Source organism: Rhinolophus ferrumequinum, chromosome 23 (assembly GCF_004115265.2).
Source record: "Rhinolophus ferrumequinum isolate MPI-CBG mRhiFer1 chromosome 23, mRhiFer1_v1.p, whole genome shotgun sequence".
Classification (NCBI taxonomy): Eukaryota; Metazoa; Chordata; class Mammalia; order Chiroptera; family Rhinolophidae; genus Rhinolophus; species Rhinolophus ferrumequinum.
In genome coordinates this window covers 15,666,927-15,811,105 of record NC_046306.1, presented here as the reverse complement: position 1 = coordinate 15,811,105, position 144,179 = coordinate 15,666,927, and the positions used below count along the sequence as shown (strand labels likewise).

At 43.2% G+C, this 144,179-nt stretch overlaps 1 protein-coding gene and 3 long non-coding RNA genes across 5 annotated transcripts; 1 reads left to right on the top strand and 3 right to left on the bottom strand.

Moving 5' to 3' along the window:
* Window positions 1–23,786: 23,786 nt before the first annotated feature.
* Window positions 23,787–43,575, bottom strand: LOC117015680 (uncharacterized). 2 transcript variants are annotated; one of them, XR_004421774.1, is made up of 4 exons: window positions 43,503–43,575; window positions 39,856–40,173; window positions 24,672–25,532; window positions 23,787–24,563 (listed from the first exon to the last, which is right to left on the bottom strand). It is a non-coding gene; the product is annotated as an uncharacterized LOC117015680 (long non-coding RNA). The 2 variants fall into 2 exon arrangements; XR_004421773.1 differs by having other exon boundaries at window positions 23,787–25,532.
* Window positions 43,576–54,061: 10,486 nt separating this feature from the next.
* Window positions 54,062–134,904, top strand: TOP1 (DNA topoisomerase I). Its single transcript, XM_033094703.1, has 21 exons — window positions 54,062–54,363; window positions 54,661–54,685; window positions 82,709–82,811; window positions 93,823–93,946; window positions 95,082–95,137; window positions 97,538–97,633; window positions 98,627–98,702; window positions 101,958–102,070; window positions 108,452–108,567; window positions 112,035–112,156; window positions 113,077–113,199; window positions 114,878–115,065; window positions 115,318–115,462; window positions 125,057–125,200; window positions 125,980–126,165; window positions 127,196–127,264; window positions 127,792–127,906; window positions 129,061–129,188; window positions 132,194–132,288; window positions 132,513–132,662; window positions 133,614–134,904. The coding sequence occupies exons 1-21, from the start codon at window positions 54,331–54,333 to the stop codon at window positions 133,714–133,716; spliced, it is 2,310 nt and encodes a 769-aa protein (XP_032950594.1). The 5' UTR covers window positions 54,062–54,330; the 3' UTR covers window positions 133,717–134,904.
* On the bottom strand, window positions 72,058–79,810 carry LOC117015872 (uncharacterized). The gene is made up of 3 exons (XR_004421808.1): window positions 79,433–79,810; window positions 72,314–72,394; window positions 72,058–72,206 (listed from the first exon to the last, which is right to left on the bottom strand). It is a non-coding gene; the product is annotated as an uncharacterized LOC117015872 (long non-coding RNA).
* LOC117015873 (uncharacterized) lies at window positions 132,669–143,883 on the bottom strand. Its single transcript, XR_004421809.1, has 3 exons — window positions 143,766–143,883; window positions 141,239–141,362; window positions 132,669–132,935 (listed from the first exon to the last, which is right to left on the bottom strand). It is a non-coding gene; the product is annotated as an uncharacterized LOC117015873 (long non-coding RNA).
* Between the last annotated feature and the right edge of the window lie 296 nt (window positions 143,884–144,179).

Here is a 144,179-nt window from a genome sequence, read left to right as displayed (position 1 = left end):
AATCTCCTTTGGAAAACAGTTTGGCAGTTCCTCAAAAAGTTAAACAGAGAGTTACCATATGACCCAGCAATTGCATTCCTCGGTATGTATATACAAGAAACACACACACACACAATAGTCCTCCCAAAAACTTGTATACAAATGTTTATCACAGCACTGTTCATAATAGCCAAAACATAGAAACAACTCAAATCTCCACCAACTAATAGATAAACAAAATGTGGTATATCCATACAAAGGAATATTAGTCAGCAATAGAAGAATGAAGTACTGATATATGCTACAGCATGGATGAACCTTAAAAACATTCTGCTACGTGAAAGAGGCTAGTAACAAAGGACCACATATTATATGATTCCATTAAAATGACACGTCCAAAAGAGGAAAGTCCATAGAGGCAAAAAGTAGATTAGTGGTTTCCTGGGGCTGGTAAAAAAGGGAATGGGACATGACTGTTAATGTATATGAGATTTCTTTTTGGGGTGATGAACATGTTCTGGAATTAGAAAGTGGTGAGGATTGCACAACTCTAAATTTACTGAAAACCACTAAAATGTTAAACACTTAACATGGGTGAATTGTATGTTGTTTGGATTTTATTTCAATAAAGCTGTTAAAAAAATAGAACTAAATGTAAAACCTTAAAAAAAAAAAAACGATAAAACGTCAGAAGAAAATACAAGAGAAGAACTTTTGTGCTTTTGAGGAAGGCAAATATTTTTTATATCTGGCACCAAAGGTATGACTCTTATAAGAAAAACAATTGATGGATTGGACCTCATTAAAATTAAGAAGAGAGGGATTTCGAGTTTCCCTGGGAGTGAGTCCTTGGTCCAGAGGAGGGTTCGGGGCAAGAGAGAGAGAGAAGCAGAAGGCCTCAGAGACAGCCCCCAGAGAGCAGGGGATGGTGGAAACAGGGTTGGGGTAGGGGAGAAGTGAGGTGAGACCCACAAAGTCCCCAGAGGCCTTATAAAAGCATCTCAGGCCAAGAGTCCAGAGCAGGGAAAGCCCAGGGCTGGCCAACACACCTGAAAATAAAGATGTCCTTGGAAGGAGACAGGATGGAAGGGGATGTCCTGCTCCTTCCAAGGACCTGGCCCAAACATCTCCACGTTGAATGCTCACAATTTCCTCTTGAGATCAGTGTAATTATCCTCATTGGACAGACAAGAAAACCGAGGGTCAGAGAAGTTAGAGGATGTCCCCCAAGGTCACAGGGCTCGTATCTAACCCATGTCTGGGGGCTGGGACACTCCTTTTGGGCACGGGGACCAGGTTTGAACCAAGCACCTACTAATGCCCCCAGGACACGAGCACATCTCAGGCAGTTAGCATGAAGGAGGGAGCGCAGCTAATTGCCTGTACAAATTAACTCTAATGTGGTCGGCATCGACGTACTTATCTTTCTTTAATTACATTAATCAATTAATGAAGAAGATGGCTTCCTCTTATGATGATTTCCAAGGCCCATATGGTCTGGGGAGTCCAGCTGGAGGGGTGGGTTTCCCCTCTGGCCCTGGCTTCAGTACACAACAGGGCAGGTGTCAATAGGAGAAATTGCCCCCAAGCCTTCTCCACCCTGAAGTGGAGCTCCAAGAGGAGAGAGGTGGGCAAACAGAAACAATGATCCCAGAACAAGGAAGCAACAGAAGAAGTCCAAAAACTCCTTACCTGGCATCCAAGGCCCCTCTCCGGTGCTGTTCCTTGCTCTCTGGACACATGCTTATCCACCTGGACTGGTTGATTTTCTATGACCCACCCACGCATGCTTGAGCCTCCACACCCACAGAAATGCCATTTTCTCTACCGGGAAGGCCAGCTCCCATCAGTCAGGAGTCCAAGGCAGGCCAGTGGGTTCCAGCACCTCCTCAGCACCCTATAGACACCTTGCTTACAATAGCCTCCTTCACTTATTCTTTTTCCCCCCCTTTCTTCTGCCTCTCCCCGCCACACACACTCTGGTTCAAGCCGTTGTTTCTCAGTCTAGTTGTGTAGGACCCAGCTCCCTGGCCCATGCTGGGATTATGAGCCTTGCGCTCCCCTGGCTGAGGCACTCGGTTGCCAGTCGTCGGTCGGCCGCTCACAGCAGCTCATGGCAGCTCTCGTCAGCTGTCGGCCACTCACACTGGCTGCCGGCCACTCACGCTGGCCCCCGGCCGCTCATGGCAGCACATAGTAGCCCATGACAGCACACAGCAGCTCTTGACGACCTCCGGCTGCTCACCGGCAGCCCAGCTCCAGGGAGAGCTGTTGTTCACAATCTTAACTGTAGAGGGCACAGCTCAGTGGCCCATGGGGGAATCGAACCAGTGACCTCAGCATTAGGAGTACGGCACTCCAACCACCCGAGCCACCAGGCTGGCCCCACTTATTCATTTTTGATTCAACGAATATTTACAGTCTTTTTGGGACAGAGAGATGCTAACGGGATCTATGATTACATAGAACAATGGCTCTCAGTGCATTAAATCACCAGGGGAGCTTTTAAAAGGACAATGCCCAGACTCCACCCCAGGCACATTAAAGCAAAATCTCTGAGGGTGAGGCCCGGGCACCTGTATTTTTTTTTAATTCCCCAGGTGTTATTAATGTGTGGGCAGGGCTCAGATGGTACCTGCAATGCTGCTACCAAGGGCTGCTTTCCCTGGAAGTTTATGAGAGTATGATCAGGCCATGTGCTTTTTATAATTCTTTGTTTAAATGAGATGAATTTACATTAGCTACTCTGCTTTCCTTGTATAAAGCATTATAAATGTGGTAGAGAGAGAGAGCTCTGGTCCTTTCATCCCCTTATAAGGGCACTAATCCCATTCATGAGGGCTGCACCCTCATGATCTGAGTACCTCCCAGAGGCCCCACCTCCAAATACCATCACATTGAGAATTTAGGCATCAATGTGTAAATCTGGGGGGACATAAGTACTCGGTCCATGACAGGGTACTTGGGGACAGAAAAGAGACTGAGCAGTGACTGTACCTCCTACTGACCACACTCCGCTCCCCCACATAAACTCAAGACAGATTTTGGTGGGACAATTCTAGGGCAAGCGCTCTCCCCCAGGCCAAGGTACCCTCTCTGAGCATTGGTTTTCTCATCCACAACGTGAGAAGAATCACCATCTCCACCGCAAAGAACTGTGGTGAGCAGGAAATGAAACAGGGAGACCGCAATGCTCAAAAAGTGATCATTGCTGTGGTTGCTGTCATCCTCCAGGGCACCCAGGCGGTGGGGAGGGGCTGAAGGAAGGAGGAGAGGGGAAGGGTCCCACATCCTCCCTCAGCCACGAAGCAGGAGACCTGACTTCCAAATCCTATCCGCTCTCCCTCAAAAGCCAGCGCTGACTTCTCCGTTAGGCACAGGGGCACAGCACCCAAGGACAATGTTTTAGGGACACCCCAAAAATGTCGTAATTTCTTTTCATCTTATTTTATTGCTCTTAAAATGAGATCTCCCCTCTTAATAGATAGTTAAGTGTGCAATACAGTGCTGTTGGCTGTAGGTACAGTGTCGTACTGCAGCTCTCCAGGACTTATTCTTTGTACTTAACTGAAACTTTTCTGATTAAAATAGATTTGACATACAACATCATGTGTAAATTTAAGGTGTGCTTAACTGAAATTTTATGCCCGTTGATAAGTAAATTCCTCATTTCCCCTTCCCCCCCAAGCCCCCGGCAACCACCATTCCACTCTTTGATGCCATGAATTTGACTATTTTAGACACCTCCTGTCAGTGGAATCATGCAGATTCGTCTTCCTGTGACCGGCTGATTTCATTTAGCATATCGTCCTCAAGGTTCATCCATGCTGTCGGGTATTGCAGAACTTCCCTCTTTTTGAAGGCTGAATAGGATTTTATTGTGTGTATGTGCCATATTTTTTATTTCTTTTAAAATTAGGGGGAAAAATTATCTTTTAGAGTAGGCAAAATGTTTCGCTTTTTTCTCTCGTCAGAAACAAATGAGATTTTGGGGATCCACCACAATCTCTTCTTGCAGGAGGGCCCACAAAAGGCAGAAGCGTCTGGGGTCCAGGGAAGTCGTAAGGCAGCCCTGCTGAAAACTCACCTGTGCTGGCCTTTTTGCATTCCGCCTGCCCCTGTCCTGATTTGAGCCACGTTCACCTCTCTCCTGGACAGTGGGGAGAGTGTCCCAGCCGGTCTCCCAGCCTGTCCTCTCAAATCTTCATATATATCCTCCACGTACATCTATACATGCAGCCAGCACCATGTGTCAAAAGCACAAATCTGACCATGTCTCTTCTCTGCTGAAAACCTTCAGTGGTTCCCCATGTCCTCAGGACAGAGTCCAAACTCCCCACATGGCACAAAAGGTGGGTAGTCACGTGCAGACCTCCAGCCACTTCCCTCCACGCACCCAACCTTCTTGCTTTCACATCTCCATGCCTTTGCAGTTGCAGTGCCCTGTGCCCTGAAAACTCCTAGCCATCCTTCAAAGCCCAGCTCCGCTAAGAGAAATTCCATACATCCATCATGTCATGATTTTGAGTGACTGTCTCCTCGAGGTCAGGGGCTATGTTTTCTTCAACCTCGCCCCTCCAACCACCACCCCAGAGCTTATCTTAGAGCAACAGCCTTTGTGAAGGCGGAGATGACTCCCTTGAGGCCATGCCAGCATCTGGGCCTTCTCTGCCCCACCCCAGCTCCAAGCCCCAGAAGCCCTGTGGTTTTCAAGTGCCAAGGGATGCTCTGTGGTCCTGCCTACCCCTTCCTCATCCAGCAGGCTGGGAGTACAGCACCTCTGGGTGCACGGATGGCAGAGTCGCCCTAAGTGGGTAGAGCTGTGGCCCTTGCCACCAACACCCCCTCCAGGAGAAGCCATCAGCCAGACAGGATTGGAGGGGAGGCTTCCCACCCAAGAAAATCACGGGTGCCATGTTTAGAGAACTGGCCAGGGACCAAGAGACCTGGTTCAGCCTCGGTCTCTACGTACAACCACCCTTCTGTGCCTCAGTTTCTCCATCTGTGAAGCATGGATTGAGCTAACGCCTCTAAAAAAAGCATTCTTCCAACTCTGGCTGCAAAAGCTGTTCTGGGGCCTCCCATCCGCCCAGGCCAAGCTACCAACACAGAGGGAAGAGTGCCATCTACTGAGTCCCAGCCTCCATCCAGAACACCGAACCACCAAAGGAATCGTCGAAATATGCAACCTGCAACGTGAGCAATTGTCTGCTTTCTTCCTTTGCGTAGCCACAGCCTCCTGCCCTTGCATGGGACTGACGGGCATCACCTTCCAGCCTGGCCGAGGGGCTTTGGCTGTATGGCCCCCACACTGTCCCCAGCCCCCAAACCTCAGGAAAGCCAGGAGCTCTCATGCCATCCTGCCCCGGGTCAGGCTCACACCAGGGCACCCCCCCGCTGCCAGCCCCCCTCACACTGGCCAGCGGCTGGAGGTGGAAAACAATGATCCCTATTGTGACTAAATGTCCCCCTGAAGATCTCATTCAAGATGTTAGAGTGAGCGATCATAAAAGGAATTAATAGTTGATTCGCTGTATAATTTCCTAGTTCAATATACTTTAGTGCAGCGACTAAATGAGCCGTCCCGGCCGTTCGGTGGGGCCAGATAGCGACTTTATCACTGGGATCTCAGGCTGAGGAATAAAAGCAATTCTTCTGAAGTAATTGCGTCTAATTAAAAGAAACATTTAAAAAGTGTAACCAAAAGGAATTCATTTCAAATGGAAAATTAATGCTGAAAAATAGCCCTGAGCTCTCTTGTCGCAGCTAATAGCCAGGCAGCCGCAGAATAATTAAACTGTTTTGAAATGTCGATACCATCCTCCTCGGGAGGAGATGGGCACAGCTGAGCACGTCGCAGTCATCGGTGAAGGGGGCAGCTCCCAAAGTGGTGGCCAACACCGGGACTCAGGGTCAGACACGGGCTTCGAGGCGGGGTAACAACCAGGCCAACTGGGACCTGGCTGGCAGGGGTCGGGGCCGTGGCACTTAATGAGAAAAGCACCACTTATTTGCACATCTTGAGTGCCTGAGTGTCCGGAGGAACCTTCAGAACAATCCTGCAAGTCAAGTCTTATTAATGATTAATAATATTATCGTTGTCAGTTCAGAAAAGGGATTCCCCGTGATAAGATATCTTGTCCAAAATCTTGTCCAGTTACTCATAGGTAGCAGAGCTAAGATTCGAACCTAGGTCCACCTGGCTCTGGTGTCCACATTGATTTCACTGCACTGGAGGTTAGCACTCAGCATTGGGAAAGAGGCTCTGTGCTCACTGATGCTGTCATTCTCAGCTGACTCCCTACATGGGAGCTTTGAAAAACCCGTCCCAGGCTCCATCCCAGACATGCAGTTTTCATTGGTCTGAGGGCAACCTGAGCGTCAGTATTTTTTAAAAGTTGCCCATGTGACTCTACTGAGCAGCCAGGGCTGAGAACCACTGGTCAACCCCCAATCATCTGGCACACTTCCCCTCATGGACATTCCCGGACATGTTCCTGCCCATGTGCCCTGGAAAGTTTTGGCCTAGGAGTGAAGTGGCAATGCAACCACCTCCCTTGGCAAGGTAGCCGCCAGGATGAAATGGGCTAAGAGAGACTAATTTGGAGCTGGGCACAGAGTAGATGCTAAATAAATGTTAGTTTCAGCAAGCAGTAAGAACCAAGATAAAATGTCTCGCAAGCCTTAACAACAGCTTCTGACTCCATTAAAATCTGAGAGGAAAACTAAATCTGGACAATTTATTAACAACAATAAAGATTTGCTAGTCAAAGGGCTACGTTCCAGCTTGAATGGAGAGCTCATGCTGGCTTTAGAACCAAACCTGCGTTACTGAATATACTACACAAACCACCCCCATTTTTTTTTTCTTCTCAAGTGCTTATAGTTACTCAAACTAAGTTAAGGGCTGCCTGTGATCAGTGATTAGGGGACAGGTTTTAATGAAAAAGAAGAATAATTTTTAATCCATGAGTTGTTTATATGCTGACAAGCATTTCTAAAGACCTTGGGAACCCTTGCAAAGTAGGTTTATAGATGCACCTAAACCTTATTTACACCATTAAGATTCTTAGAAAACATCTTCTTTTACATATGCAAAGATTTCCCCAGCCCCCCTTTTCTGAATTGCAAATAGATGCCAATTTTCAAAGATCATCAGCAAAGCACCCATCTGCTTCGGTAATGGCGAAACCCCTTAAAAGGCAACCCGAGATCTCTGAGGGTGATGGAGAACTTGGGAACCAGAAGAAAAGCACCACCTCGCCTTCTGATGAAACGGAGCTTATGGTGACCCCAGGACCTTTAACGTGTGAGGGACTTCTACAACATTCTGCTTTGGCTGCCAACTGCCACTTCGTTGCCGGAGGACCGTCTCTGGCCATTGAGTCCACTTTGGCCACCTGCAGGGCAGAGGTGCCAACTCTCACCCTCAGAGCTGCTCTCAACCAAGGAGTGGTAAGCCTTGTTGGATAAATACCCCTCTCTCGCCCCTTAGGTGGAACAACTCTGTGGCGTTCCATGGTGGAAGGAGCCAGGGAGCTCTCGAGGCTCCCATGCCCCCCAGCAGGATTAAGGCTGCATCCTGTGGTGGGAATTCGAGTGATTATGCACCTTTTGCTGGCTGCCTTCCTCTCCCTGTCTCACTCTCCCACACCACCCAAATAAACTACTTGCATTTGACTCCGAGTCTCTGAAGACACAGGGTAAGAGCAACATCTTTGGGGTCATCGTGTTAGAAGCTATCGTGCCCCGCCTCCACCCCCAGCGTGCTGCCAGGAAGGAGTATCAGCTTTTGGAGCAGAGATACCCGGCCCGACGTTTACCAGCTGTGTATCTTAGGAAGACAGTTAGCTTTACTGAGCTTCTCTTTCCTGTAAAATGGGGATAATAATGGCCCCACTGCAGAGTATTGTTGCAAAGACTCACTGAAATCCTGCAGGTTAAGCCCCTGGCACAAGCAGGTGTGTATCCAACCAGTTTTGGTGGAAGATTTAATCCATGACAGGCTCACAAGTGGGGAAGCCCCTGGGCTGGGGGCAGCTGGGAGGCTGCACCAGGAACCCCAAGGGTCTAGAGCTGTGCTGTCCAGTAGGATAGCCACTAACCACATGCAGCTATTTACATCTAAATGAATTAAAGTTAAGTACAATTAAAACTCAGTTCCTCTGTTGCACTGGCCACATTTCACGTGGTCAGTAGCCCCATGGGGCTGGGGACTACCTGCTATAGACATCATGTTTGTGTGCGCCCCGCCCCCCCAAAAAAAATTCACATATTGAAGCGTAATCCTCAGTGTGATGGTATTTGGAGTGGGGTATTTGGGAGGAGTGAGGTCACAAAGGTGGAGCGTTCATGAATGGGATTAGTGCCTTACGAAAGAGGCCTCAGAGAGCTCCCCAGCGCCTTCCACCATGTGAGGACACAGAAAGAGGGTATCTGTCCATGAACCAGAAAGCAGACTCTCACCACACAAGGCCAGCTCCTTGATCTTGGACTCACCAGCCTCCAGAACCAGGACAAATAATTTCTATTGTCTGTAAGTCACCCAATTCACAGTATTTTATTCTAGCAGCCGAAACAGGCTAAGACACTACCCCACTAAACAGCACGGTTAGAAAATATTTCCACCATCCCAGGAAGTTCTGCCCTCACCTAGAGACAGACAGGCCTGGGTTCAGAACTGGCATTGCCATTATTACTGTGAGGTTTGGGCAGGGCGCCGGACCTCCCCAAGCCTGTTTCTTCTCCTGTAAAATGGGCTGTATTGGTCATCGCTCCCTGGGCAGCAGGGTTATCCCAAGCACCGAAGTAAAAGTTATATGTGAAACCACTCAGAGCAGCACCTTGTCTGGCCGCCCCTAGAAGTGCACACAACGCTGACTGAACCTACTTCAGCGTTGAGTTTGCCTTTCTTCCTCTTAGATCCATGGGCCCTGCCTGCACCCCCTCCCCGGTCCATCCTTCGTGATCTCTGTCCCTCTCGCACCCACCTCTCCGCCCACACCTTCAAACAATCCCTGGGGCCTGCAGGGAGAAGGCTCAGACACATGGGGGTGCGATATTAGGGAGAATGGCTTTGCTGGGCTCTGGGAGGTGAGCCTGAGAAAGGGGGTGGCCTTAAATGCACATTACGGAGCGAAAACAAGCCACCGTGAATTGACAGCAGACTGTACGATTCCAACTATGTGACATTCTAGAAAAGGCAAAACTATGGAGACCGCGAAAAGATGAGCGTTTGCCAGGGGTTTGGGGGTACGGAGGGAGGAAAAGGTGGAGCACAGGATTTTTAGGGCAGTAAAACTATTTATTCTGTGTGATACCACAACGGTGGATTACACGTCATTACACAGTTGTCCAAACCCACAGAATGTACAACAGGAAGAGGGAACGCTAATGTAAACGATGGACTTTGGGTGACAATGGGGCGTCCAGGTCGGTTTATCTCTTGTGACAAATGTGACACTGCAGTGGGGGATGATGACAGCAAGAGGGCCTCTTTGCGGCAGGGGAGGGGGATATGGGAACGCTGTACTTTCTGCTCAGTTTTGCTGTGAACCTAAAACTGCTCTGAAAAATAAAGCCTGTTTAAGGATGGAACAGCCTTTCAGTGCCTTGGTCCAGAACAGATGCTAACAGCAGTAACCAGCTTAGAGGAAAGGCCATCATATGGGGGGGAAAGGGAGGTGGGGGGGTGGCGTGAAGGAAAAAGACACATTCCAAGGTTCAATAGAAAAAAACATAAGGATGTAATAGAAAATGTCCAGCCAGAGCACCAAGGAAGACGCACTTAGCTTAGACCCCCGGGCCTAGCCCGCCCTGGAGTTTTTTCTGTCCTTAGTCACAGCCAGCAAAACCAAGCCTTTCAGGAGGGAACGTTCCTATTCTAGCCCTCCCAGCCTCTACCCAATATCTTCATTTCTCTTTATTTGCCCTTTCTTTCCCTTCCACCGCAATATGCTCAAATCATCCAAAACTTTCCCCTTATCACTGAGCCTCCCTAATTAAGCTAACATTATTAGAAGGTTGGGGGGGGGAACCCTCCCAAATTCTCTTTGCGTTTCAGTAGCTCTTTAATATGCGAGGCAAGGAGAGATGAGCTGCCCCTAATTGCCAGTCCCTGGAGTAGCCAGTCAGAAAATGAATTGATGCGTTTTTTTTCCTTATGAACAATGCATGTAGCACAAATTGCGGTGGCCATCACTAGAGATTTAATTACAAAATATCATTACTTTCACACATCATTTCAGATTTGGCCTGATCAAATCACAGTGAGGGCGAGAGGGAGCGAAAACTGCACTCTTAGCAGGGTTATTCATTCGGGGTGGCTGGAATGCGGGTAGAAACTGGCATTGTTGAGATGTCCTTAGGGCCACTGCAGCTGCCAGAGACACGGATGAAAAGGGAGATTCCTGGGGTTCAGTGATTCTGCCAAGTGGAGGTTGCGGGCTATGGGCGGATCCCCAGGGCATGAAAAGGACCCCCCCTCCAGTGAGTGATCTGGTTTCAGAGAGTGCAGGACCCTGCCATTCAAAGATGCTACAGAAATTCCCATCTTCTGTGGATTTAAGCAAATGATGTCTCCAGACTGTTCATTATACAAATATTTGTTGAGCACCTAGTATGTGCCAGACACTGTGCTCTCCCCAAGGCTGCAAAATAATGAGCAAACAATTGTGGTCCCTGCCTTCATCACGTTCAGACTGTGGTTGGAGAAACAGATTTGAATCAAATAGTCACAGTAAAGTGAGAGAGACGGGAAGGGGAGGAGACCCAGACTTCCTGAGTTTGAATCCCTGCTCCATCGCTGAGTAGCTGTGGGACCTTGGCTAAGTCACTCAACCTCCTCATGTCTCAGCTTTCTCATCTGTAAAATGGGGATAATACTGGCACTTACCTCATAGTCATGTTGAGGATGAGATGTTTTAATATGTATAACACACTTGGAACAGTGCCTGATACCTGGTAATTTTCGTGTGTTTGTTAAATAAATACAAATATAAAATTGCAACTGTAAGAAGCAGAGTATGTAGAATTCTGAGAGCGTATAATAGGAGGATTCAACCCAGTCAGGAAAGTCAGGAAGGGCTTGAATCGAAATGTGAAGGAAGGGGAGACATTAAGGGAAACACCAAAGCAGAATGGTCTTAGCAGAGAAAGCAGCATGTGCAAAGGCCCTGTGCAGGCGGAAACATTTTAAGGGTGAGACACTGAACAAAAGACCATGTGTCTGGAACATGGCGCAACAAGCTAAGGATGAGGAAGTTGGCAGGCCCGGTCTATGTAGGACCTTGTAGGCCATGGACAAGTGCTTGGACTGTAAAAATTACCCATGTGCACTTAACTCTTAAAAATATTCATCTCTCAGCCAGCCTCAGTTGTAATCAATTTACTGCAAATGTGGCCCCAATTTTTCTCCTCCCTTATCCACATCCCTTGCAATGTGACTTTGCAGCTCTTCCCATCAAGAGATAAAGTGTATATTGTCATCCCTTGAATCCAGGCTGGCCTGTGACTTGTTTTGCCCAACAAAATGTGCTGGAAGTGATATTGTGCCAGTTCTGAGCCAAGGCATCAAGCAGCCTTGCATGCTTCTGCTTGTTCTCTTGGAATTCTACTCAGCCACCATTAAAACAAGTTTGCCTAGCCTGCTGGAGGATGAGAAACCACAAAGAGCAGAAATGAGTCATCCCAGCCAAGGACATTCTAGAGCAACCGATAATCAGCTGACATGGGAGAGAGCCCCAGCCTAGAGAAATAGAACTGCTCAGCCAAGCCCGGCCACCATCTGCAGAACCCTGAGCCAGCCAGCAAAATTACAAGTTAGATAAACAGTTGCTGTTTTAAGCCACTAAGTTTTGGAATGGTTTGTTACATAGCAGTAGCTAACTGATACACAGACTGAGCAAGGTGGCAGGGGGTGCATGGTGAGAAAGGAGTAGGGGGAGCACAAGCTATAACACAGGGTGATGCTGACACATCCAAGATGGGCACAGAGTGATGGGAGCACCTAGGAGGGAACGCTTATTCTGCAGGGAAGAAAGAGGAGCCACAGTCAGAAGAGGCTTTCCAGAAGAGAAGAAATAAGCACATCTTTGTCCAGGGAAGGCAGGTGGGAGGAGCTCACCTGACAGAAGAAAGAACATGGGCAAAAGCATGAAGTCATGAAAAGAGAGGGGGCTTGGTCAAGAGCAGGGAGCTTCAGGTTCCCCCAGGACATGTGAGGGGGCAGAGCTAGAGATGGAAAATCATGTAAGGAGCATCCTGCTCGGAGGAGGCAGGGAGGAGAGTATGAACACCTGGTGTGGCTGGAAAAGATGAGCAAGGGGCTTGGATGGGGTGGGTTTGGATAGATAGAGTCAAGGCTGGAGGGCCAAGAAGGAAGCACAGCTCCTCCACGAGAGCCACACAGACCCTGGAAGTGATGTGGGTCACAAAGGTGCCCAACCACAAGACAATAGCATTTTCCCCCGCTGTGTGGCCCTCGGCAGGTCTGTCCTCTCTGAGCCTGGCTCCTCCACGGCCAGGTGGGTGTAATAGTCTCACCCTGCCTTCTCAGAGGTCCTACCATGGAGATCATGAAAGACGTCTGGGACGGTGCTTTGCAAACTACAAAGCCCATGTACTTGGATGGGGTGGGGTTATTTTCATACTTCGTTCTGTCTGTTTCCTCCGGTTTTATCCAGGAAAGGCGGTTTTCCCAGAAAACTGTGTATCAGTTAGAATCCTACAGGAAACCGACGGCCATTGAGGGGAGGTTTTTTTTTTTTAAGTGATATAGGAAAACCAACCGGTAGGTGCCTCATCCCAGGGGTAACTGCAGCGGGGAGCCCTTAGCACACCGAGGCCTGAAGGAGGGAGCAGGTACGGGGACACGAAGGGAGAAGGGGCACTGCCACAACTGTGGCTCCTGTCACCAACCGGGTAGGGAGGGAGCTGGAGACACCAATGCCCCCAACCGCATTCTGCTCCCATCCCCCAGTCTCCAGCCAGAACCTCCCACTGGCTGAGCACATCCAGAAGGCGGATGGCAAAGAAGGTCATGATGCAGTCCTTACAGGTTGGCCACCCAGGGCCAGAGCAGGGTGGAAAAGGTTCAGAGTGGCCCTGGGGGACACAGGGAAGATGTCCAGCACCACCTCCATAGAGGATATGGGGCTTCAGGAGGAGAGGGCTGACTCTCCAGGAGCTGACGTGACACAGGCCAGGTACGGGACCACCATCCCTGCATCCAGCCCCTTCTCTGTGCAGGCTTCACTCCAGTGGTTCTCAAAGTGTGGCCTGGGAACCCCTAGGGGTCCACAGGGTCAAAACTATTTTCATAATAACACCAAAAAGTTATTTGCTCTTTTCCTTTCCTGCTGTCATGAGTATACAGTGGGATTTCCCAGAGGCTACGTCGGGGAGCCACAGTTACCCGAAAAGGCTATTAAAAGTCTCCTCCCTTTTCCAACTGCATGTTTGAACGAGGCCAGACTCCCTGTATATGTGTGAACTGAAACAACTTACCACAACAGATCGATTGCAAAAGCAGAGATGAGAACCCAGCCGTCTCCCATTCAGCCAGAAATGTAAAAGATTTGGAAAAAAACCACTCTTCTCACATTTTTCTTGTTTTGAAAAATATACTTTCTGTCAAAAAAACAAACAAAAAAAAAACGTTGTTTTGCTTTTCGCTTTGACATGCCATAGGTTTATTATTATTATTTTCAGTGAATTAATAAATAATTTTTTTTTTTTACTTTCTATTTTAATTTCTAATGTGGTAAATATTGGTAGATAGAGCCGATATAAACAAAAGCTCTTTGAGGTCCTCAACAATTTTTAAGTGTGCAAAGGGGTACTGAGAAGTTTGGCACCCACTGCTCTCTCATCAAATGCCTATAATAACTGACTAAGATATTGCAATCCACCTCCTGTTAGGGAACAGGGCACGGAGGCTCAGAGACAGCGACAGCTTCCCGGGCTCACACAGCTGGCTAGTGGCACAGCTAGGATTCAAATCTGGGGTGTCTGGCACCAAGGGACACACATTGGCACCACCACCACCACCACCACCACCACCTATGCAGCAAGGAGCCAGGGGAGCAGCAGATGATGGAACAGTACCTGGCTTCTGACACCTCCCCCAAAAGGGGAAAAATGACAGGAATTGATTGATCTCAATGATCAGCTACAAATGGCCCCTACATGTGGCCATGTTAATCAGCTTCTACAAGCCAGGATCTGACCGGTTTGAAAGGTTTATAGCAACAATGTGGTGCTGATTTATTTCTCCTTAATAAAAAAGTGATCAAGTGAAACCCGCATCTATCATTCTATTTATCACTCGGGGTGATTTATTAACTAATTACACTTGCAGTGGCCGCTGTTTCTAAGTATGGACGACAGTGCGAGGTTGGGGAGAGGGACACTGGGGGGGTGGTCAGTGTAGTCATCAGTGCTGCCCTCTGCTCCCAGCCTTAGCCACTCACACATAAGTAAGACCGAGCTCTAAAATGTGGGTGTCCAGGATCTCAGAGAAGGGGGAGAGGGGAGAAAGGGAGGGGCTGCCCAGCCGTCTACTCCTTCCTGCCCTTGTCCCTAGAGCAGAAAGACAGTGCAGTAAGCAGCTCTGCTTCCCCCAGCTACCCCCGCCCCTGAGTACTAAAGGAGACCTTAAAGGAAGAAGATCAGGAGAGTATGGATGGTTTGGAGAAAGGAAAGATGAAAAGCCAACCAGCCCAAAGAAGAGACCCGCCCCCTGCCCCCCAGTGGGAATGTTTCCTCTTCCTTGCCGCCCTAGGCAGGGTTGCAGTAAAACAGGGAACAAACACCAGTTAAGTTTGAATCTCAGAAAGACAATGAATAATTTTTTAGTATAACAATGTTCCAAATATTGTGTGGGTGTCTTGTAAAATCTGGCAACCTCAGCCCCAGGGCAGTGAGGGACCTGGTAGGCCATTCAGCCAGGCTCTGTAACCACAATCAGTCTCCCTCTGACCACCTGGTCTCCACCTGCTGTCCCTCTCTGGGTCCTGGAGGTGTCCGACTGGGGGCTCCCAGAGGACATGACTTCCTAAAGCTGGTGGGCAAGCCACTCAATCTCACTAAGCCTTATCTATAAAATGGGGACCCCATCCACCCCTGTCCTTCCCCCACATGCCACACAGGGCTGGTAGGAGTGGGCAAGGCTGTCCCTCACCAGCTATGCAATGAGAGTCCATAGTGGGGCCATCATGGCTGAGCCTTCACCCACCCATTGAAGGTCAGGTTCCTTTTAATCCTCTTGGGGACATAACAGCTATCATTCCAAACTTTGTTTCTTATCATCTTTCCTGAAACCTTGGGTTTGTGATAGGAAAAGTCAGAAGGTAAGCTGGCACAGCCTTTGTGGAAGACCATGACGCAGTGTCTATTAAAATTGAAAATAAGTGTACGCCATGCTTAAAATAGTGCCTGGCACACAGAAGCGCTAACAAATCAATGGAACAGCAACCACCCCTTGGATGCAGCGCTCCCCCTCCCCTTCCCAGATGTCCAAGGAGGGAGCCGTGGGACTCATGCACCTGCCATAGGAACAAGAGCGTTCGCCACAGCGACATTTCAGTTAATTCAAAAAATTGGAAGCAACCCGAAATCTATCAAGAGAGACTTAGATCAGTGGACTGTGATGCAGACAAACTACACTGGTAAGACATTTCCTAACCAGCCAAGATTTCCAAGATATAGTGGGATTTTGTTTTGTTTTGTTTTGAATTTTTTTTTTATTGGGGAATATTGGGGAACAGTGTGTTTTTCCAGGGCCCTTCAGCTCCATGTCAAGTCGTTGTTTTCAATCTACTTGTGGAGGGCGCAGCTCACTGGCCCATGTGGGAATCGAACCCGTGACCTTGGTGTTATGAGCACAGCGCTCTAACCACTAAGCTAACTGGCTGCCCTTGTTTGTTTGCTTTAAAAAAAAAAAAAGAAAAGCAAGTTCAGGAACATTCTAGACCAGCGTTTCTAAACCCCAGCACTACCAACAATTTGGGCCCCATAATTCTTGCTGTAGGGACCGTCCTGTGCACTGAAGGATGTGTAGCCGCATCCCTCACCTCTACCCACTGGATGCCAGTAACAGCCTCCCCACAAGTCATGATGATCAAATATGTCTCGTCTCAGACTTTGCCAAATGTCCTCTGAGAGGTATAGTCATACACACACACACACACACACACACACACACACACCCCAAGTGAGAACCAGTGATCTATACAGAATCAGGGGTGTTTATCTGAACAAAAGCAAATAAAACGAGTATTTCTATAGGAACTTAGGTAAGTTTATGAGTGCATAGAGAAAAGTCTGGGAGGCGACGGGGGTGGGAGTTTGGGGGGAGAGAGAGGAGAATCAAGGGAGACTGTGGCCTTATGTGTGTTATCTGCAGGTTTGCCAGTGGGGGTGTCTGTGTTTGTCCGTGACTCGTATAATAAGAGAGAAAGGAAAGAGAGGGAAGAGGAACGAAGTGGAAAAAGGAAGCAGATGGGAGGGAAGAGAAGAGGAGAGATGGGAAGTGTGAGAGGGGAAAGAAGGAAAGAGGAAGGAAGGAAGGGAGGGAGGAAGGAAGGGAGGGAGGAAGGAAGGAAGGAAAGAAGGAAGGAAGGAAAGAAGGAAGGAAGGAAAGAAGGAAGGAAGGGAGGAAGAAAGGGAGGAAATCAGGTCTGGACTGAGAAACTGTGGGGTCTCCATGCTGCCTTTTCCTCTCTGGTCCTCGGCGTCCACAAAGCAAAACGGGGCTGCACAAACAGGTCTGCACAACCCCTCCTGGGCTGTCCTATCCTCAGCCCAGGCGAGCCCCAAGGTGACCTGGTCCCCTCCCTCGGCCAGCCCCTCCCACACAGCCTCGCTGTTACACAAAGAGAAGCAGGGCTTGGGAGTTGGCACCCCCTCTGCCAGCTCTAACTGATTACACTTCCTGGGGAAGGAGGGAGAGAGAACAGGGCTGGTCAGCCTCCCAGCTCCACGCTGAGGATGTGGTCGGGCTTGATTAACTAATTACACAGAACCTACTGAGTAATCACGCAGTCTCAAGAAGCAAGGAGCCCCTTCAGAGGGAGGCCCCGTTAGTGATTTGGGGGCGTGTGACTGAGTATGTCTGTCTCCTGCCGATGATAAAATTATCATCATAAGGGCTCGTTAGCAGAACACATCCATCTCCCCCATCTCATGCTCTCATCGCCCAAACCTGGGGGTATAACACAATCCTCATTCAACAGCTGAGGAAACTGAGGCTCAGAGAGCTCTGGGGCTGGTTCAAGGTCCCAGGGGGAGGGGAGGGGCAAGTCCAGCTCTGTGTGCCACCACGAGGGGCTGGTGCCCAAGGTGATCACGTGCCAGGAAGTCCACACAGAGTCAAAATAAGGTTCAGGACTGAAAGATCTTAAGGGTGATTTTGTTTGGTTTTTGTTTGTTGTTGTTTTTTGTTTGGTTGGTTGGTTTTATTTCCCCACTAGGATTATTTCTCTCCTTCCGATTTTGGAAAACAAATCTAAACGCAGCATGGGAGCCTTCCTAAGATCTCTTGCCGCCAAGAAAACAGCACAGTGTGTGGAATGAGAAGTGTCCCCACCGCCCAGACCCCGGGGGGATGCTGGGGGATGGGGAGGGCAGTTCTGGGGGCTCTGCTGTCAGGCTGGGACCTCCTGGTCTTCAGGGAGCTACCCCACCAGCCTTGCCAGCAGAGGGGCAGTAAGACTCCACAGCACTCACCCCTTCCAGCTGAGTGTCTGGTTTAACTCGAAAGAGATATAAATGGCTAACAAGAGGTTGCGTGTAGGGCTCCCTGTGGCCCAAAGGGAGATGCTCCCTGTCTGCTCCTTGCTCTTCCAGCTATCCACTGGCCCCATTGGCTCATTTACACCAGAACAGCCCAAATACATTAATAATGATTAGTCTCTCCTTTGGAAGAGGCATGCAATCAAAGGGCCATTAAAATTAAATGCTAGAGGAGTGGGGGAGGGGAAGAGAGAGGGAAAGGGAAAGGGAGAGAGGCATGGGACAGGCCAGCAGAGCTGGGTGAGAACACCTCTGAGAACTGGGACACTTCCTTGCCTTAGGAACTTGGGTCAGGTACATGAGGTCTTGCTGCTGGGGCTCAGTGGCCCCATTTCTGAAATGGAAAAGCACTTGTGACAATAGTGTCAGAGAAAATGTGTATGGAAGCACCCAGCCAGGAGGCATCAGTGTTGGGTGACCCTCATCCAAGTTTCCCAGCATCGTGACCCTGGGAGGGGAGCATTAGTGGAAGGGGAGAGGGATGATTGATGTCTCCTGCTGTGCCAGGTCCCTGAGCAGCTACTTCTCAGGACCCAGCTGCCCTCCCTTCGGTCCCTGGACACCACCTCCCCCAGTCCCAGCACCCCCAGGACAGGGCCACAGCCATGTCCCCTCTTCTGGTTTCTGGGCAGCCGCAGCAGAATCATCAGAAGCGGTGTAGGAGGGGAGGGAGGAGGGCCAGGACATCCTGGAGGAGGCTGGACTGAACAGGGCTACCCAGCCCCCATCAGTCCCTCAGCCCTGAGCTCCCACCTGCCGTCTGGTTTCCCAGAAGCCTCAGGGGCAGAGAACCCCACCCCCACCAACTGACTGTCCAACTGTCCCAGGTGACAAGAGACCAAGACGTGGCCCTCAGCTGGCACCAGGACATCCAACATGGAGCCCCATGCATGGGCAGCAATGAAATGCAACCCCCCACCCCTTTCGCCAAGAACAAAATTCAAACAGGAACATAGACAGGAAGTAGCAGAAAAAAAATAGAATCCTGCAGCCTGTCAGGTCCATGGCTTCCTTGAAGAAGGGGAGACGCCCAAATTCCAGATGTGCTGACCCCTGGGTTTTTGTGGCCGTCTGATTCCCCTTGAGGACAGGAAACAAAATTTTACAAAGGCCCTTATCATGGGCCAAGCTCTCAACCTTGTCACTTCATCTAGCAACCACAAGGTTGGTATTAGTCACTCCTGTTTTTCCAGAGGAAAACCTTGGAAGACCAAGCAACTTGTCCGAAACCCTGTGTCTGGGACAGTCCTGGTGCCAAAGCCAAGATTCAGGGCCAGAAATGTTGGACTCTGACTTGCTGCTTCTCCCACTCTTCCAATTGGTGATCAGTTGCCTGGCTCCCGGAGGTGGGGGCTGGGTGGGTTGAAAGGCTCTTCTCCGTGGTGACACCAGTGAGGATTCTAGCTCACCCTCTCCAAGCCCCTCCTGTGTGTGTGGCCCCAGCTCCCACAGGGTTTGGTCATTCACCATCCCACGCCTTGATTGGACCGGGACTACCATACGCCTTTCCTAATGAAGACACTGAGGCACAGAGACGTTAAATGACCTGTCCAAGGCCACAGGATAAGGATGTGGCAGAACCAGAACCTCACCCGAGGGACTATGAACTCCGCCAGGACTGGGTGCAGTCCAGCCTTGTTCCCCGCTGGGCCCTGCTGGCAGGGTGCTTGGAACAGAGTAACTGATGCATAAATAAGTGTTGGACAGGGGTGTTGCTAGTGAGAGGGAAGGCTGACCGATGAGCACAACCGTGGAGAATAATGGTCAAAGGTGGTGCCCAAAGCCGAATTGCCTGGGTCCAGATCCCAGCTTTGCCACTTTGGACGTGCAAGCTTCTAAATTTGTCTCCATGTCAATTGTTTTATCTGAAAAATGACTATCGTAATGTTTCTTACCAGCTGGGGTTCTTCAGAGGAGCCCATGAGTTGTTACTACACAGCTTGGCACCATATTGTGGCTGAGTAGGTGGCAGGCGGCACTAAAGCTGTGGACTGGCCCACAGCCTGGTCCCAGGTGTCCTTGTGAGGCCACCAATGATGGTCAGACTCCAACGTGAGAGTGAGCACCCCTTAAACTTTGCACCCTGGGCACCTCGTTTGCCTCACTCTACTGCAGGCCTTTGACCCAAGTCTGCCCACTGCTTTCCAAATCAGGGCTCCCCTGAGGTCTGGCTGCCCCCCACACAGAGAATGGAGGCTCTCAGACCAGCCCTGCAAGGGTCTCCAGCCTGGAAACAGTGAGCTCTCCATCACTGAGCGTTTAGAGCAAAGGCTGAATGGCCACTTGGAGACCTACAGACAGCATAACCGCTGGAAGGGAGGCTGGAAATCACCCAAGTTTTCAGTGAGCTAATGGGCTCAGTAAGCATTGTCCTTGCGAATGATCACAGCGCCACCTGATGGCAATGTGGAAGAAGGCCCAGTTGGCCCTGATGGCCTGGAGGCCAGGTGCTTCTCACAGCATGGGCTTGCATTCATTCATTCATTCATTTATGATTTTTTTTTTTGGTATGCCGTTAGACATTCAGCAAACATTAATAGAGGTCCTAATAGAAAGCACTTGGGTTGTTCTCACAGATTATATCACTGAATTCTAACAACACTCTAAAGAAAGTATCATTACCCTTTTTATTATTATTATTATTATTGGGGACTATGGGGGAACAGTGTGTTTTTCCAGGATGTCAAGTCATTGTTTTTTCAATCTAGTTGTGGAGGGTGCAGCTCACTGGCCCATGTGGGACTCGAACCAGTGACCTTGGTGTTATGAGCACCGCACTCTAACCAGTGAACAAACCGGCCGCCTACCAGCAGCTCAGCTCCAAGCTCAAGCCGTTGTTTTCAATCTAGTTGTGGAGGGCGCGGCTCACTGGCCCATGTGGGAATCGAACCAGCAACCTTGTTATTCATAGCTCGCACTCGAACCAATTGAGCCGTCCAGCTGCCCATCATTATCCTTTTTACAGATGACACTGAGGCTCAGAGACACAAAGTTACTTTCCCAAGGTCACACAGCTTGCAAGTGGCAGAGCCAGGATTTGAGCTCTGACACCACAGCCTTTCCTCCTAATTGCTAAGCCTTGAGGGATTCAGTTAGAAAGAAAACAGGCAACACCTCCCGCCCCCCTTCTTGTGGAGCTTACAGCCTTGTTGGGGACCAGAAGTCACAAATTCATTTAGTAGGTGTCCACTGTGCCTTAGGCACTAGGCAAGGTGCTGGGGATGGCATGGTGAAGAAGGTAGCCAGGGTCCCTGCCAGAATGGAGCTTGTAGGGAAGGTGGACATTAACCAAATGATCACACAAATAAATATATAACTGTAATAAGAGACATGAAGGAAAGGATGGATTCTGAGACAGGATATCATGGTACCCACCCGGCCTGAGGGTCGGGAAAGCCTTCCCTGGAAAAGTGACATATTGAGTTGAGATCTGAACGATGGCCAAGCCTTACCCAAGCAAAGAAGCATTCATTGGTTCATTAGCAAATGAAAGCAGTGGGTCTGGCATCCATGTTTTCACTTTTTGCTACAAATATATAAACCCATCAATAATAAATTGAATATATGCTTTTGCTACTTGCTTTCTAACTCCACATTGTTCCTCAGATCTTTGCATGTCAGCACCTAGAACCATTCGTTTTTACTAAGGAGGCCGTCATACCACTGGCATCTCCCATATGCACCGCAATTTATTTTTTCATGCCCCTGCTGACGACGCTTGGGTTGTTTCCAAATTTTCACTCCCACAAACAGTGCTACAGCCCACATGCTCCAGGCACGTGCATCTCAGAGTGTACGTATGTTCTAGTTCCCCTGGCGTGGCCCATATTCTTCTAAATATTTTTTAACATCATTTTGGCGGGGGGGAAGAGGGAATAAGTTGCTATTAATTAAAAAATGTATACGAAAACAAATCCATGTTCCCTGGCTGAAGCCACGTTAAGGTTCTAAACACATTTGACAAAATGTTTCACACGTTTCTGTAGATCTTATCCTTTCTTCTCTTTTATAATTTTTCCAAGATAGACAACTTCTTAAGAGACATACTTAGAGGGTTTTAAATGGCTTCTTTTTTTTTTAATCACTTGTTTCATAAGGAAGACTACCTTTTGCAAGCCTGATTTCAGGGTTTCAGCTGACAGCTCTGTGGCCTTCAGCTGGCTGGTCTCAGGGCAGGTGGTAGCTCCGTAGTTACACCACGTGACCAGCAGGTGTGCAATACCTAGATAGGTGGCGCCTGGGAGGAAGGGCTGACATTTCTTTCTATTCAAGTGCTTGCATGTTGGACCGTTCTGGGAGGAGCTCCGTGGGAAAACCTGAGTTAGCCAGATAATACTTCCTGTTGATCCCCATCACGTGTTATGGGCCCACATCTGGCTTCAGGTGCATGTGTAAGTGCCATATTCAAAGTTAGTAGAGTGTGAGGTCTGAGGGACCTCACCATTGACGCAGACCCTGAGGCCCGTAGTGGTATGTGTGTGTATGTCAAGTGAGGGATGACTGCCCAGTTCTCAACAGCCCCTTTTCTGGAATTGTCCCTGATTTTCAGAACTATGGTGAAGGCTGGGCAATGCTATGATAGTAAAGAGTGAAAAGGATTCTATGGCCAGGCCTTACCACCTTCTCTGCCATATTCATTCACTGGCCACTCTCTATGGTCCACTCTGTCAGGAGCTGAGCTGACCTGAGCAGGGGTGAACTTGGAAAGTCACACCAGAAGAGACAAGGCATCAGATCCAGCAGCAGTTCCAAAACCTGCCACCAGGTGGCAGCACAGCACTGGCTCTGGTCCTGCTCTCTCACTGGCTTGGGGGTCCACTCGGACTCTCAGATCGGCATCCAGAGCCCTGCTTGTAGTTCTTCTGCCTGTCTCAGCTTTGTGATTCCCTCTGGGCCCCCCTGTCCCAATCAGAAAACCCCTAGATAAGATACTGCTATCAGCTGAGGCACAAACAATCTTCTGTTTCCAAAGGACCCTGTGGTTTCCATCACACTGGAGGCATAGGACAGGGCTACCAGACAGCCCTGGAAAACCTAGGAGGTGACATAAGGAGACTCAGGCCAGTCTCTGAGTGTGTGCATCACAGAGAGGATTTCCAGAACCCGATAAACTAGCCCTGCTCCCTGTCCCAGCTTCTGTCCCCTCACCAGTAGCCATAAGACCCTAAACCCAGGCTCAGCTCCACTCCCTAAAGCCATGGCCTTAGGCCCAGCCCAGCCTGAGAAGGTAGATGGAGGCCCAGGGGTCAGTGGTCTGTGGCCACATTCCAAGCCCAGCCTTCTTTGCTGGACACCATTCCAGGCGGCCCTGACCTCACTGGCCTCAGACGCCCTATATCCTATGTATCAGCACAGGGGTGACCCCAGATCTCTGGACCAGCACAGTTCCATGTGATGGCCCTAGCATGCTGTCTCTGGCCTGGCTTCCAGCCCCTGGCACCCCACTCCCTGGTCAGGATAAACCAACCTATATGGAAGGGTGAGCAGGAACAAGACATGACCTGGAAAGCCTGCCTGAAGCCTGAGGTCTAAAGCCTGAGGTCCGAAGCCTAAGGTCTGATAGATTCCTAGCTCCACACTCATGATTACCTGCACAACCTCTTCATTGCGTGCATGGCGATTATAATTCCATGACATATGTGCTTGTGTGACCTTTTAATGTCCTTCTACCCTCCTAACCTGGAAGCCCCATAAGAGAAGAGGCCATGTTCACTCCTGTAACCTTTGCATTGAGCACAGTGCCCAGCACATAGTAGGTGCTCAGAAAAATATCTGGAATAAGTAAAAGAATAAGTGACCGTCTTCCCAGAAGAGACCTCAAAACACCTGTAAATTGCTTTACAATTTACAAGGCACGTTCCACCGTGATCTCATTTCATTCTCCCCACCAACCTACAGTAGGTACTGTTATTACCCCCACGTTACAGTGTATTCATTTCCTATCACTGCAGTAGCGAATTACCACAAAATTAGTGATTAAGACAACACAGCTTTATTATCTTACAGTTCTGGAGGTCAGAAATCCAACACGGGTCCCACAGGCTAAAATCAAGGTGTCGGCAGGGCTGGTTCCTTCCGGGGGCTCTTGTGGAGTATCTGTCTCCTTGCCTTGTCCGGCTTCTAGAGGCTGCCCGCGTTCCTTGGCTCATGGCCCTGGTCTCCATCTTCAAAGCCGGCAATGCCCCATGGCTCTGACTGACGCCAGGAAGGGTTCTCTGCTTTTAAGGCCGTGTGATTAGGTTGGGCCCAGGGTAATCTCCCCGTCTCAAGTTCTGCAACCTTAATCACATCTGCAAAGCCCTTTTTTCCACGGGAGGTAACATACTCACAGGTTCCGGGGATTAGGACGTGGACATCTTTTGGGGATTGCGGGGTGGAGGACACAGAGGGTGCTAACGCACCTAGCACAGACAGATTCAAAACCAGGTGAATTCACTTCTACTCCCCCCGCCCCCGCCAGATTGTGACTGGTGAAGGGAATTCAAACCCAAATCTTTCAGGCTGCAGAAACTGAGCTCCTTCTCTCCTCGTTGCTAGTGTAAATGCCCCGGGGGTCTCTGGACCCCTTTTCAGGAACCAGAAGGGCAGGACACACCAGCCCAGCCCCCTTAGAGTAAATATAGGCTTTATTTGTTAAAGTCATGCTTGTCTAAGCAGTGGAAGCATGTGGAAAAACTTTCTAATTCCCCTTATGGTCATCGTTTTAACATAAATACATTTTTTCCAACTAGGGGGAGAAAGGATTAACTCACCTCATTGACTTGAGTGGAGAGAGGGCACGGCGCTCCTGTCTGCAATTAAACAAATAGCCAGCAGGTGGCGCGGCAGGCTCACAGCTGGCTTCTCAGCCGCCTGGACCACCCCTTTTATGGGGGTGCGGGGGTAGAAGCGGTCTTTACCTTCTTCTCTTCTCCAAATCCTGCTCTAGGAGGAAATGCCCAGAGGGGTCCCAGTAGGGCAAGGCAAGAGCATAAAGTCCAAGGGTCACTCAGCCACAGGGCAGTCGGTTTGGGGGCCTACACCACCTCAGGCCCCATCCTCTGAGCCTGGCACAAGGACCAGAAGTCAAACCTGCATGAGTTACATGAGACGGTCAGACAGGGTTGCAGGGCAGCAGAAGGGAGGAGCAGCTCGTTTACAGGACGCTTACGATGGCCAGGAACCTTACACACATTTACACACACTGAGTATTTCTTATCTTCCCTATGGCCCAGGATGGGTCCTGGCATCAAAAATAGTGAACTGGCTGGGGAGATAGTAGCAATGCATCATTTTTTTAAATCTCTTCCAATTCCCACATAAAAATAAACAGGGAAAACTGGCAAAAAGGAAAACTCACAGACAACATTAGCTTTAAAAATTAGCCAACCTGGGTATCCTCATGAACACCGAAATGGGGGGAGGGGCGCACAACCCGCGGTAGCCATCTGCATGTCATCAGATGGCCTGGGACCCCCCGACCCAGGCTGTTCTCAGTTTGGCCTCTGGCCTTTGACGCCCCACCACCAGCCAGCATAGGGAAGCAATGGGGTGTGTGATGGACCTGAGAAGAGAAAAACAGCCAGGAAGTACTCACCGGAACATGTGGAGGGACAATTTGAGAACAGCAACTGAAACTGGGAGGGGTCTTGCCCAGTCCCATAGTAGTCAGGTTGAGTCCTAGGGAATGACAGAGGGACTGGAGCACTCCTGCCGAGCAGACAGCCAACAAACTCTCAACAGTGACCTGCTGGGGTTCCCTTCCAGGACAGCCTCCCCTGCTGAGGAGAAATTGCTTGGAGCAGGATCAAAATGGAGGAGGATGGAGGAGGATCGGTCAAGACAATCAGGACAAAGGAAGAGAAAGATCCGGATCAAAGGAGCAGAAGGAGATGAAGCTGAAATGTTCAGAACCCAGGCCACCATATTTGTGTAAACCACAAGAAAACAAGGAGGTGGGGAGAGCTCATGAAGTTCGACATGGCTTTCTGAACATAGCCTTCAAGTTCATAGGAAAATGAACTTCACAGAAAAACGAGCAATAGAGAAGTCTTGAGGTCAAATACCACAGAAAGTTAACTTAAGCAAAAGCAGAATTAGGAGCGAAATAACATCCCTACAAAGAGTAATACTATGCCAGAACGGGTCGAAACCAAAACCTTCGACTTCAAAATGACCTAAAAGACATTTTTCAATTATGGAAGATGTGAAGAAAAAACCCCCATAAATCGGAATTCAAAAATCTTATAAATGAGGTGACAGAACTCGGGAAAGAATTAGAAATACAAGAAAAAATCATTTTAGAAATGAAAGCTAAAATAGAAGGAACACAGAGCAAATTAACCCAACCTTACGTAATGCCTTAAGAGACAAAGGGGAAAATATTTTAAATCAACAAGAAATGAAGAGATTTTTTAATATTCTAGAGAAAATGACAAATGTTGAAATTAGGCAAAGGAGTTCCAATATATTATACAAATGATGAGTCCCTGGAAAGAAAACCAAAGCAAGAGAACAGAACAAATACTAAAAACTATAATTCAAGAAACTTTACTGAAATTTTTATGAATTGAAATTACATATTGAAGGTTTATACTGCATACCTGAAAATATCAACAAAGAATAATCATAAGTATTCAAGACATTTTTTTAAATTTATTTTTAATTTATTGGGGTGACAATTATTAGTAGAATTACATAGATTTCAGTTGTGCAATTCTGTATCACATCATCCATAAATCAAGACATTTTAATACAATTACTGGACTTCATAGAAAAGGGGGAAAAATCCTTCAGTCATCAAAGCAAATAATAACAATAATAACTAGCATAAGGAAACATAAATTATCAAGTTTTTCAAGAGTTATGCCTTATGTCAGAAAAAAGAAATTGAGTATAGTTAAGATATTCAAGAAAGGAAAATGTAAGTTAATAATTTCATGCCCAGCAACACGGACTTTTAAGTATAATGGGCTTAGACAAATTTTTAACAGGATAGAACTCAGGAAATATTGTTCTGATGAGCCTTATCTGAAGAATCTATTAGAGACCAAGTATCAGACAACCAAAATGACTAGAAAGACCAAAAAAAAAAAAAATGGACTGGTAGTGAACATTAAATATATAATTACTGTTAACAACTGATGCAAAATGGGGATTGAAAGGAGATAGTATAGCATGTAACAGCTATATGTTCTGACAATGTATTTACAAGACCACTAATAAAATATGAAGAATGGGAAGGCATATGTCAAGAAGAAAAGGTTTTTAACTGTTCCCAGTAATTAGGTTGTTGGTGGTATTTCTGCCATCATTTTGAGACTGTTGTGTGTTTAATTAGAATATGAGATATTCTAATTCTATCATCTCCTATATCGTTGAGAACCCATACAGAAGGAAGGAGAGATGTAATACAAAACAGATTAAGTAAAAATCCTAAATGTGAATTAAAATTATCAGCATGAACTCAGGGTGCTATCTGTTTGGTTTCTGGCTGAGGGTGTGTGCATGTGTGATCAAAGATGTTTCTTTGTAACCAAAAAGTAGCAAAGGCTATCCCTAGCACCCAGACCGGGGTCATGAAATACCATTTCCCACTTCAAGAAAAAAAAAAGGCTTTCTTGGAGAAAAGGCTGATTCTAGGTCTGGAGCAGAAAATGTACAAGACGAATGTGGTACATCTTGTCAGACAGAGAGTAAGGCCGTTTGCAGAGACCACTACAGTTATAGCAAAAGGACTTGAGCCAACTTGAAGAGGCCCTCACCGGCATGGGATAAGGGAATGGGACAATTGGCCTTCCAAAAGAATAATACTTGTAATTGATTGTAACCCATGAAATATGTTTAAACCCTAGAGTCCAGAACGATATTGAAAAGAAATTAATTGCTCCCCTGTGGAGGAGGACAAAGAACCGATTCATTCTCTTGAAAACTGTTCAAATAGAGAGGAAGAATCAAGCATGTATCTTGCCTTTCCTGTACGGACTGTACCACCGAGTAACAAAGAGTCAATGAGGAGAAGCGTCTCTTTCTAAAAGGCCCTTTCCAACTGGTAAATGAAAAAGAAAGGCTAGGGTAGGAATGTGGCCACTAGCAACCCCCCCATGAATTAATGGACTAATTGACAATGAACATCAACCTCTGCTAAGACAGAAAGAGGGACCCTTCTCCCCCCTCCCACGTCATTAAGTGCCACCAGATGAAAGAACACAAGGCTGAGAATCTAGCCAGAGGAATAAACCCTACGTCTGATCAAGCCTCTGGGTCTAGCTGCCAACTTGCAGGAAGCACGGAGCACAGAGGATCACGTTCAACTTCACAGTAAGGATGAATGAAGTCAGCAAAACCCAGACCAGGGAACTCTACGGGGCTAATGGTTGGGTCCTTTAAAAAATAGCTTGTAAGGCAAAAAAAGGGTAGAAGGAGACCTATTAATTAAAGTGGCTTTGAAGAGGTATCTCTCTCTTTTTTTTTTTAATGGGCAAGTCTAAACCACAGTGTCCAGGTGATAAAACAGAATATTGTAAGAAAGTATGACAAAGTCAGACTACTAGTTAATTGCAGGGGCAGTGAGAGGCTCAGATTGGAAAGCGGCAGCTGCAGAGAGTTGGAGAGGTGGGTGTTGCGAATTCTGTTCTATTCACTTGGGTAGTGGATACAGAGATGTTTGCCTTAAGATAACTCATTAAAACACGAATTTTTTGGTGTGGTTTTCTGTGTCTGTTTACTTCATGATTTTTTTAAAAAAAGGTTTAAAAAAATGAAAGACTGAAATGACTGAATGAATGAACCATCTATAGGTCTCACTGGTCTCTTTCGATGAATGACGAAGGGAAAACTCAGAGAGGAAAGCAGTGTGCCCAAGGCCACACAGCTGCTAAGCAGCCCAGTTGAGCTCGAAACCCCATTGATGTTCATCTATTCATTTGACACCTGTTGGTTACCTGTCTGTAACAAACAGCTACTGACATCTGCTGAATTGATTGCACATAGCTAAGTTAAAACAGCCTGCCTTCAGATCCACCTGCCCTGCCAGGGTATGGGGGCGGAAGCATGTGTAAGGGGTATTTGCTGGTCTTGGTACCTAGCTGGGTATAGCTACAGCACGTCCTTGCACAAGGGCAGGGCCAAGTGGTGCTCTCAGAAGCTGCACCCACGCTTTCTCACCCAAGACTCTGGACATGAAGTTTCACTTCTGTTTCTCAACACCTCCTAGATTATTCTTCCCCTGGAGAGGAGGGAGGCTCTGGGAAAGGGTCCTGACCTGAAACTAAGAGGTCAGCTTGACCCCCCTCCCCACCAACCTTGCTACCCCACCTGGGGAGGAGGTCACCAACGAGTGGGGCAGACGGGGACAAGATGAAACCATGCTATCCTATCTGCTCTGCAGGCTGGAGCCCCTCCCTTATCTGCCTTGGTCTCTGATTGGTCTGCCTTGGGCCCAGCATTTGGCATTCAGTCTCAGAAAGCAGGAGCACAATAGGTGTTTGTTGAGTGAATGGATTTGATATAACCCTTTTGATCTATTTCACACAAAGTCCTATAACATGGGAGCTACATTAATGCCTACCCCTAAGGGTCATTGGGAAGATGGAACCGCTTAATGAATGTAAAATCTTTAGACTAGTGTCCGGCACATAGTGAGTCCTCAGTGAGTTACTCCTGTAAACTGAGAGAAGTTTGTCCAACTTCTTGGAGACCCAGTCAATGTAGAATTAGGGGTCAGTATGGGGCCACAGTCAGAGGACAGGGGGGCAGAGAGAGTTAGTTTAGTATGAGGTTAGTATTAGAGGATCGGTTTGTGGTCAGCTTGCAGTTAGCTTTTAAAATTAACTATCTTAAAACAAGGTGGGCAGGGGATGGCCCGTTAGCTCAGCTGGTTAGAGCACGGCGCTCATAACACCAAGGTTGCCGGTTCAATCCCCACATGGACCATCGTGAGCTGCACCCTCCTTAAAAAAAGTATCTCTTTGCTTCCTTATCCCCGCATTATTCCAGAAGGACTCAAGGCAGCTCTCAGGAACACCGATGGCGGTATTACATGACTCTGCTGCCTGTCCTGCTATCTTCTCCTCTGACTTTGACCCTGCCTCCTTCTTATCAAGATACTGTCATTCCATTGTCCAGATAATCCAGGATAATCTTCTCAAGAACCTTACTGTAATCACATCTAGAAAGTGCCTTTTGCATGTGAGGTAAAATATTCACAGGTTCCAAGGATTAAGAGACTGATATCCTTGGGAGACCATATTCTGCCGAGTTGGGGGCGAGGGGAGGCGCTAGTGTCCCAGACTCCGAGGAGGCTGTGACTCCCCCGCCCGCTGCTCTACCAGGAGGGCAACTTTGGAACCAGGAAAATAGCCCTGCTTCTCAGTTCAAAGAAATGTTGGTAGAATGTCCTATCAGAAAAGAAAGTAAAGAAGTAACACATGCCTTTCGATCCTTTTAGAGTTTGGACAAGACATTATGCTCACCTCCCAATGTGGTCCCACTGTTCACCTGGGATACCTGTCAAGGGGCGGTGGCCAGTATCAAGATTTGCCTGATACGAGGGGAAATCCAGTCCAGGAAAGACTTCGCCACACTTCCTTGCTCCCTTGTGATTAGAAAGACCATTTCTTTACAATTGAGATGGCCCAAAGAAGCAATAGCCATTTGGGGAAGCTGCCTTCCAGCTCTGCAGAAAATATTAAACAGACCTAAACACAAAAAGCACTGGGATCCCCAGAGTTCCAAATTCATGGCCTCCATCTGACTTTCTGGCTCTGGGTCTGGACTTCCGGCCACGGAGGCAAGGACAAGGCATAGGTACTCAGGAAACCCTCCGGAACGTGGAAGCCACCACAGCTGGAAAGCACTCAAGCATCCCTTTGGTAAAAATGATTCTTTTCGCTGAAAGTCATAAATTGCCTCTTGTTTAAGTGACAGGTTGATTGTTTGTTGCCTTTGCTTGCAGGAGACACACACATAGGGAACTGTCAACCCCCACAGTCTAAAGGGGAAGTCAGTCAAATCCCAAGATCAGAACCGGATCTGTTAATCACAGGGCAGGAGTGTGGAGAGGAGGCCTGGTTGGGGGATGGAGACCCTATTAGGGACCCCACAAACCTACGGTGAGAGCTGGGGCTACAGGTTACAATCAAATGCTGCCCTGTCTCCACCTGACGCCTTTGCACTTCTCTGCTCCGAACAGACTGAGCTCATGCCTGCGTTTAACTCTCAAAGGCAACCCTGTTACTGTCATTTCCACGTTCCTGAGGTGGCCACCTCACTGCATCCTTCAAAAACTGACATATCAAGAGTAAAAGGTTGGAAAAAAAAAATAACAGGAAGGTGAAGAGAGAGGGACAAAAGAGAAATGGGAGAAGGCACGCTAAGAGCAACCAGGGGGAATGTTAGTGCAGACAACACAGCTTATAGAGTCCTAGGCACAGGGAAAGCATGGGCCACAGATCTGATTCTGAGCTTTCTAGCAACAGCTGTGACAAGGGAAACAATTCCACCACATAATTAATAAGGCCTGTCAGCTAAGAGAAACACCTTTTCCCGCCCAGGAAAAGGGCTATTCCTATTACGTATTAAGATGTGGAAGAAATGTATTCAGGAGTTCTGGTACAGAGACCACTATGGAGAGAATGAAGGAACACGGTCCTCAGTAAGATTCTAACAGCAAATCCGGCAATTGGTTTCCTAGGTCTGTTTCTTATCCTTCTCGACGAAAGCCCACAATATGATGCTTAAGCCCAGTTTAGTAAAAACAGTTCCTCCCTGGTGCATCCTCCAAGGTTAAGTGCTACAAAATTCCTGCTTGGAGAAGGGTTACTAAAAATAAGCCGTTAAATGATCAATGAGGTCCTTTATGAGTTTGAGAGATGTATAAAATTTTGTCACCGTGCTTCCTGCAACGTTGGCAGCTGGATCCAGAGACTTGATCAGAGTTGGGCTCGATCCGCTCAGCTAGACCAGGGGTGTCCAAACTGCAGCCCGTGGGCCAACTGCGGCCCGTGATTGTTAATTGGCCGGCAGCAAATTCCAAAAATATATTTAGTTTACTTAAATAAACCAGGTGAGGCAATACGTACTTCACCTCGAGTGAGTGGCCCGACTGTATGTGTATTTCACTGCATATGGCCCTTGGTGAAAAACGTTGAAAAAAGTTTGGACACCCTTGAGTTAGACTCTTGATGAGCTTGTGAAACACTAGACACCAATGAGTATGAACTGTCAACAACTGTACATGGAAATATGGATGAATTTCACCAATGCAATGTTGAGCCAAAGAAACCAGACCCAAAACAGTATGCACTGTGTGATTTCAAATGTGTCGAAGTATAAAAACACAAAACTAATACATGCTGCTAGAGGTCAGGACAGCAGCTAACCTTGAGAGGTCACGACCATGAGGAAGTGTGAGGGCTTCTGGGATCCTGGCAATGAGTGTTGATGACACGAATGGGTCAGGTTGTGAGAATTCTTGTGATATGGGCACTTTTCTCAGTGTATGTTACACTTCAATAGCAAGTTTTTTTTAAGTGGTATTGGGTCATAATACAAATTTTAAATTAGGGGATCTGTCTGGGGGGACAGGGCCTCCGTCTGTGACCAGAGTTAGAGCTCTTTCTAAGGCTGGAATCTGGGCTCAGCAGGGAAAAGATTCAGTGTGGATGCAGGGTCAAGACCCATCTGTGCCCGGATCCTGGGCTCAGTCGCTCCGTGTCTTCAGCTTGACCGTTGCCATTCCAGGGTCTGACCACTTGATGTCCCTACTCGATAAATTGCTGAGTGAGGAGCTGGTTGGATAAACCTACCTACATCTGTGAATGGCCCTGAGCTGGGACCCGGTGGAGATCACAGCTCAGGAAAAGACGGGGAAATGGCAGAGAGTGAATCGAGGGGAGCAGAGCTGACCCTTCTGGGACTGGGGTTCAGGCCCCGTGGAACAGTGGGCAGCACAGGGGACCACAGAGGCAAGGCTGGCTCAGAAGCCCCCAGCTTTGCCCCTATCTCAGTCAGCATTATCTCATTCATTCATTCACTGTTTAATAAGCTCCTGCTCTGGGCCAGGCGCTGAGGATTCAAAGACGGCAAATGGGCCACCGTCCCTGTCTTCACAGAGCTTGTGTCATACTCACACCTCCTCGCTCTTTTTCCGGCCTTTCTGAGCCCATCTCCTTGCCCAGAATCCACAGCGCCCTCCAAGCCCAGAAGAACCTCCATCATTAGAATCACCTCCCAACCAGCCCCTCTGCCAGGAACCCCCTTTTCTTATGTGTTGTCTGTTCTTCCCAGTAGGATGAATGTCCAAAGGGCAGGGGCCTCACCTGTCTTCTAGGTCCTGGATTTCTCAGGGTCTGGCCCAGAGTAGATGACCAATAAATATTTGTGGAGTGGCAATGGAATAGCAGTGAGATGGTCACACCCTCACCGCAGAACCAGGCATAAGCGAGCAGGGGTTCTTTTGGGTTTGGGGCACCAGACTCCCCAGACCTTGCAATTCTGGAGGAAGCGTCTGACAGTGTGGGTGGCTGTCACCTGAGTAGTTTCGGCTGGGAGGGCTGCAGAAGAACTTGCTGTTAGCTCAGCAGACGGACCTGAGGGCAGTTCCACTTCCCCTTTTTCAAAAGTTAAAAAGATGGGGGAGGGAAGGGGCAGGCTTCCACACCACACGACAGGCCCAGGGACCTGGCTAGAGGAACAGCAAGATGAGGCAGCAGAGATTAAGTAGGAACCAGCTAGGGGGTGGCCTGTCTGCCTCTACCTTTAGGCAGCCTACCAGCCACCTCCATCCAGCCTTGGCAGATAATGAAGGGCAAATAGACCAGCTGGGTTGGGGCCTGCTAGTATCCTGGTAAAGAGACGTGGGCATAACTTTGGGGAAAAGAGGCTGAAGGGAAGGGGATGGAGAGCTGGAACTGCAGGCAGGTACTCCCTGGAGAAGGGAGAAGGGACTGAGAGCCTGAGACTACGACGTGGATGGCCACATGGATGCAGGCAGCTCTCTTGGACCTTCAGAGGACAAGTTTTATCCCATTTCCTTGGGTACCAGAGATGGAGGGACCAGGATGGGGCCTCTAGCCCCAGGGTTTACATCCTACTGCCCTAGGCACGTCTGATCCATGTTCTACATACGCTATTCCCTGGGGGTTAGAGCAGACCAGCCCTATCCACTAGAATTTTCTGCAATGATGACAATGTTCTATAGCTAGGTTTTCCCATATGATAGCCATTAGCCACACAGGTCAGTAGCTCCCATAGTGGACAGCACAGCTCTAGACTCGTGTGTAAAATGTGCAAAGCCACCTCCCCTCCTTCCATTCTCTTATGTTCTACTCTTCTACTCATGCCTCAAGCGATCAGCCAAAAATTATGCCATCATGGGTGTGAATTTCACAGGCTATAAGCTCATGTAAAACGAATATATAAAACACTTAATGTTTCTAAAACTGAGTGTAACGCCCATCCTGCTTAGTGACAGAGATTTACTCTAAATAAATTCAGGTCCATGGCGGTCAACTGAGGGTTTTCTCTCTCCTTTTTTCTCAGAGTACCTCTAATTCTCAGGGCAGGTCAGAGTATGTAGGTGTCACCCAAGCATTGGGAGGGCGGACATTTGGCTCCTGAGGGGCCACTTCCATGCTGGCATCCAGCTGTTAGTCCATATGCTATTCATTCAATCTCTTCTTTAATCTCCAAACTTCACCTCTGGGTTCTACTATTCCTACCACTCCTGCAGGGGCAGGTACAGACGCCCTTCTTAAAGACCCATCTCGTCATCTAACTCTACTGCCCCCACTTGCCACATACTCCCACACTCCCTTCCCTTGTTAACATTTATTGACCATCTCCTTAGTACCAGGCATCTTCTAAGCACTTGAAAATCATTAGCCCATTTAGTCCTCCCAACAACTCCCTGACGTAAATACTGTTATTATTCTCATGTTTCAAATGAGAAACTGAAGCATAGAGAGGTAGTGTAAACAAGCTCACACAGAAAGCTAGGACTTCAAACACCAATATTAGATATGCATCATGGCGCAATACTCGGTCTAGGAATCGATCCCCAAAATATGCTGGCAAAAGTCTGAGAGTTTATGCACAAGATCATTTGTTATAGCACTCTTTGTAATAGCAGATGGATACAAACTACCCAAATGTCCGTCAACAGGGGATTAAGTGACTAAGTCATGGTACATTTATACAATGGAGTACTATGCAGCTGTAAAAAGGAATGAGAGCTCTATACACGGTCATAGAGTGAACTTCAGAATATATTGTTAAATGAAAGAAGTGTATATAGTATGCTACCACTTATATAAGGAAAAGGGGATATAAATGCTATAAATATACATATATGCTTATATGTTTTAATTTGAAAAACAAAAAAAGCTTTTTAAATAAATGAATACCTATGCAGAGGGAGAGACTAGAGTGGAGGGCACAGATATAGAAGTTAGATTAACCTGAATATACTTTATTTTGAAGATTTGGCTGTGGGATGGTTTTAAAGTTCTACATAATTATTAAAGAAACATTTAATTTTAAATAAAGTAATCCCTAAAACTTGGAAGTGAAATGAAACAGATGTATCAAACTATGAATTAAATTGAGAGTGTAAACACTCAGGGAATAATTATTTCAAATGACGTTAGATACAGTCATTTGATTGTACGTTCCCATCAGGATATACTCAAAGAACAAGAACTGCAAAAAAAAAAAAAAAAGGCGTTTAATCTTAAAACATTTGGTAATCACATTATTAGTAAAATCTGTTATTTTTACCTATCACAAGATAAAGCAAATAAATCGAATGTTATTGCCATGAGAAACCAAGACTCTTGGCCTAAAGAAAAGAAATACAAATACAAAATAGAAGAAGTCGAGTAAAAACTCTGCAAGAGTGTAAAGTCAAGACCTCTTGAAAATTCTGATTTCTACCCACTGAAGAGGTCTAGAAACAATTACCAATGCAATAGCTATGAGCATACACCACTAGAGAAAAGATTGTGAAAGATCTAAATACCATTTCCCACGAAAGGATCAGGGCTCCTTAGAGAGTGGCTGATTCAAGATCTGGAGCAAAAAAAAAATGTACAAGATGAACTTGGAACATCTTGCCATTTCCGAAAGTAAGGAAGGTACAGAGTCATGTCAAAAGGGCTCAGAATCTGGGCCGGTCCAGTGGCTCAGGCGGTTGGAGCTCAATGCTCCTAACTCCGAAGGCTGCTGGTTCGATTCCCACATGGGCCAGTGGGCTCTCAACCACAAGGTTGCCAGTTCAATTCGTCAAGTCCCGCAAGGGACGGTGGGCTGCATCCCCTGCAACTAGCAACGGCAACTGGACCTGGAGCTGAGCTGCACCTTCCACAACTAAGACTGAAAGGACAACAACTTGACTTGGAAAAAAGTCCTGGAAATACACACTGTTCCCCAATAAAGTCCTGTCCCCCTTCCCCAATAAAATCTTAAAAAAAAAAAAAAAAAAAGGGCTCAGAATCCAATTTGAAGATGAGACAATTTGAGTATCAATAAGGCTTAAAAATCAAGCAGATTTAAAATCCATAAGTTTATCATGATATTCGAAAGAAAGAAAGAAAGAAAGAAAGAAAGAAAGAAAGAAAGAAAGAAAGAAAGAAAGAAAGAAAGAAAGAAAGAAAGAAAGAAAGAAAAGGAAAACCTCAATGGATTCCCTTTGAACATGTCAGGGAACCGACTCATCATTTTGAAAATTGCTAAATAAAGGGAAAGGATTAACCTTTTTTTCTACTTTTCCTATATGAACTGAATCTCTTAAGCAAATAATTGGTTAGAGAACGTTTCTCTTGACAGGAGTACTTCTACTAGTAAATGAAATGATTTTTTAAAAACTCAGAATTTCACATTTTGTGTTTTGCAACCTTTAACAAAACAATAAATTTAGGCCACAATTATCAATGTCTAGGAATTTCATAGAGAGACAAATATACATGATATGCCTCCTGGTAGATATATGAAGTCACCTGTGAAGTAATCTTGCTAAAAAACGCATTTAACCTGACTATTAAGATATGAGTCACATGAAATAAAAGGATCAGGGAATATGTTACATGACACCACAGGGATACAGTCAGCAAAATCCAGAAGATGGGAACTCCTATAAGACAGATACTTCATTTCTTCAATAAATAAATTGAAAACAGAGAAAGGGAGACTGTCTCCAAGTCCTGTCTATTCCAGCTCCCACGCTTAGAAAAAGAGAGATACAGAGGGAAAACCTATAGATTAAAAAAGACTTATGAGACATATTAGTCAGTGCAATGTATGGATTTTGTTTGGATCTTGATTCAAACAAACACATTATACGTTTTTAAATTATGCAAAAAGTATGTGAACACTGACTGGATGTTTGATAATATTAAGAATTTGTTGTTAATTTTTTTACATGTCATGCTGGTATTGTGGTTACACGGTTAAAGTTCTTATCGTTTAGAGAGACATAAGGAAATGTTTACAGATGAAATGATATGATGTCCGATATTTGCATCAAAATAATCCAATAGAGGAGGGAGGTCAGTGGGGCACACAATGAAATAAGTTTATCCATACGTCAGTAACTGTGAAAGCTACATGATGGGTACGTGCAGGTTCATTATATCATTCTTTATTTTTGTATATACTTAAAAATTTCCATAATAAAAAGTTGTAAGGAAAAAAATTAACATTATTTCTATTCTTTCTGCATTTCTGCTGTAAAAACCACCCCCAAAGCCAAAGGTACTAGTCTGAACCTGAGAAAGGTGATGGGATAAAAGTCTTTGTACAAGAAAAAGAAATACACTGCTTAATACTTCAAACTATTTTCTAAATCTGGGGTGACATTCACATAGTATAAAATGTACCATTTTAAAGTACACAATTCAGTGGCATTTAGTACACTCACAAGGTGGTACAACCACCACCTCTGTCAGGTTCCAAAACATTTTTATTTCCCCAAAAGGAAAATCCATACTCGTTAAGAAGTCACTCTTCATTCCCTCACCTCCTCAGCCCCTGGCAACAACCTATCTGCTTTCTGTCGCCATGGATTTACCTATTCTGGATATTTCATATAAATGGAATCATGCAATTACGTGGCCTTTTATTTCAAACTACGTCCAACCACACATTTACTGAGTTCTATTATGTTAACAGGCACTAGGCTAGCTAAGTGCTCGAGGTAAGACGGTGAAGAAGACAGATGTGATCACTGCCTTCATGGGGCTTATGAGACAGCAATTATGCAAATAAATACAAACAACTATCTAATTACAAAGGTGCAAATGCTGCAGAGGTGAAGAACACAATCGACGGGGAAGGTAAAATAAAACGGGGTCTGATCTAGTCTGGGGAGTGAGAGAAGGCTTCTCTGAAGAGGTGCTATTTAAACTGAGCCTTAAAGAATGACTGGAGGTTAAGCCACAGAACAAAGGAAAAACCAACTTTCTTGGCCAGGTTGTGGGGTAGGGACAGTGGAAGATCTAATCAGAGGAGTCATGAAACTTGATTTGTTTTTGTTGTATTTTTATTGACTAAAGTCCATAGTTTACATAAGAGTTCACTCTTTGTGTTGCACAGTTCAGTGGGTTTTGGTATATGTACAATGACGTGAATTCACCATCAGAGTGTCATGCAGAATAGTTCCACTGCCCTAAAATGACCTTGTGCTTCACCTATTCATCTGCCCCCTGTACTCCTTGACTGCTGGCAATCTACTGATCTTTTTCCTGTCTCCTGTAGTGTTGCCTATTCCAGAATGTCATAAACTTGGAATCATACAGTATGTGGCCTCTTAAGACTGGTTTCTTTCACTTTAGCAATATGCATTTAAGGTTTTTCCATGTCTCTTCATAGCTTCTTATTTCCTAGCTTCATAGCTCATTTTTCGTGTGTGTATGTGTGTGGGGGGGGGGTTATAAAATATACATAACATAAATTTTACCATTTCTAAATGTACAGTTCAGTGGAATTAAGTATATTGACATTATTGTGCAACCATCACCGCCATCCATCTCCAAAACTTAGCTTATCCCTTTTTATCGCTGAATAATAGTCCATCGTACGGATGTACCAGTTTGTTTATCCATTCACTGCTTGAGGGATGATTTGCTTTTTTGTTTTGTTTTTAAACTTTTATTTATTTTAAGTGTGTTTTTCCAGGACTCGTCAGCTCCAAGTCAAGTAGTTGTTTCCATCTAGTTGCGGAGGGCGCAGCTCACAGTGGACCATGTAGGAATCGAACCAGCAACCTTGTTGTTAAAAGCACCGCGCTCTAACCAACTGAGCTAACTGGCCGCCCCAGAGATGATTTGTTTTTAAACAAGACCATCAGCTACCATGTGGAGGACTAATTGGAAGAGGGCTAAGAGAACAGGCAGGGAAGCTGGGGAGGTGGCTAATACTGTCAGCCATGCAAGAGGTAATAGCAGCTTCAACTGGGGTGATCTCAGGGCAGTGGAGAGAAGGAGGAAAATATGAGAGAATGAGTGGAATAGAACTGGCAAGACTTGAAGACAGATTAGATGTGAGTGTGGAGGGAGAGGGAGGAGTTAAGCATGAGGTCCAGCTTTGTAGCTTGGGTGACTGTGTACGTAGATATTGGTGTCGTCAACTGAGATGGAGAAATGAAAACAGAAGGAGAGGTCTAGGAGAAGACCACAAGTTCAGCTGTGGATCTGGTGTTTTGAGTTTGAAGTGTCTGAGAGACATCTAAGTGGAAATGTGAAGTGCCCCATGGAACATATGGATCTGGACCTCAGACCTCTTTCCCTTCCCTTACCAAACATTCCACCCACTGGCCTTAATTCTATTCCTGAACAGGCCAAGTTTTCTCCAGCCTCAGGGCCAAAACATTGCTGTTCCCTCTGCCTGGAACACTTTTCCCCCATTTGGCCACATAACTAACTCCTTCTTAACCTTCAGATCTCAGGTCAAATATCACCTAATCAGAGACTCCTTCCTCAGACCCAAGCTAAAGGCCACATAAAGGAGTGAGTTAGGGACCCACGTTGGTCAGATTTTGCTACAACAATACTGCATACAAAACAACTTCTAGAAACTCAGTGCTTAAAACAGCAAACATTCATTTCTTACCCAGAAGTCTGTGGGTCAGCTAGGGTTTATCAGGGCTCAACTGGGCTGGGCTGGGCAGGTGGGGCTCCAGGCTCCAGGTGGAGTGCAGGGCGGCTTCATGCATCTTCCATTCTGAATCCAGGCTGAAAGAGCCCCCCTGTTGGGTACTCGTGATTCTCAAGGCCAAGGACAGTTGCTCAAGAAGGGTAAATGGAAGCACTCGGTGTCTTGGAGCTGGCCTCTGTCATTTCCACACATATTCTTTTGGCCAAAGCAAGTCACATGGCTAAGTCCGATATCAACAAGTGAGGAAGTATATTCCTCCCATGGTGAGGAGGGCTAGGGGAAGTAAATATTTGCTGAACAAAATACAGTCTACCACAAGACCTAATCCTTTTTTTCCTAGGTGGCCATGTTTATTCAGTACTCCCCCCACACTCTTAGTAGATACCATCCTGTATAAATGAATGAACGAATGAATGAAGGAAGGAAGGAAGGAAAGTACCTTTCAAGGCAAGAAGATTCTGCTTTCTTCAAATAAGGAACCTGAGGCTCAGAGAAGGGAAGTGACTTGCTCAAGGACACAGAAACCACCTGTGGCAAGCCCAGCCTGTCTGATTCCTACGCACAGTGAGTGAGGTGGGGAAACGTTATTCTCTGGGCTGGGGTTGGGGGCGCTCTATCACCCATCCTGCCCTTTGTCTGAGGCTTAGCTGACACGCACATAATCAGGGGGCAAATGCACCAGAGGGTCTCTTTGGTGATTCAACCTCAGGTCTCCCTCCAAAGCCAAGTAGGACTTTGATTTCTCATTTCCAGGTCCCAGAACCCTGAATGTTAAGTGCGTGCAGAGCGAATGAGTCATTGGAACTATGGTGACTTTAATTGCTGATTAAGTGCTCCGTCAAATTCTGTGTCCCACCCCAAGTGTGCCCTCCCCTAAGGTACAGACAGTCATCTCTACTTCTGCCGTGTGAGGCACACTGTGGAGCTCAAAAACTAGGTCTAGGAGAAGTCTGGGAAGACACGCCTCAGAGAAACAGAGGCCCCTCTTTCGAAACAGGATTATTTAGGAATTCAACTCTGCTTTCTAGCTCTAGGTAACATTTCGAACCATTCACAATGAGCATAAGTTGCTTCTGTAATCAGAAAGGGAAAATCAGTCTGGAAATATTTTAAAGTTCATACTAGCATGCAAAAAACAATCACTTGCTAGTTAGTTGGGAAACTCCTGAAAATCATCTTGCTTCACAATCCTACTCCCACGTGTTGTTAGAAGCCTGTTTTCAGAAACACCGAGTTAATTCCCAATCATTCCTTCAGACAGCAAGCCTACCATCCGCCAAGAGCTAAGTGAGCCACCATGGTGACGAGTGACAAGCTGGGGAACAGGTGGTAATCAGAGTCAGTGAGGTCTGCATTCAAACCATAGCTGACATAGATGGAGCTGGCCCATGGGCCAGACACTGTGCTAAGTGTTCCACATGGATTAACACGTTTAATCCGCACAACAAGTTCATGTGGTAGGAGCTATAATTATCCTGTTTTACAGCTGTGGAAACTGAAGTGCAGAGAGACGAAGGAACTTGCCCAAGGTCACATACTAGCAGACGGTGGAACTGACATTTGATCCATCTTAGAGCCTGTGCTCTTGACCACTACCCCCCGGAACCCCCCACTAGGAATCTGCCCAAATTCCACAGGCAGGAAGTGGCAGAATCAGAATTCAAATCAAGCAAGGTTCATCAGCTTCCAAAGAATATGTTCCTAACGGATAAGATGTCCTTCTCCTTTCTGCCCCTCCCCACTTCTGGATCTGACACCAACACGCTGGTGACCTGGGTCACCGCTCTGAACCTCAGTTTCCATGGCTGAAAATGGGAAGAACATTGCTGACCCCAGGGAGCTGAGGAGGCTTGTGTGACAGGACAGTTCCTCCCACGGAACGTGGTAGGCACTCAGTTAGGATACATCTGTGCCCTTCCTGCTTTCCAGGAGTTCGGTGCAGGTGGCCAAGTGGACACGAGAACAGGCCCAGCCCATGAGCTCTATGTCATAGGGGTGGACTAGGTGCTGTAGGGGCAGAGGCTGGGCACAGGATGAAAAGTCAAGGGTTACTGTGTATCCAGAAAATTCAGCTGAGGGAACACTGGAATAAACAACCCCTGGAGGGTGGGGGGAGCTTGGTTCGTCATCTTTCCTGTTTTCCCAGACTGGCCTCATCCCAAAGCCTCTTCTTAATCTTGTCAGGATTTTGGCCCTCTGCCCCAGGAAGGAGCTGCCAGGAGACCCAGAGTGAGCCAAATCTTCAAGGAAGTGATGTTTTCTGTGGGTCTAGAGAAGGGAAGAGGCTTTCTGGGAGCGAGGACACGGCAAGGACACAACAAGAGGAGGGTTCAGCGGGCAGTCCCCTCCTTGAACCAGTGGAGAAACTGAGGCTTAGAATAGGCACGGTTTATTAATTTGCTGTTAGCAGGGTTGGGACAAGTGGCCTATAGCAGGTCCTCAAATAACTTCATTTCGTTCAGCATTGCTTGTTATAATGTTGATATCATAGGACTTTAACTCTTGTTTATATCATTCAGCATATGGTATATTGGTTTCATTATACGTCATTTCACCACCATTCCAAGAACCTATCAAAGATGTTAAGTGAGGACTTACTGTATACTCCTGCCTTCCAATCCAGAGTTTTCTCCACCACACAGTACCAAATGCTCACCCCCTTCCTACTCTAGGGCTACCCAGGTAGAGGGAGCTATCTTCACTCCCCCTTATCCACAACTTTTTCTAGCAACATCTCTACATCACTGCCCTGGAACGTTAGAAAACACTGGTGTGGGTACTGTAAAGATCTTGATGAGTTTGATCATGTAGGAAATGGAGATGATAGACCCTCTGAAACAAAAAGCCAAGATTCCCTGAGCACCTACTATGTGCCTACACAGGGCCAGGTATATTCCACACGCTACATCATCTAAGCAGCACACTAACTCTTAGAAGTAGATCACATTCCCCTTTTGCACATGAGGAACCTGGGGCTGATAGGAGAGATTTCTTGTCGACTCTAACTCCACCCCAAAGCTCTGTTCTGAGCTCCAGACCTGACTATCCACTTCATCTTGGGCATCCCCATTTGTATGCCCCACGTACTTCTCAAACTTACCTTGAATGATCCTAAACTTATCGCCTTCCCCTAACCATAGACCTCTGCTTTCCCATCACAGCTCACTGTTCAGCAACCAGGATATCAACCTTGACATGACCTTCTTGCCTGGTCCCATCTCCAAGTAGCAGCCGGGACCATGGATCCCACCTTCAACTCTCTTTCCCAGACACTGGATTTCCTTAATTCCAGGGCTTGTAACATAGTCTAGACTTTTATCATCTCACACCGAGAGACTCCCACAGCTTGTGAATAGGCCATTCTACCTCTAGCTTAGTCCCACACTCACCTATGCCCCACCCAAACGTCAGGGTAGTTTTTCTAAAATGCAAATCTTCCAAGTCTCACCCCATTGAAAATGCTTCAGTGGCTTCTTAATGCCCTCAGAAGAAACCACTTACCTGGGCTTACCGGGCCCCCCAAATCTTGGCCCTTGCTGCCCACTCTGGTCTCAGGTTGGGTCACTCCCTACTATCTATCCCGGACAGCCTGGGGTACTCACAGTTCTTCTTTGGCACATGCTATTGTCTCTGCCTTCCCCTGGCTAACTCCTTCTCATCTTCAGGTCTCAGCTTAGTCACCACTTCCTGACCACCCTCTGTTAAGCTTAGGAGCTATGAATTCCCACAGTTCCCCCCGCACTTCCTCCTCTGAGCTACCCGCCCCCTTCCTCTCACATGGCCCTGTGTAGGCTAACAAAGCTTTCACAACAGGCCTGGAATGTTGGAGCAACACGCAGCAGAGGAAACATAATGCATGCCACATGCGTAACTATAAATTTTGTTGTAGCCACATTTTAAAAAGGAAAAAGAAATACAATTTTAATCATGTATTTTAGCTCAGTATTTCAAAAATAGTATTATTTCGATATAGAGTTAATATAAAAATTATCAATATTTTGTTTTCCTCTTGTACTAAGGCTTCAAAGTCCGGTGTGTATTTTACATCTCAGTTTGGAATAACCACGTTTCAAGGACTCAGTATCACTATGTGCTAATGGCTACGAGATTGGACAGTGCAGCTTTGGAGGACGCTTGAAGCTAACTGGCCTGTGTCCTGTTCTGGGGGACATTGATTCTGAGAGTTATAGGTATTCTGTAGAAAAAAAGGATTCTAAGTCAAATAAGTCTTGTAAACATTGACAAAGTGAAACAGGGTTTTCATGCTTCAGAACCTCCCAGAGTCTTATCTGTGGTAATGTATGAGGAGATACTAGAAACTGACCACAGAGCTTGTAGCATTTTGCACAACTCATTTGAGCTCAGAGCTCTATTTTCATAAAGCATTGCTGGGGATTAGTATCCAGTGGTATGTTTCTTGGTAGATGCTGGTTTAGTTATATCCCTGACGTGGTCAATCCCGGTTCCCCACAGGAAGCACTGTGGGGTTCAGGGAGCCCACCACACGTGCATCTGAGCCTGCCAGAGAGGAAGCACCCAAAACCTGATTATTGAATTGACTGATTCTGGGAAGTTGCAGAGGGCAGGACTAGAATTAGTAAGTGAAAACTGAAGCAGATTTGAGCTCAAACAAGAAAGTTTTTTGGGGGGAGTGTGTGTGTGTGTGTGTGTGTGTGTGTATTTAACAGTTTAAAGATAACTTTCCAGATCTGTCTGTAAAATGCAATAGACAGCCTTATAAGATGATGATTTCTCCATCACAAGGAGTAATCAAGGCTGGAGTTCTGGGTGGTGGGGCAGGGTCTTCCCCAGAGTCTCTAATCTCCTTTCTTCGGAAAAAGAATGGGAGGATAGGATAGGACGGGGTAGGATGGGAAGGGAAAGGAAGGGAAGGGAAGGGAAAGGAAGGGAAGGGAAGGGAAGGGAAGGAAAGGAAAGGAAAGGAAAGGAAAGGAAAGGAAAGGAAAGGAAAGGAAAGGAAAGGAAAAGAGCAGTGGGCATGAACTTGAATTTTAGAGGAGGTGATCAGATGGGCATGCAGACATGTTCTGGGCTTTTTATTAAGAACATACTTTGGGATTCTGGTGGCCCAGTGGAAGGTCAGTTTACAACCAAAGCCCCTTTGAGGCTGCAGGTCCTTGGTTCAATTCAGAAGATTTTGGGTCCATTTTATATGCAGTCAACATCTGGTGAATGACGAATTGAATCCATCAATCATTCATCAATCAAAATGCATGTCTAGGAGATGGACAAGAGGATGGTCTGTTTCTTCTAAAATTGTTTTTGTGTGACGAAACCAGGCAAGACCAATCTGTACTGTTAGAAGTCATCAGGATAGTGGTTACCTTCAGGGTAAGACAAGAAGGAAGGACAAAGAGGGTTTTTTGGGGGGGCCTGGCAAACTCTGCTTCTCGATTAGGTGCAGGTTACACAGATACGTTCAGTTGGTGAAAAGGAATCAAGCCGCGTACTTTTGATATGTGCATTTCCCTGTATATGACACTTCGCTGTTTTAGAAATTGCTTTTGTGAGGATATACAACTCTATCACACTAAGAACAAAAGTGTGATTGTGATTAACTGAACTAAAATTATCAGGCTGGTCTGAGATTTGAGCTGAGGAGGAAGAGGTTAACCAACAGCCAGGTGTTTCTCGTGTAGGGTCTGAGCAGCAGTTTCGCTGCGGCCATGCTTCAGAGAGGCCCCTAACTATCGATAGACTGGCAGTAGATGGATTTGGATCAATCCTCTTAGATCTTCCAGGTGTCCAATCAGTAAGCTACCTGGAAGTACCTGGAAGCTGGAGCCTTTAAAAGTTGAGTTTTGTGTCCCCATGCCATGCATGGGACCTAGCACAAAGTAGGTGCTCAACTAGGTGTCTCCTCCCTTCCTCTTACCTGGATTTCAGGTATGGCAGTCCCAGAAATGGGGACTGAGAAAGAGTCATAGGCATTCTATAGGGAAAAAAAAGGATCCTAAGTCAAATAAGTCTTGAAAACATTGACAAAGTGAAACAGGGTTTTTATGCTTCCGTCAGAAGGGGCTGGAGTGCCCCACTTAGGGCCAGCAAAGGTCTCAGGGGCTGGCACAGCTGGGCTGAGAGTGGAAAGGGAAATGAAACCCTTGCGTGGCTCACATGTGCTCAAGTAACTGCAAAGAAGCCACCTGTGGTCAGTTGAAGGCGTGGATGGGGGAGAAACAGAGGGCTTTAGAGAAGAGGGGCAGGTGATAAAGGAGGTACAATTCAGGCGAGAGAGGGGGGGAGGTCAAAAAAAACAAAAAAACAGCAGTGAAGAATAACAGAAAAAACACCTTGGTGGTGAGGGGGCTGAGGTAGATTTGAAGTGGGAAAGTTGAAAGAAAACAGCAGCTGATAATAGGCAACACACCATGATGCCCAGGAAAGAGACCCTGGACTTAAAGCTGTGTGATATTGGCAAAACACCTAACCAAACTGTTCTTTCATCTGTAAAAATGGGACAATAATAGTTCCTTCCTCCTAAGGTTGTTGAGAGTATGAAATCAGTTGATGCGAGAAAAATGTGGTACAAAGCTTGCCGCTGTTGTTAATGATATGGGTAACAATATGGTAGGGAGAAGCTTCTGTTTCTGAAAGGAGACCAGATGGATTGATCTGGGAGTCAACAACAACCAGAATTCTAGAGGGAGAGGAGAAAGAGAAAGACCAACTAGAGAAGGAGTTCTTTATTGGGGTGCACTCAATTTTCAATGCAAAATGCTGTATTTACAGGGACATGTATTTTGTTGGAGGGAGAAGGCCCATAGTCCACATCAGTTTCTCAAAGGGGTCTATGACCCCTCCCCACTCCACCCCGTAGTTTAAAAATTACTGATCTAGAGAAATGAAGAGTCAAGGCTGAGAGATGGAAGCTAATGAGACAAGAGGCCCACAATCACCCACAGGTGGAGGGAGCCACTTCCATGACCCTAAGCATGGGTGTGGGGTATGGAGGAGAGTCTAGAAAGAAGAGGCAAAGGAGAGAGACTTTGTTGGAATGAAGACTCAGAGAACCAAGCCAACTCACAGTGGGGGAGGGGTATGGGGAGGTTGGGGGTTCAGCTTAATAATCACTGTGGTCCAGAGAAGGCTGGGTGAGTGAGACCAACTGCAGAGGGGGAGGGGGAGAGGAATTAAGAGATCTTGACTGTGTCTGGGGAACTGTGAAGGGAATGAGTGGAAAAATTCTTTCCATTTCCCTGGTGTAATGGGAAAAACGGTCAGCCAGTATACAGTGTTCTCCACCTGAAAAATTTCTGGCTCTGTGGGTGAGGGTGTGCAAGAAGGGCATTCTGCCAGGAGGAGGAACTCTTAACTGTTGTTCTGTGGCTGTCATAGGGACACCCCAGGGTGGAGTGGGGTGAGCAGAGACTTTGCTAACAATTGTGGGTTTGCATCCTGATTTGGCCATTTCATTCCTTTATTCACGAAACAAATATTTCCTAAGCACCAACTATGTGCCCAGCTTTCTACAGGCAACAATTAGTGAGAGATGGTCCTTGAGCTCAAAAATCTTACATCTAGTTGAATAGATTGACAACGACAGGGCAAAATGACAGGGACGTGCACTGGTTGCTATGGGAACAGAGAGGCAGAGCGCTCGTACTTCTCCTAGCTTCAGTCTCCTATCTGCAAAATGGGAATCGTGTCACTCCCAGGAGTTTCCTGGCGTATTCTAGGCCTCTGCTTGTCACATGACACCGTAGGAGCTCATTGCAGCTCTACCACCAGAGCTAATGTCTATTCTGCTGAATTCCTTCCCTGGCACTTGCAGCTGAGTCCTGCAAAGGTAGAGACACATTCTGTAGGGCTGGACTCTGTCCTTTGGGAGGAGAACATCCCCAGGGACCTGGATAAGCCATCCTGAAAAACGAGTTCTCTGAGTCAATCCTTATCCTGGAGGAGAGGTTTGAAGCAGCCTGTGGCCTCTTAGAGGCAAGGTCTCCTTATCTGACGCCTAATTCCTGGAATATCAGCCCAACTGTGCTAGCACTTTGTCAAAGGGATTGGGTTGACCTAAAAGGCCCTGAACTAGAAATTGGCAGACCCTCTTATTAGCATGTTGTGTCCCTCGTAGGACAAACAAATAAGCAAGTAAACAAAAACCCAGGGTCCTCTAGTTACTGCGTTATGTTCCTCCTCCTGTTTATAGCTAAACCTTTGAACGACTTGTCTAAACTTGCTATCCTTCCACTTCCCCACCTTCTGTTTGCTTCCTAACTCAGGCCCATCCCTAAAATAAGGCTTTCCTTCCAGGCCCTCCCACATGACCTCATCTGGTCTAACTATTTCAGGTATCATCCGATGATTTCTAGTTCCTCTCCTGAGCGCGAACCCATGTATCCAACTATTAGGTTAGTGTAAAAGTAATTGCGGGTTTTGCAATTATTTTTAACCTGTTAAACTGCAATTACTTTTGCACCAACCTAACCCCAGCTGGACATCTTGCGTTGGCTAACCCACAGACACATCAGACGGAAATATACAGAGCTGAACTCATCACCTTTTCCTAAAACAGGTCATCCCCAAGTGTTCCCTCCTTTGTGAAGGGCATGTCCATCCATAACCTTGATTCCTCCCCTCTTGCTTTCTCCGACGTACGTACTCAGTCACAAATACAGCAACCCTATGTCATGAACATCGCTCAAATGCACACGTTCTTCTCTATCCATCACCATCATTTTCACCTAGATGACATCAAGCTTCTTAACCGTGCTCTAACAAGCCTCCAGACCTGACTACCTCGAGTCGATTTTCTACATTGTAGGTAATACGTACTAAAATGCGTATTATGTCCTTCCATTGCTGAAAACTCATCAGGGGCTCCCCATTGTTCTCAGAATAATTCCAAACTCCTTACCCAAAAAACTCTACATGAACTGGGCCCTGCTTACTCCTCCAGCCTCATTTCTCGCCACCCCTCCTCACGCTTTACCCCTCAGCCGTACTGAATTGCCACTAGTTCCTGCAGTGAACCCTACGCTACCCAATTTCCAAGTCTTTGCCCATCTGTTCCCTCGGCCTCTAGCGCTCATCTCCCTCATTTCCCTTCTTTTCTTCCCTAACCTTCACCTGGCCAACTTCTGTTCCTACTTTCAGGTCTCAGTTTAAATGTTATTTCCATTTGGTAGCCTTGTCAGGCTTCTCAATTCTGGGATGGCAGCTCCTCTGAAGGGATGCTAGAGCAAACATGCTATCCTTTATCCCAAAGCACTTGTCATAGTAAGTGGCGATTCCTTGTTCTCATGTCTGTCCCACCTGTCAGGCCCTTGAAGGCAGGGACTTTGTCTAATTCTCTGTTGAATCCCTAGCACAAGGCATAGTACTTGGCCCATGGTGTGTGTGTGTGTGTATGTGTGATGTAGAGAAGCCATTGAAGGGGCAGATGCAATGAGAACCTTGGGGAAGGACACAGACTCTCAGAGGTAGCAGCCATGACAGGGATACGGAGGACAGGAGCAACTCAAGAGGCTCCAAGGCTTTGAGCCAGTGTGACTGGGAGCGGGTAGATCTATTCACCAAGCAAAGATGGTAGAAGGGAAAGGTAGGTTCAAGGACAAACTTGAACTCAGGAGCAGAGGAATGTGAGGGCCATCAAGTAGACCTACGCATTGGGCAGAGGGGTAGATATTTCTGTGTCTCCAAAAAGAAGTCAAGGCTAGAGACATCCATTTGAGAGGCTGTATCTACAGAAGTCAATAGAGAATCCATAAAGCTTCCAAGAGGAGGGTGTAGAGAGAGAAGGTGGATGAGATAAGCTTTGGGAATGCTTACATTGTGCCGGAAGAAGAGGAGGAGGCAGAAAAAATGGCTTTTGCAGAGGTAGGAGGAAAACCAAGAGAATTCGTGGTCATTGGAGTCAAATGAAAAGGACCCAAGGAATGCCCCTATCCACATCACTAAGTGCTGCAGAAAGGTGGAGGAGAATAAGGCTACTCTATTTGGAAACTGGGCAGTCTCTGATTAGCCTGGAAGTCACAGGTGGCCAGTTGGCTCAACGGTTGGAGCGCGGTGCTCATAACACCAAGGTTGCCGATTCGATTCCCACATGGACCAGTGAGCTGTGCCCTCCACAATTAGACTGAAAACAACAACTTGACTTGGAGCTGAGCTGCGGCCCCCACAACTAGATTGAAAAAAGCAACAAATAAATGACTTGACATGGAGCTGATGGGTCTTGGAAAAACACGCTTCCCCAATATTCCTCAATAAAAAAATAAGAAGAAGAATGGAAGCTACATCAACTGTGATCAAAAGATAGCACATTAGACAGGAAAGGCAGCACATGTGACTATCCTTTCCAAATATTTCAAAGAAGGTGAGGGAAACTGGCTGAAGGACAATTTGGGAGGCAGCACAGACATTCAGAGACCGGGCTCCACAGTCAAACTGCTTGGGTTCAAATCATAGCCCCAACACTCAATAGCTGTGTGACTTTGGGCAAGTTAACTTAGTCTTCTTACATCTCAGTTTTCTGGTCTGTAAAATGGTGGAACTAGTAGTACCTGCTTCATATGGTTATTGTGAAATACTGTAGGTGAAGCACTTAGGACAAGGCAGAGCTCGTGGTAGGTAATCAATTAATGTGAAGTGTTATTTTTAATAAGGTCAAGGGGGGACATTGGGAGAGGGAGCGAGTGCTGAAGTTGCTATGCAGGAGGAAGAGAAGAGGCTGGCGTAAGCCTGGCTCCGGGGAGGTGAAGAGGACGGGATTAAGGCCTCAGAGGGCTTGTTGGGGATACAAGGAGGTAGATCTTTTCAAAACCTGAACTTGGCTAATCTGTCACCTGCTGGTTATTAAGTGAGTCTGTGACTTCTGTTCCATTTTCTTAGGGAGTCATGCTGAGTCAGCTTGGGGTTTCTCTCACTCCCAGAATTTTCCAGTATTTCTTGGAGTCTCAATTCCTGCTTCTTTGCTTCCCCTGCCCACTGGTTCTCGAGGTGAAGGCAGCTGGATCTGAGTAGCAGCAGGACATGCTAGCAGCATACCCTGTGAAAGGGAGATTCAGAGAGAGCTGCTGTCATAACTTGTCCTTGGGCTGTACCCTGGACACCGGACAATATCCTCTGTCCCCTTGACAGTCTGCATCTGCACAGTAATTCCATGGTTAGTGATGCTTCTGTAATACCTGTAATGGTCTCCATGGGCTTCCTGACGAATCTGCCCGTCTCCAGTGTGAGCTCTGCTGCCCATGGTTGTCCTCAGACCTGCTCGAAACCCTGGCAGAGCTCACCCTGCAGCAGCTGCTCTCCTTCTCTGGTGTATCCTCACAGTTCCCTCTGCTCTATCCTGACCAAAGCTATTCACGCCCGTGACTCGGCCTTTGCATCGGTTACTCTTCTTCTTGCAGTGTCTTGCTTTTCTTTCCACAGGCCATTCTTTCCAGAATAGCATCGAACTAGAAGCCTTTGCTAATATTGCCCCCGCCACCACCACTGGTGAGTTGGATGTGCCTCCTCCATCCCAGTGTTACCATAGCAACTGGTAGCTGGCCACCTCTTCCCTGTTATTCCTTGTACCTTATGGTAGCAGTTGGGGAATGTCTGTGTTGTTATCAGACTAGGAGCTCCTCTAAAATGATGATTAGGTCTTATTAAAATCTGTATCCACAGGGTAGATAGCACCTATCAACCACAATAGTTCCCACTCCCTCATTCCTCAGGGGATACGGGTGGAATAAATAAACGTCCTCATCACAGAAAGGATGTCTTCTGAAAGGAAGACAGAAGTACATGAAAGTGGACTCCCCTCCTTGCCCCAGGCCACATGGCCAGGCTCCTACATCCTTGTTGCCTGTGCTCTTATTCCATGACTCAAGGGTCGCCAGCTTTCCTGCTGGTTCTCTTCTTTTCATTTTACAGATCTCAACCTTTGCTCAGCTGTTTAATTACCAGCAGGCAAAGGGTGTTTCTGGTTGTTACTGGGGTTGCCAGCCTGATTCCCCTTTCTGGGGTGTCAAACAGGTTCTTTTCTGAGGGTGTCCAAATCTCAAAAGAGCGGCAGGTCCTTAGGCAAGGTACCACAGGAAGGGAGAACCACCAGAAGACACTGCTGCCCCCAAACTGGCAAAGCAGAGACTGTGCCAGTATCCAGGGTCTAAATGCCAGGAGGGGCGTCCAGGTGTCATAACATGAGAGACGGGGCAGGGCCACAGGAGTAATAGAAGCCTTGAGACTGCCCGGGAATCAAGTGTAACTTAGAATTGAGTGTCATTTAGCGCTCTTGGTCTTAAGCGACACATCAGAACTCCATTAAGCAAAGTGGGGGATTTATTTAAAGGCACAGGAACAGGAGTGAAATAAGGCTTCAGGGGATACTACCTAGCCACCAGGACCCTGAACTCCATCAGGGCCTTCTGTTCTCTTTTTTCCTTCACTTGCTGATCGCACATCTCTTCTGTAGGCTCTGTTGCTGAGTGCTGAGGATCAAGTGCTAACTAAGCAAGATCCCCACCCTTCAGTAAGGGAGGCAGACACAAAAATCACTAATCACCCCCATTAATAAATTGTAATAAATGTTACAAAGGCAAAGGACACTCCATGAGGGGCACTTTAGCTGGGTGTAGGGGGGTGTCCCTTTGAGAAAGTGATATTAAGGTTGAATTTTGAAGTATTCACAAAGATTAACCCCAAAGTGTTTACTACTAGATGTGATAGAAATGATTTCGATGGTCCATGGATGAACACTTTCTGTATTTATTTGTAAATGATTTCATAGACATTCTTTCATAGATATTATTATTTAGGATGAAGAAGGAGAGTGATTCAAATAAGTAACAATACCAGTGGAAGTGGTAATAGATATGGCAAAATTCACAACAGTCACACTTGAATTAAGCATGTTATGCTGGGCCTTGGTGGCCGCTGTAAGAATTTTGAACTTTATGCTAAGTGACGGGAAGTATTGTGGGAAGGTATAATGGTTAGATCTGTGTGTTGAAAAGATCACTTTGGGTACTGTTGGCCAGCAGTTTGTGAGAGGGCCAGAACAGAAGCAGGCACCCCTGTGAGGAGTATATTTTAATAATCTAAGCAAGAAATAATGCCTACTTGGACAGGTGTGTGGGCAGGGGAGAAAGGTAGACAGGTTGAAAAGGTGCAATCAGCTGGACTAATGAGAAATGAGGGAGCGGAAGCTGTCCAGGGTGGAGCTTTTCTAGCTGGGCGGAGGAGGAGGAAGATGGTGAGTTCAGCCCTGGAGAAGCTTGAGAGGTATCCAAGTGTAGATGTCAGGTAGGTGGTTGTAGGTCACTTATCTCTGACACAGTTTATCTTTAGTAAAATAGGTGACCTCACAGAGCGAGTGTGAATATTCTGACTGGAGTATGTTCAGCACAGATGTTCCATACACGGCAGTTCTGTTCCCCTTTGCCCCACAGCATGTTAGTGATCCAGCGGTAGACAGAGCCAAGTCGTGTTTACCCCGAGGTCTGGTTCCCTTTGGCCCCTTGCGCCTCCTCCCCCTTTCTCAGCACCGTTCCTGGCTCACATCAGATGCTCAATGTAGAAGGAACGAGTGAAATTAGGCCTCTGGAGGTGACCCAGGGTTACATATACCCAGCCGAAAACTAGAGCTGAACCAGACCTTGGGTTAGTTGTAAAATGCAAATAAATTTTAGGAAATGGGCAGGAAATAAGACAGAAGTTGGAAGGCCTGGACAAAGGCTGGGGCGGAGGCTCCCCTCCGGCAAAGCGGTTTCGGGGTTTGGTTGGCGAGCGAGGAATCGCTGGTGAGAGCTCTGGGGCCTCGGCCGCCAAGGTAGCGGCAGATCCCGGGAGACGCAGGAGCAGAACACCAGCTCCGCCTGGGCCTGGTCCCGCCGCCGCCTTTAAAGGCCCACCACGTGGCCGCGCTACCAGCCCGGGTTCGGAGGCGGTGTCCAGACTGCGCCTGCGTTCTGCGTAGCAGAGGCGACCTGGGTTCCGAGAAAAGGAGCGGGGAGAGGAAGGGGAGGATGCTCGGGGTAGGCGGCCTTGGGAGGAGTCAGCTCCCTATGCAAATCCTAGCGTCGCGCGTGGGCTGGGGGCGGGGCTTTCGATGCAAAGCCAGGTCCGCCTTTGGAAACGCGAGGGGGCGGGCCCCGCAACCCTCGGCTTCTTTCTGGGAGGCTCTGACGTCGCCGACGTCCCGTTTAAAACCGGCGGCGCAGGCGCAGTGAGCCGAAATGCGAACTTAGGCTGTTACACAACTGCTGGGGTCTGCTCTCGCCGCCCGCCTGGCAGTCAGTAAGCGTCGCCGCCGCTGTCGCTGCCTCTGCGGTTCCGGGAGTGTCAGACTCGCCGCCGCCGCCGCCGCTCACCCGCGTTCCCGGGAGCCCCCGAGAGCTCCCGTCCCCCCGCACAGGCCGGTCCCGACGGTCTGCGTCTCCTCGGCGCCCCTTGCCGCCCGCCTCGCTCGGCGCTCCGGCAGACATGAGTGGGGACCATCTCCACAACGATTCCCAGGTACAACCCGACCTCCTGGCCCCGCCTTGGCCCTCCGCGACCCCGGCCACGGCCCTGCCGCCTTGACAGGCCGGAGCCCCCGGCCAGGGGCGGCCGGCCAGAGGAGATCAGCTTGCTAGGCCCCGGGCGAAAGCCCCGAAGTTACAGTTTGGGGGGGATGGCTGCCTCTTCGGGCCGTTCCCGGGGCCCCCTTCATCCCTGGGGGCGCACCGTGGGCTAGGCCGCCGGCCGCGCGCGCTCGCCGCCGGCGGGGTTAATATGCCTGTTGTTTCATATTCCTTCTTTTTCTCTCTCCAGATCGAAGCGGATTTCCGATTGAATGGTGAGTGTGCCCTCCGCTCTGACCCCGGGTCCCCCAGCTGCCGGCCGCCTACCCCGCGCCCGGCCGGAGCCGGGCAGAGGACAGACATGGCGTCCCAGAGACTAAGTCCCGGCTCCTCGCTCACCGGCCCCATTGTTCCCATCGGGCGGCCTCTGGACCCCCTTTCCGGGGATCCCAGCCCCCCCAGATCGCGGCTCTCCCGAGAGGGGGCAACGGAGACCCTATGTCGCTTGCCACCGGGCCTCGGGCAGCCTTTCCCGGCCCGGATTTCTCCCGGGAAAGTCGCCTTGTCGACAGTCGGGACTTAGTCTCTGCGCCATTTTCTTTTTCTCTCTCCTCTCCTTTCTGTGCCTGTGTCTCTTTCTCTCCCTCCCTCGGCTCCTTCCTTGAGCTGCCCAGAAAGAGCTTTCTGCAGAGCAAAGCCATGTAAATCACAGACCTCACCAGAGAGGCAAGGGTGGGAGACTGAATTGTTACTATTTTTTTCCAAAGAGAACTTTATTTTGGGGGTTATTCCCTTTCTGCTTCTTGTTTCCTTTTCTGCTTCCAGAATGAAAGCTACCCTTTGGCAGCTGTTGATTTTTTTTTTTTAAAGTAAGATGTGGGTGATAGGAATTATAGCTCTAAAACTAAAGCCACCCTTTGTTGAGCTCTTCATATTTTGAGATTGTTTTTCCTAAGTTGTGTTCTTTGCATAGGTAGTAGTACCTCCCTTCAAAAAGTTTGCAAGTTCTCTGTGGGCCATCCAATGTAAATCTTGGACTCGGGCATATTAATTACAAAAAAAAAATTATAGTGTTACTGACTAGAACTTTTCAATGTGGCTGAGGTTCCTAAGACAATGTTTTATTAGAACCCCGTGTAGTGTACTTGTCAGGAGGAAAGGTTGCTGAGCATCTCATCTGGACCTGGTGCATTGGCCCTTTCTTTTGGGCTGTGGGGAAGGAAAAAAGGATTTTATTTATTAAAACAAAGAGTGGCCGGCACCCTCCCCTACTTCCTGTTCATTCTTTTTCAGAAGCCGCTGTTTTTCAGGAATCAAGAGCTAGCTTTTCCCAGATCTTTATGCTTTTGAACCCGTTTCAGCCAAATCAAGGCGTTTATTCTCTGAATGTTTCCACTTCAGTTACCCAGCAAAAATTCCTCCAATAAAAAGCTCACTCTGCAGGCTTTTCAGTAACCTGGGTGAAGGAGAAGGTACCCTCTGTAGTGTGCTGGGAATTCCCACTGATTCTGATGGTACATAATCCTACTCAGTTGAGTTTGGGTTCTGGGAACCTCTCCAGTGGGAGAAGCTGATGAGTAGGTTTTCATGTTGTAATCAGCAGTATATCATGTTAGCCTGCTCTACTGAAGGAGCAGCCTGATGTTCAGATTTTGAAGTGGGGCATCCAGCATGAGATGGTACTCTGTGAGGAGGGAATCTGGTTAAAGAAAAGTGTAGCATTTCTTGAGCACCTAATATGTGCCAAACACATGTTTAGTGCTAGAGCAAACCTTCGGCCACAGTGCTGCTCTTGCCTTCAATCCAGTCTACTGGGGGAGATATAATTAGTTAATTATAAGGTAGGTGCCGGGGCATATGTATACCCAAAATGCTTTGGGAGACTAGGGGACTTTAATTTTGTCTGGGGGGTGGGGAAATTTCTCAGGAGGTGACTTCTGAGCTGGGTGTTATGCAAGAATAGGTGCTAAGTGTCAGGGATTGGAGTATTTCTTAACTATGTTTAGCCAACCTGTCAGGATTTTAAGAGAGGGAGATGAGGCTCCTGCAGTAAGAAAACTGCGAAGAGTATAAATATGTTTGCCTGGGATGTGGAAGCAAAGAGAGGATGTGGCAGGTGAGGATGTAAGAAGTCCTTTTGATCTCTCTTGAAGGAAGGTAGGATCTTAATACAGAAAAGAAGTGTTCTTTTGACTTGAAGACTGGGCTGAGTAGGCAATGTATTTAGTAATGAAACAAAGTTTAGGCCATTCTCAGCAAGTTAACCTCCATTCATGGTTTTCATCTCAATTACACAAAGAAACTATTGAATATTTGAATGGTTGTGGGCTGGATAGGTTATTGCTCTTTAGTGCTGTTTTTAATAGACTGAAGTAAACTGGCTATATTGACTTTTAGAATGTGTTTGTTCACGTGGAATAGCAATAATTGCTAATATTTATTGAATCCTGTCTGCCAGGCACAAATCCTAGCTCTTTCCATGGACCATCTAATTTAATTTAACCCTCAGAAGGATTCTTCTGAGTTTTAGGTACTATTATCTCTATTTTATAGATGAGGAAACTGAGGCTTAGGCGTATTTACTAGCTTGCCCAAAGGCAGTGAGTGGGGCACTCCAAAGCTCACAAGCTTAGCTACTGTGCTACCGTGTTTCCCCGAAAATAAGACTTAGCCAGACCATCAGCTCTAATGCATCTTTTGGAGCAAAAATTAATATAAGACCCAGTTTTTTTTACTGTATTGTTTTACTATAATATAAGACTGGGTCTTATGTAATATAAGACCAAGTATTGTATTAATTTTTGCTCCAAAAGACGCATTAGACCTGATGGTCTGGCTAGGTCTTATCTTCCGGGAAACACGGTATATATATGATTCTGATGTAAAGAAGTTGGAAGCTGCACATCTCTGCTTTCTTACAAAGCTGAAAAAGGCAAGAGGGAAGGATTTGATAGTTTGTCATTTGCTTTTAATCTAAACCTGCTCCTTCAAGAGAAGAGGTACTCTGTCTCCCTACCACGCTAAGGGCTGACACTGGGGTGATTGTCTTTGTACATAGTCTGTAGAATACGTAGCGTTAGTAACTGTGCTTGCTCTATTAAGTAATACACTGGTAATTAGTGATTGATTTATGTAACTACAAAAGACAGTTTTTAAAAAATAAAAATAAATGTTTAATTATGCTCAGACATGTCATTATTGATCTTCGTATTAAGAGTTTGCTTAAGCTTGGTTTTAAGTGGACCTAACTAACCCATCTTACAGATTAACTGCAGGTTTATATTTTATTAAAACAAACATCTCTCATTTTGCCTGCCATCATCCCCTCAGATCTAAAAGATGTTTTGCTCTCTGGAGCTCATTCTTTACAATAGTTAAAACTGTTGCTGTTCTTACAGAATTTAGAATATTCTGGCCCATACTCAACTGCTAGGAAAATCTGTTGTCTATGAGATGTATTTATATTTAAAATATTGATCGTGAGCTGGGAGTTTCAGGAGCAGAAACTATAACCTCTTAAGTGAAAAGACTTCCTTTCTAAATGCTGGTAGCCCTAGGTGTATAGATGGGCTAGTCAGTTACAGTACTGTGCAAACTGCGGAGCTATCTGTAGAGTTGATAATAACAACATCAGGTTGGGGGGTAGTGATCCTTTTGTCGTTTCAAAGACTTGATGTTTTTGCCTGTCTACCGGGGGTGCCAGAAAAATGTATGCAAGTGGACACTTTGGTCAACGTTGCTCAAGCAGTAGTTTGCCATAATCAGAAGTGTCTGGATGCTGATTGATGGTAACCACTTTTGTCTGGACGCTGATGGTAACCACTTTGAGCACCTCTTGTAATTGCAGAAGTCAAACATGACTTGTATATATCTTTTGTTATCGGTCTGTATTGAGTATTACAATTTTAATACAGTTTTCCTTTCTTAAAATGTGTATACATTTTTTTGGCACCCTCGGTATTTTGGAGTTGTGGGGTTCCTCCCCCCCTAGCATGAGCAAAGTATAATGCTTGATTCCATCAGTGATTCTGAAAAGTGTTATATGGGATTGTAGTTTGACATCATCTTTTGTTGATTCTGGTTAGTATAATTGATTCAAATTGAATGGGGAATTGAGTATAAATTGTTCTTGATGCTAACAGATAGCTGTACTTCTGTGCTGTTGGGCCAGGGTTGGGGTGGGGGATGGGAAGGCTGATGACGTGACTATCTGAAAATTCCCATCATATGTTTAAAACTGCAAACTGATGGTACCTTCAGATGAAATCTGGCACATTTTCCTATTCAATCCAAAAACACTTAAACATTGGGCTCCAGTATTGTCTTTCCTAAGCACTGTAGCCAGAATCCTTGGGTCACCTTCTCAGAATTAGGGAGCTGCTGTAGAATCTTTCTACTACATTTAGACATGAAACAAAGTTGCCTGTCAACATGTGCTTTTTATATTACCAGCATATCAGAAGTCACAAACAAAGTTTAGATTCCAGTGTTCCTGGTAAAACAAGAAAATCCAGGAGTTACTAAAGGAATCCAAACTACCTCATGGTTTGAAAGGTGAACACTAGATAATATTGCTGTCGCCAACTCATATTTTCTTTGGTAAGTAAAGTAAAATGGAAAATAGGAATTCAGGGTCGGTCCCCAAATCTCATTTTAACCAAGAGTAGCACAAAAAGAATTGAGTCTGACTTTTTTCTTTAACATGAGCATAAAAAGGGAGAATTGTGAGAGTTTGAAAAAGAGACTTGTTAATTTGTTCTTGGTCTTAGTGAATTTAGTATCCATTTATACCATGTTTCCCCAGAAAATAAGACCTAACCGGAAAATAAGCCCTAGCATGATTTTTCAGGATGACATCCCCTGAACGTAAGCCCTAAAGGCGTCTTTTGGAGCAAAAATTAATATAAGACCCGGTCTTATTTTCGGGGAAACACAGGACATTATACCGTGCCAGGGATTCTTAACATATCTTAAAGCTTATATTCCAAAATTGAGCTGTTGAGTTTTATTGTTTGTTTTTGATATGTGTGGGGGGGGGTACAAAAAAATGTCTTGCCTTTTGAGTCTGTAAATATGTTAGAGAAAGCTTAATGTCGTATATTAATTATAATAACAGTTATCCTCTATTGCTAATGGTGTGTAAAATAATTCTGTTGTACTCTCTAGATGTATCATTTTAGGAGCCTTCAGAATATTGAAATTGTTATTTCGTATGAGTTGGGTGTGAATGCATATGTATGTTACAGATCTTTAACAACCTTGCCATACTTTGAGCGCAAAATAACCAACCGAACTAACCTGCCACCCAGTGCAAAATAAAACTGGTTTTCTTCAAACCCAAAGTTGTTTACCCAGAAGGGTGTTTTGTAAGGGATTGCATCCTTTCCATATGAAACTGTTGAACTCCAGTCAAGTTTTGGGTTCACTTGGGAAAATAGATGCAATTGTAATTATTTGCATTTGAATGAGGTTATGGAAATGATTGAAATGATTATTTGATATAGGACCCGGAGTTAAACCCTCTTGAAAGAAAGGTAAAATATAATCCATTGCATTTGGAGGTGGAAGAGAGTCAGTTGAGTGACTGTTCTGTGTCCTGTGGTTTAGTTTATCTGACTACTCCTTAAATATTTTGAAACCATTAACTTAATAAAGGCATTGGGTAAACAGTTGAGAATTTGGCTTTTAAAGGTAAAAAGTTTGGGATGGGAGAAGTTCCTAACTGGCCCTTAAGAAGTGAATGAGGTATTTTGTTTATGGGAAGCTTTTGATTGTGTTTACACTTTGAGTAGTAATAGCTGGATCAGGTCTTTTCTATGTCTGTGCCTGGTAAATCTGAAGTTTGAGAAGCCGCTTTCCATCCACATGGCTCCAGGCCAGTACGTGAAGTAGGAAATCTAAAATAGAGACCATCTCATGGAATAATTAGCATTTTGCCAACCTCCACTCTTTCTCCACAACCTGCCTATGTAGGTGTGCACGGTGTGCTGTGTGTTGGTAGCATAAGGACCCGGGAACTGTGGAGGGGAATAAAGGTGGGGGTAGCCTCGAATTTATTAGGTGGGGAGAAGCTCATAGTGGAATATCTGTTAGATATTAATGGTATTTTTGGTAGTGTTATACGAAATGACTAATAGTTTGCTGAAATAGTTTAACAGCAAATAGATATTGTTTAAAATGATTTTTATTCTGTATGTTCAAGAAAGATTCTAAATTTTAAACTGGGAGAGAGTGACTTTGCTGATTATCTCAAGTATGTCTCTAGGTTGTATAGATTGTAATATCATCAAGCTAGACCATTCAACATTATCAACGTCCTTATTAAGTGTCTTTATCATTTATGTGTTTATATTTTAGTAAAGAAAGAAATTCCAAGGGAGCTAGCCATCTTAAGTTTTAAAATTTCTTGATAGGTATTCATTTGTAATTTGTCTTAAGTTTTTATTTAGTTATTTATTTTTAAATTTCTCTGAAGTTTTTAGACCCACTCAGTTATCCCTGCCACATTTACCTTCTGTACTCTTCTTGAGAATTTTTCTGAAATGTATAGTGAATATTTTTATTTACATCTCCTGTTTGCCCTCCCCATTCGATTTGGGGTGAGATGCATGTCTATCAAGCTTAATATCAGAGTTAATTCCTCTCTGAGCCTTTGAAGTTAACTTTGTTTCAATGGATTTAAGAAACCAAAGAACTCAGTTCATGAGCATTCCTGAGATACACCTACATGAGCTCCAACAAAAAGTGTTAAAGCAATCAGAGTTATTGGGGATTTTAATTCTCTTGTCTTTGTTGTTGATGTGGAGAACAAGTTTAGTATGGGTATTCTGGGTATTCTGATGGTTTCCTATATGTATTTTAAGAACAAAAACAAATCAGCCAACCCTTGGTCCCAATATTCTTTGTATTTTTCTTAGCACAGCCTAGCAAAGGTAGATGCCGGGAAGCTTTCTTGGAAAAGTTATCCTTGGCTGTTTGGAGCTTACAAAAATAAAGTTTTAAGTTGAAGGTTAGTCCTACACCAGAAGAATACACTAGAAATGCACCCTTTTCCTGCTTAGTAAAAGTTCAGATTTTTATCTTGCTACCATATGTGAATGCCCAGATATAGAAAGTTTTAGAGACAAAATACTGGTCGGGCAGAAGATGTATCCAGCACGTTTCAGGATCAGTGGATTAGGGTAGCTCATTGGCTGACCTTTCATTTTTACCCAACTCCTAGGACCCCCTTTATTTCTTTGTAGTTATCTGAGCTCTTGGACTGCTGTAGCAGGAGGGGAAGTGAGAGGAAGAGAACTCATTTTGAGAGCTCAGTAGACACCACATTTTTTGTACTTATTAAATCTGAATTGAATGGGAATAGTACAGATTGTATAGGTTTGTGAGAGAACCAGACCAAGAAAGGAAAAATATTTTTCTTTTTAAACCTTCTCACCTGCCCTTTTTGGTAGTATATTGCCTTTCAGATTCCAGAAACCTCCCTCAGGCTGTAATTTGTAAGCTTCTAATACAGATGTCATAGCCTGCCCTTAATTATCTGCTGGTGGAGATAGCTGAGACCCCTTGCACCTGGGATGTTAGGTCTTCAAGAGATGCTTTGGTGTTGAGGCTGGAACCAGATTGCTATTGAAGAGCGTATGTGATGAAGAGGGAGGCTATGGGGAGATTGTGCTCCTGAGCCGCTGTGGTAGAATAGAAAATTGGAGTCGAAGTTTTCTATTTCTATTTCTACGTATAAAAATCTAGGTAAGTCCCTGTTTTTTACTATCAATCTTGACCTGGCCACTATACCTTGTTTTCTCATCTGTACACAAGGATAATAGTTCTATGCTTCACAACCTATTGAGAATTAAATGAGTATATAAAAGTGCCTCTCTGCTCACATTTTAAAATTTAAACTTTGATCAGACAGTTTCTGCTATGAAATGGATCTGTAGTTTAAGTGTTAGGTTTGAAGTAGTGAGTGACATTGGTGACTTTCCTTCCTTCACGGGTATGCCCTGTTAATGTTTTCAGCCTGACATTTACAAGTGAACAGTAGCATAGAACGAGAGTCAGCCGAGTCTTTACCTAACAACTGCGAAGCCTACACCACTCTCTTCCGACTATTACGCAGTCACTGTACAATGAAAGATGGTGTATATCTATCTAGGTTTGGGCTAAGTAGAAGCCAAATGTATGTCGGTTCCTAAGAACAAGTTTAGGACTAGGAAGTCCTTCCAGCATAGAGAAGATGGGCTTAGAAATGAAGGAAGTATATTGATGTGGCTAATTTCTTAGCCCTTTAATAGAGCTATGGCTTTTCTATAGAAGATAACCAGAGCTTTACCTTTTAGGCGCATGTAATAAGTAAAATGCTAAGTTCATTATTTGTAATTTTATTTAAAAACCACAAAACTTAGTATATAATTGTGTCAGCATGTTTTTTTCATTATTTTACTTCTTCCCAAAACATTTTTAAACTGAGAAGACTCAGAGCATCTGAGAGTTGCCTTAATTTTTCTTTTTTCCAGATTGGTGCTTAAAGTAACCAACTCAGCTTCCTGTGAAATAGTAATTCTTGGGAATAAGCACGCCTAAAATTATAAAGCTTATGTATAAGAATTGAAGTAGTAAACTTCATTTTATCAGTTGTGCATGAGTATCGCATTGGGGAGATTCCGTGACAAAATATATCCAGTCCACAGAAATTTCTGTACGGCTCCCAAGTCTGTCTAGCTAATGCTGATTATTGAGTTGCCTTGAATTTGTTATTTTGAAAGTGCTCTTTACAGAAACCAAAGCCAGGTAGGGGTATATTCACTAATGTCCATCAGATGAAGCCAAATGGGTCTTGGTAGAGATCCTATACCATTGATCGTAGGATTGTCAGAGAAGCATCACAATACGAGCAGACTTCAGAACTGATATTCAATTAAAGGTAGGCCAGATAAATTAATTTTGTAGAGTAGAAACTACAGAATATAGGGTCTAATTTTAAAGAGTCTTCAAAGATAAAGTCTTGAAAATATAAACATCTCAGGAACATATTATTCTTCAAGTGCATGGGAAAAACACCTGCGGGAAAGTGTGCATTTGTTAATACTGCATGGCATTCTGTGGTCCTCAGTATGTGAGAGTGTCCAAAGTAGGATTGGATTTAAAAGCCTTCAAAACATTGGCCTCTTTCTATGATATCATTTTTCTCTGATTCAGAATGTGAAGAGTCTTGGTCAGGGTGTGTTCGCCCCCTGTCCCCTCCACCCCCTACTCAGGTAACCATGTCACTGTGGAAAGGACAGAGACTCTGAGTCGAGGCGATGGGGATTTGAGCTCTTGAGCTGCCGCTCACTAGCCAGGTCTTCGAACAGCTAATTTCAGACCCTTGGTTCTTCGCTGGTGGACTAGGTCTAATACAAGATTGAGGATTGGAAAGCATCGGAGGATCACGTTAGGAAAGTTAGAGCTTCGAGCAGCACTTTTAGGTTCTTGCCAATCCTTAAAACCCAAACAGCTCCTTCAGAGATTGTTTCATTAGTCTCTTGTACAAAGGGAACATCTTTAATTTCTTTAAATTTGGGTAATGCGAGGATTTACTTAAGAGGGAGGGTCACTAGGGAACCTTGAATATGATACCGTTGCTGTGAATGGGAGACAGGCTGGCTCAGGAACGTCCAGACTTGCTTTGACTTTGTGGCCGTGTATAAAGAAAGCACTTTGTTTCTCATAAATTAAATTGCAGTTTAAGAATCTTTTGGCAGCAAATAACTTTTCCCCCTTTGCACTTGGGATGGTGCAATATTTATAGCCCTACTTAGGAAGCTAAAAATTTCATGTTTAATTGCAAATGGAAATTTTAAGTTGCCACATTCATTAATTCAAACATTCAGAAGGAAATACCAGTAACCACTAGGCACAGATGAACAAGACAAACCCATATGGCTCTCAGGACGAACATTTTGAAGTCAGTATGTTGTAGGTCTGTACAGTCACTTCTTCCATTAAGATTCCATGTTTTTCTTTGGGCCTCAGTACAAAGGCTCCTGTCATACCAGGATGAATGGGGATGGAAGGTACTTTCTGGCAGTTAATACTTCACTATTAGTGGAAGAGCGTGATGTCTCCATTTATTCCCAGTCCTAGGAGGTTTTTTGTTTGTTTGTTTGTTTGTTTAATGATTGTAAACCTAGGCCCTTATGTTTCTAAGGATGTCCAACTCATAACATCTAGAAAATGTGTGTTTTTTGTTTTTTTCTTTTAGGATACCTGTAAGCTCATTAAACTTTTTCACCTGTAATGGAAGAAGAATAAAGTTCTGTGAATTTATTTCTCATTATTTTTTTGTGTCAGACACCAGTATTGCATGGATTTTAGAAAAGTAGTTCTCAGGTTTTCCTGTACAGGTAAATTTGTCAGAGTGACTAGAAATGTAATAAAGTGTGAAATTCTTAGAGTACTTAAAGTCCTGGGAAACGAATTTCATGAAATAGTTTGAATATATTACTATTGTTACTCCTCCTAATCCATTCAGGGTCTTGATATAGGCAACACACTGAAGCTGTTCAGTAGCTCAGAGGAAGAGTCGTAGTTCCTGGTGGTATCACTTACAGTGATTTGAATACTAGAAAAGTGATCGAGACTAAATGTTAGACTTATTGTGCCTTGTTCTTAAAATCAGTGTGTTTTCACAGGAATGGATGCAGTGTCAGTAGTTCTTACTTTTTAATATTTAAGATCAGAAATAAACAAGAGCCTCCTCGGTAATTGATCATACCTCAGGACGTACTGTATTTTGCTGTGTATAATGTACTCCCATGTATAATGTGCATCCATGTTTTTGGCCCGAGCTTTCAGGGGGGGAAAATGTCTCATTTTAATATTTTAATTCAAATTTTTATTTGTTTATATTTAGGTGTTTGTTTTTTGTATTATAAAGGAATTCCAGCATTTATTTTTTAATGTATTATGGTATAAGAAATTGTATGTAACAAATAAGTACAAAACACAAGAACAGATACAAGGTACAAGAAATTTTATGTACCGGTAACAAATTTACGATGTTTACGCATCATAGAAGGCCAAGAACTCTTCATAGTTGCAAGTTTGTCATAAGGTTAACAAAACTGGTTATCGTTTTCCAGGGTATTTAGCATGTGGATATCGTTATTGATTTCTGGAGTTACACTTTTAACTTACAAGCATAAATAAAAGAATTAAAAACATTTGTATAGATACAGAATCAGTGCTACCCATGTATAATAAGCATCCTTATTTTTCTCTCAGAAATTTCGGCCCAAAAGTGTGCATTATATACGGCAAAATACGCTATTTCTTAAAATTTTCCTGGTTCTGGTTAACCAGGAAAGGAAACAAAAAGGAGGAGGAGGAACACAGATTGACTAGTCTTGGTAACTGCTGGCTTGTTATACTTCGAAACGAAAGATCTCCAAGGCCAGACACCCCAACTCTGAGAAGTCTACCAGTTATTTCCCTTAAACAGTACGAAACTCCAGGGCAGATGGGGTGAGCTGAGTGAAGTTTCAGCTGATGATAGTTCGATCATAGTTATTATTTTTCCCCTTAAATATCAAATCACCTTCTTCCTTGAGTGCAGTGTGATATAAAAATAAGCACTTCAGCAGAACTTTATAGTCCTTTATCGATGTTAACACCACCCTAATCTCAGAATGTCAGGAAAGTTGTTTATTAGCAGCAGACATTCTTTATGGGGAAAGAAATTCTAGTTGGGCAAATGAAAAGCTAAAACTTTTCTCCTTACAGTCCCGAAAATACTAAGACCTCCTGTAGGACTGGAACTAACCTCTAGAATTTAGATGTCAGGTAGTATTTATGTTGAACTCAAATTTTTAGGGGACTAGTTTAAAGTTGTAATACAATATGATGAAATGTGCCCATAAGTGACTGAAAACATAGTAAAAGTGTTTGCATACGTAAGAGTAGGAAAATATCAAGCAGAATTGCATACTGATTGCACGTATATAAATATGCATGCCAGTAGGTGTTTATGGTACAAAAGTGAAGATATTTTGCCTAGGACTTTTATTGAAAACTTAATTTTTTAGAGCCTCTGCAGCAATTCTATTTCCCAGAAATAAAGTTCAGTTTGCATTCTTATCCCACAACTCTACGATCATGTTTTGTTCTATTCAAGTATTCTTTTTTTTTACCCCGGAATGCCTCTTAGTCTTTAGAAGTTGGTACGGCTTAGATAAATATACCCAGTACGTCTCCATTTTGTTACCTCATTTTTAGGAAGGCATTAAGTATTGTAAACTCCTTGAGGGTCAGAAACATCTCAGCGTGCTTCATTCAGTATTGAAGCCATAGTCACAGATCTGTTTCCTGTCTAGTGAGTGTCGGCAATCACCACTTGACCCCAAGCCAGAAGTAACCACTTTTCTCTGGCTTTCACTGAGCCCTTGCTGCTGTCCTGTTCCCATTTTTCATACTAGTCTGCAGAAATTTTACGTGTTTGGTTGCTTACTAGGAAGTGGGCAAGAGCACTGTCTCATCCTATATGGTCAGTACAGATTTTACCAACTTTAAGTGGTGAAATGGGACCTCCTCACTCTTCTAGCTTGCCAGCTGGTTGAATCAAATGACAGACATTGAGAGCTTTACACTAAATTTTCATTGTTCTCCAGGTAATATGTATAAGAATCACCTGGGAGTGTTTGGTAAAAATACATATCCCTAGTTGATTAGTGAAGCGTACTGAGAAATCTGCATTTTAAATATATCTTTAACAACCTCAAATGATTCTGATAAATACAGATGACCCATAAATCACTTTTGGAGAAACTGATCTATCTGAACTTTATGTCTTATTTAGCTAAGATGTATTTTGCTTCATCAGATTAAGGTACTCCATTGGTCGAGCTTACAGGATTTTGAAAAAAGAATCAGAACAGTGTTTTCCGATATGTTTATAAAAGCTTGATATTTATCGTGCTCTAATTTAAATAAACATTTTCTACCTTTCAGTGAGCATTTACCTAACTAGAGATAACTGCCTTTGCTGCTGTTCTACTACGTGTCACGTCGGAATCTGAATCCTTTTTCCTACTTCCACGGTTAACAAGCCATTATTTGATCCTGATGTCATCTTTTAGGATTGGGTGACTAAGCGGAGCACAAAGAGTGAGAGGTTGTTTTCATGCTAATAGTCCTCGGTTAGGCGGGGCTTTAGAAGGTACTGGAGGTACCAGCATAGTGTAGTGGAATGCCGAGGATCTAATCTTTGGAGGTCACTAACCTGAAGATTAGATCAGAGAGGTCTTTAGCTACTGATGACTGTGATTGAAATGGAGGATTCAAATAGAGCAGTGGTTTTTAAACTGTGGTTTCCTGAGCAGCAGCAGCAGCCTTGTATGAGAACTTGTTGGAAATGCAAATTTTTGAGCCTCATCCAGACCTACTGGCTCTAACTGGGAGCGGGGGCTCAGCCGTCTGGGTTTTAATAAATCAAGCAGGTGATCTGATGCGCCACTAACGTTTCAGAACCAATCGAATAGAGTGAGATTTGAGGTTCACTTTCTCCTGTTGAGCCTCACAGTTTTAGGCAGAATGAAAGACAGTTGACAAAGTCCAGTGAAATACAGACTTTGGAGTTAGATAAACTTGGGTTCAGCTCTTGTTAGCTGAGTGGCCTGGAGCAAGTCACAACTCGGATCCTACATTTCTCATCTGTGAAAGGAGGGATAATTACCTCAGAGTCATGTAAAAGAGCACCTAATAGTACCTGGTACTGCAGCTTCCCCAAAGTCAAATAATTGACAAGTATAAGGTAAGTTGACTGATCAAAATAAACTTCTGGTCAAATTCTTTAGTCTTGACATTTAGATGATGCCTAGAACTAGTTTCTTAGTGATTCAACCTCTTAAGCAGTGTTCCTTGGTTTTTCACAAGGCCCATGGTTGGGCTTCAGTACTTACTTGTTCAATACTTACAGGTACGAGGTTGGAGTAATTCATTCATAGTGGGAGGAGGGTCTTGTGGAGCATAAAAAGGAGCCATTTCATAATTAGCACCAGAAAGGCTTCTGAAGAACATACCTGTGTTCACGCTACTGTTTCTACATCCCAGAGAATGTTCTGTGCATTTCAAGCACAGTCAATAGTGATACACTCTAGACAGAGAGGGCCCCTTGGTTGAATTAGTAGTAATAGGATGTATGAAGCAACACATCAACACATCTGACACCTCTATGGCTAGAAAAGTTGTGGACTTGGGGGCATTTTGAGGCCCATGCCCACTGGAAACAGGCAGCTTAGGCCGCGCCGAGTATTCCTCTGCCCAGGCAGGAGGTTTGTAATCACTTTCACTACTTGCCAGGCATTAAGGGCTCACTTAGTAGAAGCAAAGGAGCGCAGGCCAGCAGGAATGGGCCTGTCCTAATTGAGCTGGCCTGAGAAGGTACATTTTCAGGTTGGACAAGTCCTTTTCCCTTTTAAGTTTTGCCTCCTGGGAAAGGAGAAGCATTTTCAGTGCAGGGATGTCCTTGTGAAAACGTGATTCTCTAGAGAAGAGTATATGGGATGCAAATGCCCACCTTAAGGGTCTCGTACTGGTTAATTACTTTTGGAGACAAGAGGACAACATTCCAACTTTGTCTTGGATTTGGAGAACAAAGATGAGTTAGTAAAATGGGATTTGTTTGTTATACTCCTGAAGCTTAAAGTAATTGCTCCATCTAGGTCTAAGCGGCCTTTTTAGACCTAAGCTGAAATGTTCTCTGAGCAGCACTCATTGTGGCTCTGATTCTCCAGGGGCTCTGTGCAGCAGTGGCCTGCTTTAGAGATGGCCAGCTTAGCCAGGCAAACAGCATAGTGCCTGGTCGGGAAACAGCCCCTGACTGGCTTCCAGCAGGGAAGTCTGGTGGAGTGGACAGTGCTAGGCAAGGAGTCCAGAACCAAGGAAGCCTCAGTCAGTCCTGGCTTGGTCAGCCGTGACCAGTGAGACTCACACTGTATGGTGCTCCCTACCACGGAAAGGAAGGTGTTACGCGACTTGGAGCCGAGATGCTTTTCAGTCCACACTGATTGAAGCAGAACTTCGTGTTAAGATGGAAATGTTCTGTATCCTGGTGCCCCAGATGGTAGCTGCTGGCCATTGAGACTGTTGAGCCTTTGAAATGGGGCGAGTGTGGCGGAACAACTTAATTTTTAAATTTTATTTTACTTAAAATTAAAGTAGCTCCATGTGGCTGGTGGCTACCATACTGGACAGCACGGCTCTAGATAAAATTTGAGTAAGAGCCAAGAGACTCAGGTTTAGATTTTGCTTGGAATACGGGTGGCTGGGGCTCTTGGAACTTAAAAATCCAACACAGGTGTGAATTCGGTGTGTTACCAGTTTGAATAACAGTCTTTCTTCTGTACGTAGACATGGCCTCATCCTGGGTGACATGCTAAGAGGAATTATGCCTGGCAAGTGAAGTGGTGTTTACCAGAGCAGTGAGTTCAGGCAGTTCTCCATTTTACTGACCCTGTTAGTGCTACACAAAGATGAACATTTAAAAATGGTCCTTTGGGTTGAATAAATTCTCATTTTATCTCAGCAACCCCATGAGGTAGGTCATGTGTATTTTGCAGTTGACAAAACAGATCAACTTAAATGTATGTGCACCTTTATAGATCATTATCCTTTAAAATGGTGGGTATGAGCCCACAACTTCATTTTAAATTTCAAGTTTTTAGCATGTTGCTATAACAAGAAGTTAAATTTGTATTAAATTGTACTCAGTAACAAGTCGATGTCTGATGATAAGATAGAGAATCTAAGATTGTACCAGCAAGCAAACAGCACTCGAGGTTAACTCACCCAAGATGTTGCTTATAGTAAAAGCAGATCAGAACTCACCGTTTACACCCCACCTGGGGTCTTCTGTTAGGGTCTTCCGCTCATTTGCATGCTCATAGCGAGTGTAGGCCGCATCTTACTTCCTTTTTATTTTATTTTATTTTATTTTTTTATGAGGAACAGTGTGTTTTTCCAGTCCCTCTAAGCTCTAAGTCAAGTCATTGTTTTCAGTCTAATTGTGGAGGGCACAGCTCAGCTCCAAGTCCAGTTGCCGTTTTCAATCTTAGTTGCAGAGGGCAGCCCCCCTTCCCATGCGGAATGGAACTGGAGCTTGAGCTCTAACCAACTGAGCCACCCGGCCACCCCTCTGGCAGCTCAGTGGCAGCTTGTTGTCTTCAGTCTAGTTGTGGAGGGTGCAGCTCACTGGCCCATGTGGGAATCAAACCCGCAACCCTGTTAAGAGTTCGTGCTCTAACCAACTGAGCCATCCGGCCACCCTCATCATACTTACTTTCAAGTAACCTGGCCCACAGTGAACCACACAGTATTAGTCCGATGGAACAAAGTGGGATTGTAGCTTTGGTTACCGTGAGGACCCCTGACCGCAGCGGGCAGAGGAGGTCTCAGAGAACACCTTGAGGAAATCGCGTCAAGACCCGGGAACCGATGTGGTTTCCTCGGGCTTCAGCTTCCAGTCCTCACTTCTTTTTGGGGTGGGAAGAAGAAATGGAATAGGGACGAAATAAAAAGCTGGAGACTTGAGCATGTACTGTGTCCTAGTTACTTTTGAAGAAACTGAGGCGCAAGGCTGTGTAGTTTGTAAGTAACCCACAGAGTTGGAAGGCTCATCTAGGCCTGTCTGATGCTACAGCCTGAGTTCTTCAATGTGACACAAAACAAGGTCCAGGGACCCTAGATGACTCAGGTGCCTCCTGGGAATTCTGGGCTGCAGTGGAGGTCCTGCCCTTGGGTATCAGACGAAAGGCTCTCATTTCATAGCGCACTCACCTTTATTTACAGCAGATCCTCACCAGACTAGTGTCACTGACTAGCAGGCTCTGCGACGCTTTAATGTGTTATCCGTTCCCTATGAAGGAAAGCAGAGATCCCTGGATAATTTATTTGTTTAGCAGTTCAGCTTGTGCTTGGAGCCAGTTATTCCAGAAATCAGTGAAACCTCTATTTGAGTACTCAAGAAAAAGGATCTTTTTGTTAACATCCAAGGATTAACTAGAACCAACCTCCCTCCCCCATTTTAGACGGATCTGTGAAGTCTGCTTATTTACGAAGGAATTTCATCGGAGGTGGTAAGCAGCAGAATGTGGACAAGTACGGTGTTTCCACGTCGAGAGGGATAAACACATTTAACCAGCTGGCTGCTTAAGACGCAGAATGAGCGATGGGCTCAGCATCGGCCTCCCCGTCAGAGTTCTCAGTCATGCGACCTACTTGGTCTAGTTCTGCAGAGCAGGAGTAGATTTTTAACCACTTTTAAGTCAAGTTGATAAATGGCCGTTCATGAGCTGTTTGAAGGAAGGAGAAAGGTGGGAGCCAGGCTTAGCCTGGATATCAGGAGAAAGCTTAGGAGTCAGGGGTTGTCAGTAAAGCAGGGAGGATATTCTTCATTCACACACTGAGCCGAGAAAGGCATCTCTCTGTACAGGGGGCGTAGAGGACAGATTCTAGGCACTGTTCAGCAGTGCAGGGTTCTGCAAAGCCTTGCTTTGTATGGCCCGTGAACTAAAAATGGTTTTTATGTTTTTTACTGGTTGGAGAAAAAAAATCAAGAAGACTGTTAAACATACCTGAAACTAATGTTACATGTCAGTCACACCTCAATTTTTTAAAAAAAAAGTCTTATTTCATGGCACAGGAAAATTACATGAAATTCAAATTCCAGTGTCCATAAATAAAATTTTGTTGGAATGCAGCCATGCTCACTCATTTACATATAATCTGTGGCTGCTTTTGTTCCACACTGGCAGAGTTGAGTACCTGCAACAGAGATCAAATGGGCCGCAAAGCCTAAATTATTTACTGCCTGTCCCTTTACAGAAAAATTTCACTGACCCCTGGATTGGTAAGTAGTGCCAGTTGCTTACCCGCCGTGGTGCTGTGTGTATCACAGGAAGCTCACAGGACTCGTTTCCATACTGCGTTGTAGCCTCCAGCTCCCAAAGCATCTGTAAGCCAAGTGTCAGAAGTCACCTCGAGCTTGCAGCTTCATTAAGTCTTGTTTTCCCCCCCAAATCAATATACAACTTGTACGCATATTGCATCTTTAAAATATCACAAATAAGTCTGAGGAGTCACTGGACTGACATCTTGGCGTTTCTATAGCTGGACAACTTAGATCTTATTCATCAGCCTGCTGAACTGTTCTTTTTTCAGAAACAGATACTATTCAGAAATTTTCTGATATCCTTGTTTTAACTGTTGTGGCTTGTTGAATCAAAGCAGCTGAATTTGATACAAGTTTAATGTCATTTCCTTCAAGAACTAACTCATCTTTCTGGGCTTGAGATACTGAACAAGCAGCACCTGACCTCATCTGAACCCCGCGGATATATTTTCATTGTCTTAATCCATTTTTTTTTGTAGTCATTCATTTACCCAACTCTTGAGTCCCACTAGCAGGAGTCAGTTTACCTGTTTCTCTCTCAGTATGGGTCTGCCCACTGATGCCCAAATAACAAACAAAATTTCTGTTTTTGTTTGAGTCTGACCACCCTATTCCTTCCCTCAGTTGGGGTGACTGTGTCACCCCTTATGTAGCTCTTCCTTCCTCTAATAGAGACTGGGAGAGTAGCAGGTGAAAACAATTTCTTCTTCCGCAATTGTAGAGACTCAGTAGTCTCAACTGTAAATTAAAAAAAAAAGTCCTCAGGGACTGACTCAGCACCTTGTGCCTGCCTTTCAAAGGAACAGAGAGACGTAATTGAAATAGAAACTGAAAAAATTAGTAGTACGTGCATTATTGCAGGTGCCTGGTATTTGGTATTAATTATTGCTCAAGGACCAAGAAACAGCAAGGCAGGGTTTTCAGAATATGATTGTGGACAATGTAGATTCTGGTCACTTGGAATCTGTGGTAAAATACACAATCTGATAAGTCCTAGGTCTCGACACAGGAAAGTTTGAGAACCTCTGCTCTGAAGCATTAAAAAAAATTTTTTTTTTACCTTAATCCATTTGAACTAAAACAGTTTTTAAAGGTCATAGAATTCTTGTGACTGGGAGTGTGAGGGGCCAATAGAGATCATTTTATAGATTAGAAAACTGGGAGAACAGAGCAGAGAAATAAATTACGTAGGACCCCGTGAGGATATTACAGAAGAGACTTGGATTTGCTCTGAGGACATCTTTTTACTATTAGAAGGTGGAATTGACTTTTAAAACATGTCATTTAGTTTTTGGTGTAATTACATAACCGTGAGCAGCCTGTTTTGGCCCATAATTGTGTCTAGAAACACCAGCTCAGAAGACTTTCTTATAGTCAGTTAATTAAGTGACACATACTTTTTTTGAAGACAGTTTGGTGGTCCCATCACTTAAATCTGAATTTTTTTTTTTAGTGTAATTAATTGGTTCTTGGGAATTCAAGCCAGAGAAAGATGAACTTGACTTTACGAAGAATAATGGAGTAGTGCAGAATAATGGAGTAGTGCGGCAGAGAGGGTTGTAAAATAAGTTAAAGTAGGGTGCATAGACAGGAAGGAGCTGAAAAGACAGATTAAGTTAATTGTAGTCTTGTAAAAGCATAAAAGGAGCCAAAGAAATTTAAATATGGAAGTAGACAGGAAGAGAAAACATCCTCTGACCATTTAACCCCTTTTTGTGTGGGATTGAGCCCTGAGGCAAACAACTTGGCTGCTTCATGTCTTTTGCATGGCAAGGACCTTAAGGACAACATCTGGCCAGTAAGCTCAGTTGCTGAGTTTAAGAACCAAGGTAGGGTCTCTGAAGTGTTTTTAAGTCAATTTGTGGCATTTCTGAATATGTAGACACTTTGGACAGTATGTATGACAGATTTTACAAATTTGAAGTGGTGTTGCCGAGCTGATAAAAACAATTGAAAATGCTAGGCACCTGTATTTTAATGCAGTGTACTTCTAAGTTTCTGATGATGAAATTTTTACCAATACTGAACATGGAGGAGGACTTAAGCACTTTGAAAAATAATTGGTAACTTTAATTTGATCAAGTTTGACCCTTTGACTTGGCCTCGATAACTTCTTAAAGTCGTTTCCAGCTGCGACATTAAAACTTGGTTCTGGAACTCCTAGGGAAACTTGGGCAGTTATGGAGACGGTTTTTCCCTCCCTTTCAAAATTACTCATTGAACAGTTGTTTCTGTTGGGAAGGGTTGGGGGGTGGGTATTATGCTTGTTTTGGAAGTTCATGAGGGCAGAGACTTGGTATTGTTTCCTGCTGTATTCCTGTACTTAGAACAATGCCTGACACAGCATTGTCACCCAATAAATATTTCAAGGAATGAATATTGTGTACCCCAACTCCCTTAAGGAAAGAAGAAATATTTATACTTCCAGATGCCGTCTTCTCAACTGGAGGGTTTTTTTGGTGGTTGTTTTCTTTTATTAGCTTGAGAGTACTAGGTCCCTAATGGGTGAACCCCATTAGTTTCAGTAATGAACAAGTCTGTCCATGACAAAAGGTCTTCTTTATATACAATACACATTTGTGGAGAACAATAAAAGTTTGGACTTTGAAAAGTGGAAATGCTATTATTTCGTTTTCTCATTCTTGAGTTTTTAAGGATTTTTTTGAGAGCTGAATCCCCCCAACATTTTACTTTTAAGTTCTGGCACTCTGAGAGCTTTTAGCCAGAACAGCCTCTGTCGTGCTTACTTTGAAAGGCTATTAACTGTGCCCTAGAATTTTGGAAATGTTCTCATTGAGAATCGCTGTAAAATAGTGATAAGGGCTCTTTGGGCTACAAATGAAAAGCAGCCGCCGTTCAGGTGGATCGCAGACTGGGTTTCCTGGATGGAAACTGGACCAACGTTGGTAAAGTCTGAATTTAGACAGCTGTGTATTGTGTAGGGGGAGAGGGAAGGGTAGAATTCTTTGACCCCTCAAACCATCCCCTTGCCAGTTACGGGCTTTCAGGCTTCCCAACTGCTTTTAGTTTGGCATTAAGTTCCTGGGGAGATTCGCACACCCCTGATATTGACCACACTCCCGATGTCAGTCTTTATCACCGAGACCAGCTGGTTATCTGTTCTAGGCAAAAAGTCTTCTTTTAAAGTGTTAGAACATACTGGGGATAGAGTGTTAAGTAGAAATGTCGATTTTGTTTAAACTTGAGCTTCGGGGGATGTATGGTATCCATGGGTTTTTGAAGGTCAGGGGGGAAGGAGAAGATGCAAGCATTTGTCCCAGTAGAAGTGATTTAATAAATGAACAGGTAATAACTATCTTCTTTAGAAAGTTAATGTCTTCATCCAGTGTTTTCACCCAAATGGTTCCAGTGTTCACTTTCCTAATATTGCACTGATAGTGTGTGTGTGTGTCAGAGATGAGCAGAGGTTATCTTCGACAAAATTGTATTTTGAGTGCCCCTTTGGTTGAGTAATTTTATTCCCCATCCTCCACACACATGACCTGATGACTGTCTTGGAAGAAGGAGCCCATCATGTTACACAGCTGCTTTTAAGTCTTAAATTCTGTCATTAAAAGTCAGTGTCAAGAGGTCTGGCTTTATACTTTCCTTTATACCAGAAAAGTCTCTCTCTGCCTTTGTCTATAAGGGAGCAAAGGACTCTTCTCTCTTGTTCCTATCTGATTACCCTAATAGTTTAGAAGAATGGTGGAGTGGCAAAATGCCTTAAGATCACAGACTAGTTGATAAAACGATCTGTAAAAGTTGCCATTCTTTAGCCTTTTCTGTTTTAAGAATGAAGTTTACGCAAGGGGTGAATTGTGATTGCATTAGAGACCCTGTGGCGAATAGGTTTGGCAACATTGTTAGCCACCTGCTGATAGCAGCTAAACAAATTCAAGTGTTTTTCTACATGGGGGGGGGGAAGGGTCGGAGAGGTTAACTGGTGTTATCAGTGTATCCCTTAAAACCTGTAGGTTTTTTAGGCTTCTGCGAGGAGGATTGTTAGAGTAGGCCAAAGTTTTACTTTCTTCACAAATGGTTTTCTTTCCTAGATCTGTACAGGAAAGACAATCAAATAGCCTTTTATCATTGTTGGCTGGTCAGGCAAGGTATTGAATGGGCATAGTTGCTGCCTTAAAAACCTGGACCCTAAATTATTTGGAATGATTTGGTAGGCTCAGTTCAGTTCTATAAATTAATCACGAAGAGGGTTCAGAAATAATTGTACTTTATTGACAGTTGTCAACAGTTTGTCATTTTGTGGAGATTAGTCAGAAATTCTACAGCCATACACAAAGAATTTGATTGCCTTTTGAAATAAAATTCTGTAAGATCACTTAAATTTTCTGAACCCCAGTTTCTTCATCTGTAAGAGAGATTGCAGGTATCAAGTCGATGATCAACAGAGATTTGAAGCTTCTAATCACTGACCTATGCTGCTTTCTTATAGACCCAGTAGTTAGTTAAGTGACTTCCGCCCAAGGTCATAAGTAAGTGGTAGAACAAGGATTTGAATCACATCTTTTTCATTCTGTTGAACCAGTCAGCTTTGTGCTACTCTTGTTATGTCTCTAATCGGCATTAGGACTTAGCCATGATCTTTTGTGCTAACTGCATCCTTCTTTTTTTTTTTTTTAAAATCCGCCACCCCTTCTCTGCCAACCAACCAACCCCCTAACTGCATCATTCTTGAACATATGTGTAACAGTGTTTTTTATGCCTTGACTTCCTTTAATTTGTGTCTGGTTCCCCTGTGAGAGTGAACTCTTCATCTTATGCCTGATTTGACACTGATTTGGCTACTTGGGGCTCACTCTGTGTACCTAGTTTCCAACACGACAGTTTTATTGTCATCCTGGGATTATGCCAGCTTTCAGGGTCTTTATAACAGTTGGATCAAATTTTGCTGGACTTATTTGATACTGAAGTTTCTTATTCCTTAGGTGTTCTGTTTCCCTTCTATCTAAGCAGAGGATTAGGACTCTAAAGCTACAAGATGCAAAAGTTTAGCTGTATCTTTTAAGAAACTGCTTTTGGGGTACAAGACTTTAAAGAAGCAGATTAAAGTAACTCTAGGATTTTATTTTTTAATATGCCCCTGACAAAAATCAACTCTACCATTTCCCAGCTGGTAGGAAGTGTATCTCAATTTTGTTCAATCATTAGAAGATGAATTTTTCAGCAATAGTAATAATAATAATAATAATAATAATAATAATAAATCGTTGATTTTCATGGCTTATGTGCCAAGAATGCCATTTTCCTTCACTTTGTTAACTCCCTCTTAACCTTTAGTAAGACTTAGCTCAAATAATGCCTCGACCAGGAGGAAGCTCATGTTGACTCCTCACTGCCCTCTTCAATCCAGGCTGTTTCCCCTCATTATATTATTTTTCACTTGGAAACAAAGGCAGTTCACCCAGATTCAGTATGTTTTACTCTTAAGACTTTTTTCAACATGCCCATAAATATAAGTACTCCTACTGCCCTACTACCTTTACAGAAAAGTAGCAGGGCAGAAGAGTAGAAAATTCTGCCATCGTGTAAGAGACGGTGGTAATGACACCCACATGTTTCAGGTATAGACATTTGGGAAAATGTCTTTCACCTCTATAAAAAGTTTTTGTAGTTCTAAATATGGGAGCATCAGGATGCAATTAAAACACTGTTACTTTAATGTCAGTCATTGACATTTGAGATTTTGGGGGTAGGGAAGGAATTTTAATCCAGTCCAGCAAGTCTAAAATTAAAAAAGGTTTCTTCTCTGCTGACTTAATTTTCTTTGCTTTCATGTATACATAAACCAGAATGAATTTTCTGCCTTGGAAGTATATCTTCAAGCTAGATTTGTCGATACGGACTGCTGAGTCAAAAGAGAGTGTGTAAATTAGTTTTGTTGGATATTGTCAAGTTCCCCCTCCATAGGGATTATATGAACTACATGCACTTTTTCAGAGATGCTAAGAAGCAAAATGTGTCTTAGATTTGATGAAATTTGTACCACCCAGAGAGAGTTGTGAAAACTAGGGATGATACTTAAAACACACTACCTTTCGCAGAGTACACTCTAAGTAAAAGATAGCTATTAGCTATTATCTTTTGTGAAATGGGGCTCATATTTCCTTATGAGCCTTATGAGAGTGGTAAGAAAGTTGAATGAGACAATAAGTACTCTAGCATGGTTCTGGCACCTATCGTAGTACCCTTACTGCCTTGGGCCCTGGCTGTTTGGATTTCGTATCTTAATTACCAGCTTACTGGATTGTAAACTCCTTGAGGGCAGAGTCCATGTCTGATGAGCCTTTAGCAGGGTGCTTTCGATTTAAGAATATATTTCAAATGGTTGTAAACTGAATTAGACCTCAGAATATAATTCTGAGTCCAGTAGTAAAAGGTTTCCTTTTCTTTTGCATATTAACTGTCAAGTCCTTGTGTAATGCTAGCCAGCAACTATTCTGCAATCAGAGAAGGCAAAGATAGGTTCCTTTTCATCATTTGGAAGTCTCTAACTTAAAAATCTTCCTTAACTTCAAGGAATACATTATTAGATGACAAAAGGTGTTGATGTCCTATCCCATTATTTACTTATCTATCCTATGGAGTAACTCCAGTTAAGTTAGAGTGAAAGGAATTAGTCATTACATGTCTTGCATCTTCTCAAGGCTGCCTTATTTCAGGGGTCTTCCTGCCATGGCTTCATCTCAAATTTTTGAATGCTAGGGATCGAACAGTTTTTATCAGGAGGTTATTAGGTGAGCTGAGTTCACACTGAAAGAGGTTTTCTGGTGATTTTTCATATGCAGTGGTTTGCATCTTTCATTTCTAATCTATAGATTCTTTTTGCATTTAAGCAGATGCTTGAAGTAGCAAAATCCTTTCTCCAAAACATTTTAATAGTGTCTATTCTTAGATGGATTCCGGTTAAGGGGAAAGGGTACGTCGTAAACGTCATTTTCAAGGCCATTGGTAAGCTGTCTGCAAACATTTTCACCATGAGGGACATAGATCAGTATGCCCTTCCTGGCTTCACTTTTTCACTTACTGGCTTCTCTTCTGACCAACATTTTTAATCTTTAGTCAGATGCCCCACTGTTACCTTAAATACAGTATGACTCCAGTTAGTTTCATCATTTCTCCAGGCTTTTTCCTTCTCCCCACCTTTGTTCTGCACAGCTTCCTGTGTTTTCAAAGCCACTTCATTGTTCTTCTGCGTCTTCTTTGATTCTGCGTCTTCTTCGATTCTTCCCCTGCATTTATTTATTACGCATAGCCAGTGAGTTCCTGGAACTGAGTTCATCTTCCATTTTCCTCAACATGCTTTCATATTTTTTCCTTCCTTCTCAGTCCTGTTGCTATCAGTTTTTTCTAGACTGCTTCAAAAACCACTAAAGACTCACTCTGCTTTTACCTTTCTGCCCACACTGCCCTTCAGTTAATATTCCTTAAGTATGGCTTTTATTTGGTTCCTTTTCTGCTTGGAGTGGCTCCGTTATCTGTGGAGTAGGGCACCCTGACTTTTGGGTTAATTTTATCTGTCAAACTTTATCTCTTACTCCTCCTTAACCTAATCCTCTATTGGAGTAGGCTAGTCTTCTCCTTGCTGTACCCTTATATATATAATAACAAAGAAGGGATCGGGAGTGAAGACACTTAAAGATAGTGTTTAACTTTTTATTATGAAAAGTTTCAAGCATATGTAACTCTCAACCCTTTGCCAATCTTGTTTTATCTATCCTATATCCTCCCCCCTCCCTTTTTTTTTACCTGAGGGTATTTGAAAGCGAGTTCCAGATGTCAGTACTTTCCAGATGTCAGTACTTTCGTGTACATTTTTACAGGTTATGTATCAATTTACCCAGTGTAGATCATCTCTAGTTTCCTTGTCAGTTGATAATTTAATTTGTTTACATACTTTTGGTGTTCAGGAGGCACCCCATTCTGTTTTGCCTCCTCTCTCATTTCTCCTCAGAAGGCCCACCCAGCCTGCCATGTGGGAAAACTTAGCAGCTGTACTGTAGCCATTTAGATATTTGAAGAAATTGCCATATGTTATACTTTTTGGTACCTGTCACAGCATACATAACACAATTTGAGTATATAGTAGACATATAATAACTTTTTATTTATTTATTTATGTATTTTGGGGGGATTATTTCTCTGAATATCTTTTTTTATTATTAGTTTCAGGTGTACAAAACAATGTAATAGTTAGACATTTACACCCCTCGCAAAGTGATAATCCCCCTCCCCCAGTATACAGCTGTTACAATTCCATTGACTCTATTCTCTATGCTGTACTCTACGTGCTGTCACTGTGTGTGTGTATATTTGCTTATAGTTGGCATTCAATATTAATAATTTATTTTTAAATTAGGGACCCTTGGGCTTTAGATCTTTGACCTAGGTCTTATTTGTATCAGTGGATTATTTAGCTACAGCCTTAAGTTTCTGATCAGATATTTTGGTTTTGCATTTTTAGATTAGCATTTGCATTAGAAGACTTGAAGACTTGGCTTTAAAATTAATTTTGAAGTTTTGTGCATTGAAAAAGAATGTTATTGGCAGACTGATTATCTGAAACCTTCTTGGAATTACTTTCAATTTATCTTTTACTGAGTTTCCTTTTTCTTTAAATTTAGTGCTTTTTAGTGAATTAAGCTTTTTCCTTGTGTACACCAATATTTGTCAAAGTAAATTGTTAAAACTTGGTAGTTTCTAAAAAATAACTTATTTTTTATTATAGAAGTGATTTACATGGGGAAACATTGGAAAACAAGGCGAAGTATATACACAAAAAATCAAGTTGCTCATAAATTTACCACCCAAAGATAACTACTTTTAACATTTGGTGTCTGTCTTCTAGTCTTTTTCATACATGTGTATTATTAGTTATCCATTCCTATGAAACATGGTACCTCAAAATTTAGCGGTTTAAAATGACCAACGTTTGTTTTCTCACACAGTTTCTGTGAGCCAGGAATCCAGGAGCAGCTTAGCTGCGTAGTTCTGCCTCACGGTCTGTCGTGAGACTGCAGTCTTCTGAAGGCTTACCTGAGACTGGAGGACCTACCTCCACGATGGTTGACTCACATGGCTCTTGCCGGCGAGTCTCAGTTCCCCACCACCCGGGCTTCCCCGTAGGGCTGCTTAAGTGTCCTAACAATATGACGGTTGTCTTCCCTCAGAGCAAGCAGAAAGATCCAATACCTTTTGTGACCTGGTGTCAGAAGTTGCATACTGCCATTTCCACTTTACCCTGTTTTTAGGAGTGCGTCACTTAAGTCCAGTCTATATTCAAGGAGAAGGAAATTAGGCCACACCTCTTGAAAGAAAGAGTATCAAAGAATCTGTTGGACATATTTTAAAACCACCACACATGTGTTCCATATATAAACTTCTAGTTGATTCCTGTTCAACTTTGACCTGACCTCAGTTGGACGGTGTTTTTTCAATAGGCCCTTAGGTTAATTCTGATCCACACTAAAATTTTGAGAGTCACTAATTTAAATAAGTGGAGAAAGATAACCATGTTCATGGATCAAAAGACACAAGAATATTTCCAAACTTTCCTATAACACAAACTCCCAGCTGGCTTTTACTTTTTGTTTTTAAGAATTGACAAACAAATCTCAAACTTGTATGGAATTACAGAAGATGTAGAATAGCCAAAACTTTTTGAAAAAAGAATAAGCTACATTATCTGATTTCAAACTTACTATGAAAAAGAAACCTTACTGTGAAGCTATACGTAGTAGTCAAGATAGTGTCTGGTTGTGTAAGGATAGAATAGAGTTCAGAAATAGACCTGTGATTACAAGGTCACCTCATTTTCAGTGCAGAAGTCGAGGCAATTCAATAGGGAAAGAGCTGTGTTTTCAAAAAATGGTGATAGAATAACTGGACATCTTTATAGATGTAAAAATGTATCCTGTCCCTTACCTCTATAAAACTCCTAGGGGAAAAAAGTATTCAGCATACCGCGCACACACACACACTTCTATAACAAAAAATTGTAATCCAGAATGTACAAAGAACTCTTATTAAACTCAGTAATAAGAAGACAAACAAATATTTATTTGAAGAGATACTTCACCAAAGAAGATACATGAGTGGCCAATAAACACATGAAGAGATGCGCTGCCCCCCCCCCCCACACACACACACATTTGTAACACGTCTTAGTTTTAGAGGCAGGGTAATGGGATGCCTTGTCTGGGCTGTTCTGTGAACTATTTCCTTCCAGTGGAATGTGCTCTTACGGCTGTCACACCGTTTGAATCCTGTCATTGTACTTCTCCAGGAGCTCGTCAGCGTAGGCAGGCAGGAGATAGCCTATGATTGCCCTTAACTGACTCATCTCTTATGGTTGCAGATTCTCATAAACATAAAGATAAACACAAAGATCGGGAACACCGGCACAAAGAGCACAAGAAGGACAAGGAGAAGGACCGAGAAAAGTCCAAACATAGCAACAGGTAAGGGTGGAACCAGCAAGTCCTTCACTCAGCAGCGGGCTGGCTGTGCCTGGGGTCACCTAGAAGAGGCCTTAACTTGAGTCGCAGGTAAATAGCTGGATAGCAAAGGAAGCAGAGACCGTATTTGCTTCCGGAGTTGCTAAGATGGTGGTGACCTTGATATATTCAGGCCTTACTGGGGATGCCATTGTTCAGATCAGGGTGTACAAAGCAAGTAGGGTGAATTTTCTTTCAATATACACCTCAGTAGAAATAGAATTTTAAGTGAGCCATGGATTCATTGTGATATGCAATGGCATTTTTCTCTAGTGGGAACATTTCTTAACGAATCATCTGCCACTCCTGTGGTCTTTTTCCTCCATCACTCGCTCATTCCTACCACTTGATCATCGAGTTTCCATATTTATTACTGTAATGAATTTAACCTTAGTAGTTGAATCCAGTCTCAATTCACATGCATCTTCTCCTGTTTATAGTTGTCCGACCCATATTAGTAGCTACCAAAGTAGATCTGAGAGCAAAGAATGTTGCCAAGAATAAAGAAGTTCATTTCATAATGATAAAAGGAGGACATACAGCAGTTATAAATGTTTATACACTAATAGATCCTCAAAGTACATGAAGTAGAAACTTATAGAACTGCAAGGAGAAATAGACAAGTCATAATTATAGTCAGATTTACTGTGTTCTCAGTTGACAGTATAGTATAAGCAGAGAGAAAATCAATTAAGGATACAGAATACTTGAATATTACCAATCAACTTGATCTAACTGACATTTATAGAATATTCCACTCAACAGCAGAAACACATGGAACGTTTGCCAAGATACAGACTATTCTCGGGCCAGCCCTCCTCCTTAAAAGCGACTTCCCTTGGCTTTCATGCCTCCATCCTCTTCCACCTTTCGGCCACCGTTTTTATCTTCTAATTAATGCACATAGTGATTTTGTAACAGTCTTTGGCTGTCTTCCTCTGCCACTTCTGTTGCCATTTACCCTTCTCTCACATTCTATATCCAGTCTTGCTGGAGTTCTTTTCAGTTCCTCAAACACAGCATGTTTTCTAGTATCTCTAGGCCTTAAAACATGCTGTACTGGTTCTGGAATACTCTGTTGCCCTCTTAGTAGTATCTTTCTTTAGTTGCAGCTTAGACTTTGCTTCTTTCCAGGTATGCTTTCTGTCCACCCCCCTCATACTAAGTGTCACTTCTGTGTGCTCTCTGGCACCTTGAATATTTCCCTATCATAGTAATTAGCATGTAGTGTTGGTGATACAATTGTCTCTTTACTTTTCCGTATGGTCCACTAGACTCTTAAGGTCCTGAGAGCAGCATTGGGTCTGTTGTATTCATTTCACACCTCAAGGCTTCGTATAGATAGGTAGGTGGTACTTAGTACATGTTTATTGAGTCAGTGAGTGGATGACCTCTGGATATAACAGTTATCGTCTTGTCTCTTCTTTTCACATATTCATAATGTTTATTCTACAGGATAATTCCCTTGGCCATGATTTTTCAACAAGTTTTTGTGTTTGTGGTGAAATACACATAACACACAAAGTTTGCCATTTTGAAGTGGCATTAACACATTCACAATGTTATACAGCCATCACCAGTATCCATCTTCAGAACTTTGTCATCGTCCCAAATAATCTCTGAACCCGTTGAACAATACCTCCTCGTTCTGTCCTCGCCCCATCCTTGGCAACTTCTATTCTGCTTTCTATCTCTGAATTTGCCTATTTTAGGTATCTCATATAAATGGAATCATAAAATATTGTCCTTTTTGTGTCTGGCTTATTTCCCGTAGCATAATGATTTCAAGGTTCATATTGTTGCATATCAGATTTATATTTCTTTTTATGGCTGAACAATATTCCATTGTATGTCTACACCCTTCATCTGTTGATGGATATTTGGGGGGTTTTCACCTTTTGGCTATTGTGAATAAATCTGCTGTGAATGTGGGTGTACAAGTATCTATTAGAGTCCCTGATCTCAATTCTTTTGAGTATATACTTAGAAGAATTGCTGGATCATGTCAAACAAGTATTTTTATCCTGCCTGCCATGTTTATGCTTTGCTAGTTGATGTGAAGTGCCAAAAAATGAGATAATCTTTGACCATGAAGAACTTCATCATCTGAGGAAAATGCTTATAGATCAGATGAAGAAAGGCTAATTTTTATGTTACCAGAAATCTGTCCAAAAAGACTTTTAAAAGATAGAGGTTTATATAGAAAACATAAGCTTTTAAAAGTTGATCCCTTCTTCTCTGGTACATTTATTTCAATAACCGTAATTTACAGTTGTGGGAGAAAAGATAAGGTAAAAGTGGCATAAAGGCTTTGGGACATAAGCTTGGCCCTGCCGTTTTACCAGAATCTCCTTTTTAAAAATAAAGGATGTAATTTTGGTATCATTCTTCTGGAAAAGTCCGCAATAGCTTAATCACTGTATCTAGGAGAAGGCCTAGACCTAGGTCTCAGGTGATCTTGGCTAGGTTAAGGAACTTTTCTTAACTCAGCTTTCTCATCTTCCTCAGTTTCTTTATATTAATCCATGCTTCAGAGGGTATCCACGGGAGTCGGTAAGCATAAAAGGTCTTTAGCGGTGAACTGCTCTACAAATGTGGGAGATGATATTTTATACATCTATCAAAGCATGCTTTTCCAGAATTACAGCACAGGCAAAATCAAGCATTTGTTCTATGCAATTTTGTACCTTTTAATATTTTCTTCATTTCTAATCAAAATACTTAATGGTAGCCTGTTTGCCAAGAGGCGTTGGAAAAACCTGGCCCCAGTTTCTGTTCATACATGACTACATCTAGCCCTCGGTCTCTAATGCACATGTGAGGAAGTTTAAGACAGTTTAAGCAGATGATGTGTTGTACGCGCTTCAAGGACTTCCTGTTTGACCTCTGCTGACACCCTGCCTCTTTTCAACAAAGTCCAGTAAAGTCCTGTACACCATGTTCTTTTTCTAAGTGACTTCTGATCTTTCTAGGAGTTTTGGGTTTCTTTATTTTTTCTTCAGTAGCAAAGTAAGGAAACCTTGATAGTTTAATCATCTCTGAAGCCCAGAATAATTAATATTTAGCATGTTCTGTTTGAAAATGCTTCACTTTACTCCAACACCTTGCTAACAGTAATGTGTTTCTATATTCCTTCCTTCTCTGCTAGGTATTAGCATCAGTCATTTCTTGGTAGGCTACACTTAGGACCCAAATCCAGGAGGCATCTTTCTCCTGCATAGTAACATGTACTGCATACATGGAGTGTCAGAGGGTGGCAAACCAGCTTTTCAGCTGAGAGAGAATGGGATGTAGACCCACCCCTCGGGATCCCATCTTACTCTTATGCTCAGTCCTTCATTGGTCTCACTCAAGGTGCAAAATAAGAGCGAGGGTATTAAAGATCATTCTACCTTATCTCTTTGCTTGGACAAGAGTCGGAGGTGACATGCTCAGTCACAAGGCAACGTGGTAGCAGAGCGAGGATGAAGTCCTAGTATGTTTTTCTCCCACTACATGATTCCTTCCAGTAAAAAATAAAAATATATTCCTCCTTAAGGAAGATTAGTTGTGTGGATAATCTAAACTCTGTGTTTAAATAGAAGCATCTTTCTCATATGCTTATGATAGGCAGCCCAAGTTTTAAAATAGCGAATCATTTCAGGCACTGACTCGTTCTCTTTGGGCCTCAAATTCCTAAAGTTTTTGGCATTGGAAGTGTTAATCTCATTAACGTGTGACCCTATGAAAACCCAGTCAGTGACTCTGCTCTGTTTGACCTGTAACATCACAGGAAGAGTTTAAACAAAAGTCAAATAAAAATAATTTCTTCTATTTATGTCTGACACTGCTTCTTTCTGTTAGCATTAATATTTAGCACTTTAGGTCCTTTTAAAATACATATATGTATCTCCTCAAGAAACAAAAGGAATACTCTTATTAGATGCTAAGGAATCACCGGGCTTATAGGAGCTCACCAGATATTTCTCATAAAAGGTTGCATTCTTAGCTATAAATTATCTTTAATACTAGACCTCTTCTGTAAACAACATTATTCAAAGCAATTGGGGGGGGGGTTGATTTTAGAAAATAAAGGACTATCACATGTAAAAAAACAAGATTCCTCCTGCTGGTTTTTGACTCTGCATCTCTCGCCAATTTTAAACCTGGCACTCAGGCTAGAGTGACAAATTTGTGGAAAACCAGGGATGACAGAAAAGCACTGCTGTGAAATAGGAAGGAAAGTGCTTTTCCAGCCATGTTGGCAGTGCTAATCTATACAGTCAGTGTGAGAAATATCTGAGAAGGTGGATGCTTTTGGTTTCTGCTTTCGCTTCAGCTCCAAATTCTACCTGAATTAGAATCGAGAGAATGTAGGGTTTTAGGAAAATACACAGGAGTTAAACAGATTAGGGTAAATTTTTCTGAACGTAATCAACTTTAAAAGATATGTTTACTCCTTTTTTTATAAGCTGTTTGCTAAAGTGTTTCATTTATCTACACATCAATCTGTCTAGGGGAAATGGACAATTAACATAGGTAGGTAGAGAAGGCTGGATAGTTTAGAAATGAGGAATCTATCCCCATTCACGTGGGAATCACTGTGATGTAGTGAAAAGCACACTAAAATAGAAATCGAGAGGCCAGGTTCTATCATTCACTAGCTCTGTGCCCTACATTGATTACCTGTGTGTCCTAATCCAAGCCGTTTAACTTCTGGGTCTCATTTTCCATTTTGTTCAAGTGTTGACAGCAACAATGGCCTGGTCAAGCTTTTAAGTTTGTTGGGGGAGAATTCAGTTGGAAGCTGTCACATACTAAACCATGAGATGACAGTGGTGATGGTGATGGTGATCACCACAAACCTGAGTATCATTCAGAGAAAGGAGAGCTGTCAATGATGGTAATTGAATCTAATTTAGTAGTTACTTACTGATGACATCTGATTTGGAGCCCTAGTTTTTCAATTATACCTAGCCGTATTTAGCCGTATTATAATGAACTGTAACCATTTTTTAAAAGATTTCATGGTGGAAATAGCATTTGAGCTAGCCACTGAAAGATGGTTAAGATCATGACAAAGGAAGGTGATGGCTAGAAAGGGGCATTTCAGGCTATGAGAAAAGCATAAACAAAACATGGAAACCTTGTGTAATGTACTTTGCTCTGGGAAGGACCCCGTTAGGTAGATGCCTGGATTGGCAGACAATGGGATCATAGATAATGAGGCCAAAAAAAGTGGCTTGCGGCAAAACTATTAAGAGCTATTTCAAGAAGTTGGGACATTGGGGAAAAAAAAAAGTTGGTACTTAATTCTGAAAGGAGCAAGAAGCCATTGAAAATAGTTGAGAAAGGGAGATACATAATTTAACCACAAATGGTGTGAGTGGTCTAAGAAAAAGAGCTCCTTAGTTTAGATAACTGGGTGGTTGTTTACCCCATTAATAGAGATAAGGAACTTAGATAAGGGGAGGAATGGAAGTTCAGAATTGTATTGGCTTTGGTATCTCTGGGCAAATCCCTTTATCCTGTCTGGTCTGCAAACAAAGGATTAAATCATTTCTGAGATTCCATTCAACTCCAAGTTCTGATAATTCTTGTAATTTTGAGCAGTAAGTGATAAATACTAAGAAATCTTTATTTCTTAGAGCCTTTGAGAAACTGGCTCCTCCATTCTTTTCCCAGAGGCAACTTTTGAATTTACCTAGAATTTTTCTATTTAACAAACATTTAAGCTTTGTCTGCTTCCCTTTAAGGGGCCATGGCTTTCCTCCTTCCTCAGCTTTGAAGCTATCTCTGCTCTCCCATAGGAATCCCTTATGGTTCTGTTGACTGCACGCTGCAGGGGTCTGCTGCCTCGAGGAGTGGGCAGATAGCTGGGATGAGCTCGTGCCCTTCACCATTAGTGGCTAAGTCCTATTTTCAGAAGATAAAGAGAGTCGTTCGACCTCTAGCAGTGATTATTTATTATTTATTTTTGTTTTGTTTGGGAAGTGTAACAGTGGTCTAGCGCATGATTCTGGAGCCAGACTGTCTGAGTTTAAATCGATTTATCTCTCATTAGATGTGTTTCCTTGGGTGAGTTATTTCACCTGTCTCAGTTTCCATATCTGTAAAATGGAGATACTAGTACTTATCTCAGTTTTGTTATAGAGATTAAAGTGCTTAGAAGAGTGCCAGGCACTTAGTGGTAGTCAAGTATCTGTTAAATACTTTTGTTGGTGATAGAGGACAGACTGGTTTTTTTTTGTTTTCTTTACGAGATTTAAATAGTTTCCCATAGCCAACATTCTAGCATCCCAGAATATCAGACATGTTTTTTTGTTTTGTTTTCTCCCTAAAGAAGCAGCAAATGCCTCCCTGGGCAGAAGGAAATATGTTCCCCTCCTGGCATTTCCCTTCTCCCACCCTTTCTCCCACCTTTCTGCCTAAGTGCCTTAGAGGAACCCCGGTCAGGCTTCTCTGTTGTTTTCTCAGCTCCAACCAGAGTCACAGACCAACGGTTTCGCCATCTTTGCTTTAAAAATAGTGTAGGTTACTTTTTTCCTTAGTGGAATTTAGCTAATTGAAGCATAAGATAGGCATGAACACTCTGGAAAGGTGGCTTTGAATCTTTCCATTTGTTCTCTTTGGCATTGACTTCTGCTTGTCCAGACTGTGCAGTTGTGGTGGATCTTACCCCTGGGCAGACACGAGCCCTGAGCCCCAGCAGTCGGCATCTGTGCATAGCCAGTAATTGGGTGTTTTCCCTCTCAGAGTTCCTGGTGAAATTCATATTTCATCCCAAAGTGTGACCATTAAGAGGGTCTGGAATGCTAGCTTGTGTCTGTAGTTTGGCCTTCAGTGTATCCCAGACTAAACTCATTCTTAAAATGTATTTGTTCTTCACACTTTTTTATTCCTTACTATGGTCAGTTTTAAGACTTGCTTTCGTTTATTTTTTTTATTTAGCCCAGCCCCGCTGAAGGTTCTTCATTCAGTACCTCAGTCGTCTGTTCTGCAGCCTCCAATCTGGCCAGCATGGTGACCTTCAGTTGTGTTTAAAGCCTTTTTTGTGACTTTGCCCTATTGTGTCTGTTGTGTGTGGAAAAGTAGTAGAATCAGTATAAACACAAGAGGGACATCTCTTAGACAGTCAGCACACGAACTCCCCTCTGCACTGGTCAGAATTTCCGTCCTCTCTCTGTTGGTGGAAAAGGTGTTGCTGCTCTTTAAGCCACCATGAAAGTCAAGCTAGTTTTGAATATTTTGGAAAAAGAGGTACATGTTAGGAAATCCTGGATGATGATGAGCCCAGGGGCTCCATTTCTACCCCTGGCTAAATCCTCCTAATGTGCATATGCACAGCCTTAGATGTGCGTGTGTATCACTGGACTTGTCCCGCAGGTGCGTTTGCTACTTACTTTCCTAGGTAGATTACTAGGAAAGACTGGCACTGGGGCTTGCTCTCTGCCAACACTACTGCCCCTGTGGGGGCTATGGAGGAGGGGTAGGACTCCCCGTTCTCTGCTCTTATTTCTGGAGGCCTGGGCAGGAACAGCACCTGACAAATAGGTAGGATGTGGTTAGCATTATGTACAGAGACCTAAGAGGGCGCCGTGGACCCGAATTTCTAACAGTCCCCAGTGGAATGCCTTGTACCACAAGATGTGCTTAACCCTGAATCATCTGAGTTCACTCAGTATAAAAATGCAGACCTGCTCTCCTAACATGTAAACAATTGGGGGAGAGTTTCCTTTGGAAGCCAAGTTGGTAGTTTCATTGCATTCTGGTCTTTCTGATTAATTGTGACCCACAAAGGGGTTACTACTGTAGCAGGAACTTTGAATTTCCTGAATAGATTTCCCTCTGGTTAGCAAGCAGCGGAAGTATGTTTGACTCCCCCCTCCACCCCCGCCCCACACTTTCCTAGGGTGGCCTGGGTACTATCTCATTGCCTTGTCATTAGTCGACTTCTTTTCCCTGATCCCTGTTTGGAGTGACAATGAATAGCAAAGCTGAAAACTGGAGGGTATATGTACATTTACACGTACCGGCACTGTGATTGCCAAAAGGCCAGAAAGCCAGTTTTGTAGTGAAACAGATTAATGTTCTAAGAATTGCTTTCATTGAGAAAGAGAATGGGGGAAGGTGGAACATAAAGGAAGACAGAGTGTTTCTAAACTTAGATTCCCGAATCACCCATTTATAGTTTGTGGGAAGACAGAATGAGGAGCAGCTATCCCAAAGGTTTTAACATTTCAGAAATATAAGATCTCTGTTCTAGAAAGTTTCTGCTTGATGGTAAAATAAAGTTTTGACCTTAATATCAAATCTCAGACTGGCTCTGCATTTGCTCTCTCACCAGTCTACTTTTAGTGCTAGGTATCAATTTCATGGAAATGTAATGGTATTGATTTAGTTGGAGGTGCTCTGAACTTGGAGATGGAAATGCTGACTTTAAGTCTTAACTTAGCTTCTTTCTAACATGTAACTTTGAATGAGACTGAAGCACTGGCTCCTCTGTTTCAAATCAGTCTAAAGGGATAACAAAACCTACCTCACCAGGAGCGTTGCAAGGATTGAATGAACTAATGTATATGAAAACACCACGTGTAATGCTTACTTGGAAATTAGGGGTTTTGTTTTTTACTTGCTTTGGGAGGAAAGGTATATTTATCCATCAATATTATGGCTGTAATTGTTCCGAGTTCTTTGCTTATAGGCAAAGCTTGTATAGATGACCATTAATTTCTCTTATAGTTAATGTTTAAAAAAAACAACAACTAAAACTACAATGCGTGTGTGACGAATAGTGATGTCCCCATACATTTTGCTGGGAATACCAAAACCGTGTGCCTGTGATCTCATACGTATAAACTCCTGAAGGATCAGTTGTAATCTCAGCAGCTTAGCCATTTCGCCCCTCATTCTACGAGGAAAGCTGGAGTGTTAATGCAATTGGGAGCCATTTTTGTACAAAGTAAAGAATAAATTTTTTGGTAAAACATTGTATTTTGGTAAAAACATTATGAGAGCACATCGAGTAGAGAGGCATCGTAAACAGTGGTGAGAATAAAAAGCATAGCAATAGGTCACCATGTGCCTCCAAGCACACTGGAACTAGGCGCAGCCCATAGGAGTTAAAAAGAAAAGTTTGCTCGTGTAGAAACTTGTTATTTCAATGTGTGGCACATCTAAATAACCTAATGAGAGCAACATAGAGGAGGAATATATAAGCAAGGTAAAGTGAACGTCGTCCCTCCCACCCCCATCGCTCCCAGTCTGTGGCAGTTCCTAGATCTTCCCTAATCTGTAGTCCTGCGGCTTCTGCTAGGTCCCTCTCCTGGACCTGCCCTCCTGGCTAGATTTCATAGAATGTCTGCTTATTTATTAGCCAAACTCCCAGCTCGAGTTGGAGCTCCTTTTGTGTACAGAGATGCATGTGACAACAGATGCTCTCTTGATCCAGGTTCTGTGGCTCTCATCTAACTGGTTGCCATCGTTTGTTTCTCCCGTTTTGACCTTTGATGTAGCCAGTTATGCTGGCCAGATCTCTTTAGGACAAACTTCATGGGGTGGATGTAGCCTAATGAGCTCATTGCTGGTGAAATCAATGTTTTCTGGCCTGAAGGTGTTAAATGTGACAGACGGGAAATACGGTCTGTGGTTGGAAAGACCATGGCCGATGCTGCCTGGTGGCCTGACTGTCCCTGTCAGCTGGGGTTGCCGTCAGCTGTTCTGCATCTGGGGGATCCTTGATTCCTAGCACTTGATTTCCAGCGCCCTTTTGTTCACTTGTGGAATATACTGGTTAGTGATGTGAGCAAGGTTCCTAGACCGTCTGTCCGGGGCACTGAAGAAGACAAGCGTGTGCTTTTTGCTCGTTGCCCTTTTAGTCCTTATCCAAATGCATGGTTTTAATAGTTGCAGTCATTTCCTATATGTATGCATTGTTCTGCAACATTTATATAAGGGACTTGAGCATTTGTAGATTTGGTACCTGCACGAGGAGCAGGTGGTTTGTCCTGGAACTAGTCCCCCTCACATACATGGGAAGACTACTCCTTTTTCCATTTGTGTCATAAACATTTTCCAGGTATATTTGTAGACTCATAAATTACAGCATATTAGCTACCTAATTTGATACACGTTTTACAGTGTCTTCCTCTTGTTACTCATTAAGGTTGTATCTAGTTTGTTGGTGGTAGTTTGTTCATTTTGGTTTGCTGCTTGTTATGGGAAGCATAAAAATGAATATCTTTGTGTAATACTATTTCCCAAAGAGAAATTTCCAGTAGCTGGATCTCAGGGTATGAACATTTTAATGGCTGTTGGCTTTGTAATGTCATATTTTGTTTTGCAGGGGGACAATGCCGTTTTAATGCTACCAGTATGTCCACAAACCCCTTTAAAAGCAAGACTTTTCGACATTTAGCACAGGACATGCCTTTGCTTTTAGATAGGTATTTTCTTACTGTGAGGAAAGGACCAAGCAGGAATTATAAGCCTCATTTAGAAGTAGCTAGCGAGCAGGAAACATCTACCCTCACTACACAGAGCCCCGGTTTGGCTACATATATGATATGTCTCAAGTCTGGCACAGAGCCACCAAATTACATTTTTGGTGAATTGTTTTTACCCCCTTTACATCAGATGTGAATGCTCAAATTGGAACTTTCATTATAGTTTTTTGCTGATAGAATATTGTAGAAATAGAGTGGGGTTTGCTTTATATTCTTAGTCACTTTAAAAAAATGTCCTGGTTTGTTTAGAATGATTATGTTTCTCTATTTGGTACCTTTGCTCCTTCAAAAAAATAAAAAACATCAAACAAGATAAACAAAGTCTGGTGTAGCCAAAAGCGTCTACTTGAACCTCTGTCAGGACTGTTTATCTAAAGCATTGTAAGTTTCCATGGTTCGTGTTATCTTAGGGTATCTTGTGAGTTGATCTTGTGAAATGAACCCTTGTGGTCCCTACTCTGGGCTAAACCTTTGTGTCTTGTTTTTCACAGTGAACATAAAGATTCTGAAAAGAAACACAAAGAGAAGGAGAAAACCAAACATAAAGATGGAAGTTCAGAAAAACATAAAGATAAACATAAAGACAGAGACAAGGAAAAGCGAAAGGAGGAGAAGGTACAGAACTTTCCGGTGGGAAAGGAAGATACGTGGGATGTACTTTTCATTTTATTTACCTTTTAAAGCAAGTAATGAAAGTACCTTCATTGCATAGTAAGACCCCTTGGTCTTTGAAAAGGTCTCTGTCAGGAGACTTTAGAGCCAACCAGTTTTAAATTATGAAAACCAAAGCTCTTTACCACTGTATTTACAGTACCAAATCTATCCATATCATTATTTTACTTTATATGAAAAATGGATAAATTGAGGGTGTAGGGTTTCTGGAAATGTCAGTTTTCTTTTATGAATTATTTTGGGTGGAGAAGGCTGAACGCTATGTTGGTCCTCTATTGAATGAAGGTTCTGCTTGAGTGAAAATTGGGTGACGCTGGTGCCTCTTCTGGAGTTTGATTCCAGCATGACCAGTACAAGCCGCCTCAGAATGGCTCAGCTCACCTGGCTGCGAATGAGTAGTGCTGTGCAGAGACTTCTTAAAAATTATTTTTATTTTAGTTTTTGAAAAACTAACATTGATACTTGGTAAATTCAGACATATACAATAGAGAATACAGTGAAAAAAATACATCTCCCCATTATCCCCGACTCACTGGCCTCTGTCTTTCCCTTTTAGAGGTAGCATTATACACTATTTTTTGTTTTCTTCCAGAGATGCTCTGTGTGTGTGTGTGAGTGTGTGTGTGTGTGAAGATTTTTGAAAGACCTGGAGTGTCTGACAGATCGAGAAAATGGGAAGTTGAGGGAGGGGAATGTGAATATACTTTGCCTAAATGAGAGAAGGAAAGAAAATAGACTATTTCTTTTAGTTTTGTTACTCCGTCTCTGCACTGCCAAGGGTAAATCCTTGAGAGGTGGAGTATATTTACTGAGGGAGGGGGCCCTACCATAATTTAAAGGTAAAAAGCTATTATTTTGAAGGGAAACATTTCTCAGTGAATTGGACAGTTCATCCTCAAGAATTGTAAAAAATGAGTCTTAGAGAAATATGAAGACCTTCGGTTCACCTGTTCAAGAAGAGTCAGCCTGTGATCCAAGATGTCCCAAGAGTTGAGGCCAAATATTCTCAAATAAGAGAGACTTCTTCCAAGGTGCTCGTTTCCAGGCACTCACCAGTTACTGTTGTTTTACCTTTCAGGTTAGAGCCTCTGGGGATGCAAAAATAAAGAAGGAGAAGGAGAACGGTTTCTCTAGGTAAGACCCCTTGGCCTCTCTCTCTGTGGTGCCCAGCGGGCCAGCTGCCCGTGTCGTGTTTTCGCCTCAGTTTATTTAAACCTCACTGAGCTGCCACCTCCAGGTTTCCAAGGCAGTCAGCTGTGAGAGGACTTGGTCTGAGCCAACCTGAGCATTTCTAGAGTGACATTCAGAGAGGCTGACCAGCACGTTTTCCAGAAGTTATTTTGAATAGAGAAGGTCAACAAGAAGTTCTTAAAAATTGAGGTGTAATTTACCTATCACAAATTTCACCCTTTTAAGTGTACGGTTTATTGGTTTCTAGTATATTTCACAAGATTATACAATGCCCCCCCCATTACTGCACTAATATCAGAATATTTTCATCATCCCAAAAAACAGCTCCATGCTCATCAGCAGTAATTATGGAGTTCCCTAAAAAAAAAAACCCGTACTCTGAATTTCTCCTTAGTAATATTCTGAGGCTCGTATATAGATGACTTATATTTTAGGGATAGGTGCAGATTTGAATAGAAATGTTATCTTTGCTAGAAGGAGAGGAAAATGTGCACAATCTAGAGGTCGCTTTACCTGCGCTACTTTTGCTATTATGATTCTGTTTTCCTCATTAGTCTCAACTCCCTAAAATAAGCCCAAAGGTCCCCTCTGGTTTCAACAAACAGAAATTTATGATCGTATATTTTCATTCGCCTCCACCAAATGAGAGAATGGATTTACAAGGAGTTGTTGGGAGTGTTTGCATTACTGACTAGGACAAAGTGTTTTGAGAGTTTGCTTCCTTGAAACTTTGAACTTTCAGTTTCGTTTGAGAACATTTTTGAAAATTGTGCCATGTCTCTGGGTCCCTTAGACTAGGAGAAGCAGGCGCCCTCTTCAGGCGTGTTTTGTAACTGTTCTAGGAATGCAGAATAATAAAATTCAAGAAGCATTAGCTACTTAGGCATTCTGATTTCTAAGATAAAGTGACTGCACAGGGAGGCTGTTTTCTGCCAAGAGACTGCCTGGGACTTACATTAAACTAATACTAAGATATTAATAGACTCTTTGGACTTGGTGTAGCCCTGGATTCAGTTTCAGACTTTCTGTCTTCACTTTGCTAGACTCTGCAGAGAATCTAGATGCTTTTCTGAATGGGACCCTGTTTTCTGGTACACTGTTAGAACAACTTCAGGCCTAGTAACACTTCTCACATTTTAAACTTTTACCTGCGACCAGTACTAAGAGCTAGCATTTACTTAACTAGCTGAGTAAATGGCAGTGTTTCTTTCTGGTGCTAAGCTTTTGGAGATTTTGGACCCTTGGGTCTGTGTCAGTCATGTCTCCAGTGAGGGACACAGCTTTAGAGGCCAGCATTTGGGGACTGTGCAGAAAGATGGAAGGAAAGCTGATTTCTCTAAGGATTCGAATTCTGTCACAAGGAAGGGGATCCAGTGTGCTTGAGGAGATGGCATTATCTACATTTCACATCCCGTGACTATCCGGGACTGCTTTGCAGCCGAGTCTGGAAGTTTATCCTTGGGACCCCTTAGAGATGGGAAGCTTCAGGGGCCGGTTCCCTGTCCTGAGTTCATTAGCTCTGTAAGTGCTTCTGGCTGTAAGCAGTGAGGTTCTGATGTGGTGTGCCACGCCGGGGAACATTCCACGGCTGTGGTGGTGGCTGGTCCTATGGGTTTTCACTTGTTCTTTCCTCTTTTTTGGCTCAAGGTAGTTGCCTAACAGAATCATCTTTTTATATTCAGAAGGCAAAATCTTAATAAAAATAGGGCAAGGCACTCTTCTGTGTATAAAGTAAACCTAAGGAGGAAATTGAACAATGAATAGATTCGATGTAGAATAAATTCAGTTTGTCTTCAGCCTCTCAGTTAGCACATGTTCTTCTTTTATTTTATTGGCAGCTTGGTTATTTTTCCATGTAACTAAGGTTATTTTCCCTTAGAACTTTAACGTACGAAGTTGCAAAGTAAAATTTTACTCCTTTCCTTGTAAAAACTATATGTTAGCTTTGGAGCATTAAATAATCAGTTCAGATCATTGGTGGGGTCAGATGCATAGTATATCCCTCATGTGAGGTGAGGAGACAATTGAAGTTTGTTCCTGTGTGGTTTGGGTTGTGTTGGCAAAGGCAAGCTCAGATATGGTGGGAAACAATACTGACTTGAATAGGAGTCCTGACTCCAAGCCTTGACTTGCCTATTCATCTGTAAATGAGGGCAGTGCTGCCTACTTCCCAGGGCTGTGGTGAGAACGAGTGAGGAGAAAGTGCTCACGGGAAACCTTTGTAATACGTACAGATGTGTGCTGTTATCCTTCTGCTCACCGCCTCCCAGTGAGATAATTTATCCTGACTTTGGATTACTTAAGGCAGACATTCCAAAACTCATTAACAACTTGTTTGTCTAGTCCGCCGCGAATTAAAGATGAACCTGAAGATGATGGCTATTTTGCGTCTCCTAAAGAGGATATAAAGCCATTAAAGAGACCTCGAGAAGAGGATGAGTGAGTATTTCTTATTACTTTAATTTTTGAAAACAAAAAGGAGTTGTTTAAAAATTAAATGGGATATATGCCTCTACAATACACGGAAAAACTGCATTAATTGACTTTTACTCATTTGGAGTTTATCATTTAACAGACTGATTTCTCTATGAATTATGAGACGTAGGGTTTGCTAAGCAAGTAAGTAGGGTACCTGAGGCTTACATGGAAATACATAGCTACATTTTTCTTATTAAAAAGGTGTAATGCATATTTATTGTAGGAATTTCAAATAATACAGATTCATGAAGAATAGTTAAATTATTTAAGTTCTAAGTTTATCATCACTTACCACAGATAAGTTTTCACTGCTAAAGCAATTTCTCCTAGGATCTGTGTCTCGTCAGTACATTCTAAGTGAAGTTCCGGTGTATAGAAGTAACAAAATTGCTCTTAATTAAAACAGTTATTTGAGGCTTATATGTACCTCTTTCTCAGATTCAGTCAGAAGGTTAAATTCGGTTCATTATTTTCAATCTTGTATAGCTTATGCTCCAGGAATCTACAACGGATTTATGGTAGAAAGGGGTGGGAAGAGAGGAGGGAAATACGTAGTGAACTCATTTGTATTCATTCAGAATTCATACAGAATTTCTTTCCTCCCCTTTTGTGCCAGTTACTGCTTTGTGGTAACTATTGTTGCACTGTAGCTTCCCAGACTTCTGTCTTCTACTGGTGTCGTTTACATATATATCCCTCCATTCCACTTCCCTTCCAGGCCTAGGTGCAATATAAAGTTGTTTGTTTTGTTCAATATAGGGTGATACCGATTGGGCCTTTGTCTGGCCTTCTTACTTTCTCCCCTCCTGTTCTTGACTGTAGAATACCCAGCAAGAAGAAGCAGCAGCCACGTCTGCCTGCGAGGCCTCTGAGAGGAGTTGGGAGGTCCTAGTCCTGTTAGTGAGAACTACTGAGTCACAGATGTGTTAACTGCATTTCATGTTCCCTTTCTAGTGCTGATTATAAACCTAAGAAAATTAAAACGGAAGATATCAAGAAAGAGAAGAAACGAAAACTAGAGGAAGAAGAGGTTAGTAAAGAGACTTAGGCCCTTTGGGGCTTGAGTTTGGAATAGGGAGTTTTCTATAAAACAACTTGTGAAACAAATGGGTTTAGAGAATTTAATTGGTCTGTTGTAGAGGAAGAACTTACCTGTGTACAGTGGCTGTGGCACTGTTAGTTTTAAGATCTCTCTTACCTTCCTGGGTGTCTACCCATAGCTGTGTTGCCAACTGACGTTCTTAGATCGTCTTCATACATACAGAGCAAGTGTTAACAAGAAGTCATACTTGGCTTCCAGTCCAGAAGAGTTTGCCCTAAGAATGTTTTTAGTGCCCTCTGATATCTCACAAAGCTTGCTCATCACCCACTTTGGGTAACCATTCCCGTTTAACATCCTTTAATGGGTGCTCCTTGGACATAGGATGAGATCTAGCTCTTTGCCACAATTCTTCCAGTCTGGTGCCTGCATCGCGTGTCTCTCTTGATATTGTGCTTCTTCTGCTCATTTACTTTGTTCCAGCTATACTGACCTCCTGTGTTTCTTTCCACACCAGATTCTTTTGTGCATTAGAACGTTCTGTAGCACATGTTGTTCCCTGTGTCTGGAACTCACATGCTGTTCCTCCCTTCTTTTCTTCTCCTGGTTTATAACCTTCCTTAAAATCTCAGTTCAATTCAAGTACTTTCCAAAGGACTCTATTTGATGTTTGCAGCAGACTTAAAATACAAAAATACGATACCTCCTTTTGATGCTTTGTACTTCTTATACTAAAGAGTTCTTAGCAAGTAATTCAAGAAAAACATGCCAGAAATTCACAGGAGTCTTAATCTTGTGCATTCTCCTAAGGGAAGGGGTTGATTGAATTTTAGCTGTTATGCTAATGCTGCAGTTGAGGTTTAGCCACTGTCTTGGGCACAATGGAGTCACAGTGTAAAGACGATTGCTTGAAGTATCAGCAGTAAAGACAGTGAGTCTTAACGGTGTAGTCTATCGTAGTGGTAAGAATAATACTAATGATTAAAATTAAATGTAATAGGTGCTTACTGTGTGCCAGACACTATTCTTCACACTGTATATGTATCATTTTATTGAATCCTTAGAACAACCCTTAGAGGTAAATATTGCTATTATTATCGCCATTTTACAGATGCAGAAACTGAAGTATAGAGAGAGGCATGTCATTTTGCCCAAGGTCACACAGCTACTAAGTGGTGAAGCTGGGGTTTGAGCCCATCAGTATGATTCCAGGGCCAGCACAATAGCTTGCCGTACTTCCCTGGCTGCTGGGGACTCTGCTGATCCTTTAATTCCACAAGAAGGGGGAAGGGCCTTGAATGAGTTCATATTAAGAATATTAATGAGTGGGGGAGCCATAGAGACATGATTAGATCCTGGATTTAGAGAATTGTAGTTTTTCTGGCAGTCTACTCTTGGCAGAAGTTCAAGTTTGGGAGAGCCAACTCAAAGGATTGGGAGTGAAGTGTTGTGTAGTGATTATGGTCATCGGTCACTCCACTTTCATGTAGACCATCAGAGACGAGTCAATAACGAATGTGAAACTTGAACTCTCCATGCTTTCTATATCGCCTTCATGCTTATGCTGCACTTACGCACTACTACCTTTCTCACAGTTTGGAAGAGGTTAGTTATAACACTTAAGCCATTGGGAAAAAGACAGTTGACCCCCCCCTTTTTTTATTATTCTGTTTAGCAACCCCTCTTTCTACAGGGGAGAAAAAAAATTCAGGCGGAAGACTGAATTAATACAGTCTTACTATGGCAGGGACCCCCAGATGGCAGGGTTGTCATTAAACCTCACTGGCTGGCTGTGGTGTTTTTCATTTCTGGGAATTGTTCCGAAGTCTCTCAGTGACTGATTATCCCATTTTAAGGCTTGAAAACATACAGTGTAGCCAGTAGTTTCCTGATGGGACCATCTGCGTGCCTGTTCAGAAGCTGTTCAGAGAATATCTTAACTGAAAAACGTTTCCCTTTCCTGTGGTGTGTTTTAGCCTAAATAGTAAACATTATCTGAATAAATGTGATCTTCCAGTACTTTCTCCTCCCAGACATATTTACACATTTATATGCTCCATTCCTATTGCTAAATATTAATATATATGGGATTATAGTCTTTCCTCTTTCTTTTACCCCCAAGATCATTTGCTTAAAGACCCTAAGCTTATGTTGATTGCCATCCTATCATGTCGTCCTAAAAATGTTTATCTATTCCAGTCATTCTCATGAGTCACATTCTGTTATTTTTCTGGTAAACTTGGGTTTTCATCATGGCAGTATCAGCTATATGACTTTGAGGAAGTGACAGAACCTTTGTTTCAGAGTTTCCTGGATTGTAACTGGAAGAGGTCAAACCAAACTGTCTATAAAGTTCTTTCAAGTTCTGCCATTCTGTAATTGATTCTAAGATAACTCAAAACCACCTTTCATAGCTATATAAAACTTGTTGAATAAAGACTTTAATTACCCTGAATAGTAAGAACAAAGGGAAATAGTCTTCAAAAGAGTTTTGATTCTCTTGAGTGGAACCCCCACCTGTTGAATAGCATGTTTTTGCCTGGGTGTGTGTATGTTTCGAGATTTATCTCCTGTATTGGTGAATTGCACTTGTTTATGTTTGATGCTCTTTTTCTGTGCCACTGTGACAGCTCATCTAGGGTCCCAGTTCAAAGAAGAGCCATAAAGAAATGCCACCATAAGAATCAGTAATCATTTTAGGACCTCCCACCAAATACTTGGCTTACTGCTTTGTGGGTGACTTGTTTGCATACAAACAGCAGTGATAGAAAGTGTTCCTTGCTAGACTCAATCAGGAATTTCCTTTCAAATTGTATGTTAAATATCTAATACAAAGCCTCATATACTCATTATTTGATGGTATTAGAAGAGGTTTAAAGATGAGTAGATTTAAAAATCAGTGAGGATAGGACACTGAGGTGACACTCTATAGCAGTGCTTTCCCAAACTTATCTGAAGCTAATAAATAATAAAATACAGTTTCCCAGGCTCTTCCTCTGTAGAATGAGTGTTTTTAACTACTTTCTCAATTAATCATTTGTCAGGGAGTTTGGGGAAATACTGCTCTAGAGAAAAGTACTAGTTAGTTTATTACTCATCTGTCAGACAGAGAGGCTAGGACCTAGGATCGTCTCCAGTTGTAATGTTCTATGATTCCAGTTTTTCTTCCTAACGGCCCCCCCAAAACTACTTCTGGAAATGCTATTGGTCCTCATTTAAGTGCTTTCTCACCATGTTTCTTTGTAGGATGGTAAATTGAAAAAACCCAAGAATAAAGATAAAGATAAAGATAAAAAAGTTCCTGAGCCAGACAGCAAGAAAAAGAAGCCGAAGAAAGAAGAGGAGCAGAAGTGGAAATGGTAACATCCAACACTGGGTTAAAATGTCAGCTCTTTGATTCCACAACCTGATTCAGCAAGAGTGTTGAGTTCTTAAAATTCATAACTTGATCTTTGGGTGAGGAGGGAGGTACTTAAAAAAACCTCTCTAGAATAATATTCTGAAGTTTCCCAGGTCCTAGTGAAAGCATTAACTAGCTCTTAACCTGTTGGATCCCAATACTAGGCCCCAGCGTATACCATATTTCCCCAAAAATAAGACCTAGCTGACAAATCAGCTCTAATGCATCTTTTGGAGCAAAAAATTAATATAAGACCCGGTCTTATTTTACTATAATATAAGACCGGGTCTTATATAATATAACATAATATAGTATATAATACCAGATATTATATTAATTTTTGCTCCAAAAGACGCATTAGAGCTGATTGTCTGGCTCGGTCTTATTTTTGGAGCAACAGAGTAGAACAGAATGAACTATAGAAGTAGACCTATGTATATATGGGAATTCAGTATATGAAGAGCATTGCATTTAAAATGATAGGGATTATTTTAAATAAGGTGGATTATTCCATCCATAATGTTGGAAATACTGCTTGCTTGTTTAAAAAAAAAAATCTCCACAAGAAAACCTAGGTGAATAGTTTTATAATTGTAGAATAGTGAATATTCTTCGACGCAAGCTACATAACCAGGGCCATAAGGAAAAGATTTATAAATGTGGTACATCAAAGTTAAAGCTTTTTATATGGCAAACTAACTTGTGCCATTAAAAAAAAATCTTAAGGGAAAATATTTGCAGTACATAGGGCTAAGAGTCCTAATTTGAAAAAAGGTCTTTTAAAACAAATATGAAAGGAGTAGTCTAACAGAAAAGTGAGAAAAACACAATTCATTAAAGAATATAAATGATTAGTAAACATCTTAAAATATGGTCAACCTCACAAATAACAAAGACACAAAGAAAAATAATAAATGATACATCTTTTTGTTTAATGTCTCTCAGACTGGGAAAGATCAATAAGTATTAAAATATCTAGGGTTGTGAAAATGAGAAAACAGGCATTTTCCTTCACTATGGGAATGAAGATTCAGGCAGTCTAATTGAGGACAATTTAGCAATAACAGGTTACTTTTGAGAAGTGTGTTTAGATAGAAAATTTTGAATTCCAGTTAATAAATTTTGGTGTTCAGAATTTTGAAATAAACGTATTTTTTAATACTGATGTGACTTTAAACTTTATTTTTTATTAACAACTACTACACCAATAATACCAATGATTTGTATTTAGGTTGGAAAAATTCAAATGGTCAGAGGTATAGGAGCTAGAAAAAAATGACAGTACCCTTTCCCTCTCTCTCCCATTCCCATATTTTCTTTCCAGCTTTGAAGTAACCATTACTCGCAGTTTGGTGTGTAGAGTTCCAGACCCACTTGTATGCATTTACTCTGTGGCTTTTATAATTCAGAAAAATAATCTCCCTAGTACCTCTGAGGAAAGGGGAAAGATCAGTGACCAGGGAGGTAGCTGAAAGGAGCAGAGCTGCATGGCTGAAATGCCCTGCACAGCTGTAACTGGCATTGTTGGTGTGAACATACATGAGTTAAAAGGAAAGGAAAATCATAGAGCAAAGGAATCCTGGGCCTCTCCAGAGATCAGTCAGAAAACAAGATACATTTTTGGTTTTTTTGTTTTTCATTTGTATTTCATGTTTTCTTTGTAACTAATTGAAGTTTTTCAGTGATAGAATATTGAAAGGTTTTCATGACTTTCAATAAAATGGTCTTTTTAGATAAAATGAAATGATTGTGTAACCTGGGTTGTTATTGGGAGTCGTGAGAATGGTGAGTTAGTAGTTCCATCAGTCGGTTACGTCTCTCAGGGTTCTGTGTTGGGAACTCAGTTAAGTGTGGAATTAACACTTTAATTTCCTCGTCATCACTAACTCCCTGCTGTCTTTCCTCTCCTTCCTTTGGAGTCTTGGCTCTTATTGGGCCCTGAAGTGGATACGCTCTTTTCCTGGCCCAGCCTTGTGTGTGTGGAATTAGGTACCCTGGAAGGGTCTGACAGCCTAATTTTGCTTCTGTGGTTGAAATCCTTGTTGGTATTGCCACACATCAATTCTGAGGGACCTTTCGTTTTTATTCTTGTGGTTTAAGTGGGACTGGTAAGTCTTTAACGGAAGACGGTTGGGTTGGGGGTAAGTCTTTGCTACAGCCTCCAATGCGTGCTTTTCTCAAGCCTGACTGTTAAATTTTATGTGGTCTTAAGCACAATGCTTGATGGTACACTGTAAGTCTTTAGAGGTAGAGAACAGGAATGATTGGCCTTCTGCTTTCCTTCTGTTACTATCGGCTGCCTATTATACTCGGAAGTCAGTGTTCCAGTTGTGACTGTCACTGATGGCCTAGTCAGGGAACTTAAATGGTAGATTCTCACTCTCGTTTTTACTGTTCCTCTTGCTGTCCCACTAAAAGAATTACACACTTTTACCAGCTTGGCAGACATGCAGATCTTTTGCTCTCCTCCCCTTCCCCCCAAAAAAGAGTCTTATGGACTTGTTCATCCTGCCAAAAACAAACTTGGATCCGTATCTCCCTCTCTGGTTATTGTGGAGATGGGAAAATGGTCCAGATCCCTCTGAATTTCTTTACTGTATCACGTTTTCCCCATAGAAACAGTGTTACAAGTGGCCGCAATATGCTCAGACTCAGTTCCATGAAAACCTATTTAACCCAGATCCCTGTATTTTAACTGTTACCCACTGTAGCTGTATAGGGTTTCAGCTCTGCCTTGAGTTAAGTACACCTTTGTTTCAGGGCTGACCTGTTGGAGCATAAGTCCCATGTTTATTCTAAACAGGTGATTCTGCACAAAAAGATGTAGAAACGAGGGAGTTTGTTGCTGATCGTAGGTATGACTTTTAACTGGAGTGTTAAGTCTCCTTTGGCACAGGTGAAATGCTGTAAGGAGTCAGGATTATAATGTGAGGAATTAGTGTTGAAAAACCAGGACTTACGAATACAGTCAGTAATAGTGATAAGAAATTTAAGGAATATAGGTAGACATTCTCCTCAAACCAGAGAAACTGTCCTTGACTCAAGAGATTAACTTCTAGAAAGCTGTAGCATATGACCTTTATTTCTGAAATTTAAAAAATTAAATATGCATTTTACAGTGTACTGTGAGGTATTTGTTAACTGCAAGGGAGCTTAATTTCTAAGAGCACATGGATATTTCCTTTTTACACACATTTCTAGCATTCTTCTACCTTCCCCTTGTCAAGCACATTTTATTGTCAAATTGATACCTTACTTGAATTAGTAAGTCAGTCTAGCCTGCCGTAGAGAAGTCATTTTGATGTTGAAATACGTGTTTTTCTTAATTCTGTTGGTGAACCACTGATGGGGACTCAAAGGGCAGCACTGCTGTCAGAGACATTACAATGGTAGGAGCTGATCCAGTGATAACGTAAGGCAGCCTTCTGGAGGGTGTGTTCTCTCTTTCTGTTTAAACTGAGGTTTAGGGTTGAGTGATTCACTCCGTCTCTTAATTTGCTTAAATGGTGAAGAAGTTCACTGTGAGTCCTCAGGTGAACATGTTGGAATAGAAGGAATTATTAAAAACAGTTTGGAGTCTTAATTTGAAAACACTGGAGTTGAGAAGAAGGGCACCAAGTCCCCTCACTGTTACGCTGTGACTGCTATAGACGGACTTCTTGCAGTTGCTCTCACATGCATACATGCATATGTACATATTTTCTCTGATTTGGAGAGTAATAACAGACTCGGGGATTTGGGTGGGTTCCTGCATCCAGGTCTTACGCCAACATCTAGTTGGGAGTTCCTGCCAGTATTTTATCTGTCAAGTGGTAGGTTGGTTATAGAGGATCTTTTAAGGTTCTTCCAGGTCCAAGATTTCATTAAATCTTGACTTTGAGGTTTATTTTTTTTAATTATGTTTAGTTGTGGTAAAATAGCAAAATTTATGATCATAACCATTAAGCATTAAGTATATTCACATTACCGTACAGCCAGAACCACCACTCTCTTCATCTTACAAAACTGAAACTAAAACAGTAACTGTCCCTCATTCCCCTTTCCCCCAGCTCTTGGTAACCACTTTGTTCTCCTGAGTCTCTATGAGTTTGCCTACTTTAGGGACCTCATGGAAGTGGAATCACAATATCTGTCCTTTTGTAACTGGGTTATTAAGAAAATGTCCTCAAGATTCATCCATGTTGTAGCATGTGTCAGAATTTCTTTCCTTTATAAGGCTGAATAATAATCAATTGTACGTGTAGACCACATTTTGTTTGTCCGTTCATCTGTTGACGGAGACTTAAGTTGTTTCCGCCTTTTGGCAATGGTGAATAGTTCTGCTGTCAACATTCTTGTATAAGTATTTGAACACTTGCTTTCAATTCTTTTGAGTATACTCCTAGGAGTGAAATTGCTAGATCATATGGTAATTCTGTGTTTAACTTTTGAGCACCCGTCATGCTGTTTTCCATACCGCTGCACCCTTTACATTCCCACCAGCAGTGCACAAGCGTTTCGTATTGTCCACATTCCTCCTCAACAGTTGTTATTTCTGGTTTCTGTTTTGTTTTTAACAATAGCCATTCTAATGGGTGTGAGTGGTATCTTGTGGCTTTCACTTATATTTTCCTAATGATTGGTGATGTTGAGCATTTTTTCAGATGCTAATTGGCCATTTGTGTATCTTTGGAGAAAAGTCTATCCAAGTCCTTTGCCTATTTTTCAATTGGGTTTTTTGTTGCTGTCGAGTAATTTATATGTTCTAGATCTTAACCCTTTATCAAACATATGGTTTGGAAATTTCTCTTAGTTCATGGGGTGCTTTTTCACTCTGTTGATTGTGTCCTTTGATGCATAGTTTTAAATTTTATAATCCAATTTATCTAAATTTTCTCTCATTGCCTATGCTTTTGGTATCATCTAAGAAATCATTGCTAAATCCAGGGTTATGAAGCTTTTGCCCTATGTTTTCTTCTAAGAGTTTTATAGTTTCAGCTCTTACTTTGGGTCTTTGATACACTTTGAGTGTATTTTTGTGTATAATATAAGATAAGCCAATTTCAGTCTTTGCATGTGAATATCCAGTTTTCCCAACACCATTTGCTGAAAAGACTGTCCCTTTCTCCATTGAATGGTCTTGGTGCCCTTGTCAAAAATCATTTGACTACATATGCTGACTTGGTTTTATAGTATGTAATTTTATTTGATATTTCTGAACTTTGTTTAAAATATTGGAGTTGGAAGATAATGGGAAGTAATAGAGTGTACATAATTGGCCTTCAAAATGATTCTGTAGAACTGTAGGGCTTTTTATTTTAAGGTAGAAATAGTAAAGATTAAAATCGGTGAAGTTTTTAAATATTCTCTTTGTAAGACAACTGACTGACTCTTAAAATGAAGGTAGTGGTAAGAGGTCTGTGTAATTCCAGAGAACGAAAGACTGAGACATATCAACCAGTTGCACTGCTTGGTCCTTAACTGGATCCTACTCTACAAAGTACATTTTGGATACAATTGGGAAGTTTGTAATATTGTCTGGGTTTTAAAATGATACTAGGGAATTCTTTTGTTACATATGATAATATAGTTATGTGAGAAAATATCCTTATTTTTATAGATATGTTTACTGAAACATTTATTTACAGCTGCAATTTACTTTGAAATGGCTCAGTGAAAAATGGGGAATTTAACGTAACATTAATAATGGTTGGACATAGGTGATGGGTATATGGCTCTATGTAGTCTTTTTTTTTTTTCTGTATGTTTGATCATTGTTTTAAACAAAAAGGTTTTTTAAAAGCTGTTTCTACTGAGCTTTACATTCACTTCTCAGTGTCTGCTAGATAGTGCTAGACAACCCACAAATACCTTGAACTCAGTATAACCCAACTGAACTATTATTTCCCAGTCTTCTGTTCCATTATATACTTTCTCCTAGGGTTGTTTCCCCTATACCTTCACCGGGCATCTCCATTCCCAGGAGGGCTTTGCTTATGTTGCAACCTCATAAACAATGCCTCTGTCATGTATCCCACTGTGGTGAAACAACTGTTTCCATTTCCATATCCTCACCTGTTGCCGAGTTCCTTGAGTAATGACCTTATGTATCCAGTACCTTTGAACTGAACTGTTGACATGTTTTTTCCTCCATTCCATCTTATTTGTTGTGAGTGTTGGCTTTTTCAAAGTGAAAGACACTGGTTATTTTGATCCAGGCCTTGAATATGGGACTCAGAGTCCTTCCAGAGCACCCACCGGTCAGTTGAGCATATGATAATTTTGGCATTTAATAGGTGATAGATAATCTCTGCATCAGGTGAAGTGACCACTAAATGAGGTTGTACCTTGTCTTTGAAAGGTGGGAAGAAGAGCGCTATCCTGAAGGCATCAAGTGGAAATTCCTAGAACATAAAGGTCCTGTGTTTGCTCCACCGTATGAGCCTCTTCCAGAGAGTGTCAAGTTTTACTATGATGGTGAGTTGTTCCAAAGTTGTCCAGTTCTTGGCCAAGAAAAGAGTCTGTTTCTATTTAGGAATAGAAAGTGAGGAAGGATCTTATGCTGTATAATCTTTTCTGTTTATTTCATTTTGTTTTATTATCATCGTGGTTGGGGGAAGGGTCATCAGGTATTTATTTAACTCTTAAAGGCCCATTTGGTGCTGAAAAAGTGCCATGAGAAAGGGGCTGTTAATGTTTTATCTACATGGTCTCAAAAAGGTCCTGTGAGCACATAGCTCACAGCACTTGGTCTTACAAGCTAAATGGTTTCATCTGAACTTCATTTCTAAGGAGTTATTCTTTGCAGGGATTCTTAGAAAAGCCGTACTTGAACGATAGTGTGTTATTTTAGCAATACAAAGCAAACTGACAAACTCTCATCACTAGAAACAGTACGAGTATTTGGTTGAGGATTAGTCTGCCATCCACCGCGGGCAGGGCTGGTAGGTGTCTGTCACTCACTCGACATCGCAGAACATTATGCCTTTGCTGTACGTGCAGTCAGGTCTGATGAGCCGCTCTAAAGCTACGCCCTGCCTACTTCTCTTGGAACCCTCAGAATTGTCCGTTAACTGTTACTGGTATTTCTGTCCTTGGGAGATGGGAATGATCAATTGATTTCTCCCACTCCCAGAATTCTATCCAGAAATGGCTAGAGTGTATTGTTCCTCCAACCTTTATGTGCTTAAGGTTCCCCAGGTGGATCTGGGCCCATTTAATAGGAGTGGGTAGTATTGGGTGCTTCTGAACCATACTTTGAGAAACACTCAAAGAGTTCTGCATCTTTGTCTACCAGCAATGACCTCAAGGCCCTAGATGCTTATAGGTCAGCGTGGTAGTTTATACTGAAAGGCTGGGTCGTACAAGCAAAGGTCAACGTGGTAGCTTAGACTGAAAGGCTGAGTTGTACAAGCAAGGGACATGTCGAACTTGGCAAACTGGAATTTGGTTTTTAAAACTATGTTTGTTCGGTGTGTCTGTCTTCAGACACCAAGACCCAGCGGTGGTCAGTATTGACTAATCTCTGATCTCATGGTGTTTGCAGTCTGGCAGGACCCTGTAGCCTCAGTGACACATGCTTGCCTCAAAAGAAACATTCTGACCTGTGTTTACCAGAGACCACAGGACAGTTCCACTGTTAGCCTTCACAGTGGGTCATTCCTGGAGACTCTTCAGTGTGACTCACAGCCACACTTCAGTGAAAAGAAAGAGTGTAGGACCTTGAAAAAGACAGTCCTTAAAGTGCAGCTATTCTGTAGCCCTAATCTGGGCTTAACCAAGAGCTTTGGAAAGCTCAACTGGTAAAGCTTCACGTTGAGATTCAAAGTGATTTGACGGAAAGCTAGATTCCCTAGTCTTTGGGGTTCTCTTACTTTTCAAGATGGGAAGCCAAAGCCTGAACAGTCATCACGGGTTGCCATAGTCCCTTTCCCATTCTTCCCTTTCTGACGGTCTTTTCTCTGGAATTTCTTTCCTTTGTATGTAAACTCCCACTCTGCAGTAAGTCAAGAAGTTGTATTTGTCTTATTAGTCCAAATTGATACTACTGTAAGTCCTGCCTACTCTCTAGGGAAGTGAATTCTCAGACTCCTTTAGAACCTGCCAGGGACGTGGGGCATGAGCTGGCGGAAGCAGTGAATTGCTTCTAAGAACGTCCAGTTTTCAGCTCTGACTCAGCAGTTTCTTCCTCCTGGAGCTCAGCCTTTTCCACCAAAGCGCTACCATTGCCAGGAAACTTCAAGTCATCGTCCCACCACTGCTGCTGGGAGCTGTCGTTTCATCTTTGACAGCTCGTCTAAAGTAGGAAGTGTCAAAATCGCTTCCAGTGTTGGGACAGAATTCAGTCAAATTGCCCATAGTCTCCATTAAAAAAAAAAAAAAAAAAGTTATTTAGTGTATACCAAACAGACCTGAGAACAGTGTACATTCTTTCTTGCCATTTATTTTACTTCATTCTAGTGACTTAATGTTTTCCTTTATATTGTAAGCGTGTTACAACGGTACTGGCAACTCTGGTTCAGATCTGAATGGGGCCATTCCGAAGTTCAGGAAACCCTTGAAAGCCTGCCTATTCCCCAGTGTCTGTAGCTTGGGAGGTTGAGAGGGGGAAGGAGCGCCACCTACTGGCCTTTTAAGTTACGGATTCCAAGCCGGTTCTTTTTGCCTACCGTGACAGTTTCATTTTTGTGTTTCAATTCCCTGCATCCCTACAATCAGGGACGATAACCTCCCAACCATCATGAGAGGAGATGTCTTCTGAGTTTGTAAATGAATGGATTTCTGGTTAAGTTACTAAATTTTCTATAGTAAATGTGAAAGTCTTTGGTGAATTATCAGTACCTACGTAATAATCGTAAGATAGTGGAATAGTATTCAACCTCATTTGAGTATAGCCAAATTATTTATGCCATGAATTAGTTCCAGGTGGGGGTGTAAAGTTTTAAGAAAAAAATGGAAATTGCCCTTAAAAGTACTTTTAAAAGGACTCTATTTGAAAAGTAAATTAAATTCCCAAGTACTTGTCTTTTATTGCTTTATCAACTACTTAAGGGACACAAAACCTCTAGGCCCCATTCAGATTCACTTTACACTGTGTGATATCAGAATTCTGTTAGAAGGGCTTTTACTAAACATATAAATGGGGGCATCAGTCATCCTTTGTGCTCTAGAAGAGTCCGTTTTTCCTGAAAGAGGGTAATGCTTGTATTCCAGGGCAGTGCGTCTCAAAGTCGAGTGTGCACGTAGGCCACTTGGGGGTCTTGTTAAAATGTACCCACTGATTCCGTAGCACTGGGGCGGGGCCTGAGATGCTGCATTTCTCACAGGCGCCCACGTGATGCCGATCCTTCTGGTCCTTGAGTGGCAAGATTCTAGAGGAAGGTCTTATTTAGACTTTTCATATGGGATATCTGGGCTTGCCTGCTATGGATATATATATTTTTTCATATTCCACCCACCTAACTCTAAAGAAGAAAGATGCCTATTTCTTTTCCCCACAATTCCTTTCTTCCACTCCCTGCCCTATCCTTTCCTCCCCTTCTTGAACAGAAGCTGCTTAGCTTAGCAGTGGCAGGAGTCCCTCTGAGGATTTGATTTTTAAAAACCATTGAAGAGGTGTAAAGGACCCTGCTTGCTGAAAGGAAAAGGAAGAGTGACTGGGCCTCCCCCAGGTCATCCCTGTCCTGAGCAGGCACCTGGGAACAATTTACTGGCATAGTCTCCAGAGAATGACCCAGGTAAATATCTACTAAAGAGAAGGAGCATTTATACAAGTAGATATAAATCAGAATATTGTCTTTGTTGTTGTTGTTGCCATGTGTGACCAGACCTTTGTATATCTTGGGAAGGTACCATTATTAAAGCAGATTTCTCCAGAGCTCAGTATTTATACTCAGGACATGAACACGACATCTCATTTTTTTTGGAACAATTTTTTCTTCTAGGTAAAGTCATGAAGCTGAGCCCCAAAGCAGAAGAAGTAGCTACGTTCTTTGCAAAAATGCTCGATCATGAATATACTACTAAGGAAATATTTAGGAAAAATTTCTTTAAAGACTGGAGAAAGGTATTGTATGTAGCGCGTGTATTGATATCCTAGCATCTTGCAGAAATATTGATCAACTACTAAGTAATAAACTATAATTTGACAAAAAATTCCCTAACGTAAAATTTGAGTTTCATTAATTTTATTGTAATAAAAGTTATTTTTTTTGCTCATCTACTATATTACATAAGGTTTCTAGCCAACAAGAATGCTTACGTTTCTTCCCTCCCAGCTGTCATATGGCTGCAGCAGGGAATTTATCAGATGAGGTCAAACGGAAACCCTCAGCTCCAGTTGAGCAAGAGAAAGTTTGTGTCTGCAGGGCCATTCTGTGTCTGCTGTTGCCAAGGGAGATCGTAAAGTGATGTCCCTCCCAGTCCCTCTTGATTCTTGATTATTTGCTTTACGTGCTTTCTGTTCTTAAAACCACATAGCCTATATCTGCCTCGGTGATTTTAAACAAACTCATGATCCTCAATTTGAATAATGTGGGCAGAGGCTGAGCTGAAGTTTATATTCTGAATAGTTCTGGAATAAGATTTAGTAAGTGAATAGGGCAGGGATAGTGAGAGAATGAGAGAGAACGAGTATGGGACTATTTTTCTCATTACTGAAACAAATGACATGTGTTCATGTTTCTCCAACTGTGGTATTCGTATGCCTGGGGGATTGCGGCAGTGTGCCAAGGAATCCAAGACACTATGTAAGAGTTACCTTTTTAAATGATAAATCATTTTAAGCATTTTTCTGTCAAAAACATAATGTATAACAGAACAAAGTAATAAAATTATTTCTTTTTTTCAAAACTCACTAATTTAGATTGACTACCTGTCCAGACACCTTTGACTGAAAAATGCTGCTTTGCTGTCATTGCAAGGAAACCTGGGGGCTTAATTAGTGTATTTACTTTCTTCTTCTATCCCCCTTTTTCTTTTGACTAGGAAATGACTAATGAAGAGAAGAATGTTATCACCAACCTTAGCAAATGTGATTTTACCCAGATGAGCCAGTATTTCAAAGCCCAGGCGGAAGCTCGGAAACAGATGAGCAAGGAAGAAAAACTGGTACCATTTTTTAAACCTCTGGAGGATTTTGGAATAGTGATTAGTCCATCCAAGTTTCTTTTTGGTTCTTATGACACACTTTTGATTTTAGTCATTTTACATGGCTCTCTGCTAAAGATTTAGGAGTCTCACCCTAGTAAAATATAAATTTTCTTCAGAGTTTTATGTAGGCTTAAAATTGTGAATACGCAGTTTGTTTAATGGCTCAATATAAGAACCCTGGTGCTCTCCTTACTTAACAACCAGTCAGTAACTCAAATACAGATTTTTAAGGAGGGGCAGACCTGCCCCACACTGGTTCCTGGATATTTATAACAGATAAAATAATAAGGCCGTGTACCTCCCTGTTCTTTGACCTGTGTGACACTGGAATCTAGCCAGGATCATTCGTATCCATCTTCCAGCCTTGGCCATCGTCATTCCTGAAGGATATTTCCAGTATCCAGCTGGGATGTCATTTTCTTCTAGAGTACTGGGAGGCAAACTACAGGTTTCCTGTTTGGTAAAAATGCTTTTATTGGAACACAGCCACATCTACTTGTGTACATGTTATCTATGGCTACCTTCGTGTGACAGTGGCAGAGCTGAGTAGTCGCAACAGAGACCAGGTGGCCCTCAAGCCTAAAGTATTTTCTATCTAGAAAAAGTTTCCCAACCCCTGATCTAGAGGAATCCAGGCTGGAGTTTCGTTTTTTTCCAAATTGGAGGTCCAGGTGTTAAGGAATTTAAGAAATTCTTTGCACTTCAAAGCCCTGTAGTTTCAGCATTTTATAAGACTTGCATGTTTTTAGGCCGTTGTGTTTATGGAAGTCATTGCTTGTGCTTATCTGACCTTTAGTTTAAAAATTGTGAATTACTAGAAGAACGATAACTGCATCAGATTTTTCAGTCTCAGCTTAGTCTTTTTTCTCACTATTCCAAATGAGTGAAATTTGGTTTATTATTTATTTCAGGGGTGTTTTTAAACTTAAAAACCACTTTGAAGCTTCGTTCTTGGAGTAATGATCCAAAGATAGGGAGGTTTCTTAAGTATCCCCTTGTCAGGGCCCACCCAAGGACACCTGCTGCCAGCAAGTTCTGAACCTATTTCTACCCACAAGGCAGCAGGACTTAAACTGAATTGCTAAGTATAATATGAATGAAGAGGCTGCAGAGGGTAAGGAGCCTCCAGATCCTTTCCCCTGCCTTTTCGGAACAAGGGTCACAGAAGGCACAGTGTATGTACCTATATACCTAGGAAAGAATCCATAACAGGTTTGTTTGAGTTTGAAAACCCATGTGAAACGCTGTTCAGCTAAATGTTGGAACCTGTTAGAGAATGAGGCCCTGTCAGCGGCTCTTCCCCACCCCCATGTTGACACACTGAACAAAAATGGTGTTGATTTTTAAAGTTACATTTAAAAACACCTAGGTAACATATTCATAAACATACATCCTTAAAGATGAGAGAATCAGTTTTGATTTTATAGTTGAAGTTAATCCTTACAGATAGATCTTTGGGGGAATTTTATTGTATTTAAGTTTGAAAACTCTATTAAAGGTTTTCCCTTATTTGAATTCATTTCTTAGTATTTTTTAGACTTTACCTTGACCTATTGTCACACAAGAAATAAGAAGAGTATCTGAGTAGAGAACAGCCATTTGAATCTATTCTGAATACTTCCTTGCTGTTTTCCAGAAAATCAAAGAGGAGAATGAAAAATTACTGAAAGAATATGGCTTCTGTATTATGGATAACCACAAAGAGAGGATTGCCAACTTCAAGATAGAACCTCCGGGGCTTTTTCGGGGCCGTGGCAACCACCCCAAGATGGGCATGCTGAAGAGACGGATCCTGCCTGAGGACATCATCATCAACTGTAGCAAGTGAGCACAGGGCACCCTTTGCGCCAGAAATGGATTGCGGGGCTTCCTTGGTTCTCAGTAGTTGGGGACATTTCCCACTGTTCAGGGGGCACTACAGTATTTCCATGTATAGATCTCCAAGTGCTTTTTATGTATTGACCGGTGAGGAGGAAACTTATAAATGTTCTGTAGATTTATCCACGTCAGGTCATAAAAGGTGAAGTTGTGCCTCTCTCCTGATTTGACTGCTCTCCTGCTTTGCTATTTCCACAGAGATGCCAAGGTTCCTTCTCCTCCTCCAGGACATAAATGGAAAGAGGTCCGACATGATAACAAGGTTACTTGGCTAGTTTCTTGGACAGAGAACATCCAAGGTTCCATTAAATACATCATGTTGAACCCCAGTTCACGAATCAAGGTAAGGGGTAGCTAAGAGTGGCACCAGTTAGGGGTACTGGTAGTCTCTTTGTGTTGAAATGTGATATTTTGGCCTCTAGAATCAACTTTGACAAATTAAAAACCCTCCCCCAAAAAAGAAGGCAAGTACTTTCATGGTTAGCATTATCTGGTGACCTCCCGCAGAGGTATCCATTTTCTGCATTACATTGCAATGTTATTCATTTATTAATTCACAAACATTTGCTGGAATCCTGATATGTGCCTGGCACAGTGTATGCATGGTGCTAGGAACTGTGTAGGTAAACAGGACAGATGCAGTCTCTGCCTTCACATCGCTTCACATCCAGTGGTCAGAATGTGGTATATGTATATTGGCTTCTGCAGCACCCTTTCTCTTCCTCACTTCTCCTGGCTCTGAGGAAGGCAATATAATTGCTCTGAATCCAGAAAGAAGTTGTAAGATCTACAGTCTTACATACTTCTGGCTTTCTAAGGTTTCATCTGAGTAGATTCCATCAGGAATAAGTGGGGTAATGTATGTGAAAGCACACTATCAACTGTTGTATTCCCCCTGTATTGTTAGTTATTGATACTATTATTGAAACGGGAAAACTGTTTTGGAAGGGCAGTCAGTTCTCGTTAGTCTGCTATGCATACCCTGCTTGGGAGAGTCCCACGGACTTCTTCCCTGAGATATACTATGGAAATGTGAACAGCAGCCTAAAAGAGAGAGAGGGGTTCCACAAGAAAACAGTTAGTTCTGTATAGACTAAGAGTGTTTACATGCAAGGGACCGGGACTAAAGACCTTTGTAATCTTGGTTTATAAGTTATTAAACATTTGTTAAGATACAAAAGCCATAGCTCAAAAGATTATATGTCTTATTGAGACTAAAGTGCGCGTTTTCTAGCCTATAGTTCTGTGTTCTGATGAGAAAAATATCTATGTTTTCTTCAATTAGAAAATGTCACTTTTTCTAGTTCAGAGTAATAGAATCAGAAAGGGAACCTTCATGGAGAGCAGAAGTCAAGTCATTTAAAGAAACATGTCACATTCCCCTTCTGAAATAACACAAAGTTGTAGGCTGCAAAGGTGAATAAACAGTAGTTTTAGCCCTCAAAGAATTTGTGGGCTGGTGGGAAAATCGAGTAAGAATTCAGTTTTATTAAATAGAAGAAAGAAAAATGCCAAATGCTTTAGATAAATAGAGCAGTTATTTCCAATACATAGAGATCAGGAGCAACTTTATGAAGGAAATTCAGGGGAGGCTAGATAGGGAGCAGGCCACATCTTTAGAAGCTTCCAAAAAGTTTTTTTATGTTATCCTCAATCCAATAGGAAGCCACTGGGTTTTCAGGGGTGAGGAGGGGCTTAATACCACATTTGTGTTTGACAAACCTGTGACATATTGATCCTTCTGACTGCCGCTCTGTGGAGACTGGGTTGGACAAAAACAAGAAGGAGGAGGACCAGTTGGAGGCTATTGTAATACTTCGGGCAAGATGTGGTGATGCCTAAACAAGATGGTGGCAGTGGGGATGGAGAGAGGCGAACAGATTGCAAAGTGATGTATTTTGTGTATGCTTACAGACAGGATTAGAGATGGTTGTAGGAGAGTCTCTGGGGGTAGTGGTTCTTGTTAGAAAAGACAGGTGGAGTACCTCAGGGGCAGAGACATACTCCATTTGTCGTGCACGATATCCAGATAACCCCTGTGCGCCACAGGGATTTGTGCAGTTTTCTGGATGATGGTTATGGCAGTGAACCTACAAATCACCCAGATGTAGGCCCTGCCTAGAAACTTACGCCCAGGGCAGAATGGCTGACACTAGTCAGCTGGTTTGGGATCCTAAGAGTCATGAAGATGGTTAAAGGCTTGGCAAGTGGTACTGTTGAGGGAAAAAGAAATGTGATTTCTTCAGCTTTCTGCCAGTCCTCCTTGGCTATGTCCCACTCAGCAGAAGAGTGAGATCTTCCGAGGTTGGAGTTTGACGGCGCTTTGAATAGTTTTTCACTGTACTGCCAGCAGAAGAAGCATTCTCTTTTGGATAAAAATAGGTACAAGCATTAGGGGTTTTATTTTTAATAAAATACTTCAAATACACAAGAAGAGATAATAATATAACAAACACTCACGCCCACCATCTGAATGTGTCAGACCTTAACATCGTGTCCTATTCAACTCTTTCGTTGCGTAAAAAGGATTCTAATATAAACACAGCTGAAGCCCCGCTGTGTACCATTCATCTCCTTCCCTGGAGGTTACTGCAATGAACTTAATGTTTTCATTCTCGTGTGTGTTTGTATTTTTACAGTATATTTATGTGTGCATAAACAACATGTGGTATTGTTTTACAAGGTTTAATTTTAAATGAGGTATGTTATTGAGATCATACTGCCACGTATTTATTCCACCCAGCTTTGGTTTTGAGATTTTATTATCTTGACACATACTCCTAATTTATCCATTTTTGTTTGCGATATAAAGTTCTATTATATAAAAAAATTATCCTCTTGTCAAGAGACATTTAGGGTCATTAATAATCTTTTGCTATTATAAACAGTGCTGGAATAAACACATTTTCCGTGTGTATATTGATGAAAATTTCCCTCAAAGATTCTTTATATTTCTGAGTTGTTCTCTAAAGTATTCACACTAGATTATATCACCACCATTCCCCTAACAGGGAGTACAAGTTCATTTTCCACATCCTTGCCAACACTTCTGAAGTTTTGCTTTTTAAATTTTGATCTTTGGTCCACTAGAATGTATTCTTGTGTGTATGAGGTTGAGATCTAATATATTTTTTCCAAATGAATAACCAGTTGTCCCAGAAGTATTTAGTTGTATTACCCCCTCTCTCCTGAATCAGATTTCTATATATGTGTCAGACCATTTCTGGACTCTGTCCTATTTGTCTGCTTATCCGTTTCTTCATTAGTAACATACTATCTTAACTACTGCAGCTTTGTAAAATTTTACTATTGAGTAGAACAAGTTTCCTTCATCATTCTTCAGCACTGTCTTGGCTATTCTTAGCTCTGTGCTGTTTTGTATTAATTTTTAGATAAATTTGTCGAGTTCCAATGAAAACTTGAGATTTGTATTAGAATTGCATTGAATTTGTAGATTAATAGGGGGAAAATATTAACACTATTTCATTATCTTATTGTCTTTCCAGTCCATGAATGTGTTATACCTCTCTATTAATTCATGTCTGTGAATATTTCCTCCAATATTGTTTTGCAATTTTCTCCATAGAGGTTTTACACATTTTAGAAACCTTTTTTTCTTAGAGAGCTTACAGTTTTTAGTACTGTTGAACTATATTTTTTTCTATTACATTTCTGTTGGTTATTACTGGAGTTGTAACACTGTTGAGTTTTGAATACTGATCTTATATCTAACGACATTGCTATATAGATAATTAACTATAAATGAAGACAATCTTAACTCTTCATTTACATTAAACCTTAACCCTCTCTCCAATCAACAGTTGGGACAGTCAGATAGTTCATTAATTTCTGTACTCAATACTTCCCCGCTGGATTTACTTTTGTTGAAATACATCTGTTACTGTTTCTTTAGTGAGGCTCCATAGGTGGCAAATTCTCCCTTTGTTTACCTGAAAATTTCTTTATTTTCATCCTTATGATCTGTCTTTTCTTAAATAAAGGATGCATCTTTATTATGCATTTATTTATGCTGTTTCTAAGTGTAGATATATTTTTATAGATACTCAGACTAGACCTTCAGCCTCAGGACTAATGTATTTTTATTCTGAAAATCTCTCAGCCTTTATTTCTTCCACAGCTGCTAGGCCATTCTTTTCATTTGCTTCTTTTACAGTCCTATTAGATGAATGTTGGAGCTTTTCAATCTATACATGGTTTTTTCTTTAACTATATTTTCATATTCTTTATCTCTTTAGGTCTGGTCTTCATTTGGGGGCAGCTCTGTAGTAGGGCTCATTTCCAATTCACTAATTCATTTTTTTTGTTATATCCAATTTAAAGTTTATCCATCTGTAATTTCTTTTAGTTTATTTCAGTTATTTTTTATTTTCAGGATGCCTAATTTTTGTCTTACCTACCTGATTTTATTTCATTTTATTTCTGTTGGTTTATAATTTCTTGTCTTTTTTAGTGGATGTTTTATTTTTTTCTCTTTATACATCTTTTACTTTGTCAGATTGTTCTTTAAAATGTTTCCTGAAATGACTTCATATACTAATTATTGTTTGGGCAGTTTTTCTAAGCCATTTTCCTCTATTTATTATAATCTTTTTGAGGGGGGTTTTGTCTATTTATCATTCCCTTTTTCTCCCCTTTTCTCTCCACTTCTCTGCTCATTCCTCCTGCCTTAGAGCGTGTCTTCTAGCCTATGTCAGCCCACGCTAACACAGCCCCTGGGTTCAGAGCTCCCTTGTTGCGTGGAACACTTTCCTTGCTATGGATGATCAAAGCATGATTTCACTGACCTGCTCTGACCCAAAAGTCTTTAAAATTAAGTTTTTATATGACAGTGTGAAGGATGGCGATTGGTGATTTTACTTCTTGGTAGACTTAGGTCCACCTTAGGGGAGGCTGCCATCATGGGGCTTGGTTCTACATCTTTCTGCTCAGCCCCTAGAGATTTCTCCTATTCTGGGATTCTTTGCTTGGTCTTGTATGTATATTTTACTCATTCACTTTACCCATGTAGTATTGTACCATTCTGCTCCATCTTTGCTCTGTCAAGATATTTAGCTCAAGCATGTGACTTAATAGATTTTTGACAATTTAAAAAATTTGAGCAAAGTTAAAAAAAGAACACAGCTGAAGTGTGGGTTCCCTTTGATGTACCCTGTTTTTGCCCCTTTCTGGAAACTTGGATTAGCCTACTTGGAGTCATAGCCAGGGTTATACTGTTTCCAGCCTTACAGGTCTTTGAAAGGATTAGGGCTTTTGAGAGGCATCGTAACATTTGCTCCAGGTACTGAAAATATTGTCCTGAACTCATGTACATCTTTCTGTGCTCATCCTAGTTTGTTCTGCTTTTCCTCCCAGGATTTCCATTATACAGACATCATTTTGCAAGTGTTTCCATTCCCTTCCTCTTCTACTTTGTACCTGGTGCCCACAGAATCTGAAATAGCAGGGGAATGACAGTCAGCCTTCTGGATCCTGTAGTTTGAACAAAGCTCTCTTATCCCAGATAAACCATGGATCTAGGAGATTACAAAAGGACTCCTTCTAGGGACTCACTGCTAAATCTAGGGCACTGCCAGCTGGGGAAGCATTATGTAGTCTCATAACCTGGGAAACTAGCCACTAGTAAAGGTAAGGTTCTTTAAACCAGTCTTAACTTTACAACCAAAATTTATCATCATGATTTTACTTTCAGATTAATACAGTAAACTTTAGAATCATGTTGACATCACATTACCTTCAAACCTATTAAAATATTCTTAATGCCAAATAAAGTTTGATGCCTTTTCTCTTTAGAACCTGTAATGCTATGGGGTTTCAAAGATGTATGTGGCTATAACCTTTGAAATGTAACCATCTGGGGATTAGAGGGCTGGATTGAAGGAAAATGTCTGTATAAAACTTTGTAGTCTTGGGAAGCTCTGATTTTGGTGAGTTTTATTAGAAAAACAAAATAAGACATATGCTTATTTCTTTAAAACTATATTTTGAACCTGATTTCTTAGTATAAAATTCTAAATTTTCGAATGTAAGAACTAAAACATTAAAGCTTCTAGATAATATCAGGGTAGAATAGCTGTATGACCTTAGGACACAAAATAAACACTAATAATTAAAGAAACAATTGATAAAGTGGACTTCATTAAAATTAAAAACTTAGATTCAACAAAAGACACTGTTGAAAAAAATAAGTATTCAAGTTGCAGATTGGGAGAAAATTTTTGCAACATGTTTATCCATCTGACAGAAGACTTGTGTCCAGAATATACAAAGAATTCTTACAACTCAATAATAAAAAGACAAACATCCCCATAAAAAAGAGCAAAAGACTTAAATAGATGCTTGACAAAAGAAGCTAGAGGAATGGCCAGTAAATAAACACAGAAAGAGTGTTCAACATAACTGATTATCAGTGGAATGTCTAAGTAAACCACGGTGAGATACTAATTCCAATTCTAGGTAGTTTTGCCCCGAAGGAAGTGAAAACATATGTCCATAAACATACTTGTACAAGAATGTTAACAGCAGTACTATATTCCTGAGAGTCCAGAACCGAAAACATCCACCGGGGGTCCATCAGCATACAGATAACCACATGATGGTCCAGCCAAGCACATTAGAGATAATCATAGAATATACCTTATGTATCAGCAGTTAACGAGAGGGAACTACTGATAAATGCAACGACACAGATGAATCTTGAAAACATGTTGAGAAGCCACACATAACAGCCTCTACTGTCTGATGCCATCTATATAATATTCTAGATTAGGCAAAACTAAACTAAGATGATAGCAATCAGATTAAAGGCTCAGTAGTTGCTCAGTTGGTGATTAACTGGGAAGGGGCATGAGGGAACTTCGGGAATGACAAAAATGTTCTCTGTCCTGATGGGTGGGTGTGGTGGATCAAAACGGATCAACCTGTACACTTAAATACGTGTAACAAAACCTGTTAAAGACTTATGCAGAATAAAGGGTGAATAGAAGGCACTGGAAGAAAGTAACACTACTTATATCTGAAAAGGGATTTTAATAGAAAGACTATAAATTCTCTACAAATCAATCATAAAAAGACATATATATATTTTATTTATTTATTTTTTTTTAAGATTTTTATTGGGGAAAGGGAACAGGACTTTATGGGGGAACAGTGTGTACTTCCAGGATTTTTTTCCAAGTCAAGTTGTTGACTTTCAGTCTTAGTTGTGGAGGGCGCAGCTCAGCTCCAGGTCCAGTTGCTGTTTCTAGTTGCAGAGGGCACAGCCCACCATCCCTTACGGGAGTCGAACCGGCAACCTTGTGGTTGAGAGGACGCACTCCAGCCGACTGATCCATCGAGGAGCTCAGCAGCAGCTTGGCTCAAGGTGCCGTGTTCAATTTTAGTTGCAGGGGGCGCTGCCCACCATCCCTTGCGGGACTTGAGGAATCGAACTGGCAACCTTGTGGTTGAGAGCCCACTGGCCCATGTGGGAATCGAACCGTCATACATATTTTTTAGCCCCAACATGTATATTTTTTAATGGGCACGTATAGAAAGCTGGTTGAATTTTCTCTTTAAACATGGTATAAACATGGCCAGTTTGTTGCATCTTGTGTTTAAGTGATACATGTTTGGAGTTTAGAATGCTATTCACTGCCTCTTTAGTGTTCTGCACAGTGGCAGCGTCACGTAGGGATCATCAGCTAAGTGAGAAGTAAAGAGCCACTAAGAGCCACTGGCCAATACAAAGTTCTGAGAAGGGATTAGGGAACAGGATTATTCCACTTTGCTATCCTGAATCCAGAGCCTGACGCCACTTACCTACTTTGCCTAATGGGTAAGCAGGTATATTAGAAAGAGAAAATACCGTGGGTCTACTAATTTAAAAAAAAAGTCACCCAAATAATTGTATGTAACTAATCAAATTAGATTCTTACCCATTACAGAGGGTCGACTGAGTAGGGGAAGAGGACAAGGGTTAAAAGGCAGCCCCCCTACAGTGGACACCTTGTTTTACTGAGATGCTTTTGATGAAGACCTGGCCTGGAAGACCCAAAGGGATATTTCACTTTCTAGAAGTAGTCTGAGAAAGCTTGCTCAAGTGCATTTTACTCTGTGGATTGTGTTCAGGGAAGCTGAAGGCAGCAGGAATAAGCATACTTCCTGGAGGCCAGCCTCCCCTGCTGGACCGAGACAAGGTGGCTTCTACACCCACCCCACCCCCATCTCTGTGTCCTTATTTGAGAGAATCCTGGATCCTTGTGCCAGGAGCCCAGCCAGCCTGTGAAGAAAAGTTGGTCTTTGTGGTATCCTCCGTGAATGAATTATTTGTTGAGTTTTCTGAACCTTGTTTCAGTGGCATGACTAAGGGACTGAGGAAGTAGAATTCCATAGGACTTTGAAGAGTCAGGGTCAAGCTTTGGGAGGCCCACATGCCTTAGAGAAGGGAAGGCCCAGTCTTGAGCTGCAGACTGTACTGTTAGAGACCAGCCCTTCGTGGCCTTGCTCTCTCCCTGCCCTCCTCCCTGCCCTCCTCCTTGCCTTCCCTCTGTGCCCCCCTCCCCACTCCCTCTCTCCCTCTTCTCATCTCGTAGTCTCTTGTGTGTGAATAAGAACCGTTGCCATGGAGATTTATTACTACTAACTTGTACATGAGGACAACTTGTATGTATCACATCTTATTCACTGTCGTGAATGTCAAAATGTACTTAGAAAAATCACTAATAAATTTTCAGCTTCCCATTGTCAGGAAATAGAACTTAGATATTTCTTCTGTATCACCAGCTACTAAATCACCCACCCACAACAACACATAGTTACTGAACCTCTTGTTTTGTAGCCAAACAAGTAGTACAGCTCGTCCACACACAGCTGTGGGAGAGTGCCGATGACTCCTTAGCATGCCGGGTAAGCTTCATTTCTGAGTGTTTGTTACAAGTAGAAGACATTTCTTACCCCATGTACCCCACACTCCCGCATGCTCAGAAGGCCACTTATCTTGCCACAGTTAATGCCTCGAGGACCACGTGTCCCTGTCATAGGCGGGATCCAGGCATATGTGGGTAGAAATCACTACCCATCTCTTTTGTTGCAGGGTGGGGGAATTAAGAGCAGTGAGTGATTCTTGGGTTCTTAAATCCCGTCCTGGTGTTCATGTCATATAGTCTGTTTTAGGCCTTGTAATAATATATTTTTTTGGATTTTTTTTCCTTTTTACCTTTCTCACTTATTATCAGTCCTTGCTAGCAGAAATCTTCCATCACTGTTGGTTACATTCAGTCTTTTTCACACCTTTTTAAAACCCTTTAATTGGCTTTCAAATAAATTTTTAAACCTTCCACCCAAAGCTCTAATGTTTAAAAAAAAAACTTCCCAGTAACAGTGTTTCCCTCCATCTAATCAAGAATACTTTTAAATGCAGAAGTTAGAAAATGGTGAATAATTACGGCTGTTCCTGGAAGTCATTGTGTTCCTTCGTAATTATATGTTGTCATTTTTGGTTCTGCTTCCTTGACAGTTCCTTCCATCAATCTGTAAATGGTTGTCTTAAATTTAATGAAATTCAGTCCTGGCAGAAAAGTGTTGGGTCACAGATTCAGCAGCAGAGCTGGACTGGGGATGTTCATAGCTTTTGTGTTGACAGAAGTCAGTTTTGGGGACATGCCATGTGGGCTTTTCCCAACAACATAAACATTTTACAGAATGAAAGCCAGAGGCTTTCTTAGCAATTAGACAGGAGCCAGTTGTGCTTGACAGTGGAAACGGGACAGCATGAGTTCTCATCAAATTAAATGCCCTAAAATTTCTCTTCAGTACTCTTTCTATCTTCCTTAAGCTCAAGTTCCTTCTCTTTGGTTCTAAGCTCTAAACTTGGATATTCAAAGTCTATCTTTACCCCACCATCCCTAAGCAGTCCACCGTTGGGGTTGGGTCTTTGCAGGGTGAGAAAGACTGGCAGAAATATGAGACTGCTCGGAGGCTGAAGAAGTGTGTGGACAAGATCCGGAACCAATATCGAGAAGACTGGAAGTCTAAAGAGATGAAAGTCCGGCAGAGAGCTGTAGCCTTATACTTCATTGACAAGGTGCGTGTCTTCCTGTCTCATCGTCTAATGTGTTCAGCTTAACAGAGATGTGGGGGTTTACACCTCCGGGCCTCATGCTAAGTACTGGAGAGGCAGTGACAAGCAGCATCCGTGGTCCTGTCCATCCAGTCTCTGTCCCAGAAAGGACAGTAGATGTGGAGACAGAGGCATTCAGTGTCTGCTGCTGTCTGAACACGTCTGCCTGATAGGGTCTGCAGGAATCTGAATGTGCCGGCAATACTATGACATTATTATTTCTAAAAAGATGATTATAACCCTTACATAAATTGGGAACATAATCCACCAAAGTATCACAACTACAGTTTGAAAGAGTGCTCTGGAGATTAGTTCCTCTGTACCTGTACTCTTTAGAAGAAAAAGATTTTTTTTTTTCCCACCAATATTACATTGCTCATATTTTAGCACAAATTTTGAATTGTCTCAAAAATTTAGCAAAATTAAGAGACAAGCTTTTTGAGTCTAATTGCCCAAACGAGAAACACCCCTTCAGTTGCTGGTTTTTTTAAAATGTTCTTCCTCTCCTCCATCCCCATGTAAGAGGGCAGAGTAAAGAGAAGCATGGATGTATAGGAAAGTTTAGCATCCCCTTGACTCTCCATACTTCATGGAATAGGGAAGAAGCAACAATGCAGAGCCCAGAATTCCCAGGCCTTGCAGACTAACGCTCCGTCCCCAAAGAGAATTGGGTTTCCTGGAGATCCTGTGAGGTTCAAGTTTCTTCATGCTCCTCCTTGTCTCTCTCTGCCCTCCCTGGACAGCTTGCTCTGAGAGCAGGCAACGAGAAGGAGGAAGGAGAAACAGCGGACACCGTGGGCTGCTGCTCGCTTCGCGTGGAGCACATCAACCTGCACCCAGAGCTGGACGGCCAGGAATACGTGGTTGAGTTTGACTTCCTGGGGAAGGACTCCATCAGATACTATAACAAAGTCCCTGTGGAGAAACGAGTAAGTTAATGGGGCCTGTTTTTTCTTTTATTCATTCATTCATTCAGCAAGCATGTGTTGCGTGCTTTTTGTGTGCTCTATGTGGCACTAGGGGAAAAAATGACTTGAAAGAGAGGGGAGAGGTATTGTTTGGTGTCCTGTGTACCTCCTTTTAGTCCCTGCCCTCACCCCCCACCCTGGTGCGCCTTTCCTGGAATGGTGGGCCGTTTCCCATAGCAATAGATTCAACACAGTATGCTGTGGAAAGGTTGGCGCTCACAACATAAGATTTAACCCACCGCATTGTTTTAATGATTTGACCACATTTTTGTATCCCCTGGTCGTGTAATTTGTTACTTTGTAGCCTTGCTCAACCTCAGCTGATAAAGCGGAAAGGTAGCTGTTTGGCCCTCGGGTCTCTGAGCCTGTAGCTATAGAGACTGTTGCGGCTCCATGGTGCTCCCCCACCCCAAAGTATTGGGTTTGAACCAGAGGACCCCAGTAACCCAACCCTTCAGCAGTCTGATGTTTAATCAGTACCTAGTTTTTTCTGACTGTGGAAATGCTCCAGATTAAACGAAGCTAAAGAGACCTGACAGTTAAATGAAATACTTAAGGATGGATTCTGTATTGGTGAGGTGAAAAACATCATTAGGTCAGTTGACAAAATTGGAATATGGACAGTAGATTAGATAAAAGTAGGTATTGATGTACATTTATGAAGCCAGTAAGAACCATGTGTATGTAAGGGAATATCTCTGTCCTATGTAAGTACCCACAAATGGTTCAGAACGATTATGTGTGTACACACACACACACTCACTCAGTAGAGGAGTGTGCAGACAGGCACACTGCACAAACGGTAAATGAGGTAAAGTCTTAATGGTAGGGGAATCTGGGTAAAGGATACAGGTGTCTCGTGCCTTGTGTTTTTTGTGTGTGTGTGTGTGTGTGTGTGTGTACGCGCACACACAGGTTTTTTATAGTTGCAAGGATTTCCACAGTAAAGGTTTTAAAAATAGTAAAATCAGTCTCTGCCTATTTCTTTTAGGTTTTTAAGAACTTACAACTCTTTATGGAGAACAAACAGCCTGAGGACGATCTTTTTGACAGACTCAATGTGAGTAGACAAAGTGCCCTGGGTTGGAGAGGGGCCCGCCAGAGCCTCACGCATTTCTCGAGGAGAGGTTTTCCTGAGGGTGCTTGGGCTCTCCCTTCAGCCTCTCCCATGGCGTCCTGTACACTCTTCCTTCCTCAGGGCACACAGTGAATCCGTGGCCAAAGCCCTGAGACAGGGTAGACAGACCCTGCCTTTTATCCTCCCCTGGCTCCTGCAGAGCCTTCCCCTGGCTGGATGCCAGCCATCTCTGCTGGAGACCTGGATATCTCAGGGAAGATTTTAATAGGGAAGGACAAATTTGCTTTATTGGCTTGCTTAGGATTGAAGTACTTCTTAAGGAGGAATCATGCAACCCTATATCCTGGAATTCTCTTCCCTCTTTTCCTAACTTCCCTCTGGCAGAGCACTAAAACTTGTCAGGGTTGTGATCGCACTGGCATACATGTCCTAGAACTTGCCAGAGAGGGCAGGGCGGTGTGGCTTTTACCTAAGTCCCAACATCCTCTCTGTTGCTTTGTCTCCTCCAGACTGCTATTTTAAATAAGCATCTTCAGGATCTCATGGAAGGTTTGACAGCCAAGGTGTTCCGTACATACAATGCCTCCATCACGCTACAACAGCAGCTAAAAGAACTCACAGCCCGTAAGTACTGCTTGGCCAGCCAGGGCCACAGCCTACTGGTGCTGTCCGATGTCCTTGCTCAGCTTAGTCCTAGGTCTGTTCCACTTTTTCTCCTTAACATTGTGACTGGAAACTTTTTCCCTCCATACCTCTAACAGAGAGCTAAGGCTTAGTTTGTATAGACGTAAGATCGGTGCTGTTTCCCCCATTCCCACCCCAGCTTCTAGATTCGATTTAGGGAATGCTGACAGAGGCTTTCTCTCTGTTCTGAAAATGCCTGCATTTTGTGTTTTATATGTCTGTTATTTAAAAGCTCATAGAATGAAGACATAGTGCTGTGATGTTCTGTTAAATTGGAGAGAGTAAGGTTGCCATGGATACTAAAAAATACAGCAGCAAATCCTTTCTTTGCGGTTTCTGTCCTTTTTTTCCCCCCTTAAGAGGTAGTATTCTCCTAAAAACTAGCTGCAAAGATATCACCAAGATAGAAAAGCTTTTTTTCCTGGAGTCCAGTCACTGCTAAATTCCCACTGTTCTCTATAAATAGGTCAAATGGCTTTATAATATGAGCCAGAAAAGCCAAAGACGGGTATGTTAGGGGTCAATGTTTTAGGGTGAGATAAAGTGACACAAGTGCCTTTCCGTCTGGCTGCAGCCATCAGGGGTCTTAAAAGGCTCAGTTAAATGTTTCCAGAAAACATGTAGCAGACTCATAAAACCTTTTGAGACCTAAATCCTTTCTACTCAAAAATCTTAAACTGTCCATTTTGTGTGTAGAGGTGGTTCAACTAAAGGAATAATGTCTAAAAAAAAAAAAGAATGACACAAGTGAAAAACATTACTTGGTTAACACTTTTTCTTTTTAAAAAATATGCTGTCTTGTGGTTTTAAAATGTAAAACTTACAGTCCCTTTGTCATACCCTCTGCTGCAGGCTTCTTCTGTCCCAATTCCTATTTTCTTTAGGCTTCGTCGTGTGGGTAGATGTGTGGGTACTGCAGCAAGCAGATGACTTGACTCAGATTTTGAACTTATGGCTTGGCAAACTTGCGTTGATCATCAGAGTGAGATGAGGGCCAGTAAAATCCTGAGGAGGAAGGACTGGGGTAGATACATTGTGTGTTGTCTCTTGTTCCACAACCAGACTCTTTCACTGTCATGTTTCTATCTTTACAGCGGATGAGAACATCCCGGCGAAGATCCTATCTTATAACCGTGCCAACCGAGCTGTTGCAATCCTTTGTAACCATCAGAGGGCACCACCAAAAACTTTTGAGAAGTCCATGATGAATTTGCAATCTAAGGTATCTTGGATCTGGGTGGTGGGGGTAGCAGAATGAAGGGAGCCATGTCTGCTGAGGGCAGATATTCTGAAGACGAGAGGCATTTATAATCCAGCCTTCTGAGTTGGGATAGCAGCAGGCCAGTTCCGGGTCTGTTCTGGAAGAAAGGTCTATGGTAAAGATAAAGAAACGGAACTATGATAAAGATTCTCCCTGGTCAAGATACTGACTATCAGGTACCCATTGTTTAGGAGGTCTTCATTCTGTGGACTGAGGGTCTACATTGGCCACTTGCCATTTTGAACAGCTGATTTGATGTGCCCTCCTTGAATATTTCTAGTTGTTGTCCTTATTATACGTGAGGAAAAGGGATACAAAGGGAGTCTTCACAGCTCCTTGCCACAGCCCACAAATACAACTATTTCCAAATTAGATTGTTCCAAATTGAAAAGATGAGGAAACAATGATACTTATTTCCCCCAAATCTTAGCACAGCTGTTTTTATTTTTACACATTCCACACAAATCATATTTGCATATAGCTCTTCATTCAAACATCTGTTGGATACTGGCTGTGTGCTGGAGTTGCTGCCCTCGAGGGAGAGACTGACGTGCAAACAAGTCGATGCTGCCGCTCGCCATGTGCCTCTCCTCCCTCTGACTCTGCCTAGTACTGAGCTTCTAAGCCACCAGGCGCTTAACATTTGAGGATGAGCATTTTTGTGGGAGCAATGGCTATGGAACCAGTCCATTTTAATGTACTAAACCCACAGTGAGGATTTGCAGATACTTCATTACAGCACAGACACACAGCGTTACAAAGGAAAGCAATTATCTTCAAATAAACTTAGCAAATGTATTGTAAAGTCTGATCTGGTAATAAATATGCTTTCTTTATTTACCTACTAAGTAAGATCTGAAGGTGGGTCTAATAACCTCTGTAAATTTCAAGGTAGTAATAAATATAAATGATACTTCAAGATTTCTGCAACAATTATGCTATGAAAATACCTGTACTCTCTGTTGGTGGTAAAGTCAGAGGTACTGCTGGCATTGCTATGGTTTGTTGCCCACATTCATAATTGAAGAAGAAATGATAAATTTCAGCTAGAGGTTAATGAAACTACAGATGTGATTCTTTTCCACCCACATTCACAGAATTCTATCCTTGGACAACTGGAGTTTAAAAACTGCTGTAGAGTGAGGCTGTGTACACATGTTTGGGCCTGTGTTGAAATTTTGTTCTGTTGAAATTTCTTTAAAATCAATACCCAGGAGTAGAACATCTGGGTAAAAAAATACACACAAACTACAGTTCATGCTACAGATGCCAGCTGGCTTTCCTGAAGGGCTGCACACGTCCACAGTACATGCATAGGTGTCCACAGAGCTCTCAGATCCTTGGACCATATGGTGGACAGGCAGAGAACCCTACAGACTGCCCCTCCTGGCAGCTCCCATTTGCTGCCATTCTGTTACATGGCGGTCACCTGATACGGTTTACTCTCCTCGTGTTGTTCTAAGCCAGAAATAAAAGCGTGAATATTCAGGTGGTGTTTGCCTAATTCAGGAGACCCCTCCCTGGAGCATGAGGAGGTTTTTTGTTGACCTCACTCTGGAACCACTGTTTGAGCAGCCCAGCCTGCCTGCCATGTGAGCCCTCCAAGCCCAGGAACCCTCTCCTGTGTGCCCACAAAGCAAACACACGCCCATGTTTGCCAAGTGAATCAATGGAGTCTTTGATGCTTTGAGAGAATTTGACATAGCCTGCCAATAGAGCATTCGCAGAAATGGTTAAAAGATTGTGGTTTGTTGTATTTCTAGCCTAAGAAGAATCTGGCTAGTGGTGTCTGTGATGCTTTTGTATATAGAATCAGTTCCTTCAGCTTGCCTTTGGACAACATAGATGTTGGAAGTAAGCCATTCGTAGTAAAATGCATTTAATGATTGTGTCACAATGACAGCCTCTGTTTCCAATCTTGGGCTGTGTGTGTGTGTAACAGACAATTCTAGGCTCAGAGCAACAGCCCAGTGTGGAAGTCAGGCATGTATTTGGTCTGCAGAGGTCCCCTTGACCTCACCAGTTAGCAAGGTGAGAACAGGTCCGGGCTTCTCCTGCCCTCCAGCAGCATGAGCTGACTGGTCTGGGCTCCAGCGCCCTGGTGTTGCCCGCTGCTGTCCTTAAGCAGGAACTAAGAACCACGTAGGTTCTCCCGAGGTGCTTGGAAGGTTCTATCAAGCAAGAAAGGCTGGAACTGCCCTTGTCCCTTGTCTGGGACTCCATGAGTTTCATTTAGAAAAAGAGCTCCACAGCTAAAAATGTTTTCAAACCTCTATTTTGGAGGATAACTACTTTAATTTTCTTCCCATCTCAGCTCCCTCTCCTTTTGAAAACAATGCCAAAGCCAGGCCATGCCATGTGTTGGCTTGGCACAGACTAGCTGACTTTTTAATTGCTATTTTTTAGTCTCTTGGATATTTTCTTCTGTGCACCCTTTTTTCTTGAGAAGCTGGCACCTTCTTCCCAGAGTGCTGGCAGACTCTGAAGAATGCGCTGGGCTCAGTAGATGCAAGGATCCTGTCTCAGCTTCATAAAGAGTATCTTTTGCAGTATTCTTGGAATGAAGGTTACAGCCTGGCACAGTTTCCATTTGATGGACAGCTCTCATTTGTAGCTCTCTTCCCAGGTGTCTGAGGCCAGAGTGATCTCTGGAAGATTCGCACCCACTTGCCCAGTCCCAGCGGGTTCTTTCCCCTGAGCTTCTGGATTAATGGGGCCCTGGGTCACTGCCTATAGAACATTCTTTTCTTGATGGGTCACGGAACATAAATGACCAAATAGCTGAGTCCAGCAGTCACTGTGCACCTACTCTGCTTTCATGAAGCCAGCCCAGGTGTTTTCACCTGGCAAACCGCCTCAAGAGACAGCCTACAACGTCTAGGCTTCACCTTCTCTGACGTAGCCTTTCTTTTCTTCTCTCTGGGCTTCTTTTATTCCTAAAACTTGCTGACGTTCTTCCTCACCAGATTGATGCCAAGAAGGAACAGCTAGCAGATGCCCGGAGAGACCTGAAAAGTGCTAAAGCCGATGCCAAGGTCATGAAGGACGCAAAGACCAAGAAGTATGTGCCTGGTAGTGTGGAAAGCTGGGGGTCGGTAGAGTGAGAAAAGCACGGGTAATCCCAGCCAGGTGCCCTGGGGCCCCGGCTTTCCTAGGGTTTCTGAGTGGTATCTTTTAGAAGTCTCTGTACTTGGGGCTTTTACTGCCCCCTAAGTTTCAGGGTGGGGGTTACAATGTGCTTGTCCAGAGGCCAGGCCTGGTTCTTGATGACATCCATTGTCCCAGGGTGGTAGAGTCAAAGAAGAAGGCTGTGCAGAGACTGGAGGAGCAGTTGATGAAGCTCGAAGTTCAGGCCACAGACCGAGAGGAGAATAAACAAATTGCTCTGGGAACCTCCAAACTCAATTACCTCGACCCGCGGATCTCAGTGGCGTGGTAAGCGAGGAGCCCTTTGCTGTGGCCGAGCAGGGTGACAGGGTTGTGGGAGCACGTCAGCCTTTACACGCCGTCCGCATGTCCCTCTCTGTCCTCTGGGAAACCTCTGCCGGCATGCTGCTGTGCGTGCTGCAGATGCATTGCAACGTCCTGGATGGGCCTAAGTGGTCAGTGCTGTGACACTGCCTTTGAGTGTGTTACGTTGGTTTTAAAAAGGCAGGTGCAGTCCCTATCCTTCATGGAACTTTAGGAGAAGAATGAAAACTCTTAGCCCTTAGTGAAGGAAAAATAGAAAAGAACCCCTTACTTTAACAAAACTTTTCAATAAAAATTTTTGCAAGTGAAGGAAGAAAGATAGGAACAAGAAGAGAAACATGAGAACACAAATCTGAGCAACCTACACAAAGAGTTAGAGGGACCATTTAACCAAGGCAGACAAATTCTCTATTGTTTGCTCACTCCCCAGTCCCCCTCGCCCCGTCAAAAAATAACTTCCAAAATAAGTAGCTTTTTTGAAGATGCTTATTAGTTACCTTGAGTGATTGCGTTCTGAGCCTTGGAGGACGCATCCTCTCTGGCACTTGCTCTTCTGGGCCAAGGTTTCCAACCCACTCTTGTTCCCTTTCTACTCTTTTTGCCTTGTTTGGTGCCAGAGGATTGGTTAGTTTGAAAGGCACTCTGGACCCTGGAGCCAGACTGCTTGGGTCCTTTTCAGCTCCGTGCTCACTAGCTGCATGAGGACGTAAGCAAATGACTTAACTGCTCTGTCTTAGTTTTTCCATCCGTACCTTTTTCATTTGTACCTCTGCAGTAGCACCTACCTCAAGGTGAAATAAGTTGAGCACATGAATGAATTCTCATTCTCACCAGAGGGACGCGAAGGTGAAGGTAAGGTCTGGGCCATTGCTCCCCAAGACACACTAATCCCTCTTCTCTCTCCTTTGTTTGCAGGTGCAAGAAGTGGGGGGTCCCAATTGAGAAAATTTACAACAAAACCCAGCGAGAGAAGTTTGCTTGGGCCATCGACATGGCTGACGAGGACTACGAGTTCTAGCCAGTTTCGAGGGGCAGAGTTCGGTGGAAAGGAACAGTGTGGTTTGGGGAAGATGGATAAACTGTGAGCCTCGCTTGCCCTCACATCTGAGGAAGAGAGGCGGCAAGTCTTAACCAACCAACATCTTTGAGAAAAGATAAACCTGAAGATATTATAAGGGAGAGCTGAGCCAGTTGTCCTATGGACAACTTATTTAAAAATATTTCAGATATCAAAATTCTAGCTGTATGATTTGTTTTGAATTTTGTTTTTATTTTCAAGAGGGCAAGTGGATGGGAATTTGTCAGAGATCTGCCAGGCAAATTCACTGTTTCACTGAAGCATTTGGATTCTCTTAGCTACTGTATACGAAGTCCGATTATATTGGTGCGTTTTTACAGTTAGGGTTTTGCAATAACTTCTATATTTTAATAGAAATGAATCCCTAAACTCCCTTCCCTCTCCCCCATTTCAGGAATTAAAAATTAAGTAGAACAAAAACCCAGCGCACCTGTTAGAGTCGTCACTATCTATTGTCATGGGAATCAGTTTTCATTAAACTTGAAGCAGTTGTGACATCGGCAGTGTTTTGGTTCAGACACCTATTCGCAGAAAAGCATGATGGGAAAATATTTCCTGACTTGAGTGTTCCTTTTTAAATGTGAATTTTTATTTCTTTTTAATTATTTTAAAATATTTAAACCTTTTTCTTGATCTTAAAGATCGTGTAGATTGGGGTTGGGGAGGGCCGAGGGGTGAGTGAGTCTAAGAATAATGAAATAATCAGTGACTGAAACCATTTTCCCATCATCCTTTGTTCTGAGCATTCTCTGTACCCTCTCAGATATCCATCGTTTTCATTTTAAAACTCAGTCTTTCACTTGAAAGATTTTACTGTATAAAAAGTTCCACAGGTCAATAAATTTAGAGGAAAATGAGTATTTGGTCCAAAAAAGAAAAAATAATCAAGATTTTAGGGCTTTTATTTTTTTTCTTTTGTAATTGTGTAAAAAATGGGGGAAAAAACATAAAAAGCAGAATTTTAATGTGAAAACATTTTTTGCTATAATCATTAGTTTTAGAGGCAATGTTAGTTTAGTGTGTGTGCAGAGTCCATTTCCCACATCTTTCCTCAAGTATCTTCTATTTTTATCATGAATTCCCTTTTAATCAACTGTAGGTTATTTAAAATAAATTCCTACAACCTAACAGAATCTTAGTGTGTGCCTCTTTGTTCCCCAGGGCCGCAGGCTCTGGGGCTGGGCCTTGGTGTGGGAGGTGGTCTGGCTGCTCAGGTCAGAAAGAGTGGCTCCCTCCCCAGGAGCCCAGGCTGGGCCTGGGAGGGGTACCTCTGTCCTGCTGCTGTGGGTGTGAGTCAAAGGGGAGCCAAAGTCCACACCCTTAGATAGAGGCAGGCCCAGGAAGTGAGGGAGGGTGCAGAAAATGAAGAACAGATGGTGGGACGGGAACTGTATTAGAAGCCTAGCGTGGGTGATGTTTAAGGAGCAAGTGTATTTGGGAGGCAGAGTTCGGGAGCGCTTTCCATGTGTGCTAGCCAGTAGCAGTAGGGAGCGTCTTTGGGTTTGCTTATGTGGCTAAGGGTAACAGTCAGGATGGCAGGAATTAAGAGTACTAAACCAGTTAGGAAACTGGATCCCAGAAACCCTCTCCCACTGTTTGGTTGATTGAAAGAGGGAGTGGTCTGTGACCGCTTCCCAATGCTCTGGTACCCAGGCTGGCCAGGGTTCTTTTCTCATCTAGGTTACAGCGAAATCTGGAATTCAGGTGAAGGGTGATGTTTCCCAGTCAAATGGAGCAGGAAGGCCAGAGTGGTCAGAATTGGTCACTTAGCCTTAGGCCCTCTACTTGTTAGCATATGCAGATATTTTCTGGAAGGAGAGCTATCTCCTTGAGGGTCTCTAAACTCCCTGGGGCTGGGGGCTGGGCTGGGGCTGGGCCCCCTGCAGACAGTCCTGGGGAGTCCTTGACAGCCTGCGTTTCATTGGCCAGTGAGGGAGGTAGTATTCACCCCAACGAGTAAGGGAGGTTATGTAGCCATCATTGCTTTGGAGCAAGAGATTTTTTTAATTCTGTGGTGGTGTAGCTAGACCACTGAGTGTGAGGAATAGCAACAAAGGCTCTTCCTGTGCCCATTAGATAAGCTTTTTGGCTGGTGGGTGGGTGGCGAGAAGGTGGACCTCAGGTTTGGGATTTAAGCAGGACTTGCTACAACTAGGAGACAAATGGTGGTCCACAACTAGAAATCGGGGACAGGAGGCCTTGTAGACAGAACATTTTATTAACGAGCAGGGACTTGAGTCTACCTTTTCCAACAAGGACTTTCCTACAAGTCTTCTGAGGGCAGGTGCAGGGCAATTAGATGTTGGTCAGGAATGTTGTGAAGGGGATCCTAGATGGTGGCAACAGGCCTTGGAGGAAGCCAGAGAATGGGAAGCTGGCCGGAGCAGTGGGCATGAGGGGAGGGTTTGGACAGGTAGGTGAGGGCCAGATATGAAGGGCCCTGAAGGATGCCTGAGCATGGGGTCAGGGGACCCACCCCCTTGCCTATGCATCCAGTAAGTAGGTTGGTTCCCTTCTCCCACTTCCAGTAACGTCCAGGAGCTGAGGCCACATGTGCAGGGTCTGAATAACTCTCCTGTCAGGCCTTTCTGTGATGCTTGAGTCCAGCTGTGGGCAAAGGGAGATGGCTTCCCTGTGCTACCCACACCAGACATCTGGGTGCTTCCTTGCTCCTCTCTCCCTCACCCCCCACAACTGGTCCCCAGGTCCTGTCTGTTCTCCCTGTCAAATCTATATCAGGCCTCTGCCACACTTAAAACATGAAGAAAGTAACCTCACAACTCCCAGCCTTTCCCAGCAACCACCCCTCTCCCTCTCCATTTCACAAACAAGCACCTGGAATGAGTCATTGGCACCACCCAGTCATTTCCCCCACCCACTGCAACCAGCTTCTGTGGCATCTTGCCCCCAATTCCCCCTCTCTGTTCTGACCACATTTCAGCAATGAGTGAGTGACCAAACCAGGAAATGAGCTTTGCATTCTGCATCCTACTTAAGCTCTTTGGACACTTAACCACTCCTTTTTTCCCTGACAGCTCTGTTGGAGTATATTTTACATGTCAAAATCCACCATTTCAAGCATATAATAAACTGCAGTAATGACTGAGTGGTGCAGCCATCACCATACGGCAGTCACTAGAACATCACCCGCCCAGTAAGTTTCCCTCATGCTCAAATTTAATCCCCATTCCATCTCCAGCCTTCACTGATTTATAAATTGCCTTTTCTGGACATCTCACGTACACAAAATCATACAGTACGAGGTGTGATCAAAAAATACGGTGAATGTTTAAATTTAAAAATTTATTATAGTAAAAGACACATTGCCATTAATCCCCCTCAAAATACTCTCGCTTCGAACACTTTTATCCCATCGTTCTTGCCACTTTCTGAAGCAGTTCTGGAAGTCCTCTTTCGTGTCTTTAGTTGCGCTGTTGTGGCTGCCTTGATGTCCTGAATCAGTTTGACTTTGGGGAAGAGCCAGAAGTCACACAGTGCCAGATCCAGTGGATGAGGACACTAATATGTTTATCTGACAGAAATTGCTGTACCAGAAGCGATGGGTAACATGGAGCATTGTCATGATGGAGGATGAAGTAAAGACACTCAAGCAAGAGGACTTCCAGAACTGCTTCGGAAAGTGGCAGGAACGATAGGATAAATGTGTTCGAAGTAAGGGGATCTATTTTGAGGGGGATTAATGACAATGTGTCTTTCACTGTAATACACTTTTTTTTTAGTTTAAACATTCTCCGTATCTTTTGATCACACCTTGTATGAAACCACCTCCCTTCTTAAAGCACTTCTCTCGGGCTTCCAGGATGCCACCTTCTGGTTTTGCTGGTATCTCTATCAGGCCGTTGCTTCTCAGTTATCTCCTTCTCAGGTCCTTAACTGCCATGGTGAGCGGCTTGATTTCATTCACACCCTAACATGACAGCTCCCATGTCTCTTATCTCCAGCCTAGACCCCTTTCCTGAGTTCCAGACACAAACTGCCAACTACATCTCTGTGGGGGATGCCAAAGATTACTCAGTCTCAAATCTCTGGAGCTGAGCTTAGAACCTACTACTCCACGCCCACTGGGCTGAGTTTCACATGTCAGGGAGTGGCACCACCATCCCCTCTTGTCCTGCAAGCGGAAGCTAGGGTAGCCATCATCCTCCTCTCCTTTCTCTCACTTCCACATCCAGTAAACTAGCGACCCACATCACCTCCTAAATACCATATACACAGAATATAGGTATTTCTTAACAGGAAACTTAAATTTTTGTTTTCTTCTGAGAAAAGAAAGTTCATTTTTGGTTGTTACAAAATCCCTCATATAATGGGATGTTCTCTCAACTTCTTCTACACCAAAAGCACTTTTTGGAGAAAGCACATTACCCTGAAATGACCTCAGTCAAGCTAGTTTTGGATGATTGTAAGTAGTTCCCTGACAAAACCAGTAAACAAGGAGGCAAATTTACCACCGACTTAGTCATTTTTTCACAATCCCAAGTATTACATACAAACAAGCCTCTTAATGAACACTTTAAATAGCAATAGTGTTGATTTTTTTTTTAGGTTTGATAATGGTACTATAGTTATGTGTATGTTTTTTTTTAAAGTCTTAGAAAAAACACTTAAATATTTATGGATAGCATTAAAGATTTGTGTCAATATGGAAGGAGTCAGTGGGTCACCCAACCCACTGAATACTAATATACATATGTGAGAATTACAAAGAAACCTGTTTTAATGTTATACAAAAATGTATTCAAAATATCCAGTAATAGCCTCACATACTGATTCAAAAAGTATTCTTCCTTAGCAACATGGATGAATCTCAAAAACAACATGCTGAACTTAGGCACAATGATACACCATGATTTCATTTCTATGAAATTCTCGGCTAGGCAAAACCAATCTGTAGTGATGGAAAGTAGATTACTGATTGCCGGATAGGGGTAGGGGAGACAGACTGCAAAGGAGCACCCAGAAACTTTGGGGGGTGATGGAAATGTTCTATATCCTGATTGGGTGTAGGTTATATAATGGCATATGTTTGTCAAAGCTCACCAAACTTTATACTTCAAATGGGTGCATTTTATATGTAAATTATTCCTCAATAAAGTTGATTTTTCAAAAGCACCCTCTCAAACAACTTACCGTGTTTCCCCGAAAATAAGACCTAGCCGGACAATCAGCAGAGCTTATTTTCAGGGACACTGTAGGTGGCAGTGAAGGTAATGTGCTTTCAGAAATAATATATTAGGTAACTCATAAAGTAGCTCTAATGATGGATGACAACTACAGAGAAATCAAAGATTCATGTAAAGACTGAACATATGATTTCTGGAAAGGTGAGAGTGGGAAAAATCAATATTCATAAGTTACATTGTTTCAAATAATATGTGATTTAAAATATGTATGTATAACTAAATAAACTGTTATATGTGGACATTTGAATCATGCATCTCTAAAAATGTTTATATTTTACTTGCAAAAAAAGCCACAATACCCTGAGTGACCTTGTTGTGAAAACTAATGATCGCCTTATATTTGGAGCTGCTATCTCTTCTAGCATATACCTCTCTCTCACTTTGCTCTATATCCACATCCACCAAAGGTCCTAGGTAAGGCCGGGGGTCCCTTCTCAGGGCTCATGGGACCCTTATCACACTGAATTGTCTGTCCTCCGTTGGTATTTCTGTATCCACTGCTGGAGTGGATACTTGGTCTGATTCATCTCTGCTGTCTTACTGCTGCTATAGAGAAGGCATCAGGACTGTTTGTTGGAAGAGAGAGAGAGAAAGGGGAAAAATAGCAGGTCTGTCCTGGCCTGGGCCAGTGGCTAGCAAGGGCTCTCCCCTTCTCTTCTTTCAGTGAAGCAATTACATATCCCTGCCATCTCCCTGAAGAGGTATGTCTGGAGCCCAGCTTCCCTGCCTCTGGGTCCCAGTATAGGGGCTCATCAGCAAAGGGGAAGCAGGGTCTGCGGAGACAGCTGAGTCCCTGGGAGTGGCTGGGCCAGGCCTAGCTTTGCCTTGAGTGATAGAAAACACGAGGTTCTTGAGGGGCCGACAGTACATCCCAGGTGAGGAAGAAAGCAGGACGACGTCACCTAAGATGTGTGAGGCTCAGGTAGATACCAGTATTGGGACCAGAGATCAAGAGCCTAGACCACAGGTTGTGGGGTGGAGCTCCAGATGCTTTAAGGTAATTATTAAGTACTAGCTGTATGCTGAAGTGCAGACTAGCTGGCTGGCTCATAATCTCTTGAGACATCTAACATAAACTACTGAGTAGAATATAAAGAATAGTTAAAAAGGATAAAGTTTTATGCATGGATCAGATTAGACACTGCCACTCTGTCTATAAAGGTGCCTTCCTTCAATCGTGGAAGGGGCTTCACTGAGCTATACTTTTACCATGTTTTCTCGAAAATAAGACCGGGTCTTATAGTAATTTTTGCTCCAAAAGACGCATTAGGCCTTATGTTCAGGGGATGTCACCCTGAAAAATCATGCTAGGGCTTATCTTCTGGTTAGGTCTTATTTTCGGGGAAACAGTGTATTACACCTTCTATATTCACTCAAGGTCATTATTAGGAACTAATGAAAACTATCAGCATTTGCTGTCAATTTGTTGAGTACATTCTCCATTATTTCAGTCAAGCAAGTGTCCATATGAGAAACTTCTTGTATAATTTATCCCCAGGAAAATTTTTCTCCCCTATGTTGTCAGTTATCAGAGTAGTTTTTGCTTTGGCTACCAGGAAGCTCAGCTACATTTGATGTTAACCCATATTAACCATATTATATTCCTTCTTTTATCATTGTATGTCCCATTTCTATATTACAGTATTTTTGTCCTTTGTTTTAAGTACCCTAAACTTTTTTTATAAAAGCTATTTTATTTTCATTAATTAATTAATTAATTTATTTTAAGGAGGGCACAGCTCACAGTGGCCCATGTGAGGATGGAACCAGCAACCTTGGTGTTACTAGCACCACGCTCTAACCAACTGAGCTAACCGGCCTAAACTTTTTTCAACGGATTGAAAAGAATACATTTGTGGTAAGCGTAGTGATGTGCCATCCAGGTTCCCCTTTAAGAAAGCACTTGTTGCCCCACTGCTGGGAAAGCTGTCAGTCCCCCAAGGTCACCTCAGCTGTGGAAAGCCATCTGGCCAAGGCTTGCTTTTCCCAGGACAGTCCACATCCAGTGGCTGATTGACGTGGGCTCCCTGGGGATTGGCCTGTGTCACAGCTTAACTTCCCTCTGTACCTCCTCCTGTTTCCGTCCTCTCCCTTCCAAGGGCACTCCCTAAGAACACATTCTGCACACTAACCTCTGTCAGAGTCTGCTTCCAAAACACCCCCAACCTTTGACAACATTAACCAAATAACTAAAAATAGAAAACATTAAGTAGGGGTATTATGGAAAGGGGTGAGGATACACAATAAAACGTTCATACCTGCATGAGAGGCAACATAGCATTGACTCTGGAGCCAGGGTGCTGAGGTTTGAATCCATCGCTGCTACCTCTTAGCTATATGTCCATGACCATGTCTTAATCTCTTCATGCCTCAGTTTTTCTCCTGTAAAATGGGGATAAGAACAATACTTTGGGCCAGTCCGGTGGCTCAGGTTGTTGGAGCTCTGTACTCCTAATACCTAGGTCGCTGGTTCGATTCCCACAAGGGCCGATTCCCAGCTGCGCCCTCTACAGCTAACATTGTGAATAACAGCTCTCCCTGGAGCTGGACTGCCATGAGCAGCCAGAGGTTGGCAGGAGCTGCTGCGGGCTGCTGTGTGCTGCCGTGGGCTACTGTGTGCTGCCGCAGGCTGCTGTGTGCTGCCAGGAGTGGCCGGTGGCCAGCATGAGTGGCCGGCAGCCATCATGAGCGGCCAGTAGCCATCATGAGCGGCCGGCAACCAGCGCGGGCTGTCATGAGCTGCTGTGAGGAGCCGACCCACGACCGGCAACCGACTGCCTCAGCCCTGGGGGAGCTCATAATACCAGCATGGGCCAGGGAGCTGCATCCTACACAACTAGACTGAGAAACAATGGCTTGAACCGGAGTTGGAGGGTAGGTGGAAGAAGGGGGAAAAGAAAAAAAGAACATACTTTCAGTGCTGTAATGAATAAATGAGCCTATGTGAGTAAAGCAGTTATGTAGGACTTACTTTATGCTAAGTGCTGTTCTAAGTGTTTGGTAAATAAACACCTGTGACGTCAGGCCCACAGGACCGGAGGGGCAACTGGGCTGGGACTCCTCCCCAGACTCCAGGCACAAGTATTAGGGTAGACCGGGCATGTGGAAGCATGAGTGTTGCTAGAAATAGGCCCAGGCAAGACTAGCCTGGGTGATGTCACAGACATGTGCCTTGTGTGGGTGCTGGGCTGCTCCCTCCTAGCCAGTGCAGCTGTACGCATTGCCAGTGACACCCACATACCCATATATATGCTGAGATGGGGGAAGCCCATCCCAGTCACGCCCTCTGTGTGCCCTGCTTTTCCTGAACATCCTTTGGTGGAGGGAGGCACCTGAGTCCTGGGATGCTGGCTCAGAAATCCCAGGAGGAAATGGGGCCCTGTTTCCTAATGAAGGGCCTGGCAGCAGACTGAAAATATGAGCTCGTGTTGGCAAGGATTTCTGGAGCTCCTGGGGGCCCAGCCTGAGAATCAAAAACGCAAGCAAAAGCAAGGAAGCATGGGCTGCATGTTGGGAAGCTCTCAGAAAATAGCAAAACAGATTTTAAAAGTGCATCACAGCCCGCAGGCTGCCCAAGTTGGCACAAGAAGCTCAAGGAAGGCTATAGGAGTTGGGAGGGGCCCTCCTAGAAAAATGGACAAGATCAGAAAGGCAGGGAGGAGCCCCATTCAGGCCCCACCGGTCTTCCTGGCCTCATTACCCCACATGTTCCACTGCACTAGATAAACGCTAGCCTTCTTTCTATTCCTAAACTCGCGAAGCTCTTTCCAGCCTCAGGGCCTTTGTACGTGCTGTTACCTCTGTCTGGAAAGCACTTTCCTTTCCTTCAACCCACCCTTAATAATTCACCTGGCCATCTACTCACATCCTTTAGGCCTCTGTTGAGTCTTAAAGAGGTCTTCCTTGTCTACTAGATCTGAAGTAGGGCTCTCTAATGTTTTATCTCATAGCCCTCAGTTCTTTCCCTCTGTAGACCTCATCACAATTGTGCCTACATAAGAGAGTGTTTATCTGTTTAATGTCTGTGAATTCTTGGAGGGCCGGTGCAGGGTTTCTCTTGTTCTTCCAAACCATGGCACCAATGCCTAGCACAGGGAAGCTCAGGAGCTGTAGACAGAGGCAGCACCATTTTAAGCCCAAGCCACACTTTATGAGCGTTTGTGTTTTCTGAGTTCCCTGTGCTCAGGGCCACGCATGCCCAAGTCTTCCCCTCACCCATCCCAATTAGCCTCCATGCCCACTGACTGTTGTCCTACTTAAGGCAGTGGCTCTCTTGTGAGGCAGAAAATGCATGGAGTCAGACAGACTTGGGTTCAAATCCCCACTTTTTAGTTTTGTGACCTTGGGGCAAGTTATAGAACTTCTCTGAATCTGAGTTTCCTCGTAAGTAAATTAGGGAAAATAATCCCTGATTAGAAGGTAATTATGAGGATCAGGTGTGACCACATATGTAAGCATTGTATCTCTGGGCAAGTCATTAGATCAACTTTAGTTCCCTTCCATTTTAAAAGCCTGTCACTAGGTGGCAGTCCATCTCAGCCACTCCACCTCCGCTCAGGTGGCTGAAGCCTCCTAGGACAGGCGACTCAACTTCAGGCTGAATTCTCAGCTTCTTAGGGGCTGCACTTGAGAGGGAATCAAAACACACACAAAACACACACCACTACCGCAAGAGGCAGCCCCAGACACTAGTCACCACCCAGCTGGGTGGGTTGCCTGAGCACAAATTCCAGGAAGCCTGGATCTGTCTCTGGCATCAGCTGGGTGCTCCACTGGGCCTCTCACCTCTGAATTGCAGTAAGTTGCCCTGCTCTGCCTTGCTCGATATCTGTCTGACCGGTTCCACTGTGACCACAGGTGTCTTCGGTGTTGGCGGTTCTTTGTGACAGGCAGCTAGATTGCAGGGATGAGTCTAGAGAATGGCTTCAGGAAGGCAAAAGAGTGTGCATTATTCACATACCGGCATATCTCAGAGATATTACAGGTTCAGTTCCAGATCACCATAATAAAGCTCGTATTGTGATAAAGGGAGCTGTAATCTTTTTGCAAGTGGGGGGTCTTGCCTTCAGTTTGTTAAAGACAACACCTGTGAAGCCCAACAAATGAGGCACACTAAAACAGTCAGCCTGTAACCACAAAAAGGCTTTGTGGCTGGAGAATGGGGCGTGAAGGGGAGGTGGTGAGAGATGAAGTAGAAGA

Excerpts from the sequence above, each read along its gene's own strand:
- TOP1 (XM_033094703.1), top strand. The coding sequence starts at position 54,331 with ATGAGTGGGGACCATCTCCACAACGATTCCCAG. Across the intron at positions 108,568-112,034 it reads TGTCAAGTTTTACTATGATG|GTAAAGTCATGAAGCTGAGC; the intron begins GTGAGTTGTTCC and ends TTTTTCTTCTAG. Across the intron at positions 132,289-132,512 it reads AAGGACGCAAAGACCAAGAA|GGTGGTAGAGTCAAAGAAGA; the intron begins GTATGTGCCTGG and ends CCATTGTCCCAG.